The 144179-nt window shown below is 39.7% G+C and overlaps 4 protein-coding genes across 7 annotated transcripts in view; 3 read left to right on the plus strand and 1 right to left on the minus strand.

Annotated features, from left to right (window-relative positions):
* The window catches only part of mtrex.L (Mtr4 exosome RNA helicase L homeolog), an 86010-nt gene extending 80522 nt beyond the window's left edge, over window positions 1–5488 (minus strand). For 2 of the 3 annotated variants that reach the window (XM_018266113.2, XM_018266117.2), the window contains exons 1-3: window positions 5142–5488; window positions 3780–3920; window positions 2497–2563 (exon numbers count right to left, since the gene is read on the minus strand). In XM_018266113.2, coding sequence (XP_018121602.1) covers window positions 2497–2563; window positions 3780–3920; window positions 5142–5239 — 306 coding nt within the window. In that variant the 5' untranslated portion in view covers window positions 5240–5488. The remainder of the gene's footprint in view (window positions 1–2496; window positions 2564–3779; window positions 3921–5141) is intronic. The other variant, XM_018266111.2, reaches the window with a different exon arrangement.
* Window positions 5489–7389: 1901 nt separating this feature from the next.
* Window positions 7390–54752, plus strand: dhx29.L (DEAH-box helicase 29 L homeolog; the record flags this gene model as incomplete). The annotated part of the gene is given in 30 exon segments (NM_001097932.1): window positions 7390–7582; window positions 8800–8873; window positions 9094–9207; window positions 13081–13210; window positions 13931–14070; window positions 14916–15047; window positions 16654–16780; window positions 18322–18483; window positions 19882–20047; window positions 20636–20759; window positions 22740–23342; window positions 29519–29662; window positions 32125–32301; window positions 37816–37956; window positions 38379–38522; window positions 42251–42255; window positions 42258–42267; window positions 42269–42277; window positions 42279–42281; window positions 43948–44034; window positions 44600–44688; window positions 46337–46465; window positions 47187–47262; window positions 47935–48159; window positions 49797–49933; window positions 50211–50301; window positions 51926–52228; window positions 52535–52666; window positions 53587–53683; window positions 54466–54752. Coding segments are annotated over 30 exon segments (4002 nt in total), but the record flags the coding sequence as incomplete, so codon positions are not given.
* Window positions 54753–59299: 4547 nt separating this feature from the next.
* ccno.L (cyclin O L homeolog) lies at window positions 59300–63243 on the plus strand. The gene is given in 3 exon segments (NM_001096410.1): window positions 59300–59786; window positions 60343–60528; window positions 62285–63243. Coding segments are annotated over 3 exon segments (1101 nt in total). The 5' UTR covers window positions 59300–59360; the 3' UTR covers window positions 62774–63243.
* Window positions 63244–75850: 12607 nt separating this feature from the next.
* On the plus strand, window positions 75851–83845 carry mcidas.L (multiciliate differentiation and DNA synthesis associated cell cycle protein L homeolog). Of its 2 annotated transcripts, XM_018266126.2 has the most exons (7): window positions 75851–76158; window positions 76482–76557; window positions 76684–76772; window positions 79986–80058; window positions 80410–80633; window positions 81608–81718; window positions 82581–83845. In XM_018266126.2, the coding sequence occupies exons 1-7, from the start codon at window positions 76060–76062 to the stop codon at window positions 83034–83036; spliced, it is 1128 nt and encodes a 375-aa protein (XP_018121615.1). In that variant the 5' UTR covers window positions 75851–76059; the 3' UTR covers window positions 83037–83845. The 2 variants fall into 2 exon arrangements, with proteins under 2 accessions (XP_018121615.1, XP_018121620.1); XM_018266131.2 differs by lacking the exons at window positions 75851–76158; window positions 76482–76557; window positions 76684–76772 and adding an exon at window positions 78133–79828 and having other exon boundaries at window positions 82581–83829.
* The last annotated feature ends 60334 nt before the right edge of the window (window positions 83846–144179 follow it).

Genomic DNA, 144179 nt, shown 5'->3' on the forward strand with positions numbered 1-144179 from the left:
CTCCGCTACAGAACGATTACATTGAATGCAGCGACACCTGTTGGTTGCGAGCTGTAATTGCACCTAAAATCTTCAGCTCAATTTGTGCAAATGTTTAATGTAGAACAGCGCCATCTGCCTGTCGCAAGCAGTCATAGCAAGAACTGTAACCCAGAGGCCAGGTTATTCCTTCTTTATTATCGTTACTGTTGGTTTATAAAATATTCTTCATTGTGCAGGTTTCAGAATCTTCAATTTTTAACATGCACCTGGGCACTTTCAGGTTACTAAAATAACTATGGACCTGTTTACTTTGCCTTTAAAAAACATCTTATTCTGCCAATTAATCCTGCAAGAGAAGCTCTGCATTTGCCTTTAAAGGAGACATATAGGATAAATAAATAAACCCTAATTTTGTAGGCAAGTATAAGTAATATATTGTTTCTTCACATGGTGCTAAAAATTAATATCTCCCCTTTATTGAAGCTCCCTATAGATGTTCTCTGGTCCCGGTCTGTGTTTCAAATGAGGGGTTGGCTTGTCCTAGGTCCCTGGCAAAAGCACAGTAGGAGGTGGGCAGCATATCACAGCCCTGCAGTCACACAAGCACAGACAGGCTTCAGTTCCCTATCAGGTACTACTAGCTGCTGATTGGTTCCTGTCCTACAGTGCAGTGAGCTCAGAGCTGCAGGCTCCCCTACACAGCCTGGGAATTGTGGAAGGGAGAAATTATTAGGGTTTTTGCAGATATATTCAATAAATCAGCATGAATCACTACTTTTAAAAGCACAGTTCTTCTATATCTAAATGAGTATAATGCACTGGTAGATTCTTATTTATTTATTTATTTTTTACACAAAATGTCTTTATAAATGAAGCCTCTTAATTTAGCAGACAACGAAACATTGATATTGTACAGAAATAACCTTTAATTGTAATACTATATAAATACTAGTCAAATTTCAATTAAATTAAAGCAACTCAGTCATACGTCACCCTCTGTAAAAATGTCAGATTTGAACTTTCTTCTGAGTCTATAATATATAGAGCAAGTGGTGTAATGCAGCAGCAACAGTTTCAGCTATGGAATAGCTACACCTATATACAGTATATCGTTTTGTAACTCTGGTTTAGTAACAACATCTGTTAGAAGCAGTCATAATTGAAATTCATTTCAATAGAATGCCATAATGGTAGTGTTGCATAGACCAGCCCAAAACCTAGGGGACCTGACAAACCACTTTCCAATGCCTAAAGATTCCCCCTCTTACAAACCACTCTGTCAGTGCAAAAATTCATGGTACTTTGATTTATAAACTTGCAACCTGCCCATTGGCGAGGACAGAAATGTGCAGGTCTGACTCACTATGGCACAGCAGGTCAGTTTTGATTGAAAATGTACCAGCCAACTTTTATTTATTTATTTGCTCCCCTTATAGTGAGTTTGAAAGGACTGAGCTTCAAGAACTAAAGCTTAAAAAAAGTAGGGTAAAAATGCTACAATTTATGTTTTGGGTTTCTGTACCAGCTCAATGCAACTACAGCCCTTTAGTAGTGAAGATCTGCGTCTCCAAAGATGCCCCAGTAGCTCCCCATCTTCTTTTTTGCTAATCACTGCACATGCTCTGAGTGGGTCCCTAAGCTCATTAAGTGACCACAACACACAATATATAGAATTTAAAAATCACAATACAAGGCTTATTAGTAACGAATTTAGATTAACATTAAATGACAGTTCAGAAACGACTGCTAAGCTTAATTTCTCAAAAGCTGCCTAGAAGACACTGAGAATGTGCAGGGTCACTGACAAAAGATGGCCTAACAGAATCCAAGATGGTGAACTCCTGGGCACAACGTGTGCGGACTCCTGCTGTTTGCAAGGATTGACTACAAGTCACTGCACTAAAGACTTGGGAATGAGCTGCAACTGCATCAGAGGGAAAGTGAACTTTTCATTTGCTGATCAGATTTAACTTGCCCAAATAGGGCTGTGGGTCCTTTAGGAAAAGACATTTTTCTGAAAAGCAATGCTATTACTATTTTGCGTTATTGCAACCTCAGCAGTTATGAACTTTTCATTCATGTTTAAGCTGCTGTGTTAAATAAATTCAAACACAAAGTTCAGCTGGAAACCCTGTGCATTGTCTCTTATCTGTGTGAAAGGATCTGCTGTTACTACCTAAAGATCAACCCCCCTAACTTGCTATGCAACTTACAAGGCAACTAAGCAATTGCACTGCACAGATAAGAACAAATGTACAATCAATAAAAAAAGGATTGAGTATTGACAGGGGGGAGAGTTGTAGGGGGCGTGGGCATGTGGGAACCCTAGCCACCAATATTTTTTTTACTGTGTGGTGGGGGGCGGACCTGTAGGTGGGGCTTACGGTGGGTGCAGCCCAGGCGGCCCAGGAAATGTTGTCATATGGGGCCCTGCGATTTCTGATGGAGTATTGAAGATGTAAAGAGAAACTATATGCTTAGGGAAATAATAAAACTGCTTGTAAAGTCACTCACCTCATGAGTACATCCTTCCACGGTTTCTACTTCTTGAACTTTTACATGTGGCATTAGGTCTGCGAGGCTGCAGGGGGACCAAAAAAAAAAAAATACTATCTTTAAACAAGCACTAAAAGTCAGACCTGAGGATGCGTGTGTGTGTGTGTGTGTGTGTGTGTCTTTAAATCGTTTGTAAGGTTGCACATAGACTGAATGCAAGCAGACTGCATATGAATGCATAGATTCAGGTGTATCAAATGCATTCTGTGCATTTGATACAAAAGATCTTTCAAAGTACAACTATGCAGTTTGAGATTGAACATGTGGTACAATATAACAGCACATGTAGGAGTTTTGATAGGGACAATTAAGGAGGGGCCTAGTTTGCCATGAGGCCCATCAAGCTATTCTTGCTTTCTCATGACACATATGAAATATGCATAGTAAACACAGTTAAAGAGATTGCTCCCCTTCCGAACACTTTTTCCAGTTCATTTGGTTACAGACATAAGATGTGATCTTGAAAAGTGTGTTTTTTAATACGTAATAAAGTATGTTTTTCAATAAAAACAAATTAATTATTACAGCTGACTACTGAAATTCAGGTATTATGCTCATCAGGGCCAAAGATAAGAACTAATATCACATGCAAACAGTATACACTGTAGGCAAACCTCCCTCACACAGATGCTCTAGGGAGACATAAGACAGTGAAATATGAAACTTTAAACTGCAATATTAAAAACAATGGTCAAAAATAAAACACATATTTTACTAAAGTGATGGCATGTATAACATTTCAAGGGCGTATACCTTATTACAGGGTAAAGACATCACATGTCTATTACATTTCTTACTGTTAGCTGCACTGTCCACAAACTGGAGTTTGTGAACATCGAATACCCAGAGCACTTTATCCAAAAACCTACAATTCAGCCTGAAAAGGGTCAGGCACCAGAATATTTAGTGCAAGGCACGGAACACAAGCATATTTTAAATGGTTTTCCAATAATGAGAGAAGTTTTACACAATAATCTGGTGGTCTGGTTAATGAACCTATCTGGACTAAACATTTGAATTCTCCCCTTGCTACGGGCTCAGGGCTGCAGCACCTGGGACACCAATAGCTCCCCGTGAGATGACAGATGACATATTGCAATACTGAGAAGAATTGAGAGTGGTTTCAGGCATGAGCAACTACGAGAGCATGTATGTGAGATTTTTTTATTCATTCTAATAGAAGATAAAACTGGCAAATATATTCCCAGATTATTATTGCAAAATAAATAAAAAAATCTTACTTTACGTCGTCAGCAGATGATATCTCCAGTTTTGGCTTCTTCCCAAAAATAACATCGTCAGGTCCATCGATGTCGTCAGCCTCCCGCTTTGGCCTTGGAGCAGGACATGCCTCGCCACCTTTAGATTTAGCATTTTGTTTGCTGTAGTTGACATAAAATGATATACAGTGACTGTCAGGAATTAGAACAGAGTTTGAGTAACAAATTTGTGATTTAGAGTTGTAGTCTGACACAACAGATCCTTCCATTTAGCAACAGTCCAGTTCCTTAACTATATGATCAGCCTCTATAGAAAACTGGAACTCCAAATCCTAACGACTAAAGATCCTGATCCCACATTGGCCCATATGTACGGAATGCATTTTAGGACATCATCAGGAGAACACACGCTCCTGCATGCGCTCTCGTAAAGAAGTATGCAGAGCCGTTTCTTATTGTACTCACTTATACGAAAAAACTGCAGTCACACCTCCGTGCTGCCCACATTTGCTATTGCAATCTACCCACTGTGGCTCATTCCTCAGCCCTCCCTCCTTAGCTATCAGCAGAGCGGAGGTCTGAGCACTGAGGGCCGAGGAGGGAGGAGGGAATAGGACAGAACCACAAGGGGGGCGATTGCAATGGCAAATGTGGCCAGCACGTAGGTGTGACTGCAGTTTCTTCGGATAAGTGTGTAGAATATGAGAAGAGTCTGCATACGTCTTCTTTACGAGAGCGCATGTTCTCCTGATGATGTCCTAAAATGCGTTCCGTATACCGGTATATGGTGCGTTTCAGACTGTCTGATCAACATCTGAAGGAACATCAGCAAGATATCTATTGGACAGGTTAGTAACTCAATGGACCAAATAGGCATGTTGACAGGTCTGCATTATGATCCAATAAATGGCCCGGGGGCAATCAGCCACCTCAGCCCACAAAACAAAGTCCCTAAACAAGCATATCTTTATGTTTATATACAGCAGGGAACATGATGCACCAAATCTATTTTTGGTGGAATGGCCAGAAACCCTGGCCACTGGGTATTACTCATACGGGGCTCAGGAGTCAGTTTAGAGCAAAAACAATTGGCTCTAGCCAAGAATGTCCTAATCAGGCCTGGATTGACAATCTGCGGATTCTGTCAAATGCCAAAGGGGCTACTGTAAATGCCATAGTCACTATTTAGTGGGTCAGTGGGGGGTTGTATGGGCCTATGTGCCTATTTTGACTCCCAGTCCTGGTCCCAACAATCCCCCCTATCATTGCATAGCTTTGGTCTGAACTGCCCTGGGTATGCCATTATGTACCAGACAAAGCCCACAGAGGCTCCTCAAGGAAGCAGAATACCATAGCCAGTTCCCTTCTCTACCTCTTCCTTACCTGCTCTTGCCGGCTGACCCGGACAGGGCACTTTTGCTGGGCGCGGGGGTCTCTTCTTCGAACACACTAAACAACTCGTCTCCGAATGCGTCAGCCATCTTCGCCCCCTAAAGAGACAAGCTGCGCGTGCACACCAGCTTCACACCGGAAGTAAATAAACGGGGGGCCCAATAGCTCCTGAGATCCAGAGAGATGAATTAATGTCCCTATTAGCTACCGGAACACACTTCCAGCAAGAGACCGTAGAACACCGCAACCAAAATACCCAGATAATAGACTAACTAGCTGTCACGGCTTGATCACGTGTACTGACTAGTCGCTGACTAATGACGCACCGGCGCCAGTCACATTACGTAGGCCGGTACTAGTGGCAGTTCTACAGCGTTGATTGGTCCATGGGCTGTAGACGCGACGATGACGTCAGTGGGTCTAGCGCAAGGCTCAGAGTGATGATGGGCAGCACAGGGGCGATCTGATACAGGTGAGAAAGTAATGGGCAGGGGCTCAGCATGGCACTGATATACCGACACCGCATGTATCCTGCTCCGCTGGGTTCCAGCTTTATTCATTGTGGTGCAGTCATGCGGCTGAATCGCTACACATTCCTTCCCCGGCTTCTTCTGCTCATCGACTGGTCCCTGTTCAAGGAAAGTTCCATACGGGCCAGTGACACGTCTAGTTGGGATCTGACCTGTGCAACTTCCCCTATGTATTCTGTGTTTATAATCAGCTTTCCCTTCTATTCTCTTCCTTGTATTTCCCCTAATTACACTTCCATTATTGTGTGCAGCAATCAATATTCTCCGAGCTCATACTTTATGCACAACCGCCATATTGTACCTTTTACCTCTGTCTTAAAGGGTTTGTTCAATTTTAGTATGATGTAGAGAGGGATATTCTCAGACAATTTGCAATTGGTTTTCTTTTTTTTTATTACTTGTGGTTTTTGAGTTATTTAGCAGCATTCCTGTTTGCAGTTTCAGCAATTCGGTTACTAGGATCAGAACTACCCTAGCAACCATGCATTGATTTGAGTAAGAGACTGGAATATGAATAGGTCTGAATAGAAAGATGAGTAATAAAAAGTAGCAATAACTAGGGATGCACCGAATCCAGGATTCGGTTTGGGATTCAGCCTTTTTAAGCATGATTCAAATTCGGCCGAAACCTTTTGCCTGGCAATCCGAATCCTAATTTGCATACGCAAATTAGGGACAGGGATGGAAATCAGTGACCCACATTTGAAAGCTGGAAAGAGTCAAAAGAAAAAAGCAAGTCATTAAAAAAAAACTATAAAGGAGATGCTCTAGTAACACAATATTGCTTGAGTCTGGATATAAGGTTCTCTTTTGTTGGGACCTCACACCCAACAGATTAGCACTTATGAACCGAAATCTTAATGACTGTTTTAGAGGGCGCGACACTACTGGGGACATGACTCGCATATGGTGGAACTGCCCTCTAACATCTAAGTACTGGATTCGGATGTACAATTTGATATTCAGCGTACTAAATGTGAGTTTACAGAAAGACCCCTACGAAGTGTTAACGGGAGCTCCACCACAAAACGTAACAGGGGAACGGAGAGAGTTAATTAACCATATATTCTTGGCAGCTACTAGACTTGTCCTAGCAAGGTCCTGAAAATCTCCACATATAAATTATAATCTACTAAACCCAAAATAGATTGGATATTTGTAAACGAAAAGTGAACCAGTATCGCATTAGACAAAGTTCCCACATTTCTAAAAGTACGGCAGCCTTGGATAGATTATAGGTATGGGGGACCCTCCCTTCCCACTTGCTGACACTCTAACCACCCGGATATAAAACAGAGAGATTCCGTACGCGGCTAATAAATAGAGGCAATTAGACAGCGAGATAAACCACTTTCTACTTATCTTATTTTTTTCTGTTTGCTTTTCTTTTTCTTTTGTATTAAGCGGTTATTTACTATTTGTCATATGTTCTTCCATTACCATATGTATACATTTGATGGAACTGGACTTTGTGCAATCACCGGATTAGACAATAGAAAATGCTTACGTTTACCCAAAATCATTCTACAAATATATCATATGATAATGTAACTATTATTAAAAATAATAGAAGAGAAGAACATTACAACACTTCAGGCTTGTTGTACTGAACTGCTTTAGCTTTAATCTGTCTGTTCCCCCATTCTGTAGGTTTGGTTTTTTTAAATTAATTTTTTTAAATATATAACGCAGATAAAGGTTCCAGCCAAGGCTCTGCAAAAATGGGGGGGAAAAATAAGAAAAATCGACACGGCAGCTCAACAGCAGTTCAGGGAGCGACTGCTGCAGCTAACAGGCCAAGAGCAGCTGCAGAACCCAGACCCGGGGGAGAGGATGCCGCAAAGAAACAGACCCCCAGAAATTCTAATGTGGCCCCTGGCAGCAAGGAGTCAAACAAACAAGGTATCTCACCATGTTTAACAAGCAAATCTGTTGATGTAGAGACTGGGTAATGATGAAAGATGGTGGGATTTGTGGTTAAAGGAGAAGAAAAGTCATTTTTACTTGAGGTGCCAAATGTTAGGCACCCCCAAGTGATCGCATTTACTTACCCGAAACACGGTTTTTAGCAGAAAACTGCACCGGTCCGGGGTTATTCCAGCGAGCACCACAGAGCGATCACCTTCCTGCTTCTTTCTTCAAATTTCCCGGGGCGGATGCATGCGCAGTAGAATTAAATAGGCAGTTTTATTTGTTAAAGTTAGCCTTTTTGCATGCGCAGCTGCGATAAGAAGCCGGAAGAGGATCGCTCCATGGTGCCCGCTGGAAGAATCCTGGGCCGCTGCAGTTTTCGGCCCGGAGTATCAGGTAAGTAAATGCGATCACTTGGGGCTGCCTAACGTTTGGCGACTCCAAGTAGAAAAATACTTTCATTCTCCTTTAAGGCTGGTAAGTGGATGTGTGTTAGTTTTTATATGCATGTAATTTTTGTAAAAAGTAGTGTATACCATAGATCCAAATAATAAGTTAACATTTTTGGCTCCCTGTTTGGCATTTATTTATTTTGGAGCATCAGGAATGCAAAAGGGCTCCCCAAGTTCGGTGGTTGCATCAGCGACTGCAAGGGGCCTTCATTTGACAAATACAAGAGGTCCTATGTCCTCACCCATTATCATCAATATATGAAAGACATTGAAACATTTTGTGCCTTAAGCTTCTAAAAAAAACAGTGATTGTTTGTCCATATATTACAATATATTCAAGCGGTTGTCTTCATTTGACTCCAGTGTTAATATCCTTGGCATTAAAAGCCCTTATGTTGTTAGATCTTCGAGAATTCTATTCACAGAATTAGAGCTATAAAAGATTAAATAATTAAAACATTAGTATTTTCTCTCTGCTTTTTATCTGCAGTTAGCTGCCTTGGATGAAATGAATGCAGAAAAACCAAGTGTTTTTTTAAATATGGTATTTGGTCTGTGGTTAGACTTTAATCAGATATGAGAGCTGCATATGTGTGTGTTGGTGCTGCTCACATCGCTGGGCATAGAGGAACGGGGGCATAAACAGCAGGTTTCTATGTGTTCTTGCTAATATAACCCCTACACAACTCCTGTCATGTCAATGTGTTTTATGTGTGCTGTTTGTTGTTCCTAGTATACTTATATATTTTTTTTTAGGTCCCAAAACATACAGTTTCGCATCATCCTCTGATTCTGGTGTTTCTGTAAATCATGACAAATCCGTTTTAAAGGTAAGTATCTGTATTTGTACTTCTTACAGCTCCAGATGACCCATCTTTGAATTTAGATTGATTTGAAACACACTGGCTAGCTATGAGTTAATCTTTTGCAGATGTATGTTAATCATGCTCTGTTACTTCTCATTTCAACTTTACAGTTTGTCCAGTGGATAGTAATCGTTTTGTTTCACATACCTGTAAACTGACCTCTTAACCATTTTCCCCCCAACAGGTAGTGATTGAAGCAAAGCTGGAAAAAAGGATAATTTCTCTTATTAATGAGCATAAAAAGCTTAATAGTAACAAGGGAACTGTGTCAGGAAGATTGACTTCTAAGAAGTTACAGGTTTGTAATTGCTGTTTTTACTTCTTTGCAATGTTTCTGCCCACAAAAAACACAAACACACACATATACAGTCATATGAAAAAGTTTGGGAACCCCTCTTAATTCTTTGGAGTTTTGTTTATCATTGGCTGAGCTTTCAAAGTAGCAACTTCCTTTTAATATATAACATGCCTTATGAATAAAAAACTTGGCATGGATATCCTATATCTTGGATGGGCAGATTAGCTTTGGTTAAAATGAATATACTCCCTAGATTGTTGTACCTATGTGACACACTTCCAATTCTAATGCTCTCTACAGACATTACAAAAATACAAGCAGCAATTCTTGGCTTCATCTGGGCGCACAAGAGACATATAGTCTCAAGGAATACTATGTACTGCTCAAAACCTATGGGGGGGGTCTGGCGGTCCCAAACATTTGGCATTACTTAATGGCAGCTCAAATCAAACAAGTGGATGATTGGGTGAATTTTACCCCCTCAACAACATGGGCCACCCTGGAGTCTGACTATAATGGCTCCCCACATCTGGCATCATGGTTGTGGTCAAACAGGCCACTTTCATTAGAGGGAAGAGAAAAGATGCTATACCCCACAGTACATACAATTACCCTTTGGCTGAAAACAATGAAAAAATGGACGTATAACAGCCCCCCAGCATACTTAACCCCCCTGTCCAAGAACCCACATTTTCCCCCAGGTTTTTCAGACAACTTTATCGCTTTATTAAAACCAAATTTATTCTTATAGTTATGACAAAGACTCGAAAGGCAGACGGCACTTCTGAAGATGGGGTTTATTGAAGTTCCTGCTAGTTTTATTTATCACATTTAATAGATCCAGATATGTAGAGGTATAATTATTAATAGTCACTTAATTAACCTGAAAAAAAAAGTAGTAACCCCACAATATCGTTGAAAATATGTTGTAGAATTATTTCACTAATTAATTTACCAATAAAGTGCAACAATTAGAAAAAGTGCTTAGTGCTTCAAATGCCGTTTAATTCTATGCCTACACACCACCAATTAATTTTACAAAAAATGAGTTCATGAAATCAATTAGAATATCAATTATAGTTCATTCAAAAAGTGCAAGTGCTTATATAAAACTTCAATTGATTAAGAATTCATTAGTTATCCATCAATTGGTTAAAGTGCTGGTGCTGATAAATATCAAAAATTAATTGAAAATATGATGTTTGTTTATGAAAAGAGAGAAAATTTCCTAAACATCTCAGCAATTCATGAATAAAAAGTATGGAAAATAGATTAGAGGTGGAGTTGTCCCAATATCTCCTAAATAATACTTTTTTTCTGTCTAATGCCCTGGTACACCACACAGAGAGAAAGGCAGGAATCTAAATACTGTGGTCTCGGTAATTTAACTAATCTGGGAATGAGCTATCTAAAAAACCGCAAATCCCTAGAGCCGTGAAGTAAAAGAGGTTTAGAGAATGATTGCTGCTAAAAAAATAATTCAAACCCTTGTGCGGCTGAAGGTTGCTGAAAAATACTGAAGCCTTTAAAATTAGGCTTTTAAAAATAATAAGAGCGGGGGATTGCCGACACGCGTTTGGTGTATGCTTTCTCAAGGCAAAATTGTGCTCACAAGTCTCCGTATTGCTCTTTATGGCTTTCGCGTGTGACGTCATTCAATCATCGCGAGAAGTGCGCGTCATCACTTTGTTCCGTGTATATTTTAACTATTAACTCAGGAACGCCTCAATATGTCATTCAACTATGCATCATCGCTTCGTGGAGTTGCCTATCAGATTACAACTTCCCTTTTCAAGGGGTAGTGTGTATAGCGAATTCTTTTATTATTATTACTTAGAGACATTGTGTATATTAAGTTGGTTATAGTGGACATATTAAGTATGTATTAAATTGGATATTATGGACAATAATGAATAAATTAATATACTAAGTATCAGAGGAATATTAATACTGGAGGGAATCGAGAGTACAGTTGCCTACTAAATAAAGGCATTAAACAATATGTTTTCATTAATTCCGTAGGGAGAAACGGTGCGCATTTTAGAAATCCAGTGACTTTCTCGTTTTAATAGTTCTTGCTCTAGATTCCCGTTTCTTATTCCTAGATTTATTTTCTTGATGGCCCAAAATTTTAATCCCCCCGGGTTCATATTGTGATGTTGTTTAAAATGACAGGCTACGGTGGAGAGTGTTGCATCATTTGCCTTGATCTTTCCTGCATTACGTATGGAACTACAATGTTGCTGTATTCTTATTTTAACCATAGTCAAATGAGCTTTTGCATACAACAAGCGACTCTTTTTGTGACGTGAGTGCAGAAAGGGCTTCTTTCTCATCCCCCTGCCATACAGATGTTCTTTCTGCAAATTGTGCTGAGTTGTAGAACGATGTACAGATACACCATCTGCAGCAGGATGTTCTTACAGGTCTTTGGAGGTGATCTTTGGGTTGTCTGTAACCATTCTCACAATCCTCCACATATTCCGCTCCTGTATTTTTCTTGGCCTGCCAGACCTGGGTTTTACAGCAACTGTGCCTGTGGCCTTCCATTTCCTGATTACATTCCTTACAGTTGAAACTGACAGTTTAAAGCTCTGAGATAGCTTTTTGTAGCCTTCCCCTAAACCATGATACTGATCAATATTTGTTTTCAGATCTTTTTGAGTTGCTTTGAGGATCCCATGCTGTCACTCTTCAGAGGAGAGTCAAACAGAAGCACAACTTGCAATTGGCCACCTTAAATACCTTTTCTCATGATTGGACACACCTGCCTATGAAGTTCAAGGCTTAACGAGCTAATCCAACCAATTTGGTGTTGCCAGTAATCAGTATTGAGCAGTTGCATTCAAATTACCAAATTACAAGGGTACTTACATTTTTGCACAGCCAGTTTTTCATATTTGATTTAATTTCATACAACGGAATACTGCTTCACTAAACATCCTTGTTTAGAAAACACCCCAGGGAAATGAAAGACATACCACTGTCATTTTTTTTATTGAAAGTGGAGTAAATTATTATGCAGGCTGAGAGGAGTGGGTTCCAAACTTTTTCATATAACTGTGTGTGTATGTATGTATGTGTGTGTGTGTGTGTGTATATATATATATATATATATATATATATATATATATATATATATATATATATATATATATATATATATATATTCTTCTTCAAAGTACCCACACAAATCTGTGAAACATTAGTTTTTTTTTGTGTATGCAACGTTAAAGGGCCTTTATCTGACCCGATTCCACTACAAACAAAATCTAACAAAATGACTGCCTTTTGCACAAATCCTGCATGTAGAGAGACATGATGTCTGGTGATTTTAATTGAGTGAGCTCTAATACATCTTCTAGCAAAAGGAAGCCCCCCTATAAGATATATTGGATCTAACTGTCAATGACTGTCTAACACCCAACTGCTGCATGAAGACATAATGAAGAGAAACAGATGCTGAGGGAGTAATAGTGAAGATAAACTTGATTATTTCAGAAACAGTACGGAATATTTGATAGTATTTCGAAAGTTTTTTTATTTCAGTATGAAGAAGCTTATATTAAAGTTCCTCTTGAAGCTTCAGTTATTCCAGGTGGGTCTGAACATATACAAAATCAAGAAAAGAAAATGTCACAGCAGCACAATCTCTTAAAGCCCTCTATGTGCACATATCTGTTTTGTGCTGTTTATATCCATTCATTGCACTTTGCAGGATCTGAGTTATTGGACAAAGTCCACATATGTTTTGGGTCATTATCTTATCAAGACTTGTGTCTCAGAGAGGACTTGACAAAATGAATAAATCTGTATTTTTGGTCAGTTGGATGTAATGAGATCCGCTCACATTCTATGTTTCCCCCATTTCAGGATCTTTATATGGCCCTGCAGAAACTTAGCTTTAAGGCGGAGCACATTGAGGAAGCAATGACAAACACAGTCTTGTATGGAGGAGACTTACATGCTGCATTGGACTGGCTGTGCCTGAACCTCCCAGATGGTAAATGTGATAATATTGAGCACTTGTTCTCACAGGCAGAGCAGGAACACTCATCTTTTGATTAAGTTTGTACAGGTGTGGGATCCGTTATCCAGAAAGCTCTGAATTACGGAAAGGCCATCTCCCATGAACTCCTATTTATCCAAATAATCCAAATGTTTTAAAAATAATTTCCTTTTTCTCTGTAATATTATAATAGTACCGTTACCTTGAATTAATTCCAAACTACGATATAATTAATCATTATTGGAAGCAAAACCAGCCTATTAGGCTTATTTAATGTTTGCATGATCTCTAGTAGACTTATGAAGATCCAAATTATGGAAAGATCTGTTATTCGGAAACCCCCAAGGTCCCGAGCATTCTGGATAACAGGTCCTATACCTGTGTATATGCATGCTTCATAAGAAGCATTCACTTGTTACTGGGAGCTGCTATAAACAAAGACTGCTATAAACAAAGACTAAAAAAATCAAACGTTGAGTCTATATTGCATTACACATTATCTGTGCATTTAAAACTATTTTTTCAGTAGTGACGGACACCTGAATGTTCTACTTGTATCCTTAATTTGGGCCTCATTGCTGTGTGTGTTTTTTTTTATGTTTCTTTCTGTAGGCCGCTGCATGGGGAACTTTTGTGTTTAAGATAAAGAAATGTCTGTATAAATTTATGTATCTCTAAAACTGTTATTTATTTTTTTATTTATTTTTTCAATAGATGCATTGCCTGAGGGTTTCAGTCAGCAGTTTGTGGAAGAAGAACAGAGAGCCCGAGCAAAGTTCCAGGCACCTCCTCAGAGGCCCAGTGCTGCAAATGAGTCAGCAACAGAAAAGGGGGAAGAGGGAGCTTCATTAAAGGTAAAAAAGAAAATGACATGCCTGAAAGGTTCTAAGAAGGACTAATGATTTCAAGGAAACTTTGTATGATTATCTGACCTTTGTATTTTACCTGACAAACTTTTTTTTTTGGGAAATTTATTTCTGGCAATTTGTTTCCAGTGTATAGCACAGCTTTCCATCCCTCTGTGCCATCATCCTAGAGTAGAGGCCATTTATAAAGCTGAATCACTCCAATTACAGTGCACTAATTTGGCCATGGGCAATAATGAGTTTGTTTTGTGTCTTAAGCATTATCTTCCTGATGAAAATTTTTGGTTGCGGCTGGAAGTGTAAATGGAATAATATCCTTGCACTATTTTCTTTTAGAAGCTGGCTACACTTAGGCTGACACTCCTGAATGATGGTTCAAATATAAGCTTGGCCACACGTGCACAAACAAATTCCATGTTCTAAACATTACACAGACGTACAGGCCAGTGCAAACCTGGATCAGGTGCTGATGACATATCTAAGCTGCCCTGTATACTTTTCTGTTTGCGCACAGCAACGTACAGTTGCAAAATCAGCAGTTTAATTTTCAGATCTCTTGGTAAAGGGTCTGACACATAAGAGACTGAAGAGAACAAATTGGTTTGGATTCATATACCTAGGAATTATTATATTACTCGAGATTTCCAAAGCACAGCAGGATGTGAGCAAAATGCTTCCTCATCCTACTGTAAAATGGCTGTATCAGCTGTATTATACATCCTTGTGCTTTTGTTACATATGCGTGTGTATCGGCCCAAACCATGTCATGGTGGGCAAAGTTGTACTGAGATCCCTGGGGTTTGTATCTGTTCATTACACGTGTTGTATAACAGGGCAACCCAGAGCTGACCATGAAGGAATGGATTTTACGATATGCTGAGCAAGGGAGTGATGATGATGATGATGATGATGATGATGATGTGAAGGAGGAAGAGAAGGAGACAACACTTGAGAAATTTGATCCTGTAAGTAACTTTCACATGCCTTAACCTTAACAGTAAAGCTAAAAATAGCTAATATGGTTGTACATCAGACATGTTTGCAGTTAAACAACAAAGAGTAATCGTGAGAGCTCATTCTAACCCACACTCTAATATTGGCCAGCTGATATTTTCTTACAGCACTTGGATTGATCTACACTCTGGAGTTGACCAGCTGCTACAAACTATATACAGACATTATTTTCACATACAAAGGAGGAAAATCTTCCAGTACTCAAATTCAGCTTTTTTTTTTTAGCCAGCCTTTTTAATAAATGGAAGTGTTAGTACCACGTTTTGGCCAAAATATGTAAACTCATGTGCCACATCAAGGCCCCTCGTTTAACATGAGTCCTACACTGCCTACTGGCTCTGAGTGAACATGTTTTCACTACTCAGTTGCACATAATGCGCCGTGTTGCTGGGAGCTCAATGAATGAAAATACTCCTGTCGTTTCTATAATTTATAGAGTGCAAAGTGTAAGTGAACACCGTTTTACCACACAGCCACATATGCATATTGTTGCTTGGGGTTTAAAGTGGTTTTTAAATGTACCCTAATTATCACAGGCTGAATCTGAGCCCTGGAAGTTTATTCCTCCTTTGCAGTTTAACTTGTCATGTCTGAAATATGTGCAGCTCTCTGAGTTATGTTGGAATACAGCTCACAGCGCTGTATGAGAGCCTTAAAGCAATTGTTCAGTATAAAAATAAAAACTGGGTAAATAGGCTGTGCAAAATAAAAAATGTTTTCGATATAGTTAGTTAGCCAAAAATGTAATGTATAAAGGCTGGAGTGACTGGATGTGTAACATAATAGTCAGAACACTACTTCCTGCTTTTCAGCTCTCTTGGTTTACACTGACTGGTTACCCTGGTTACCAGGCAGTAACCAATCAGTGACTTGAGTGGGGGCCACATGGGTCATAACTGTTGCTTTTGAATCTGAGCTGAATGCTGAGGATCAATTACAAACTCACTGAACTGATATATCCCATGTGGCCCCCCTTCAAGTCACTGACTAACTCAGAGTTAGAGAGCTGAAACGCAGGAAGTAATGTTCTGGCTATTATGTTAGACATCCAGTCACTCCAGCCTTTATACATTACATTTTTGGCTAACTAACTATATTAGAAACATTATTTATTTTGCACAGCCTATCTATTTAAACAGTTTTTATTTTTACACTGAACTGTTCCTATAAGCCATCAGTGTGATGCTGGTATTTGTCTGGACTGGGATTCAGAATAGGCCCTGGCATTTAAAGGACACAGAGGCCTAAACACCCCCAACCAGCCCACTACATAGTGACTGTCTTTGGCATCTTACAGCAGCCCCTTTGGCATTTGCCAGAATTTACAAATTGCCAGTCTGGGCCTGATTGTAGGTCACATATCTGGAGGGCTGCAGTTCGCCCAGCCATGGTGTAAATGTTCTTGCAGTAATGAACTCTATACCTATTCTGTCAAGTTAAACTATGTAGATTTTCTTATACTCATTTTCATATGTTTATTTAATAGAGTGTTTGTTTTACTCTATTAAAAAAAAAAAAAAAAACTTTTAAAGAAATGTTTTCTCATGATTATCACAGAATGAGAGATACCTGGAACTGACTGCCAAACTCCTGGATGCCAGAGCTCAAGCAACTGCCACCAAGCAGGATAAAGACAAACAGGGTCAGAAGGAGGCTCAGGAGAGAATAAGGGGATATCAGCAAGGTATGATTGTACACCTGGCTAATAACCTGCAGTGTGGGACTTTCAAGTTTTTTATAGTGACCTTTGTGTCATGTTCTTGTGGAAGAGGGGGGGCATTAAACCTGACCCTCATTACGGTGTCAATCTGTGGAATTTAAAGGAAATGTTAACCCCCTCCACAAAAATGTAATCAGTGAGCAGCCTCTTTGAAATCTTTAGATAACTGCCACTCTGGTTGTTAAAAGGTTAACAGTAAGGCTGCAGCATCCCCTTAATCACTTAGAAATCCTTCTCCTCCTATGACCCCGCGCAGCCCCCTCCCTTTGGCTGTTGGCTCGTGAGCATGCTCGGTTCTTCTCAGCTCAGATTACTAAACACACCCTCCAGTCTAACAGCCAATGAGGAGATAGCATTGCTGGTTTCCATAGAAATTGTCTGATCCTATTTTTTTCTCCTAACCACCTCTCCTGAGCTCAGCTTAACCATTACAGTGCTCAGCCCAAGCAGAACTTTTTATCTAAGCATGTTGTGCCTGTGTAACCTGCATTCTGCATTGCATAAAGTTTACATTATACATGTCTCAATGTTACTGATAATTGGTCAGAGGAAAAATGGCCGCCGGGTGAAAGCTGCTATTTGTTTTAGGAAAATGTGATGGCGCTGGCAAATGCAAGGGGTATATGTAGGACAAATTATGTGGTTTGGGTAGGGAAAATATGCCCAATTTATATAAATGGTAGGAAAATGTAGGCTTTACGTGTCCTTTAAGAGCCGATTAGGCCAGACAAATATCTCGGAGGGACACACACAGCATAAGGGACCTCCAGCTGGAGAGCTGTGTTGTACACTGATCAGTGGGGTAACTGTATTCATGCAAGTGCTTCTGTACAATATCATTATTTTTTATATAGGGCCAGAGTAGAATATTGACACTCAGCTCTACACTTGTTTTTATATTGAAAGCCCGTAGTCATGCTTTTTGTCACCAAAGTGCAAAGTATCTGCTTTTTGTCATCAAAGTGCAAAGTATCTGCATGCACAAGAGTGCAAATAAAAAAAAAAACGCTCTTTAAAGGGAAAGGTTCCTACAATCCTGATTCCTGCAGCCAAAAGACTGCGAAAAAACTTGACTCTTTTGGGACACCTTCCTTACAGCTGGGATGGCCTCCTCTGTCCCTGCCCCCCAGCTAAAATAGACACGGGTCTTAAGACACTTCTTCCCTTTACAGCTTAGGATGAAGCTAGAGCAAAATCTTCAGGGTGAATGCCAGAGCCTGATGACCACACAGTCCTTCCCTAGTTCTGGAGGGCAGTGTCCTAATGGGTCCACTACACCCTCATAATCAGCCATAATCCAGAAGGCCTGAGCATAAGAAGCAGGTGCAGCAATAAAAACAAAGTGCTGTGTGCAAAGTGCCATACTGATGCACCACCACCTCACTCTACTTGTTTATTCACCCTAGGGTGACTAGTCCTAGGGTGCAGTACACTTGGGTTTTCATGCTACCGCTCAATTGATACTAAATGTCTGTATAGAAATATAATACTATTCCTTACTCTAGAAATGAAAAGCCTGGAAGATCACCCACTGTTTAATCCTGCTGTAAAAATCCCAGAGGTGAAGAGTGAAAGCAAACAGCCAAAGCCAGCCTTGCCTCCTTCAGAAGATGAACCTCTAAATTTCAATTTGTTTGAGAAGAAGGGAAATGCCCCAGAGGAGAAAGGTAAGAGATGGGCATTTTTGGTGCTTTAGGGGTAAGTTACCAACATTCAAACTAGAATTTTTGCTGATTCTAATTTTTTGTGGAAGAACTTCTGAAGTCGAATTATGATTTAAAAAACTCAAATGTACTATGTAAATTTATTAAGCGCGAAAAATTCCAATGCATTTAAAAGTTGCTGAGTTCATGTAAGTGTCAATAGGAGCTGTCTATGGCAAAATTAGTGTTATTTCAGTTTTCATAGTCTTTATAAATGTTTTTTTATTTTCATTGCACAACCTTGTTTTGACCTGTTTAGCTTGCACTGATGTGATTATTTGCAAGAGCAACTGTTCTGTTCTGCAGTGCAGTTCTGGCAGAACCAGCTCTTTAAAGGAGTGGTTCACCTTTAAGTTAGCTTTTAGTATGTTAAAGAATGGCTAATTCTAGGCAACTTTTTAAATGGTCTTCGTTTTTTCTTTTTTATTATTTGCCCTCTTCTTCTGACTCTATCCAACGTTCAAATGAGAGTCACTGACCCCATCTAAAAAAAAAAACAAATGCTCTGTAAGGCTACAAATGTATTGTTATCGCTACTTTTTATTACTCATCTTTCTATTCAGGCCTCTCCTATTCATATTCCAGTCTCTTATTCAAATCAGTGCATGTTCGCCAGGGTGATTTAGACCCTAGCAACCAGATTAATGAAATTGCAAACTGGAGAGCTGCTGAATAAAAAGCTAAATAACTCAAAAAACACAAATAATACAAAATGAAAACCAATTGCAAATTGTCTCAGAATATCACTCTCTATATCAGGGATCCCCAACCTTTCCAACCTGTGAGCAACATTCAGAAGTAAAAGGAGTTGGGGAGCAACACTAACATGAAAAATGTTCTTGGGGTGCCAAATAAGTGCTGTGATTGCCCATTTGGTAGCCCCTATGTGGATTGTCAACCTACATTGAGGCTCTGTTTGGCAGTGCACCTGGTTCTTATGCAATTTAAACTTGCCTCCAAGCCAGGAATTAAAAAATAAGCACCTGCTTTAAGGGCACTGGGAGCAACATCCAAGGGGTTGGAGAGCAACATGTTGCTCACGAGCTACTGGTTGGGGACCACTGCTCTATATCATACTAAATTTAACTTAAAGGTGAACAACCCCTTTAAGGTCATAAAAAGAATTGCTGTTCCTTAAAGGAAGGCAGTATCCAAAGGGAAGCAATTATCCTAGTGTTTGAATGACTAGGCTGTAAATGGGAGTATGATCAGGTGAGCTTAGGCTTCAGAAAACAGCAGTTTAAGAAGGGGGTGCTCAGGATTTTGGCACTATTTTGTATGGCCACAGGCATAGCATTTCTGTATATATTGTCTGCTTTTTAGCTGCATTGTTAACGTTTTACATCAACTTGCTCATTGTAGCTAAAAAGAAGCCGCCTCTTGATATCCGGAACTTTGACTACACCTCTCGAAGCTGGACAGGTAAATCGCCAAAACAGTTTCTGATTGATTGGTGCCGGAAGCATTATTCGAAAAGTCCAAATCCATCGTTCGAGAAGGTGCCCGTGGGCAAATACTGGAAGAGCAGGTAGGTGTCCCTGTGGAGAGAACGGGTAATACAGAGGCATTTGGTTACTGTAGATTTAATAGAAAGCTTAAAGGAGAAGGAAAGGATAAAACTAAGTAAGACTTATCAGAAAGGTCCACCTAAATATACCAGTAAACCCTCAAAGTAATGCTGCTCTGAGTCCTCTGTCAAAAGAAACACAGCATTTCTTTCCTTCTATTGTGTACACATGGGCTTCTGTATCAGACTTCCTGTTTTCATCTTAAACCTCCTTGCCTGGGCGTGAGCATGCTCAGTTTGCTCCTCCCCCCCCCTTCTCTGCTGTAATCTGAGCCCAGAGCTATGAGTGAGCAGGGAGAGACTGAGGCAGGAAGTGATGTCACACCAAGCTAATACTGCAGCTGCTATCATAAACAAACCAAGAGCTTCTAGAGCTTTTGTATTGTAAAACATTCTACAGAATAAATATAGCATTCTAGTTTGCACTATTGCAGCTAAATTATTGGCAATAAAATGCCTCTGTAGCTTTCCTTCTCCTTTAAGCTACACAAGGGGCAGTGTTGCAAGTCACATTATTGCTGTAACTGATTTTGTTTCCCACCTGTGCAGGGTTAAGATTATAAAATCGCATGATGATGTTATGTGTGTGTGTCCTACAATTGTGACAGAGGACAGTATGCAGGCGCAACACCTCGCAGCCACCTTGGCTCTCTATGAGCTCACCAAGGGCCAGGTAGGAGATTTTATCTACTCTGTTCTCCATGTGCTTCTTCCTATATTATTGTATGAGAATCGCATTACCTACGGCTCTCTGGCGAATAGCTGAGAGACCACAGGCATTTGTTCTTTCTTGTTACACTCTTGTCTTTATGTCATAGTCAGTGCAATTTCCATAGGGAAAGGGAGGAGCTTTCACTGTGATACTAGCTTCCTTAAAGGAAAACTATATCCCCAAAATGAACACTTAAGCAACAGATAGTTTATATCATATCAAGTGGCATATTAAAGAATCTTACCAATCTGGAATATATATTTAAGTAAATATTGCCCTTTTACATCTCTTGCCTTGAACCCCCATTTTGTGATAGTCTGTGTGCTGCCTCAGAGATCACCTGACCAGAAATACTGCAGCTCTAACTGTAACAGGAAGAAGTGTGGGAGCAAAAGACAGAACTCTTTCTGTTAATTGGCTCTTGTGACCTAACGTGTATGGTTGGTATGTTTGTGTGCACAGTGAATCGTATGATCCCAGGGGGCGGCCCTTATTTTTTAAAATGGCAATTTTCTATTTAGGAAAGTTTAAAGTTGAATGTTTGTGTCTCTGGTGTTTGAGTCTGGCAGCTCAGTAATTCAGGAGCGGACTCTAAACTGTTACAATTTTGCAACATTTAGTTGATACATTTCTCAGCAGCATCTGTGGACTATTAGCAACTATTGTATTAATTCTAACAGCCGACTGTAATGAAACCCAGAGATTCTGCTTGGCAGGTACAAAAATAACAAATGTATCAACTAAATGTATAAATTTAGAACAGTTTACAGTGTCGGCGACCCCCCCTCCCTCCCAGAGCTGCTTCAGAAGGTGAAAAAAAGACACTTCATACTTCAATATTAGAAAAACGGTGAAACATAGAAAATAGGAAGTAATTGGAAAAAGTCATTATTTCTGGTGATCTATCTTAAACCAACTAGTTGTTTGAAGGTGAACCACCCCTTTAAAGGAACAGTAACACCAAAAAGTGTTTTAAATTAACTGACGTGTTTGCTTCAGAAACTCTACTATAATTCATATAAACAAGCTGCTGTGTAGCAATGGGGGCAGCCATTAGGGTTGCCACCTGGCCGGTATTTTACCAGCCTGGCCGCTAAAAATGGTGGGAAATTAGTAGGGAAAAAAGATAAATATATAGGAAGGCCAGTGGGAAATTAGTTGGGAAAAAAGATAAATATATAGGAAGGCCGGTATTTTTTTCCAGAAAAGGTGGCAACCCTAGCAGCCATTCAAGCACAGGATACACAGTAGATAACAGATAAGGTCTAAAGAATCTCATTGTATACTACAGAACTTATCGGTTATCTGCTGTGTATCCTGTGGCTTTTCTCTTTTTTTCAGCTTGAATGGCTGCCCCCATTGCTACACAGCAGCTTGTTTATATAAACTATTGTAGAGTTTTTGAAGCAAACACACCAGTTTTACCAGTGCAGTACAGCACTCTATTCTATTTTCATTACTTTAAATGAACAGTAAAACCAACAAATGAAAGTGTTTTAAAGTAATGGAAATGTTATGTAGTGTTGCCCTGCTCTGGTAAAACTGCTGTTTTTGTTTCAGAAACTCTACTATAGTTCATATAAACAAGCTGCTGTGTAACAATGGTGGAAATTGAAAAAGGTCTATATGGCACAGGTTAAATAGTGGATAACAGATAACACCATTATATTCTACAGAGCTTATCTGCTGTGTAAACTGAGCCTTTTCTCCTTTGAATGGCTGCCCCCATGGCTACACAGCAGCTTATTTATAAAAACAATAGTAGTGTTTCTGAAGCAAACACGTCAGTTTTACCAGTGCAGGGCAACACTGCATTATAATTTTATTACCTTAATTTTTTGGTGTTATTGTTCCTTTAAGATGTGTTCTAGTGAACTTCCCCTTTGAGCCATCACGGTATTGATACAACATTTATCTTCTCTTTTCTGTGGGAACTAAAAGTCGGTGCATCAGTTGCTGCCTCCCACCTACAGGAATGTTTGGCTGGAGTGGAGCGATGCTGAGAAACAGGTGCAGGAGCAGAACAAAACGGAGTCTAACAAACCACGGGATCAGTTTATCACAAAGCTGTTAAACAAGCTGAAGGTGCAACAGAACCAGCTGAAGTCCTGTAGCCAGACCCAAATGATGGAGGACCCTGAGGACTCCTGGGAGAACTTGGCCTGTGATGAAGAACAACATGAGACATGTCCCAGTCCACTGCTGCCTGATGACTTGGAGCCCATAAGGAATATTTTCCGGAAATCCCGGGACTCTATGAAGTACAAGAGGCTGCTAAATGACAGGGAGCAGTTGCCAGTGTTCGCACGCGGAAACTTTATCTTGGAGACCCTAAAAAGACACCGGGTTATTGTGGTGGCTGGAGAAACCGGCAGCGGGAAAAGTACCCAAGTCCCCCAATTTCTGCTGGAGGATTTGCTCTTTAACGGGGGCAGCCCAGGAAAGTGTAACATTGTCTGCACTCAGCCTCGGAGGATCTCCGCCATGAGCCTGGCCACCAGAGTCTGTGAGGAGCTGGGATGTGATTCTGGCCCTGGAGGGAAGGTAAGGAAGCTTAATCTTCATTCTCTATCACAAAAGAACAGCAAAAGTGTTAAAGCAGCAAAGTGTACATTTTAATAGATTTGGGGTTTAGGTGCAAATTCATCACTGGCATAAACAGGCTACATTATAAGGGGATTTTGTTCCATTGTACCAATTTATATATGTAGAGTGCTGCTTGATGGGCCTATTAAATCTGTGATTGGCTGCAAGTCCCAACATATTATGAGAACTCTGCCTTCTGGAGACCTGCAGCCCTATAAAGAGTATGGTTACTATACTACAGGGACCCAATGCAATACTAGGATTAGCCAACAGATGGCGCTGTATAGTGGTATTGCAATACTAGGATTAGCCAACAGGTGGCGCTGTATAGTAATATTGCAATACTAGGATTAGCCAACAGATGGCGCTGTATAGTGGTATTGCAATACTAGGATTAGCCAACAGATGGCGCTGTATAGTGGTATTGCAATACTAGGATTAAACAGATGACGCTGCATAGTAAATTATGTAGTACTAAGAAGAACCAACAGACGGTGCTCTTATATATAGTATTATGTAACACTACGATTAACCAACAGATGGTGCTATATTAGCATTGCAATACAAAGAAAAACCAACAGATGCCGCTAAATAGTTTTATTGAACACTTTAATGATGGCGCTTGTGAATTGTTTTATGTAACGCTTGGGTGAACCAACAGATGGCGCTGTGTATAGCTTTATATAACGCATCGATCAACCAACAGATGGCGCTGTGTATAGCTTTATATAACGCATCGATCAACCAACAGATGGCGCTGTGTATAGCTTTATATAACGCATCGATCAACCAACAGATGGCGCTGTGTAGTATTGTTTTATGTAACGCTTCGATCAACCAACAGGTGGCGCTGCGTCGTATTATTAAATACTAAGCTTATCAACCAACAGATGGCGCTGTATAGCATTGACCAATACTGAGATTAACCAACAGAGATGATGATGTATAGTATTATGAATACCAAATTTAAGCAAAATATTTTTCTGCATAGTTCAATAATTACTGTAACACCCAGTAAACTGCGCAGGATCGCCCCCTCCCTAAGCTTGAACAGCTTTTCCTCCTTAGCTTATTATACATCACTTGATACAAATCAGTCTCAGTAGTGATTTACCCGACACTGTTCCCTTTGTTTTTATTACAAAGCAAATACCATTTTAATTGACTTTCCCCCATAAATAGTTCGCTCCTAGGTCTTTGCCTTGCAGTATGTTGATCCACCACATTAAAGGCCGTATCATTTGGTGACATCTGTTGGTTGAACATGGAATTGCAGAATTTGTGTTTCAATGTTAGTGGGTGTAAGCGACATCTGATGGTTACATTTGGTATTGCACATTGCCCTTTCTCTTCTAAATAGCGACATCTGTTGGTTACATTTGGTATTGCACATTGCCTTTTCTCTTCTAAATAGGGACATCTGTTGGTTACATTTGGTATTGCACATTGCCTTTTCTCTTCTAAATAGTGACATCTGTTGGTTACATTTGGTATTGCACATTGCCTTTTCTCTTCAAAATAGTGACATCTGTTGGTTACATTTGGTATTGCACATTGCCCTTTCTCTTCTAAATAGCGACATCTGTTGGTTACATTTGGTATTGCACATTGCCTTTTCTCTTCTAAATAGTGACATCTGTTGGTTACATTTGGTATTGCACATTGCCTTTTCTCTTCAAAATAGTGACATCTGTTGGTTACATTTGGTATTGCACATTGCCCTTTCTCTTCTAAATAGCGACATCTGTTGGTTACATTTGGTATTGCACATTGCCTTTTCTCTTCTAAATAGCGACATCTGTTGGTTACATTTGGTATTGCACATTGCCTTTTCTCTTCTAAATAGGGACATCTGTTGGTTACATTTGGTATTGCACATTGCCCTTTCTCTTCTAAATAGCGACATCTGTTGGTTACATTTGGTATTGCACATTGCCTTTTCTCTTCAAAATAGTGACATCTGTTGGTTACATTTGGTATTGCACATTGCCTTTTCTCTTCTAAATAGCGACATCTGTTGGTTACATTTGGTATTGCACATTGCCTTTTCTCTTCTAAATAGGGACATCTGTTGGTTACATTTGGTATTGCACATTGCCCTTTCTCTTCTAAATAGCGACATCTGTTGGTTACATTTGGTATTGCACATTGCCCTTTCTCTTCTAAATAGTGACATCTGTTGGTTACATTTGGTATTGCACATTGCCTTTTCTCTTCTAAATAGCGACATCTGTTGGTTACATTTGGTATTGCACATTGCCCTTTCTCTTCTAAATAGCGACATCTGTTGGTTACATTTGGTATTGCACATTGCCTTTTCTCTTCAAAATAGTGACATCTGTTGGTTACATTTGGTATTGCACATTGCCTTTTCTCTTCTTATCAGATGCATGTGCCAAAATTAAATAGTGACATCTGTTGGTTACATAAGTTTATTGCATAGTGATGGACATCTTTCAGTAACTGAATCAGAGAAGCATTCCTGGGGTACTTAATATAAGATGTGTGGGTACAGTTCATATAGGGACACTGGTTACAAATCCTTACATGTTGCATTTTTTTGAAAATGTATTATGAAAAGTTATTTATACCAAGGCTAAATTGTTGCCCAGTGACATCTATTGGTGGATACTGTAAACAGCCGAATTATATACAATGCTACAGACACCAAAGCTCCTAGTTACGACTATTGGTTATATTGGGAATTACATTTTGATGGTTACAAGGTACAGCGCCATCTGTTGGAAGGATGTGGTGTCGAATGGAACCCATAGATCATGTCCAATACTAAACACAAGCAACAGATGGCGCTGTACCTTGTAACCATCAACATGTAATTCCCAATATAACCAACAGGCGTCACTGTTAGAGTTGTGCGTAATACTACCTCTTGATGATTCCTGGTACAGCGACACCCCTTGGCCACAATTTAGTATTAAATATTGCTCTTTCTATGTTAAAGGCGTTGTTCGCCTTGAAATTACCCTTTAGTATGTTGTCGAGAGTGATATTCTGAGACAATTTGCTATGGGTTTTCATTTTTATTTATTTGTGGTTTTTGAATTATTTAGTTTTTATTCAGCAGCTCTCCAGTTTGCAGTTTCAGCAATCTGGTTGCTAGGGTCCAAATTACCCTAGTAACCATGTACTGATTTAGAGCCTTTGTCACGACACCTTGCCGAGAGAAGACGCGGGCATAGGGCAGGACTCTCTAAACACTACTCCTTTAGGGAATGCAGCTCTTTATTGTAGCATGACAATGTCAAATTCCCAGGTTTAGATGGTAGCCAGCCGGCATTCAGTGAGTGCTTGAGGAGGATGCCAGGGTTGGGCACTGCTATTACTGGTTACTGGAGCATGTGGGGACAGCTGAGATGTTTAACAGCCAGGCTGTTTTCTCTGTTTTCCTGCATGTATGTAAAAATACTAACAAATTGGAATTCCTAACAGCACACTGCTTGGGGGTCATCTTTGACCAGTCCCTCTCCTTTTCTAATCATATTAATAATACTGCCAAAAACTGTGGTTTGTTCCTCCGTAATATAGCAAAGATACGCCCGTTTCTTTCACAAACAACAGCCAAAACACTAATCCATGCGCTTATCTTATCCCGTTTAGACTATTGCAACCGGTCTTCTTGACTCCCATCTCTCTCCCCTCCAATCAATATTAAACTCTGCTACCAGGATCCTTCTGCTGTCTCCTAAAAGGGAACCTGCTCAACCCCAACTAAAATCCTTAGCGTGGCTGCCTGTTAAGCAAAGGATAACATATAAACTCCTTCTACTAACATTCAAAGCCCTTCACTTTTCTGCTCCTCATTCCATTTCTTCTCTCGTCTCACTATATGTTCCTGGTCGTCTTCTCCGCTCTTCTCAGAGCCACTTTCTCTTCACACCATCCACATCCATTGCCACCTCTTGTCTCAAACCCTTGCTGCTCCTTACCTCTGGAATTCCATCCCTGAATTCCTCCGTAATGGGAACCTCTCTCAAGCTCTTCAAAAAAAAAAAAACTAAAAGCCTACCTTTTGGAGCACTAGAACATTAGCTTAATCCTGTCCCTACTGACTATGCCTTACCTTGTGCACTTTTTCATCTCCAATTTGTACCTGTATGTTAGCCTCCCATCCACTTAGACTGTAAGCTCCACGGGGCAGGGACCTCCTTCCCACTATGTCTCTTACAACATAGCACTTAAGCTCCTTGTCCTGATATGATTCTGTATATATTTATTATGTGATTTGTCTTCCCTGTGTATACTTTTTTTATAGATATTGTACTTTTATGCACTGTACAGCGCTGTGGCTTCTTAACAGCTCTTTACAAATAAAGTTATACATACATACATACATACAACAGCCACCTTTGTACACCACAAAGGGAAGAGCCGTAAATGCAGGACATGGTTTGGTTACTTCTGCCAACCACAAAGGCAGCTTCCACAAAGGCCAATCACATGATAGGCCAGGCAGGCCATTATAGGGACCAATCTGACTTTGAATTATAATGGTGCCAATCACAGCTAATACTGTTTGGCCAATGGGGTGCCATTTGGTGAGCATGCCCAGTTTAGTCTGAATGTAGGATAGTACACACAGCTCTTGGGGCCCATCTATGTGTATGGAGTTACAGAGATGTGTATTGGTTTGTTTGCCCTCATGGTAGGGGTCATTTACTAAAGAATGCAGGTCTGGCTATTCAACATCAAAACCCACATAGGGAAAGGAGCAGAGGTTATTATACAGATACCATGACCATTTGTTGAAGCAGTTAGGACCTACTAAGCAATAACGTAACAGTTGACATTTTTTCCTCCTGATTTAAAGTTCGTTTTATCACAGCCTGAATAGAAAGATATGTAATAAAAAGTAGCAATAACAATAAATGTGTAGTCTTACAGAGCATTTGTTTTTCAAAGCTGAAAAGGATCAGAAGAAAAAAGGAAAATAATTCAAAGAGTATAAATATAAATAATGAAGACCAATTGCAATGTAGCTTGGAATCGGACATTATATTACACACTAAAAGTTGCCTCAAAGGTGAACTCTACCAATAAAGGCTATTGGTTAAATTGGGAATGACAGCTCAGTGTCTTTTGTGGCATAACTGAGATTCAGTCTAGTGACATCTACTGGTTAATTGTATTATTGCATAAAGTTGTTTCATTGAAAGCTTCCAGTGACATCTGTTGGTTACTTTTGGTATTACATAAAGCTGTTCCCTTGGCAGAGTGACACCTGTTGTTTCTATTTGGTATTGCAAGCTTATCATTCTGAGCTGGTGAAGCCTATTGGTTAGTTCACAGAGATATTGATATTTGTTACTATTGTGCAATAACCAGGGCTAAATATCCATCTAGTAACATCTGTTGATTATATTTGTTAAATGCATAAATCCTCTCAAGGGATACTAATAATCGCATATAATTCACCAGAGGCCCAACCTTCTATTGGTCACTGTTTGGTGTTCCTCAATATAAGACATCACTTGGCCTTCTAACTGAATCACTATATATATTTACCCTGTAACAATAAGGTGTGCACACAAAACTGTTAAAGGTTTAGTACAATAATTGGTACTTGTTTCTGTAAGTAGTTCTGACTATGTCTTTGTTAGGAAGACAACTGGAATCAGTGTTGAAAGCACACACTATAAACAGTGCCACCTGTTGGGCAGCTTTAATATTACACTTTCATACCTGTAGTGTAGAGCCACCTGTTGGGCAGCTTTAGTATTACACTTTCATACCTGTAATGTAGTGCCACCTGTTGGGCAGCTTTAGTATTACATGCAGATACTTCAGTAGATTTTTTACAACATATACAAGTTAGGGTTTAGCGAATAGTGCATAAGAAAGATAAGGTAAAGAGACTGATAACAGGAGACAGGAAAGAAATGTATCCTTCAGTCTCTTAAAAGCAAATCAAAAGCAAACTGGTTTGCTCTTAAGAGACTGAAGGATACATTTCTTTCCTGTCTCCTGTTATCAGTCTCTTTACCTTATCTGTATTATATTATTTCAAACTTGCGGAACAGCAGCATACAAGTACTGATTGGCTTAATACCTATAGCATTTAGTGAATAGTGACCATATGGATTTTATTTATTTATATTTGGTCTGTTTCTTTGTAGAATTCCCTGTGTGGGTATCAGATTAGGATGGAGTCACGGACAGGGGAAGCCACCAGACTGCTGTACTGTACAACGGGAATCCTGCTGCGCAAGTTACAAGAAGACAGTATGTTGAAGAACATCAGCCACATCATTGTGGACGAAGTAAGTCGAGAACATGGGCAATAAGGGTGGGCAACTGAACCCTCACAGAGAGAATAACGTATGGTTTGGTTGTAAGATCACATTATTACATGCATGGCATTTATGTATCACCCTGTATCTACACTTCTCCAGTTCACACAAGGGGATGGCTATAGACAGTGACCGTTAAAGGGATCCTGTCATCAGAAAACATGTTTTTTTCAAAATGAATCAGTTAATAGTGCTACTCCAGCAGAATTCTGCACTGAAATCCATTTCTAAAAGAGCAAACAGATTTTTTTATATTCAATTTTGAAATCTGACATGGGGCTAGACATTTTGTCAATTTCCCAGCTGCCCCTGGTCATGTGACTTGTGCCTGCACTTTAGGAGAGAAATGCTTTCTGGCAGGCTGCTGTTTTTCCTTCTCAATGTAACTGAATGTGTCTCAGTGAGACATGGGTTTTTACTATTGAGTGTTGTTCTTAGATCTACCAGTCAGCTGTTATCTTGTGTTAGGGAGCTGCTATCTGGTTACCTTCCCATTGTTCTTTTGTTTGGCTGCTTGCAGTACAGCAGTAAAGAGTGATTGAAGTTTATCAGAGCACAAGTCACATGACTTGGGTTAGCTGGGAAATTGACAATTTGTCTAGCCCCATGTCAGATTTCAAAATTGAATATAAAACAATCTGTTTGCTCTTTTGACAAATGGATTTCAGTGCAGAATTCTGCTGGAGCAGCACTATTAACTGATTCATTTTGAAAAAAACATTTTTTCCCATGACAGTATCCCTTTAAAGGAACAGTAACACCAAAAACTGAAAGTGTTTTAAAGTAATGAAAATATCATGTTATGTTGCCCTGCGCTGGTAAAACTGATGTGTTTGCTTCAGAAACACTACTATAGTTCATATAAACAAGCTGCTGTGTAGCAATGGTGGAAATTGAAAAACGGCTATATGGCACAGGATACTAAATGGATAACAGATAGCATTATGTTCTACAGAGCTTATCTGCTATCTGCTGTGTAACTTGAGCCTTTTCTCCTTTCAATAGCTGCCCCCATGGCTACACAGCAGCTTATTTATATAAACAATAGTAGTGTTTCTGAAGCAAACACAGCAGTTTTACTAGTGCAGGGCAACAATGCATTATATTTTTATTACTTTAAAACAATTTCATTTTTTGATGTTACTGGTCCTTTAAGGAAGTGCACAAGTTAATACACATAATCATATAGACTTGCATTATATATATCAAGGCAGGCCTGGACTGGCAATCTGTGGGTTTCTGTAAGATAAGATGCGTAGTCATTATTTACTGGCCTTGTGGCGGGTTTTTGGGCCTCTGTGCACCTGAAATGCCACAACCTATTTTGATTTTTAGTCCAGACCTGTTGCAAGGCATTCTTTATCTCAAGATTTTTAACATATTATCTTAATCTTCACCATGCAATACTTTAAAGGTCCCCATAGACGCAAAGATTTTTCTTGCCGAACGACTGATTTTAGCGAAGTCCGACCAATCCTTCGAAATTATCGTGCGGTTAGTGGGATTTGAACGATCGTACATCTTACGATTTTTCGCCCGACATTTGTCAGAAAATTGATCGGCCAGGTTAAAAAAAATGTTATCGGTCCCAGTGCAATGTGTCTATGTCTGCAGGGATAAGCAGGCAGCTCCCCTTTGTTTTCCTGCCAATATCGCCTGAAATGGTCTTTTTAGTTGATGGACAATTCGTATGACCGTTTCGAGATAATTGGGGTCTCACGATGACGATCAGATCTTTTAAATATCTTTACATCTATGGCCAGCTTAAGTCTTAACCCGCCATTTCCAGGGCAGACACACACATTGACGCCTTTTGTCTGCAGTACATGTAAGATCATTCAGATCACATGTTTAGCCATTACACTTGGCTACTTCTGGGTCCTCCTGAAAAGAAGCATAAGGAAAGGTATAATCTCTGGGGATTCCAGTGGCCATACACATAACAATTACAATCTTTTTGCGACGAAAATTCGCTCGTTTTCAAACATTTAGAGCTGAAACATTCGAATTCTCCCTGTATCTGACCGCTCCGCAGTAAACACTGGCCAATGTTCAGCCTCCTTCAAAGGCATCTGATCAAAATTTTCCAACTTGGCTTATGGACAAACTTAGCGATATCCAAATTTTTCCCCAGCCACAGGTTCTGTGTCCCCTAAAATGCAAAAACTTCAACTTCTACTATAGGGCTACTTTCTCTAATAGATGAACAATACTATTGCACAAACAGTGGCTTCAGAATCACGCATGCAGTTTCAATGTCAAAATTCATCATTAGCTGTAATAAAATGCTCATTGACTTAGGACCAATATGGCTACAATGATCATTCCCCTTTAGCAATGAAGGCCATTTGGTTATAACAATAATGTTCTTTGGTTGGAAAGTGCCATTTTGCCTGCTGCCCACACTCTCACTTTGCTGTCTCTGAATACAGGTACATGAGAGAACGGTCCAATCGGATTTCTTGCTGATCATATTACGTGAGATTCTGCACAAGCGATCAGACCTGCACCTCGTGCTGATGAGTGCCACCGTGGACTGTGAGAAGTTCTCTAGCTACTTTACCCACTGTCCAATCATACGGATATCCGGAAGGACCTTTCCAGTAGAGGTGTGTATGTTTCTGTTTACATTTTCCTTTTTAGAGGGGCAGCAAAACCCTTCAAAATATGTATCTTTTTTTTATTTCTTGCTCAAAACCGGACATCTAAAACCAAAAGAAAATTTACTACTTGCTGTTCTTTCAAGCACAATAAAAACAAACAGAGAGATAGATAAAAACTATTAATCCTGAAGCATATTGTTACTATACTATTACTAAAGGTGCTATGATATAGAGGACGAGTCATTTCCCACAATTATTATTAATTTAGACAACATCCTCTTCTCTAGCACCATCTGTAACGTTTCTAATCTCATTCCTAAAATAGAACCTGCCTTCCCAATCAATTTATTAAGTCGACTTAATTCAGTCGAACCCCATAAAACACATTACAAACATTAAACAATCTTCATCTCCTAATAAAGAGAAGCCTACACATGCCCTTCCTTTATAAAACCTCAGTATTTTTAGTCCAATCCAACTTATTGTCAATAAAAATACATAGGTACTTGTATTCCTCTACAATGTCTATGTTAATTTATTTAAAACAGACTCATTGAAGACTTTCTAAAATTTACTATCAACTCCTTTTGTTTTAGCCACATTTATAGTTGTAAATAATTAGCTGTACACACTCCACAAATGTCACGTACGGCTCCCTAAATTCAGAACAAGTGCTAAGCTCCCTGGTCACGGCTCAATCTTCCGCCTGTAGCAGCCGCCTTTGGCCTCGAGAGGAGCCCTCAGCTACTCAGATGCCGCCAGGTCTTACTTTGAGAGGAGCAAAGCAGATGCTCTGAATGAGCAATGGGGCACATGCGTTTCCAAGGTTTTGGACGGAAGGCAACAGTTCAGGGGATAGACAAAAAGCGTAGTCAGGCAGGCCGGGGTCGGTACAGGCAGAATTCTAGCAGGGTTGGTACTGGCAGCGTTTAAAGAATGGTCAGGCAGGCAAGGGTCAAAAACCGGAATCAAAACAGACCGGAATCGCACCAGTTACTAAATTAGTTAGACCTAACAACGGCCAATGCTACAAATCCCAAAAGCCCCTTGTATACTTTTGAATTTCGTGCCAAAGGCGTGATGACGGCACGTAAAACCCGGACTAAGATATACCGGCAGAGGAGGAAGAAGCGCCACACAGCAGGCTTCTTCTGTCCGACACAATATTGACTGGAAACCCATGCAAATTGAAAACGTTAGAAATAAACAATTCAGCCAAAGTTTTAGCAGAAGGAAAGTGTGGAAGAGAAATAAAATGACTAATTTTGCTGAATCTATCAACCACCACCCAAAACACAGTTTTCCCCTGACAGGGAGGAAGGTCCATGGGACCAGGGTCTATTAGGAATTAACAATCCCTGGGACAGATTTCTAGACAGATAAATTGCACATAAACCTGCACAACACAGCACCGATTGAACAAAAAACACACTTCCTCATCGCTAAATCGCAAAGGACAACAACCACACACCTACACGCACAACTACTTTCGCAAGAATAAAGAACAGTAGCAATTGGAACCAACCACACATATCAACCATAGCGAAATCAGCCCCGCGCCATTTTCGCATTGTCGAACACGCCAACCAACAAATGAGACCTCACAATAGCCAAGATAAACCGTGCTCCCTCACATCCTTTTCACTACACAACACGGGACGAAAACACAGAACCAGTCTCACACAGAAGGAGTCCCATTACACTGGACAGCACCACCTTATCTCAGAAGCACAAAAATCTCAGACTACAAAGGACATCAATAGTAATACCATGATCCAGAGAGGCAGCACTAATAACTAAACCCTCAAGCACATAAACATTCGACACAGCAAACTCAAAACCACACATCCAACTGGAGAAAGAAAAATACAACAAAAAAACACCAGCAATCAAATAAAAACGAGTCACAAGACACAGGAACTTTGAATTCAACAAAACAGCTAACATAGAGTAGATGCCATCTGCTATTAACATATTCTTAGGATACCAAGGACCCATAAAAGTAACATTAGAGACAAAATGCAATAACAAATCTTATCGTCAAAGAAATAAAAGCCCTCATTACTAGCAATCTGTCTTAAGATTTAAACACGTTTTAGAACTGACTCAATCTATACAGAAGTTCTTCTTCTAGTCTGTATAACCATCAGTTACGCTATGTTTTAGTTCCCTCCAACAAGTCTGTCTCCATTTCCCTCAAAGGGCCCTTTGATACCAACAGTTCTTCTATGTGTACCCAATGTCATAACTATGGCTCCCGCACGAAGACGACGGAATTTCTCGTTAGTAAAAAAAAAGCGCAAGGATGTACCTTGTTAGTTATATTTTTTTTTTTGAAGGCTTGGATAGCACTTAATGAGAGCGGTTGAGCCCAGTCAATACGGCCTTAACCTTCCCGGGGTCCATCTCCAACCCCTTACCAGATATGTTGAACCCCAAAAACTGTACCTCACGCACATGTTGTCGGTGGTCACCCAAGTTAGAGTAAAAAATTAAAATATCATCAAGATATAGTGAATAAAGTACCCCCTTTTGTAAAATATAGGGATATTATAAGTTACCGAGGAGTTTCATGACCATATAAAAACACGAGGCCGAAGGCCGAGTGTTTTTATACAGGTCATGGAACTCCGAGGTAACTTCTAATATCCTCATATTTTACAACTGGGGGTACTTTATTTATTATAATACACAAATTTCAATGAGTCATGTGACAGAAATGACATCAGAACTCACCGTTTATAACTGATGACATCAGAACTCACCGTTTATAAGGATATAATTTACAGGATATTCATGGCTTTTGTGTATTATACACTACTACAAATAGCCCAAGTAAATCCCGGAAAATGTCTGACAAATTCTTGAAACCCTGCGGGGGCATTGCATAGGCCAAGCATCATGACCAAATACTAGTGACCATCTCTGGTGTTAAAGGCCATTTTCCACTCATCCCCCCTCCCTAATACAAATGAGGTTATATGCACCTCTAAGATCAAGTATAGTGTAGATGGTGGCATTCTTGACTTGATCAAACAACTCTGTAATTAGCGGAAGGGGATATAGTTTTTTTACCGTCATTTTATTAAAAGCCACGATAATCAATGCAAAAGCGAAGGCCCCCATCTTTTTTGCCCACAAAAAAGAAACCAGCCCCAGCAGGAGAATTGGAGGGCCTAATAAAACCTCTTTCTAGATTTTCTTCAATATAATCTTTCATAGCTTGAGCCTCAGGCAAAGAAAGAAGACATGTTCTCCCTCTAGGAGGAGTAGACCCTGGAATCAGATCAACAGGACAGTCGTAGCGCCTATGTGGGGGTAATGTTTCAGCTGGTTTTTTGGAAAACACATCTGCAAAATCAGCATAGGGTGAAGGTAAGCCCTCAAGAGAGGTAACTACCACCATTTTAGGAGAATTTAAACAAGAATCTAAACACTTACATCCCCACTCAATAACTTCCCCAGTTACCCAATCTAAATGGGGGCTGTGTAAATTAATCACTCAAGAACTTTCATAGCATGAGAAGTCAATGCAATGTGTCTGTAATCACTGTAAGTAATAGGATGCTTCCACTTTGGCTGCTCCTTAGCTCACTGTCTTAACAGGTTGCAGCTGGTGGAAAGAGGGGCTTGTTTATACAGAGGCTTCTCGATGACCTACTGATTTGTTTTGATTCTGCTCCTACAAATAAAGAAGTAGACAGAGAAAGTTATCACTAAGCCCTCAAAGGAGAACTAAAGCCTAACTAAAGAAATAGGTAGAAATGTTGTTCATTATGTTTTGTGCTTCTGTACCAGCCCAAGGCAACCGCAGCCCTTTAACTGTAAAGATCTGTGTCTCCAAAGATGCCCCAGTAGCTCCCCATCTTCTGCTGATTCACTGCACATGCTCTGTGCTGCTGTCACTTACTGAGCTTAGGGACTTATATTACAGGCCAACCTTATTTTCTGCTTGATAATTAGTGACGACCCCTAAGCTTAGCTTCTCAACAGCTGCTCAGAGCCCACTGAGCATGTGAGTGTCACAGACACTTTCCAAGATGGTGACCCCCTGTGACAAGTTTGAAGTCCCGGATCATTGCTGCTATTGACAAGCTGAAACTTTAAGCAGGTGCAATAAGTTTGGGATATAAAATATGGCATTTTTAGCCATATTCAATTCTAGGGTTTACGGTACTTCTTCTTAATATCTAGAGTCTGCTGCCTGTGTCTCTTAAGTGCTGACGGCGTGTTGGCAGTTTCCTGCATTATTTGGCTTGATCCCCTTTATCTTTCACTGTATCTCCTGTTTGTGCCATCTGACATTGAGCATCTTGTCTTTACTTTCATCCAGGCACCTGAACATTGTACAGGTATAGGATCGCTTATCCGGAAACCCGATATCCAGAAAGCTCCGAATTACGGAATGGCTGTCTCCCATAGACAAGAAACAAAGATACCGGCACACAAGGCTTGCTTGCAGGGAAACCCTTGCTTTAATTCAAAAGTGCGGAAGTGCAACGTTTCGGGGACACGCCCCTTTCTCAAGCATGGGGGCGTGTCCCCGAAACATTGCACTTCTGCACTTTTGAATTAAAGCAAGGGTTTCCCTGCAAGCAAACCTTGTGTGCCGGTATCTTTGTTTCTTGACTCAATTTGGAGGTTGCCGTACCCTCTATTACTGAGCACCAGGCATATCTTCAGGAGGTTGCTGTGGGTGTGCGCCTGCTCTATCTTGTTCCAGTGTCTCCCATAGACTCCATTTTATCCAGATAATCCAAATTTTTAAAAATGATTTCCTTTTTCTCTGTAATAATAAAACAGTACCTTGTACTTGATCCCAACTAAGATATAATTAATCCTTATTGAAAGCAGAACCAGCCTATTGGGTTTATTTAATGTTTAAATGAATTTCTAGTAGACTTAAGGCATGAAGACCTAAATTACGGAAAGATCCGTTATCCGGCAAACCCCAGGTCCTGAGCATTCTGGATAACAGGTCCCATACCTGTAGTTTTATCTTGATGAGCTCCCTCTGCTGCTAGCTTGTAGATTTCGCATCTTGTCTTCTGATTGCAGATATGAATTGTTGGATGATGTAGTCCTTTCGTTGTTTAGTTTGGTTCAACTTCAGAGTTAGGCACCGCCAGACCTAGTGACTTTCACAATATAAAGAATAAACTCTGGAGAACCAATTGCTGATTAGTGATTCATTTATTCAAAACCAGTGCACGACATGTTTCGGGCCCAGTGGCCACAAGCACCTGAGGAAGGGCCACTGGGCCCGAAACATGTTGTGCACTGGTTTTGAATAAATGAATCACTAATCAGCAATTGGTTCTCCAGAGTTTATTCTTCTGATTGCAGTCTCATTGCAGTCTTCATTTGTTGGTGGGTGATATATTGAACAATAGCGAATAACCGAATGTTCCCTTTTTAGGGGCAGTCTGTATGTGAGTCCAATCAACACTGTGTGCTGGTTACTGTCAGGTTTGTTAGACAGATGCTTTGTATAAATATATTTTATAAACTTTCTTTAAGGTTTTTCATCTGGAAGATGTGGTGGAAGCAACGGGATTTGTCCTGGAACAAGATTCTGAGTATTGCCAGAAATTCTTAGAGGACGAGGAAGAAATAACTCTCAGTGTCACTGGCAAAGGGGGAAGCAGCAAGAAGTACCAGGTAATGTTGCAAACGTTTAATGGGCATTTTATATACCAAGATAAAGCCGAATGTTGGCAGTATTACATTTTCTGATTTATATGGTTTTACCCAAACGTCAGTGACTGGTGCCTTTTGGAATGCATGCTCAATAGGGAACAATTTCTTTTCCTCTCCACCCTATAAGGATGTTTGTTGTTTACGTCACATTGACTATTGAATGGGACAGCTATAAAGAAATGGCTTTTGTTCTTTGGATCAATTTATATCGGATTAGAATATCACCGCAAACGCTGGATTATCAGAGTCTTCATCAGACTGTGGCATTTGTTCTCCATTACAATTCATTTTAACCATAGACACACATATAGTTCTGTATATTATTAACATTCTCAGTAATTGTATGTTTATATTAGAATTAAAGAAAGTGTTTTCCCCCTCAGGAGTTTATTCCTGCTCAGTCCGGCACTGGGCTGGATTTGGGTGCACGCTACCAGCGCTATAGCAGTCAGACACGCCACGCCGTTCTCTACATGAATCCAAACAAAATCAACCTGGATCTCATCTTGGAGCTACTTGTTTTCTTGGGTATGTGAAAGGCAAAGCAACATGACTTCCTCCTGAATGTGGGGATATTATGACAGTGGGAATCCTGCGGTGTCCTTTGGGCAGAGTGCAGTTTAACCACAAAATCTGCTTCAGTTTGTCCTATTTTTCATTCTTTTAAAGTTATTTTTACAGTTCAATTATTTTCTAGCTTACCGGATATTTAAAGAGGAACAAACCCTTTACGGTTAGATTGAGCATGTCAAAGAAAAGTCATTTATACACTCAATAACTGCTGAATCATTTCCTTGTTCTTTTGAGAACAATCAGTATTTTTGTGGCAGCGGAGGATGCTGTTATTTCTGACTGGCCGTGATTTGTTTTGTAACGCTGAAGTCAGCAAATAAATGGTAGCCGCTTAGCCACTTAGCAATTGAAAATATATTCTTTTATTCTCTTGAATTCTAAGAGAATTCTTCAGCACAGTGAAGCAATGTGTCAGGTCACGCAATAAACCTTACTGATAAGTAGGCTATATTTTTTAACAGTGAAATGTTTTATTCGCTTTTTCAAAAACATATGATAAACTTACATAAGCATATAAAAAAAGTAAAACAGACCATAAAAAAATAGAAAAAAAAAACAGGAAAGAAAAAAAAACCTAAAAACAAGTTAAAAAAATAAATAAATAAAAAAAATATAGATATATATATGTATATGTAGCGGCTGGATTTCTCACAATGTTGTACGGCTATTCATATTATAGCTATAACATATTGTCAGATCTTCTTCTAAAGGTTTCAATAATAAATGGTTCATACCGAGAAGAGTAAGGGATCATTTTCAGATGCTAACCAAGGGAGCCATATTCTGTTGTAAAGCCTCAATATCGTTTTGTAACATATATGTCATTTTTTTGTTAGTTGCTATGTCTATGATTTTTGTTTTGAGCATAGTTAGAGGTAAGGTGTTCTTCTTCCAGTTGCAAGCAATTATGAGTCTTGCTGCCATGAGAATATGCTGGGATTATCTATAAAACAGCTGAATAATGTCGTTTTTCAATGGTCTTCTAGGTATCCTTGCTTGACCTTAGTTTGTTCAAGTCAGGATTTCTTGCTCGATGGCTTTTCTTGATCTTGATTAAATGGATATTTAATCAGGGGAGGCAGTTTTCTAGCAGTCTTTATGATGCTTAGTAGTCCAGCAATGTGTGTAAGTCTTATTGAACACATGTCTTGGTGATGTCACATGCATGCCTGTTGCTCTTTGATGACACATCCGCTGATGTCATACATAGGGGCGCACACAGGTTTGGTGCCTAGGGCAGCACCAGACTTGAATACACTACTGTAATATTCTGGCATGTTACATTTCATGGAAAGCCTGTCATCAGTTTGATATTTGACTGCTCTATAGGTGCAACCTTTTTACTTCTTGTGCTGTTTTTTGCTCTTAGACATAAGCCCAGAGTACAGGAATGTGACGAAGGAGCCCTGCTGCTGATCCTTCTTGCCTAAGGCCTCTCGCCTAGATGAATCACAAGCAGCTTTTAGATGACTTCCGATCTAACTCGTCGGCTGCCGACCCCTCACTACCCTGCCTCCCCACCTCGCCACCAGACGATCCACACGTCTGGTTCCCTATCCACCAGCGTGTCGCAGCAACCTCCTACCGGTACCACAAACACCCACGCTCCCTTACGCACACAGTCGTTGGTGCTTCGCTACAATCGGCCTGCCGACCCTTAATCGCGGAGGGCCGTGACCAGCAGTCTATGCGACCGCCGCCACACGCTGAGCTCGGAGACCCTCAGTGCTCCGTCTTAAGGTGTCCTCTCCGCATTTCCTGCTCGCGCCGAGCATATCGCATATCTCTTTTTCTCTCCGCATACACCCTATACGCAGGGTTGCTATTCTTTCAAAGATGTGGCGCCATGCTACGAGCAACAGTAGCTACGACGCAGTCGAGCGCTCCGCGCCCCCGCCTGCCGGTACTTCACAAACTCCGCCAGATCTCACCATCTTTCTTGCACCACGACGCTTCCTCGACTGCCTCTAGATGGTGTGGCCGCGTTAAGGCTTTTTGCCACACTAGTTTCCGAGTGGCCGCTCCCCGAGCCCGCCCCACCCAGGTCGCCGCGTCGTGCCCTGGTCCTGCTTTTCCCCTGACCTCTCATATCCACTTACTAGAAGCCCTCATAACTTACGAACTGCGCCGCGCCCCACGCCCGAGCCGGCCACCCACCTGCCCGCACGCCGGCCCCCTTCGCTTCACATTGACCTCGACATTCACATACCGCCCGAGCTCCGGACCCTTGCCGCCCGCTCTCCCGCCCACCCCGCACAGCCCGCGTCATACTCTCCCTCAACCTCCTTCGTCTTCCATGCGCACGCCGCACAGAGCGGGGTTCTCGCATGACGCCCAGCACGCACAGACGATGCCCGCTCGAAAAGTTACGTCCGCTATGGGCGGCCCCCGTTCTATTTAATTGCAGAAGGGCCATAACATGAGCACGCTTCTGTGATTTTCCACTCTGACCCCACCACCCAGTTCACCTCTCTTTCCCAGTCTCCCTCGGCGCCGTCACACCCCGGACGCATCCTCCGCGCGGGCCACCTGCCCCGAGAACGCGCGCCCGGCGGTCGAACCATAAGATCAAGGCACGGTTTGGAAAAAAACAAAAACAAGAACACACTGGTTCCATCAAGTCTCGACCCCGCCTTTGTAAGACGCTTTATTGTTTAACACTGCCCTAAAACTGCCCAGGTTGCATCAGCAAGGAAGGCCTAAAACACACCATCTGCACAAGTCACCTCCTTCCAATTTGCCTCACGGCCGGCGAAGACAAAAAAATTCCTTCCCCTGACTCTTAACAATGGCAAATTGGGCTCAGTCTCGGAGGGGAGTTCTCCACTAAAAATTTAGAATTATTTCCGCGATTAAAAAAAACAAAACTTCCCACTCCAGCTAAAACCAGTCACAGTCGTGTAGAAGTCAATGGCAGAGGTCCCTTGAACCACACGAAGATGTTTTAAGCCTTCATGATTTTTGGGGGGGGGGTTTTTTTCAGTTTTTTGCGCTCGTAACTCTATTACTCCCATTTCACCCATAACTCTATCAGAGTTTTTTGCCCGATTGCATTCAATTAAGATTTTTCATAAATAAGCAAGTTGTGATCCAGTCTGATTCACCCACTAATCCCTCAAATTTTTCCAAAATATATTCCAGACAAATACCTGTGTTTCAAAGATTTATGGTACAGGGCAGGCCCGGACTGACAATCTGTCTGTTCGGGCATTTGCCCGAGGGGCCGCTGTACATTTTATATAAGTGGGCCGCTCCTGAGCTATAATCCAAATTAGAAACGTCCTTGCAATGAAACTGGAGGGCTCTAGGACCGCTCCTCGATCTAATCTTCCGGCTCAGCCCCTCCCACTCCTCTCTCTTCTTGAGCTGCTGCTGGTGCCGCTGCAGGGAGGAGGGGGGGGGGTGTTAGGGCTACAATTGGTTTTTTATTGTTCCAGGATGTGGAGCCAGTGCAGCGTGAATACTCCTCCACGCGTCGCCTCATGGTTCTGCCTTTCCCTCTCCTGCCAGAGGATGGGATAGGGCCATGGGGGAGAGCGCTGCAGCCTGTGTGTGTATCTGTGTGTGAGAGAGAGAGAGAGAGAGAGAGAGAGTGCTGCGAGCTCTAGTTCAACTCTCTGTTCCACTCTCAGTGCAGATTCTGGGAGACAGGGTGCAGGGAGCTGTAGTTTGTCATGACTTGTCTGCAGCAAGAGGAGCTCAGGACAGGGAGAGATCTCTCATTCCTCAAGTGCAGAGAAATGCATCTTTGCAATTGGTCATTAAGTAGGACATTGGCAGCACAAGGGCCTCAGAAGCAAAGCCTCATGATGAGCTGATGTAGTTGTAACCATAGCAACCCACAGGTGGGCTCTAACCTCTCATCTCATCATTTGCTGCTGCCTGAATCTGCAGGGAAAGAAGTTTAAACTTAGAGGGTTACTGGACAGTTGGAATATTTGCCCTTGGGGAAAGATGATGGGGCAGTTTATGTGCAGCCTTTGCCCAGGCACAAAACATCTCTGCAGCTGGACTCCATATACTGCACACTGGCAGCCCCCCACCTATAGTCCCACCAGCCATCAGCATCCTCAGGCATCCATTGCCCCAAACTGTCAGTGGGGCCCCCAATGTCCTCTAAACTACTGATTGTGCCCATCTTGTCATGGACTTGTAATAGAACTGCAATCATAAATGTAACCCCAGGAGTCTGTCTGGCTTGCAGAGACTGTTTCTTTCTGTTTATTCTGTTACCCACATTATATTGTATGTGACTATAAATGATTGGCACCTCCCTACTCCCATATGTATAAATACAAATATACAGAGAAGGAATGTTCTGGGCACACAATAAGCTATACCCCCATACTGTACTGTCTAAGGGAATCAATATGGCACCTCCCTCCCACCATATACCATTCTCATTATATATCTCATTATATACTCACACACAAACTTTGCTACCTGTATATCCTGCACATCTACATTTACCAAATTCCAATTCCTATATCCAATATATGAGTGGAAGTGTACAAGACCATCGCATGTTAACATGCGGGCTGCTTTGATTTTTTTTGCCTGGGCTGCTTTTTACCCCCAGTCCGGCCCTGGTACAGGGTATGAGAAAACCTATAGAGTTGTTCTTGCCAGGAAAAGTGCTGTTTATGGTCCCATTCAGCTCAATTTCCCCTGTGGTGTAGTGATGTTCCCCTGACCAGCTGAGCCACTAACATTTTTATAGAAGCTTAGGGAAATAAAGCTTAAAGGAAAACTATACCCCCCAAACAATGTAGGTCTCTATAAAAAGATATTGCATAAAACAGCTCATATGTAAAATCCTGCTTCATGTAAATAAACCATTTTCATAATAATACACTTTACTAGTAGTATGTGCCATTGGGTAATCATACATAGAAAATTGCCATTTTAAAAAATAAGGGCCGCCCCCTAGGATCGTAGGATTCACTGTACTCACAAACAAACCAAACAAACCATACATGTTAGGTCACATGAGCCAATTAACAGACAGAGTTGTGTCTTTTGCTTCCACACTTCTTCCTGTTACAGTTAGAGCTGAAGTATTTCTGGTCAGGTGATCTCTGAGGCAGCACACAGACCATCATGAAATGGGGGTTCAAGGCAAGAGATGTAAAAGGGCAATATTTACTTAAATATATATTCCAGTTTGGTAAGATTCTTTAATATGCCACTTAATATGATATGAACTATCTGTTGCTTAAGTGTTCATTTTGGGGGTATAGTTTTCCTTTAAGGTAATTAAATATGTCTTCAGTCCTTAATATTCCTATTAAACAAATCCAGTAATGTAAAATAAAAATGATGTTGTTGTGACCCTATAACTATAGCTAAGAGTTAAAATGTATATTTTTTTTTCCTTTTAGGTATAAATTAATAGCCCTCCATTCAATCCTTTCCAGCCAAGACCAGGCTGAAGCATTCATACTCCCACCTGCTGGAACAAGAAAGGTAAGTCTTGCTTCTTCAATATCTGTTCTACATTTAGGGCAGGGGCACACGGGCAGATCCGGGGAGATTTAGTCTCCTGGCGACTCATCGCCTCTTCTGCGGGACGACAATCTCCCCAAACTGCCTTCCACCTGCTATAATGAGAAAACGCCAGCGACAATGCACTTGCGGTGCTTCGATTTCCTCGTGAGGCAACTTCGGAAATCGAAGCGCCGTGAATGCATTGTCGCTGGTGTGTTCTCATTATAGCCGGCAGAAGGCAGATCGGGGAGATTGTCGCCCCGCAGAAGAGGTGATTAGTCGCCAGACAACTAAATCTTCCCGAATCTGCCCAGTGTGCCCCTGTCCTTAGGCAAGTTGTATTGAAGGGACAGTAGTTCCAAATAATGGACATGAAAGGGGTGGTAATTAGAACAAGCAAGCTGAGATTTAGGTAGAATCAGGGAACATAACCTCAGCTTGCTTAATGGTGTGGCCTGAATGGTTATTTCATGGGATGTATACTTTAGTTTAGTATATGTACAATAGGTTGGATTGAACTAATAGAGCTTTTTGCTGTTTTCAGATTGTTTTGGCTACAAATATTGCAGAAACTGGCATTACCATCCCAGATGTGGTGTTTGTCATTGACGCAGGAAGAACTAAGGAAAACAGGTGATTAATTTATGTTTTATTTATGTTGTTAGTTGTCAGTATCTAGTAAAGGAATATGGCTTACAGGTTTTAGTGAGCCAAGATAAATGGCAATGGGAAATACAAATCAGCCGCAATCCCCCCCAAAAGAGTACAGAATTCAAAAGTATTCCAATAAAGTATCGTTTAAAAGACTAAAATAATAATGGCACCATATAACTACTGACAAACTATTACCTATCCAATGATTATATCTGGCCATGTTATTGTTGGATTTTCTTTATGTGCTACAGAAGGAGGGTCGTTGCACTAGTACAAAAAGATCAGAAAGGGATTAGGAATTGTGTATTGTGCCAGAGTAAAGTTCCCCATAGACGCAAAGACTTTTCTTGCCGAACGACCGATTTTAGCGAAGTCCGACCAATCCTTCAAAAATATTGTGCGGTTAGTGGGATTCGAACAATCGTACATCTTACGATTTTTCGGCCGACATCTGTCCGAAAATTAATCGACCAGGTTAAAAAATCTGTATCAGTCCCAGTGCAATCTAGCTATGTTTGCAGGGCCAAGCAGGCAGCTACCATTTGTTTTCCTGGCAAATTGTCTTTTTAGTTGATGGACAATTCTTACGATCGTTTCGAGATAATCGTGGTCTCACAATGAAGATCGGATCTTTTAAAAATCTTTGCAATTTATCGTCTTAAGCTGGCCATAGATGTAAAGACCAAATGACCGGAAGGAAGAGAATTTTGAAATATATCTATTGGTGATAATTTAGGGATATTGTTAACAGAATAGTGAGGGTTTAGTACAAATGGGTTAAAAACTATTTGCTTGGAAGGAAAAGCTTAACTTTACTGCTGGTTTTTGGCACCTATTATTCTTATATGGATACATCAATTTAAAAGTTAACTTTTAGTATGATGTAGAGAGTGATATTCTGAAAATTTACAATAGGTTTTTTTTTTTTATTATTTGTGGTTTTTGAGTTATTTCGCTTTTTAATCAGCAGCTCTTCAGGAATCTGGTTGCTAGGGTCCATATTACCCTAGCAGCCATGCACTGATTTGAATAAGAGACTGGAATATAAATAGGAGAGGGCCTGAATAGAAAGATAACTAATAAAAAGTATCAATAACAATAAAATGTGTAGCCTTACAGAACATTATGTTTTTAGATGGGGTCAGTGACCCCTGTTTAAAAGCATCAGAAGGCAAATAATTTAGGAAGGAAATTGTCAGAAAGACCAATTGAAAAGTTGCTAAGAAATGGCCATTCTATAAGATACAAAAAATTAACTTAAAGCGATACTGACATCATAGGAACGTGTTAGTATCAAGTAAATGCTGCATCCAGAAAAGTTCCCCTCAAAGCCCACCACAAACCTGCGTTCACCCGATCCTCCGACACTGCTAAATTCCCTGAGCTACTCAAGATCATGGGCACTAATGAGACAGATGCCAGTAGCCCTTTAAATTGTGTCCAAAATGAACATCCTTCAGTGAGTAAAGCAACATTTCTTTACAGCAGAGGTTACCAAACTATGGGGCTGCAACCTAGTTTGTGCAAATTGAATTAACTGATGGGGGCAGCCAGAAAGCGAGCTAGTTATGATTTTGTTTAGTTTGGTGAAGACTTTGATGAAGCTTCTTTGGTTTCTGGTTTGCAGGTATCATGAGAGCAGCCAGATGAGCTCTTTGGTGGAGACGTTTATAAGTAAAGCCAGTGCCCTGCAGCGCCAAGGGAGAGCCGGGAGAGTCAGAAACGGGTACTGCTTCCGACTGTACACAAGGGAGAGGTAAGTTGCCCTTTACATTCAATAACCCTAGATTGTATTATGTAACCATAAGAGTACAATTTAAAAGGAAAACATGGCCCATTTATCAGGACATAATATAAGTGACATCTACAACCCTCTGGTGTCCCCGGCTATTATTTATGCGCCACTGAGAGCAACAAATCTCCATGAAAATGCATCTCCATTTGAAAACAACTGAAATTTCTGGTGGTAAAACCAACATATCACAAAGTCCCCTGAGGTTTCCTCCAGAGGCAACTTTTGGTAACTTCTCAATATGTTGATTTTACCACCAGAGATTTCAGTTATTTCCAATGGACACGCATTTTTGGGAGATTTGTCGCTCGCAGTGGCGCATAAATAATCGCTGGCGACAAATCACCCTGTCGGCCACTGCCCTAACAGTGCAACAACTGGAGGGCAGCCATCTGTGCATCCCCGAAATACTGATGGTTTCAAAGTCTGTTGTGTCCTTTGTACTGAAATGTATGTTTTTTTTTTTTGTTTTTTTTTTAACTCAAGGGGCCTCTGTGTAAGGTTGTTAACTCATACATGCAGCATGCTTACATTAGTCTGTTGGATTTGGGTAATACGACAAAAGGTGATTCCTCTGTACTTTGAAACTGTTCCCCAAAAAGGATTACCTTGAGTATAGTTGCTCTGATCTAATATTGCTTAAACTAGCAGCCCTTCCGTTCTAATGAATTTATTTATTCAACAGGTTTGAGAGCTTCATGGAATATTCTGTTCCAGAAATCCTGCGAGTGCCATTGGAAGAACTCTGTCTGCACATAATGGTGAGATATTCTACTTTCTAAGCTAATGCATTTAACCCTCTATGTGCTATCCACCATAAAATTACCGTTGTGCCACTGCAGTAGATTCTACAATTCTGACTTCCCCTTTAATCTAAATTGCTCTGCCTGTTTACTGCCATCATGCGGCAACATCAATGGGACCCTGGCACTGAAAGGATCATATTCTTCTCTTTGATAATTCACCATTTCTTATACACACACATATGTATTTATAGATTTGTCATGTGAATGTTTAGTTCTGGGGTGGGGGGGGATGTTTATTTTCATGTAGGGATGCACCTAATCCAGAATTCAGTTCAGGATCAGCCTTTTTCAGCAGGATTTGGATTCGGCCGAAGCGAATCCTAATTTGAATATGCAAATTAGGGGCGGGGAGGAAAATCGCGTGACTTTTTGTCACAAAACAGGGAAGTAAAACATTTTCAAGCAAATGATTAAGGGATCTACTTCCGAAATGCGTTAGGCATTTTTCAGCAGTCTGACAATAAACCTTTGCCCAGAAGTGGCGTCCATTTCCCCCAAATTTTCCCCTTCCCATTCGGTTTGGTATTCAGTCGACTCTTTCAAGAAGGGTTCGTAAATAAGGTGCATCCCTATTTTCATGTTTTTCTGCCTGGTCCGATACAGTTTTCTGTTTCTTCCATCTTGTAGAAGTGTGACCTTGGCTCCCCTGAGGATTTCCTATCAAAAGCGTTAGACCCGCCTCAGCTTCAAGTTATCAGTAATGCAATGAGCCTGCTGCGGAAGATTGGGGCATGTGAACTGAGCCAGCCCAAACTCACCCCCCTGGGCCAACACCTAGCTGCCCTGCCAGTCAATGTGAAGATTGGCAAGATGCTTATCTTCGGTGCTATTTTTGGCTGCCTGGATGCAGTAGTACGTTTTATTACGTTTTATTATTATGTATATCTCTGTGTGTTTGCTGCTAAATTCATGTGATTACTGCAAGTACATTATTATTACACATTTCTTCTATACGCTGTTGGGCCAGCATTTAAAACATGGGTGCCTCCATGCCTGATATCTGTGCAGAATGTGAGCTTGGCGGTACATAATTGTGGTTCCTGCAGGTTCCTTGCTCCTGATGTTTCTATATGATTTTTAAAGGGGAAGGAAACCTAGTCGGCGCAAACCCCCCACCCCCCCTCCCGTTTGTTGCCCACCCTCCCTCCACCCCCTGGCCTACCCGTCCCGCTGGGCAAATGCCCCTAACTTGTTACTTACCCTTCTGCTCAGGTCCAGTCCAGGGAGTTCACCGACGACATCTTCTTCCACGCGATCTTCTTCCTGCTGTGAACGGCGTTTTGGCGCATGCGCAGTAGGATCATTTTGCCGGTACGGATCTACTGCCCATGCGCCAAAAGTCACGCGCATGCGCAGTAGATCGTACCGACGAAATGATCCTACTGCGCATGCGCCGTTCACAGCAGGAATAAGATTGCGTGGAATAAGATCGTCTGTGAACTCCCTGGACTGGACCTGCGCAGAAGGGTAAGTAACAAGTTAGGGGCATTTGCCCAGCGGGACGGGTAGGCCAGGGGGGAGGAGGGAGGGTGGGCAACAAACGGGAGGGGGGGTAGGGGGTTTGCGCCGACTAGGTTTCCTTCCCCTTTAAGGAGATGTTAATTTTATGAACCTAGAATAATCTTTTACTTTCCCACTTTATAAAAAAATTTTTTTTTTTTTTAAACATTACAAACTTACAAACAAATACAATAGAGTGTCTAATAGGGTGTCATTGGATTAGGTCAAGTACAGGCATACACAGAACAGAGAATACAAACGCTTAAGGTTACAGTTGTCGGCACTTGAGTGTGGTTAGTGGTCTAGAGGAGGTTGCATCAGGTTGCAAAGATTAAGTTAGTTAACCAGAGGATCCTGGTTACACCAGTCTCCCTAAATCTTGTCAAATTTATCATAAGCTCCCCTTTTTTCGTAAGTTAGTTTTATGAGAGGAAGGGTTTCCTCTACCAACCGTCTCCAGAAGATTAGAGAGGGGAGGGTTCCCCCCATCCAGTGCGTAATCACCGTTTTCTTAGCATAGAACATGAGTGTACGTAGCCGGACTGTGGCTGCATTGGTGGGAAGTATCTTGTCTATTACCCCTAGCAAACAAACTACTGAGTCCACTACCCGTGGTGTGCCCAGTTTGTTCGCCAAGGTCTCCATTATTTTAGATCAGAATTCTTGTGTGGGGGGACAGGACCAGGCCATATGTATAAAGTCGGCACCAGGAGGCAAATATCATCCTGTCTCCCACCAAATTTCTTCAACTTGAGGGGCGTTATGTAGGCTTGGTGATAAAAAAACACTTTTAAATAAATATGGTATCAGTCAAGGAGTAAAATAAAATTGGCGGTATAACCCCTATTTTAACATGCGTTCAAAGGTTTGTGCTGAATATTGTTTTTGCCTATGGCGTTAACTGAAAAATATCTATTTAGAAATAGTTTTCTATTAAACAGCATTCTAACATCGTTTTTTTTTGGGGTTTTTTTTGCTGTTTGCCACAGGCGACTCTGGCCGCCACCATGACAGAGAAATCTCCATTTGTTACACCTATTGGGGAAAAAGACAGGGCAGACCTGGCAAAGTCATCCATGGCAGTTGCTAATTCTGATCATGTGACTATATTCCGTGCATATCTGGGGTAAGCATACATGTGTCATGCTCCAAACATTTGGTTGTGGGCCTTGTCTGGTAGACTTGAGGGGAAGCAATGCACCAGGTATATGGGAGATGGCGTTAGGAAATTGTGATTTTCTATTATTATTATAATTAACATGTTTTGTTAAGAGCGCCAACATATTTGCACAGCACTGTATTCTTTATACACATTCTCTAAACAGCAGGGAAGGGAAATATGTACTCTGGATATACTCTCTACTATAAGCCAGTTCATAGCAACCTTTTTTTTCCCCTCTCAGGTGGAAGGCGATCAGACCAGAAGGTTATGCTGCTGAAATGAGTTACTGTAGAAAGAATTTTCTTAACAGAAAGGCACTTCTAACTATAGAGGTGGGTCAGCGCCAAACAGGTATTGTGCAAATACATCGTTGTTTGTATTGTTTACTACTCTAAGGCTTAGATTCACGTTGTGCTTTTTCTGCCCGTGTAATACATTGCAAAGTAGAAAAGGGATTAAGGCCGCACCCGCACATCACTACGGCAAACAACTCCAAATTGATCCCTGGACGTCTCCAATTGACTTAAACAGCAATTCGGCAGGGTTTTAAAGAGTATGATAAATCTCAAAACTCGAATCGAATTTGAATAACTCCCTAGTGGAATTTGACAGTTTTGACCATAAAAAAAAAAAATTTAATTCAGATCTTCAATTGGACCCTTGATAAATCTGCCCCTTAGTGTTTCTTTCTGTCTGGGAGACAATAAATACCTGCCTTTTTTCATGCCATTGATTTCTATGCATCTTTGTCATTATTCAAAATGGGGCAGATTTTGGCACTAAAAACTGCATTTTAGGTCTGAAATCCTCTGTGTACACAGTGACAAACTGATCCAATTAAAAAGAATGCCATGAGGCAAGGGTGGTATTTAGCATTTTTTTGCAGCAATATTTGGGCACATTAGTGAAATGATCTGCCACTTGGTCTATACTGCTGCCTGTGTGCTGAAGGTGTTATTAATAGACACGTACTGGAACGTAGTGATGCCATACTTCTTTAGTTCACCATACAGGCACATCAGTACGTCTATTGACACCTTCAGCCCTAAAGAAGTATGCGAAAACAGTGCGTCTCTGCGTGACAGATCATTTCACTAATGTGCCTTAATATTACTGCTATGGGATCCCTGATCGCACTGTGCTGGGGGGCCGCATTATTATTAATTTCATGATGGAGGGCCCGTGTAAATTTGAAAACGGGCCGCACTTTGGACATGCCTGCTCTATTGGCTTAGCTGATGTGTGACTTGCTAGCAGATAAGTAACAAAATAAGTTATGTTATATTACATTTTTAAGGGAATGTAAAGGCAAAAATAAAATCCCAGTTTTACTTTCTTTACTGAAAAAGAAACTTATCACCAATATACTTCAATTAAAAAAATCTGTACCGTTTTTATGAAAAACCAGATTGTATGCAGTGAAATTCCCCCTTCACTACTCTGACTGCTGTGGATACAAATCTCTACATGGTTGCCAGCTGCTCTACAGGGAAACAAACAGATGACCGAGGTTTGCATGGCTGGGAAAGAAGGTGTGAGGGTCGACATTGAGATTAGCTAAGGCTAATCAGGTTATGCAAACAAAACATAAAATAACCCTACACCTGCCATTCAAAAGTACCGTTGTTTCCCTGCAGAGCAGTTGCAGACTGGCTAAAGTTTCCTATTCACAGCAGTCAGAGCAAGTAAAACGAAGTGGAAACTTTACTGCATACAATCCTGCTTCTTATAAAAACTAAAAAAACTAAAAAGTTTCTTTTTCATTAAAGAAAGTAAAATTGGGATTTCATTTTTTTGCCTTTACATCCCCTTTAAAGAAGAGGTAAAAAAAAAGAACCAAGTGACGAATATTGGGTACAGTATACAGTGGGCACTAGATTTTTAATCTATTGATTGCATTAGCACAGGCGTAGTTGCCCTTTTCTTCTTCCATAACCAATGTGATTGTGTTTCAAGGATGTGAAACAAGAGCTAATCCGACTTGTGAGAGCAGCAGGATTTGAGTGCCCCAGATCCGTGGAGGCCAATGGCCTTTCTAGCGCCATGAAAGCCCTTTCTGCCGAAGAGACTTCCCTCCTAAAGGCCATTCTGACAGCTGGACTGTATGACAATGTAGGCAAGATCCTCTTTACAAAGTCCGTTGACATCACAGAGAAACTGGCGTGCATAGTGGAAACCGCACAAGGTAAAGCCCAGGTCCATCCATCCTCAGTGAACAGAGACCTGCAGATCTATGGGTGGCTTCTTTACCAGGAGAAGGTAAGGGATTACAAAGGATTGTCCCCAATATTTGCTCCTTCTCTTAAAACTAACAATTTCAATATCTTTAAAATATTGAGAAGGATAGGAAGTCTTCAAATATTTGTCTGGTTTGTTCTTGTGTGACCCAAGACTAAGAAATTACCAAGGCCTCAAACCTTTAAGTGTATGTTCAAGTAAACAGACTAAAGATTATTGAGAGAAGTCATTGTGCTCTGAATACTGGGTGCTCCCACTTTTATGTCATATGCACAGTGGCTTCATATCATAGAGTCGCTGTATAACTGGTGTTCTGTACTCTTCCAGGTTAAATATTCCAAGGTGTTTCTTCGAGAAACCACACTCATTTCTCCTTTCCCAGTGCTTCTCTTTGGTGGTGATATTGCTGTGCAGCACCGGGAGCGCCTACTGACTGTGGATGACTGGATCCATTTCCAGGTAAAGAAGCGTTTTTACTGTCATTCAGATACACTTTCTTAGTCACATATTGAGGAACCGTGTGGGAAAATGTCCGCAGAGGTAACAGGCAGTCAAAACCAGTCACCTGAGTAGAGGCCACATTAGTAACTTTGAGCAGAATAAATGTTTTTGTTGGAGGTGTGAATTGTTCCCCTTTTTTAAAGTGATGCAGTCCACTAAATAAGAACAGAATACAGTTTATAAACAAATTTCATGTTTTGGTTTTACTGTCCCCTTTTATATGGGGGTGCCTTAATTCTATTTAGTAACCCAGTGTGTTAGGAACAGTAACCATTTACTCTGCTGTTTATTGTGTTAACTCCAGTTATTAGCCTAGTTGTTATACTGCACCAGTGCAGTTACTAGTAGCAACCAATCAGATCATTGCTTTGCACCCTTGTTGTGGGTCAAATTGAGCTAATTAATGAGCATTTGACTCCTGGGCCAATGAGCAAATCGGCAGACTCTTGACCAGTGGCTGCATATTTGGCCTCATGAAATCCTCAGCCAATGCTAAATTTCAGCCTACCTCATCAATATCTAACTGAGCTTCTAGCAGATTTCAGTTGGGGAGGGCAATATTTGAGACCCATACTGAGGCCAATGGGCTGTCAACTTGGTATAGACTGGAGCTGACTGACAATATTCTTCTGTGTTTAAGCACCTTCATTATGTAAGATATTATTATATCAGGCTCATACCCATCCAGTGCTTTGGAGCATACTGCAGTGGGATCTCCAATGTCTCCTCATCAGTAATTTGGGATTAACCTAATTTTCGTTTACCCTAGTTACTCCTTCTGTAATGCTTTTATCTGCTCAAAAAAGTGCCAGGAAAGTTAAATGTTATTAGGAACCTATATTAAAAAAGTAATAAATGAAGATGTTTTATATCAACAGGCTCCGGTAAAAATCGCAGTCATATTCAAAGAGCTGCGTATCTTAATTGAATCTGTTTTGAAGCAGAAACTTGAAAACCCGAAAATGTCACTGAAAGGTAAGTGGGGTGTTACTTCTCACTCTAATGCACTTACTGCCAACTTTAGCCCCTCCCTAGGGGCCAGTGTATTATCTACACCCCAATTTTACATAGTGAAATTCATTTTTTATTTTTAATTCTTCTTAAATTATTTACTATCCTTTTTTTGCCTCTTGCCAGCTTTTGGATGGGGTTCACTGACCCCAGTAGCCAAAAAGATATTACTACATGCCAGAAATTTTGTTGCATTTCATACTGAACTTAAAGGAGAATTCAACCCAAAAGTTTAAAAAAAAACCAACACCCTACCCTACATACCTACCCCGGGCAAATGCCCTCAAGTCTTTATGTTACTCCTCTGTGCAGATTCTGTCCAGCAGAGTTCACGGCAGCCATTCTCTTTGGTAATCTTCGGAATGACGCCATGTGCAGTTGGAGAAATTTTCTGTTTCATGACAACTGCACCTGCGCACGAAGATTGCTGAAGTGCAGGCCTCATTACGAAGATTACTAAAGCGGCTCAAGATGGCTGCCGTGAGCTCTGCAGGACAGAATCTGCTTGGAGGGGTAAGTAAAGACTTGGGGGCATTTGCCTGGGGTAGCAGCTAGGCTGAGGGTGGGGGGAGGAAGGGGGGTCTATGTAGGGAAGGGTTTTTTAACTTTAGGGTTTAGTTCTCCTTTAAGGAAAGTGCATGTGTAGCAAGCCATCAGCAAGGAGTCACATTTCACTCCCAGCATCTTTTGCTGGGAGTATAATATTGTAATATTACTTGCTAATGTTTGCTTCCCTTCTTTCCTAGATGACATGATTTTGAATATCATCAAAGAACTAATCAAAACAGAACGATAAGCCTCACGGGAATTCTAATGACTGCTGCTTCGTGGAACAAGGGAAAAGCGAGGGGGATTCCATTTCAAATATTGTACACTTTCGGGCTACACAAACATTTCCTTTGTACACAAGGGCAGCTTTTCAGTGTTGCATGGTGCATTGAAGAGATTTTCTCGTTATTTTTTTCATGAATCTATTTCAATGACAATGTCAGATTTGCAATAAAAACACAGTGCCAAAGCTGTTTTGCCTTTATATGGTGATTTTGAATCATTTTCCAAAGTATAAATCTATTTCTCACCCTGATTTTATATGAAAGCAAACACACAGTCTATGTTTCTGGGTAGAGTAGCAACACAGGGCATGGACAGATAAAAGGACCATGGTACTTGCAGGGTTAAAACGTGAGGAGATATCCTCTGAGGGCCCAGAGCTGAGCTTCTCTGTATATCTGCAGAATACATGGTTAATATTTTGAATGTTTAGGCTGACAACCTCCAGTACGGCTGTATTCTATACAAGCAGGGGGGGGGGCATTTTGGGTGCTTTTAAGATGCATAAATATATAAAAATTTGAGAATGTAATTTAGGATTAAGAACGCGGTTAAAAACAGAGATAGGCAAACCTCAAGAGCAATTGCTGTTATCTTGATCAGATTTATAGAAAGTCATATTGGGTTCTATAATGCATATACATTGTACAGGTACGGGACCTATTATCCAGAATGCTCGGTACCTGGGGTTTTCCTGATCATGAATCTTTCCATAATTTGGATCTTCATACCTTAATTCTACTAGAAAATCATGTAAACATTAAGGGGCAGATTCACTAAGGGTCGAATTTCGAAGTAAAAAATACTTCGAAATTCGACCCTCGAATTGAAATCCTTCGACTTCGAATATCGAAGTCGAAGGATTTAGCGCTAAACGTTCGTTCGATCGAACGATTAAATCCTTCGAATCGAACGATTCGAAGGATTTTAATCCAACGATCGAAGGAAAATCCTTTGATCAAAAAAAGGTTAGCAAACCTATGGGGACCTTCCCCATAGGCTAACATTGACTTCGGTAGGTTTTACCTGCCGAAGTAGGGGGTCGAAGTTTTTTTTAAAGGGAAAGTACTTCGACTATCGAATGGTCGAATAGTCGAACGATTTTTCGTTCGATTTCGTTCGTATTCGAACGAATTTAACCAATTCGATGGTCGAAGTACCAAAAAAATACTTCGAAATTCGAATTTTTTTCATTCGAATCCTTCACTCGAGCTTAGTGAATCGGGCCCTAAATAAGCCCAATAGGCTGGTTCTGCTTCCAATAAGGATTGGTTATATCTTAATTGGGATCAAGTACAAGGTACAGTTGTATTATTACACGGAAAAAGGAAATAATTTTTAACATTTTGTATTATTTGATTATAATGGAGTCTATGGGAGATGGCTTTTCCATAATTCAGAGCTTTCTGGATAATGGGTTCTCATGCCTGTATATATATATATATATATATATATATATATATATTTTTTTTTTTTTTAACTATAAAAGGCAAATACAGTCTAATAAACGGACCAGCGTGATGTGATATTGAGTTAACTTCACTGATTTGCAAAAGAAAAACTAGTACCTACCTGAGTCCACTGGGGTTACAATAGGACTCCTGCAGCTGCATTTCCTGCCTTCCATTATGTGTAGAATGACCACGGCGTGAGTGAAACTGACACTTACACATGTGTCTCCTTTTTGTCTGATTTTGAAAGAGCTGCTCATGCCCAATGTGTTTCTCTTTCTGCTGTGCCAAACAGTACGTTTACAAGATCAGTGGAAAAACCAGGGGCATTTCTATTAAAGGAAAACTATACCCCCCAAACAATGTAGGTCTTTATAAAAAATATATTGCATGAAACAGCTCATATGTAAAATCCTGCTTCATGTAAATAAAACATTTTCATTATAATATACGTTTTTTAGCAGTAATTGGGTTAACATAAATAGAAAAAATGCCATTTTAAGAACTAAGGTCCACCCCCCGGTGCACACAAACAAGCCAACAAGGTCACATGAACCAATTAATGGACAAAGTTCTGTCTTTTGCTTCCACACTGCTTCCTGTTACAGTTAGAGCTGCAGTAGTTCTGGTCAGGTGATCTCCAAGGCAGCACACAGACCATCACAAAATGGTGGTTCAAGGTAAGATGTAAAAGGGCAATATTTACTTAAATGTATATTGCAGTTTGGTAAGATTCTTTCATATGCCACTTAATATGATAGTTTGTATGTGTTTCTTAAGTATTCATTTTGGGGGTAAAGCTTTTTTCCTTTTAATGCAGGCTATGGGGCTGTTGATTGAAAACTGAATGCATAGGGTAGGGCAGACCCGGATTTATGATGTGGGCATCCCTAGGCTAGATGGTCCTACAACCGCTCATCTCCCCCCCTCCCCTTTAGTGTGTGCATGCGCAGGTGTCTGCTAAGGCACTGGCGATTTGGCATCCAAAAAATGCTTTAATTTGCTTAAAGGAGAACTAAACCCCCTTTAGCAAAAACCACTGGTCCCCTTCCCTGCCTACCCCTGGATTGTGTCCCATGTGCTTACTATGCATGTGCCGTCAGTATTTCTAGAGGTGAGACAATTCAGGGGTAAGACTGTGCAGGAGGGAGGCAGGGACGGGGGCCAGTGGGGACTTTTAGCTAAAGGGGGTTTTAGTTCTCCTTTAAAGGAACAGTTCAGTGTATAAATAAAAACTTTGTAAATATGCTATACAAAATGTTTCTTATAACAGAGTTAGGGAGCTGAAAAGAAGAAAGTAGTTTCCTAATCTAATTATATTGAAAACATTATTTATTTTGGACAGACTAATGGCCCAGTTTTTATACTGAACAATTCCTTTAAGTCATGTATCCAGCAGTACATCTATATAACTAACAATGGTGTATACATCCCGCCAGTGCAAATATGTTAAAGCAGACATTAATTAACCCTCGATATTTGACCATCGAAGTTAAATCCTTTGTCGTCGAAGGATTTACCGCAATTCATTCGATCGAAGGAAAAATCGTTCGATTGAACGATTAAATCCTTTGCATCGAACGATTCGAAATCCATCGTTTGAACGATTTTCCTTCGATCAGAAATTGCTAGGAAAGCCTAACATTGGTGCTCGGTAGGTTTTAGGTGGCGAAGTAGGTGGTCGAAAGAGACAGTACTTCACTATCAAATAGTCAAACAATTTTTAGTTTGAATCGTTCGATTTGTGGTCGAAGTAGCCAATTCGATGGTTGAAGTAGCCAAAAAAAAAAATCGAAATTTGAAGTTTTTTTCCTTCTAATCCTTCACTCGAGCTAAGTAAATGTGCCCCTTAGTGTAGCTCCACACAGGCCATGTCATGCCTGCTGATGTGAGTACACAAAGGAGGGGAGGACAGTGCATCTGCTTTCCACTGCCTGTGTACAAAACAATCTGCTCTGTGTCCCTGCCTGGCAGGCCCGGACTGGTAATCTGTGGGTCCTGGCAAATGCCAAAGGGGCTCCTGTAAGATGCCATAGAAAGTGACTATTAAGTGGCCTCTGTGTATTAGGAATGGCAGGGCCTATTTTGAATTCCAGTCCAGTCCTGCTGCCTGGGCTTCATCTGACGCAAACTGTGGGGGTCAGTGCCCCTGCCAACCTGTTACCCCCTTCCTGATGTTATACAATAGAAAGGGCCCTGGCTGATGTGCATGGCGTGTTCACAGCGGCATCTCTGTGCCTAAACTCATGTATTTTATTCATGGAGTCAGAATACCAAGCAGAGTGCCATTAGCAAAGGAAGGGAGGAAAAGTGAAAATCCGCACACCGGGCCATCTGTTAAAAAGCCAAATCTTTATTTGTCCATCAAAACAAACACTGCATGAGTGCCATTAGCCACAGATAAAGTGGCTGTAGAAGAAGCAGACCCTGTGGCTGTAGAAGAAGCAGACCCTGTGGCTGTAGAGAAAGCAGACCCTGTGGCTGTAGAGAAAGCAGACCCTGTGGCTGTAGAGAAAGCAGACCCTGTGACTGTAGAAGAAGCAGACCCTGTGGCTGTAGAAGAAGCAGACCCTGTGGCTGTAGAAGAAGCAGACCCTGTGGCTGTAGAGAAAGCAGACCCTGTGCCTGCAGAAGAAGCAGACCCTGTGGCTGTAAAAGAAGCAGACCCTGTGGCTGTAGAGAAAGCAGACCCTGTGGCTGTAAAAGAAGCAGACCCTGTGGCTGTAGAGAAAGCAGACCCTGTGGCTGTAGAAGAAGCAGACCCTGTGACTGCAGGGAAAAGAGTGCAGAAGCCTCAGTGACCCTAAATAATGAGCAATGTCGTATATATGGGTTGAAGGGCCAAAACAAATTTCCTGTGGGGCCCAGTGACATATATTTAGTATATATTTATTAGACTTTGTCAATATGGCGGCGGCGACGGCGGGAAGCACTTTGAATGAATCTTCACGAGTTACCAAAGAAAAACCCAGTTCCCTCGTCCGCCCTGAGGTGGGTAGACCCTGAAAGCCCGAGGCGGCCGCGCAGCTCAGCTCACTAATGGGGTAGCCCAAGGCAGTCTGCTCTGCTGCTACTGTACCTAAAGACCCAATTACCATGGCAACCGCCAGGCGCGCTCCTCTCTCTGCAGCGGGAGTTTCCGAGAGGCTTCGTCCTTAGCAAGCGGTACTTTCGCCGGGAAAAGTTTCCTCGTGACGTCACGCTACAGAGGTTCCCTGTGTCCGACCAATCAGCATCGAGCACAGCTGGATAGTAGAAAGAGGGGACGGAGAGCGAGACGGCCAGAAGGGCTTGGAATGTGTAAGTGAGCGGAAGGCAAAATAGACAGAGGCGAATATTACAGTGTCCATAGGAATAACATGGTGACCTGTAGCATGAGATGTACAGAGGAACACCTGCTGGGAGCACCGGCCGCCTTCAGCTCCGGCAAAAGGAAAAGGGACAGTGGATATTCCCCAGGGGACGCCACACCGGGGGACAGAGGAGAGGGGGGACCGGACTGGCCCAGCGCGGGGATCAAGAAGCGAGTCAAGTATTCTCGGCACAGGAAGCAGAGGCTGGAGCTGAGGAGCTGCGATTCTGGTGTGGCCGATCTCTATGAGACTCCCAGCCCGTCCCCAGTGGCGCCGACTCCGACAAATGAGCCGTACGACTCCCCCTGCACCTCCATGCCCGATAGACTCGGCCTGCAGAGCTTCAGCGACTATGGACACGACTGCTACCTGTTTAACAAGAGCCTGGAGGACAAGTTCCTTACAGTGAATTGCTTGAAAAACCAGCCCCAGGTAGACTCCTGCTCATTCTACTGCCCCTTATCCCTGCCCTGTGCTTCTCACTCCTGAAACAATGTACCAGAAGTCACTTCTTCCCCACTGTTAATCAGCTGCTTGTGCTACATTGTTTCACGAGTCAGAACGTTGCTTTGTATTGCATTTTATTACTCCATGCACTCCATGCCCACTTTTTTGGCGGTGGGCTCCTTTCCTTCAGCCACTTGGGATTCCCTGCACAAGCAGAGCCAGGATTAATAGGTTATTTTAGTATCTATTATAATGGGGATTTCAGGCCGCTGCCCCCCAAGCTTTAGTTCAACCAGATTGTACAAGGCTGAAATATAGACAGAGGGCCGCAACTTGTTAGCAGGTATAACTAACCTGTTGCCTTTCAGATGCTAATCCGCAGCTTGGAGTGTACTGGGAGATGAGGTCTGATAACATTTGAAGGGCAGGGGGTTGTCCCTGTATGTAATAACATGCAGGAATCAGGAAGGGACTTCAGAGTATCAGTTGTAGGCTAACGGGCCACTGAATTCTAATTGTATTATTTATGCTTCGTCCACAGATAAAGGCCGAGTCTCGCTGTAAACTTATCAGCTGGCTGATCCCTGTGCACAAACACCTTAAGCTTGGCTTTGAATCCCTTTGCCTCACAGTTAATATCTTGGACAGGTTTCTCGCCTGCACACCGGTTGCTTCCGACTGCTTCCAGCTTGTGGGCGTCACTTCTCTCCTTATTGCCTGCAAGCAGGTATGTACTTACTAAAGGCCGTAATTACAGCGTTTCATCTGGCTAAACCCTTATACTATAGAACCTTTCTTTCTGTTGATCCCCTGGGAGATTAGCCATGTGGAAATTGAGGTTTTTCCATCTGCTGCTAAATCTGTCTCCGTGCTGATGGGAACTCTTCAGTAATAGCAAATTGCTGCATTTTGTACAACCCCAGGAGGGAACCAGGCCCGGACTGGCAATCTGTGGGTTCTGGCAAATGCCAGAGGGGCTGCTATAAGGTCCCATAGAAAGTCAGTATTTAGTGGGCTGGTGGGGGCTGTTTGGGCCTCTATGTGGACTGATTGGGCCTACTTTAATTTTCAGTCCGGACCTGGAGGGAACGTCACATGATTTACTTGCAGTGTAGGGCTCATTGCGACCGGCATTTTTCCTAGAGTGGGAAGCTTCTAACAGCCTCACTAATGGTTTGCTGTTTATTTCTCTGTCTATTTGTGTCTCTAAGGGTAAGGCCAGACGAGGAGATTCAGGGAGATTTTGTCGCCGTGCGACTTATCGCCACGTCTTCTGCGCGACTCAGTGAGGCAGCTTTGGGCGACTATTGAAAACGCATCGCCGCGTGTGCATTAGCGCATGCGATTTTGCACTGTAGCCTATGGCGAAAAGACGCTGAGGCAGTTCGGGGAGATAGTCGCGTAAAAGACGTGGCGATAAGTCGCCAGGCGACAAAATCTCCCCGAATCTCCTCGTCTGACCTTACCCTAAAGAAGTGATCTCCAACCAGTTGCTCATGAGCAACATGTTGCTCTCCAACCCCTTGGATGTTGCTCCCAGTGGCCTCAAAGCAGGAGCTTATTTTTTAATTCCAGGCTTGGAGGCAAGTTTTGGTTGTATAAAAACAAGGTGTACTGCCAAACAGAGCCTCAATGTAGGTTGACAATCCACATAGGGGTTACCAAATAGCCAATCACAGCACTTATTTGGCACCCCAAGAACATTTTTCATGCATGTGTTGCTCCCCATCTCCTTTTACTTCTGAATGTTGCTCACAAGTTCAAAAGGTTGGGGATCCCTGCTCTAAAGTATACATGGCTGGTGCTGAAGGAGAGCAGCATTGGCTCAGGGTAGTAGGTGGGTGACTAGAGTCAATAGGGAGTGCCTAACAACAAAATGATTTTAGGTTTCCTAATTCTTTAAGGCAGTGATCCTCAACCAGTGGCTCATGAGTAACATGTTACTCACCAACCACTTGACTGTTGCTCCCAGTCGCATCAAAGCAGGTGCTTATTTTTGAATTCCGGGCTTGGATTTGCATAAACCAGATGTACTGTCAAACAGAGACCCTGTAGCCTATCTGTCCACACAGAGGCTTCAAATTGCCAATCACATCCCTAATTTGTCACCTCAGCTTGTGTTGCTCCCAAACTAATGTAGCTCAGTGGGTAAAAAAGGGCCGGGGATCTCTGTTTTAAGGCAAAGTATATAGGCTATACTGTTCTATATGTTCTAACAAATGACTTTAGGTTATTTTACATAGCAAATCTTATTACCTGACTATTTATATTTATTAAGTAGGCAATACTGCTTGTTCTGCTGAAGCAGAATAAATTATCACTCACAAACAAAATAACTCAATGGTCTGAATTTACAGTGGAATCCTGTTTAAACCATATTTAAGACAGGGTTGTGCCCTTGTTTTTCATTGGATAAACATGCCATGCATATAGTGCTTTGCTGCTGTTATTCTGTCCCTTAATGCTATGCTCTAACTTTTCAGGTGGAGTCCCGGCCTCCGCGTGTGAAGCAGCTGCTGGCTCTGTGCTGTGATGCCTTTTCCAGGGAACAGTTGTGCAATTTGGAGTGTATTATCCTCCTCAAGCTGTGCTTCCGCATCGGAGCCCCTACTATAAACTTCTTCCTGCAACACTTCTCCCTTCTGAGAGTAACCAGCGTGGAATCCCCTGACACTGAGCTCATCGAAGCCACCAAGTCCATGACCGTCGCCAGAGGCATTGCAGAACTGAGCCTGGCAGATTATGCCTTCAACGCCTATTCTCCATCCCTCGTGGCCGCGTGCTGCCTGGAACTTGCCGATCGCATGTTGTGCCTTAGGAACCCAATCGGTGTGCGGGTCAGTGGCTATCACCAGAGCTTAATAAAGGAGTGTGTGGGCAAGATCGACTTACTTGTCTCCTTAAACCAAGACTCCTTGCACCGCCTCCTGCCAAGTCAGTTTTCTGTCAAGAGCATCAAAGCGGATAACTGAGCTGATGGGACTCCCGTTACCTCCTGAGATTGATTTTCATTTTGTGTGAGGCTGAAACCTTAACAAGCTAACACGAGCCTCTCACTATAGTGCTGCTATGTCTTCCACAATGATTTAACCGTCTTAGGGGCATTAATACAATGAAGTACTTATTGCATAAATATGAAGCTATCCTTGTCTAGCAGTATTGCCTTTTAACTCCAGACTTGAAGCTGTTCTTTTTTTAATGCAATTCTTTTAATTTATTTTTTTAGTGCAATATTTATGTTCTAAACATTGCTAGAAACTAAACGTTTTACTGCTCTTGTCTTTCATATTCATTTGCACTGATAACCTTTGGTTACACCACTCTGTGTTATTTGTATATAATGTACATAATCTGGTACGTGTGCTGGTTGCGTTCATGAACGTTCATGGGCCACTGATATGGATCTGATGATTGTTCTACTTGAATAAAATGTTTTAACATGTGTGTGCTTCCCCATCTGTGTTTTGATTGAAATGACAAGTGACTTTATATCCTGGGTTTTTTTTATTTTTTTCTTCAAATTAGGTGCTAAATTAAATGGGTTTCGGTTTGGTTCGGCCAAAATCTGCTTTAAAGGTTGATATAAACCAACCCAAAAGTCTGCCCAATGAACAGAAATGCAGTTACAGGTATGGAATCCGTTATCCGAAACCTGTTATCCAGAGATCTCCGAATTATGGAAAGGCAATCTCCCATACACTCCATTTTATCCAAATAAACCATATTTCAAAAAAAATATTTCCTTTTTCTCCGTAATAATAAAACAGTAACTTGTATTTGATCCACATTCAATATAATTAATCCTTATTAATTATATTTATTATATTATTTCCTGAACATGCCATAGAATAACATTAAAATCACTGCAAGAAAAAAAATTGGGTTTATTTAATATTTAAATTATTTTCTAGTAGACTTAAGGTATGAAGGTCTAAATTAAAGATCTAATATCCAGAAAATCCCGGATCCTGAGGATTCTGGATAACAGGTGCCATACCTGTATAAGCAACTTTTTAATATACTGTACATAAATTACAGTAATCAAGATATGTGTAAATATAATGGCTAGTGGATGTAGTATCTGCCCCTTTCTCTTTTCTAGTGGTCTACTTTTGAAGCAATGTAGCAAAAGCCATCCTTCTGCTGGCTAGAATGTAAATCGCCGTCGGAATATCACTCGGAACATTTTGTTTTCCGAAGTCACCCGATGTTGCCTCACGAGGAAACTTTGGGCGACCTTGGAAAGCCAAAGCGATCCGAGTGCCATCATGCCGGCGGGAAGGCATTTAGGGGAGATAAGTCGCCACAAGAAGAGGTGATTTGTTGCTGGGCAACTAATCTTCCCCAGTAGCCTCGTCTGCCACCACCCTAAATACTATTTTATTGGGCAAAATTTTTTTTTGGGTTTAATCTAAATCATGAATAAAAGCCTGGTATCATCCTTAAAGGGCTAGTAACACCTTCCAAACCTCCCTGACCATAAAGTTAACATATTCCCTTATATTCCATATATATGGTTCTCTAGATTGGATTCCATCAATGGGGGCATGAGAAGAGACATTGCACTTTTCCAGGCGGCCCCTGTGCATCTCCACCATATAGATTGTGCCTGGTTCCCCAACAACACTTATCTGTGTGCTACCACCTATGTGATATTTGCCTGGACATGACATCAAGCACGGTCTCATATCTTTCCTGATTCATTTTACAATTACAGATATACCAGCTGTGTTTTTTTTTTGTACCTTTCTTTGACTTTCACTATGCCATGAAATCAGATTGCAACAGGTTTCAGGACTGGAACAAATGTAACTTGCATTACTGAATTATTTCCATATAAGGGAAATAAGTAATAACAAAGTATACAGTATGTAACACTATTTCGGGCTATTTTAAAGGGGATGGTCGGAGTGACAGTGAGGCACATCGAGCAGTCGTCTGCAAACAAGACTGCCTACTCGTTTTTCATTGGTAGGCAAGCTACTAAAAAACGGCTAATAAAAAATAATTATTTGCAAATTGAAAAATCCTTATATTAACCCCACAAAGCCAAAGGGGGAATAAAATTTTTGACAATACATCCCCTTTAAAGGAGAATTCAACCCTAACGCTAAAAAAACCCCTCCGTCAGCCTAAGTGTTACCCCCGGGCAAATGCCCCTAACGTTTTACTTACCCCTCAGTGCAGGTTCTGGCATCGGAGTTCACGGGCACCAAAAATATTAGGGGGCATTTGCCCGGGGTAACACTGTGAGAGAGGGGGGTCTATGTAGGGTCGGGGGTAGGGTTTTTTTAATGTTAGGGTTGAATTCTCCTTTAAGATAAAACAGGCTATGTCCAGCTAAATACAGTAGAGCAACACTTGACTGTAACATGCAAGACAGGGCCTTCACTATATGGAAGATATGAAATAGAGGTGCAGTTGAACTACAACTCACATATGCTACTGTGTTTACTGCCAGAAGGTTCTTGCAGCAAACAAAAAGAGAAAGTTTATTAACAAAACAAGGATCCACAGGGTTAAACTCACAAAGCCATAGAGGCAAGATATTATCAGATGGTACAGTACCAGAACATTTCAGCTAATGCGGAAGTAGTTAGGGAAGTTTAAGGTACATCTCTAGGATACAGTGCCCCGTTGTGGTCCAGATGCTGTACAGTAGAAATGATCAGGGAGAATAATCAAAGCCTGATTCCCTATCTGACTGAGGTCCCTTCCAGTGATGGGCGAATTTGTCCCATTTTGCGTAAAATTCGCAAAACACGAAGTTTGATGCCCGCGTCAATTTTGACACCCACGTCAGTTTGCGTCGATTTTGTCTCCCGCATTAAAGTCAATGGGCGTCAGAATAATGTTGGCGTGCGACAGTTTTGACGCAAGCGACTATTTCTTTGCCGTTGGCAAATTTTCACCGCAGTTTCACGATTTTATTCGCCTGCAGCGAAACGCAGAAATTCGCTGTGAATTCACGCCTGGTGAATTAATTCACCCATCACTAGTCCCTTCACTTTAGGCAGACTCAGAGCCTAGGGGAGAGCTACATCCTGCTAACAATCCTTGTTGGAGCACAGGCTACATACATTCTAATTAACCTCTCTATCTTACTCTCCTAGAAAGTGCTATTAAATGATATAACCAGTCCCTGACTAAGCCACATTCATAGGGTCCCTACTCCCTGACTTTCCCAGGCCCCTCTAGGGCAGAACAGCTTTACTGGGCCATATTGATCCCAGGCTTAATGGAACAGATATAGCTGGGTCAACAACTGAAAGCCAAAAAGAAAGATCCATGCCTAATCAGTGTGGCAAAAAGTGGTCATAAGGCAATGGGCCAATAATACAAATATGTAAATTATGTAACTAGATCCATGGGCATCCGCCCATCAACTAGGGAGGAAGTGTAGAGATTTAAAGCCATAGGGACATACTAAACCTTTGACTCCCTACATATAAGTCTTATAACCAGTGTCAGATTATTGCTTTCATATTATTGATTTCAGACTGCAGTAGGTGCTGGTATCAGCTAGATGCACAGAAATCAACTTGCAGACATGGGCTTTCCTGGCCTAGGGTCGGCACTTTATGCCGGCAGCGAGATGGGGCCAGGACCGGATTTAGTCTGCCGGCACCCTGAGGCCGGCAGCATTCACTGGCTGCCTGCACCGGCGCTCCCCTCAGGATCATGTGCACGCATGGGGGTGGGACATACAGCCAGGTATCCGCCGTCTCAATGTCACCTTCCCACAATGTGCAAGCGCAATCAGTTGCAGAGGGGTTTGGAAGCGCAGTGAACTGCTCTCCTAGACCCCGTTCCCCATGTGCAGCTGGGCAACATGCTGCCCCTTCATCTGTGCCGCCCTAGGCCCGGGCCTTCGTGGCCTTGTCACAAATCCGGGCCGAGATGGTGCAGAGGACTGGCCTGGTGATGTCGGGGGTTGCAGATGCCATCAGGGGGTGGGTTGGTTGATGATCCGGGCCGGGGTTGTGCCCGTGATGTGGCATTCCAATCCTAGCCCCTTGGCTATTTGAGGTGGCTTGCTGTTGCCCCCCCCTCACTTTTTGGCATTTGGAGCCCAGGTAGCAATTGCACTCTCTGTGCCAGAAGAGCAGCTCTGTAGAGAGCTGAATAAACTGACTGACTTTATTTATATCAAGTGCTAGGTGCAGGAAACACGAGCTTAAAGATCAAGGGACAGAAACAGGTTTACGGCACATATACCCCAAGCCAAGCAAGATATTACTTAGAGCTCAGGGGAGTAAGATGGGGGCATCGTTAACCAATAGACACACATTTCCCAAATATGGGGATCAGCATATTTTTTGCATTCCCCAGACTATTTACCTTTACTAATGATCCATTATGCAGTAGCTATCACCACTTGTACCATAAATGCTAATGTAATTTGAATCAGTGTTGGACTGGTGTGTCGAGGGCCCATCAGGGCTGCAACCATAAGGGCTCTTGCTATATCAAGGGCCCCGTCTCTCCTGCTTTGGACTTCAACACAAGCACCGGGTCCGACACTGGCAGTGGATCTGCATTATCTCCTCGGCATATCTTTGCCAGCAGAGAAACCATGAAAGACATTATTCCTTTTCTACAAGACTTTCCCATTGGCATTATGAATTCAGACAGGTAGTGTTCTCCTGGCATCTGTTAAACGCAGACTTTTCTGTTAGACTGCCAGATGGTGAAATGCTATTTATGACTCCAGAGGATTCATTTCCACTGCTCCAGAGTTCAATGGCAGAGGACTTTAAACCACTCCAGCCAGGATTGGACTTTTGGTCTGGTGCGGGGGGCCTGTGATGTTGGCAGATGGTCGGGAGCCTGGGGCGGGTATGTAGGCCCTTGATGTGGTAGCCCCGGTGAGCCTAGAACCCCCCCCAGTCCAACTTGGCATTTCACATGGTGACATTAGCTTTGTTTGCCTTTGATCCCCCATGAAATCCCCACACTTACTGTGATTAGTTTGGTTTTCTGCCTTGCCCTGCCCCTTCTCTTTACATTTCTTTGCTGCTGGTGTGTATTTGGTATTTTGGCACAGTTATTTTTATAAGCACATTGTTAATATAAAAGGGCACCTACTTGCTGATATTTAGTAGCAATAAACACCTGCCTGTAATAATTTTACTCACACAGACGCATGTAAGCGCCGAATGCAGGTTGGGACGCAGTATGTTGCATTTCACCTGCGTTCGGCGCATACATGCGTCTGTGTGAGTACAGCCCCCTTCAAAATAATTGAGTGCGTCTACTCCTGCGCTTCCTTGCGGCTGAACGGAAGAAAACGCAACACAGGGGAGCGCAGGTAAAAACGCCCGTGTGTAAAGGCCCTTAGGTTGTGTATGTAACTGGCAGAGAGTCTTGCACATAGTGTAACATTAGCTCTGCAATGTTTAACCCTTGTTATTAACACAGTAAATATATTGTATCTCAAAGTAAAACGGACACCTGTGCTTATATCCTTTCAGTAATTGAAGAAAAAGTTACTTTAACACATTTCCCTGATTTTACATCATTTTTTCCTGGTCCCTTGAAAAACGTAAAATGGGGATTCTACTGTAATAAATAAATAATAATATTAAGGCCAATTAAAAAGTGTTTTAGAATTGGCCATTGTATAAAGTACTTAAAGGTGAACCAGCCATTTAAGCCGTAGTTGAACTAGAACTTGTAGTCTTCCCACTATCCTCTGGCTGTTTGTGGTTCTGGAAGGTCCCTGTCTGCACTGATTTGCCCACCGGGCCGGGGTGACGCTTCTGGCAGGGAAAGGGTGCAACGAGGAGCCGTTGGTTTGTGTTTACACTTTATCTAATGATGTAGCGCAGGTGGCAACGGGTGGCGGTTGCGGAGTGGCACTGAGGCGCCAATGTGCGGGGAAAGAGCGCAAGGGGGAGGGGCAAAGAGCCGCGGGGCCCCGGGGGGAGACTGTCTGCGCTGCGACTGACCAGAGAAACGCGCCACCTCTGCCGCTCACTGACCAACTGTCTGTCCCTCCCGTGTCACCAGCAGCAACGCGAGGCGTGTGCCCCGGCCAGTTCCAGAACTGAGACCCTTCCACTGCCGGGACACTTGCTATTCAGTCCTGCTGTGGGACAACTCCTATGTCACGTGCTGCCTGCAGCCCTCCAGCTCTTGCTGACTTGCCGGTGGTCTTTGGCCAGTGCTTCACTTATTTGGAGTTCATTTGGGCAAATATTCACCCTGTCCATGTAGAATACAGACCTATATAAATACAGTATGTTTAGGCGTAATCTGAAGTTCATATTTTTCTGCTCCATTTTTTATGTGTGTGACTGGATTGAATCAATATCCTCACATTTCTTCAGTAACACAACAGAACTTTATGGGCTGTGATTATGTAAAGAATTAAAAGGCAGGTGCAACGCCTTCTTGCCAGGCCAGTGTGAACAGCCACATAGACTTCAGTGTTACTTAATGGGATTGGATGGACCTAAAAGGTTTTAAGGTCAGGGCAAACGCTCAGATTCGGGGAGATTAGTCGTCCAGCGACAAATCTCTTTTTCAGGGCGACTAATCTCCCCCGGGAACTTCCTCCCGACGGCTAGAATGTAAATCACCGGCGTCGTGGCACTCAGAGTGATTTGTTTTCCGAAGTCGCCCAAAGTTCAACTAGCAGGCAGGAGGCAGTTTGGGGAGATTAGTCGCCCTGAAGAAGAGGAGATTTGACACCGGGCGACTAATCTCCCCGAATCTGAGCGTGTGCCCTAACCCTTAAGAAGCAGTGGCTGGCAAGGGCAATTTGAAGGCTAATCCAGATAAATGAGGGTAATTTACTGCCCTTAATATCTAGGAACTATGTCAGATTGGTTTCATCTGTGGAACAGGTCCGGACTGAGAATTAGAATAGGCCCTGGCATTTCAGGTACACAGAGGCCCAATCAGCCCACATAGAGGCCCAAACACCCCCCACCAGCCCACTAAATACTGACTTTCTATGGCACCTTATAGCAGTCCCTCTGGCATTTGCCAGAACCCACAAATTGCCAGTCCGGGCCTGCTGTGGAAGATATGTCAATGGGAATAGAATGTTGCCATATTAGGTCCATGCTTTGGGCACATTATGGGCTATTTTTGTGCCTCAGACACAGGCCACTCCAGCTAGTATTCTATTGGTCATGTTAACAGAAGACACTGCATTTAAAGGGGTTGTTTACCGTTAAGGACAGAGACACACGCTGCTATTTTGGAAGATTAGATGCCCAGTGACAAATATCTTCTTCTTCGGACGACTAATCTCCCCGAACTGCCTTCTCGCCAGCTAGAATGTAAATCGCCGGCGGGGTGACACTCGGAACAATTTGTTTTCTGAAGCTGCCTCCCAAGGAAACTTTGGGCGACTTCGGAATATGAATAGGAGAGGGTCGGAATAGAAAGATGAGAAATAAAAAGTAGCAACTGCAATTGTACAACATTTGTATCCTTACAGAGCATTTGTTGTTTAGATGGGATGAGTGACCCACATTTGAAAGCTGGAATGAGTCAGAAGAAAAGGCAAGTAATTCAAAAACTATAGAAAAATACAGAAGACCAACTGAAAAGCTGCTTAGAACTTGCCATTCTATAACATACTAAAAGTTAACTTAAAGGTGAACCACCCTCTTTAAGCTGCAGGCACAAAAACCCATGGCTATTTGCCCCAACAGGTTCACTAATATTTAATACAATTATTTTTTATTCTCTTTGCCCTGTTTTTTGAGCTTTGCATCCTGATCTGTGGGCTTTTCACTAACACATTTATTTGCATTCCAAAAATGAAGCTGTGCTGTCAGAAGTGGTCTGGAGATAACAGAACCCAACCACCTTATTGTGCCCATAGGCTACCTGCCCCAAACATTCCCCTCTCTGTAAATGGGCCAGATGTCTGTTAGCTGGGTGAGTGCAGCCATAAGGAGCACATTGTGCTGACCTGCAGTAAGACAAGGTGAATTTGCCTTATAAATTATAGGAACAGATGTATCATTCTGTGGATGGCTTATTGATGCCAATGCTTTTTTTCCACTATTTGACAGAAATGTATCTGATTACAACAGACCCTGACAAAAAGCTCCATCACATAATAAAACATGTGAGCCCCACAGCAGAATGGGGCCTAGAAGAACACTACTGCCAGTAACCACCCTAATCCCCCCCTTGCTTGGTACAAATGACAGCTACCCAAACCCAAAACCCACCAACCCTTCCCAACCTCAACCACTGCTAGCCCCCCTCTGCTGCAGCTCTGCACGTAACCTGCCCCCCCAACTGTTGCACGTGCCTCTTCTGCTTGCCCCTAGATCTGACCTTGCCAGACACCAATGCTGAACGCAGAGATGCAACATTTTCTTTTTTGTTTAGTCCTGGGGGCAGATATACTAAAGGGTGAAGATTCGCCAGCGTTACCATTTTCAGGGACTGAGTGAAGACCTCCAATGAAGTTGCGCTAGGCAGAATTGAACGCTAGCGCATCTTCACTTTGATTTGCTTGCATTGCCGAAGTAACGCTAGTGAAAATTCGCCAGCGTTCGGTGCCCTGGACCCAACTTTGCATTTTAGTAAATTAGCGTTGTCTAAGCAAATTTTTGCCTGGCGAAGTGTTGCGATGGCCGCGAAGCTGTCGCTGGTGAATTTTCGCTGCTTAGTAAATTTACTCCCTGGTGTCTACCTCTGTGGGTAAGTGCCGACTGGTGAAAATCGATTCATTTAACAATTACTCAACCAGGCCCACTAGGAAAGCAGGAAAAGTACTGGTGGACCAGAATGAGAGTAAGCTCTGCTCAGGGTCGGACTGGGGGGCTTGGGGCCCACTGCCCCAGGACCCCCCACCAGCCCCCCTGCCGCTCCGGAGCTTCGCGTTTGTCCATAAAATTTTTATTTTTCCGTGACCCCCAGCAAAGAGGGGTCGAGCCACTAAGAAGTGGATCGCGCCGGCCCAGTCCAACACTGGCTCTGCTGTTCAGCTAACCATGTGGATGTGTAAGCCTAAACCATGGCCATTCCCTTTTCTCTATTTGAGGAGGGAGACATAGCGGGAATGATAGATACATGTATGTAAAATGAATAAAGAAAGTCAGTGAAGAGAGAAGGAAAAAATATTAGAGAGTGTTTTTGTGGGTTTAGTTGATTAGGTGGGCACCTGGCACCCCAGTGCAAATACTGCATGAAAATACACCACCTGATAAACATGTTGCAGATATTGATGTGATTCATTATAGTTACTTCAGTTCAAGCATCTTCCTTGTACTTGGGTACATTTGTACCAAACGCCATTGCGTCTGTCCAGTTTGCTTGTGTACAAAGTGCACCTATTGATGCCAGGGTACCCTGGGGCCAACGCCATTCTGAATATAAGTGAAGTTCTAGGGTTCCCTCTGGCCTGTGTCAATAGGCAAACCAGACTTGTGCCAAAAGAATCACGGCCCCACTCTAAGAATTTTCACCAAGAGGTGTCAGATTCGACAAAACTCACACATGTAATTTGCTTTAAAACATTGTTTCCAAATCACGTAGGCTCAATCATGCTGGAATTTAGTGTATAAGTAAATCAAATAGATGATGATGTTGGGCAATAAAGGTCATTATAGCAGATACGTAATTAGTAGCAATCGCCTGTTCTTATGCTATTATAGCCAGAGAAACCTAAGGCGGGGCCCTGAGGGCTCAAAATGGGAACTATATACAGGATAATACATGAAGGTTTGTTGCCCCATTGCAATTATCCATAGCAACCAATCACACTTTTGATAACATTGAACTAACTGCTCTAGCTGGATCAAAACTCATTGCATATTGGTCGCTGTAGGTTACTGCACTGTCCACAAATGCTGCTAGAGACACAATGAGGAGGGTCAGAGAAGCGTCTTTGAAACGCTAATATACGGCCCCGCCCCTGGCAAATTGCAAGACTCATTAGTTCAAGGCCGTCACCATCCAGACCAGGTTAAAATCCCAAAATGTCCCAAAACTCTTTTCTCATGCCATTAATGCTCTATTTGGATTAATTGGGTATCACTAGTAAATAAAAATACATATGAATGTTAAAACACTTTTGTGACTTTTGTAGTAACTTGTGTAACCTACAAAGAAAGTTATGGAACTTACATATGACAATGGCAACTTGATGGGAAAGGTGTGTAAGGTTTAGGCTACTGCCGCCCTTGCTCCTTCTGCACAATCTATTGACATTATTATATGAACTATCACCTACATGAACTTCTCAGCAGTGGAATGACTAGTTACTGTACCCCACAGAAAGATCATTGGGTCCCTAAACTTTGAAAACGCAACATTTCTCCATAATCTATATATTGCAGCTGCTTATCAGTCAAATTGGCCCACTATAATTCCTGTGCCCCCAAACCCAATAAAGTATTATATAATTATATGGGAGATTTCTCCTCTAGCATTTTGCAGAAAAATCTAGATTGCCAGTTTGGTCCTGCAACCTTTCAATGAGGATTTTCAATAAGGAAAGTGCAATTTTCTTTAAATCATACTCTAGCTAGCTAACCCCCTCCCCAAGCTGGATAATATACAGAGCCAACCAGTGTTGTTTTGGGATTCAGAGGTCCAGTGTTAGATCTTCTGGACTCCACAGAAATTCAAAGTAGGCCTCCCCCAAAATTTAGTAGATGCCTTTTGCAAAAATCTATCTAAAATACTCTTTAATTAGGGCCCCTCTGTAAAAACGCTGATCTGTTTCTAGGGCACAACATTTTCTGCCTAATCAAAGGGGGTTCCACACAGTGGTGTATGGAGAATACTGGTACCCTGAAAAAAAGACCTGGCTACTCTCTAAAAGTGTTTGTATGTTCCTCTCAAATCTGTGTGTATTTTGTTGCATATTCTAAAAAACATACAGGCAATCACAAATGTAATTGTGATAGGGACCTTACATTATTAACTCCACATGAGCAACAACACTATCCACCTGGAGCACTGCAAAAATATGTCCAACGCCTGGGTGCAGGTTATATAATATATAAAAATCAAATCTTATAATATAATTATATATCAAAATCAAATCATATTTATTCCGACGTTTCGGCTCCTAACTCAAGCCGTCCTCAGGAAGGACTGAGGACAGCTTGAGTTAGGAGCCGAAACGTTGAAATAAATATGATTTGATTTTTTCACCTTAAAAGACCTGGAGTGCGGTTTCTTTGCTATTTGGATGTATATATATATATATATATATATATATATATATATATATATATATATATATATATATATATATATATATATATATATATATATATATACTTCAAGAAAGACCAGCAACACCAGGATTTCTGTGTATCAAAGCAAAGTGTATTCAGTTATTGCATGAATAGCCGACGTGACATTTCGGTCCACGCAGGGACCTTCCTCATCGCCATGAGGAAGGTCCCTGCGTGGACCGAAACGTCACGTCAAGTATTTGCATCTTTTCCCTTGCACCCAGGTAACACGACGTTAGCAGGGTGCTGCCCTAGTGAAGATATATATATATATATGTTGGATTTATCGGCACTCACCACTCCTGAGGTTAATTGCAGGGTGACTCACAAAAATAATTAAATTCAAGCACTCACGGCATCATATTGTTGATAAAAAAAAGATAGTCTTTTATCTCTACCACATACCAACGCGTTTCGGCCCTGTGCGGACCAAAATGCGTTGGTATGTGGTAGAAATAAAAGACTATCTTTTTTTATCAACAATTTGATGCTGTGAGTGCTTTCTATGCTTTGAATATATATATATATACATATATATATATATATATATACACAAAAATAAAAGAGTGAAGCAGCACACGATTCTTTGCAAAAAGTGTATATTACATATCAGAACATCAGTACAGCGATGTTTCGGGCAAGCTATATACACAAAAATAAAAGAGTGAAGCAGCACACGATTCTTTGCAAAAAGTGTATATTACATATCAGAACATCAGTACAGCGACGTTTCGGGCAAGCTATATGCAGGGACGGAACTACCGGGGGAGCGGGGGGTGCGAGCGGGCCAGGGCCCGCACCCCCTCAGGGCCCCCCGGCAGTCCGCGCGCCGCATATTCCCGGGCCAGTTCCAGGTGTACGGAGGGGGGCAGGGGCCCGGCTGCGCGTCCTGCGTCAGGGCCCGCCCCCCTCTAGTTCCGTTTCTGGCTATATGCCCTTTATCAAGCCATAACCCACCTAACCTTTTAACTCTTTTTTAACCCACCTAACTGCTATATATAACAGCAATAAGTAATAACAGTATTCTTAGGGGCCATGAATAAAGAATATTGTTAGTGTAGTGTAGTGCTGGGCCTTTTTGGCTAGGTACCCCTTCTTATAATCTTTTGTAAAGAAAGAGAAACACTTGGTCCTCTGGCCGGCTAAGATCAGGTGTAGTCCTACTGGGCCTTTTGGCTAGGTATCTTATGATCGTATGTGAAGATGGAGACACATTTGGTCCTCTGGTCTAGGCTGTCAAACTAAGCTTGATGAAAGCGGAGGCGCTGTGCTCCCAGTTGGGGGTGCTTGATTCATTTTTTTGGGTCTTGCACAATGTACATGTACTTCTTGCTTAAAGGGGATGAACCACCCCCTTTAAACTCCTTTTGTGTGATTTGTACTAAAGAAACCAACAGACCCATTTTATTTGTATTTTATTTGTGCTGAACTCGCCCCTGAAAGAACAAAAATAGTGATAAACAAGAAGGCTGCACAAATGATGAAAAATCGCTGTTTTGTGTAACAGTTTTGCGCCACATCTTGTACATCAGATAAATGAGGACTGTGCGTTAATTGGGTTGTATAGTCATTAATTAGGTGGTAATCAGCCTGTGGTGCCACAGTGTGAGTGTGTCGGTGCCAGAGCTGCTTCATCTGCACAATAACTGTCACTTGTGCTCCTATGATCCCTTTGTCCCCGGCTAATTACACCCCACACCTACCCCACCCAACTCTCACTCTCCTGCCTCATCTCCCTCTCCAGCCCGGGCACTGGCGGGATAACGCAGTGCGAGTAACAGGAGAGGCGGCTCACGCGCAACTGTCAGCTACCAGGGACGCTTTGCCTTGGAGACAGCATGACACTCTGTCGCTCTGATTGGAGCGGCGGCCAAGTGCCGGTTATAGCGCCCCATTTATAAACATATCTTGCTATGGGGAAGAGGGCAGCCCATTGGTACTGTGACAGATTATAGTCCTGGGAGTCGAGCTACAGAAATATTCCCTTTTCTTTACCAAATATTAAGAGGAGTTCACTCCTCAAACTGTCCAAAATGCAGAATAGAAGGAAAGCCTTTGATAAACTCTGCCCCAATGCAATGCCGGATTTGCCCAACCGGCTGGGTAAGAAGCAGAGCAAGACCGAGAAGAAGGTAAGATTATTATATGTATCTAATATATCTAATATCTAATATGTAGCGCGGCAGATATCCTGTATGTACCATTGTGGCAGATAAATGTATCTCTGTAGCCGATATAAAATATATCCATGGACCTGCAGCTCCTGCTGAACAGGTTATAATCCAATATGCAACAATTAGCTATATGCTAACGGATTCCTTTCCCAATCTATTACCAAAGCATAACAGGACCATGCCATCATGTACCCACAACTGGTCAATTTAACTGCAAACGCCAGAATGGCTGGAAATGGTAGTTGAGCTGCAACTCACTGTATATTCTTTTTTTGTCGCAGCTGCACAAGAATATATTCGCAAACACTGGTCCAGTGACCATCTATGTTGATCCACCTTCTGGTTCAGTAGAGTCGGGTAAGTGTGGGCTACCCTAGAGAATCTGGATATGCCTTTTGCACTGCTAGTATTTATATAAATGGTATATAACCAGTTGTATGGGAGCCTGATTAAGTCTGCGCTATTATTCTTCTCTGCCAACAGCACTTGCTACAATCGATTGGCAGGATCTGGCAGATTGCAATTCTGTCATTCAACAGGACGCCGCTGGGGGCGCAATTACGCAGCAGCAGGTAATGACTGTTTACACTTGGCAAAGAGAGAGAGACATATTAAAGGGCTCTGTTAGGAACATGGTAGCCCCAAGCTGTGTCCAGTTAATGCCATTATAATTCCATTGTGTCCCAGTCTGTTGTACAACACAATTGACTCTTTTCAATATGTAGAACAAGGCAAGTGAGACTAGAGACTCACACCACGCACAGCTTGAGCCAAGTGCTAACCCATAACTCAATGTAAGGAACAATATGCGCATGAAAGTACAAACACCCACACACTCCTATCTCAAATATAACGAATGTTCCTGTGTCTCTTTCCTTTCACAGCCGCCTGGCTTGCGTGTGTTTATTATATATCTTGATTATATATATAAATATCAATGTTAGCACAGTGACAACTGCAGAATTCTGTACAGCCAGGTCGCTATTGATACAGACAAGTCACACTGCGACAAACACGCACACAGGCGTTAGGGACAGACTAGTGATGCTGCTCTGTGTGTGTTGTGCATTGGCTGGGTGTGTTATATAGACTGAAACCCAGTATTTGTTTTATAAATGCACATTTTACTGAAATCAGTCTGTCTAAAGATTCTATAGCGCCCACTCCTGTGTCTTCAATTATATTCATCTTATAGCGCCCATTCAGAAATCTATATTCCTATATATCTAATACTTACCATTCCTGTATTCCTGTACCTATTAAACCAGCCATACTTACATCCAAATTTCTATCCATTATACCGCTCAATTTTTAAATATTCTTATCCGACATGTATCGCCCATTCCAGTATCTATAGTTCTATCCATTATAGCGCCTATTCTTGTGTATATATCACTATAACGCCTATTCCTAAACCTAATATATATTTTAAGCAACTGTCCCAATTTTGGATAGAAACTCTCTTGTATCCAAAGTTTACCCTTCCCTCAGGTCCCCTTCTTGGTTATGTTTTGGTGAAGGTAGGCAGTTGCAATGACATGTAGAAGTGGGTGCTGCCCTATTAACTCTTTCTAGGCACTATGGGCTCCTTTGCTTTTCCATGCAGGATGGGTTAAAGTGCAGTGAGACCCAGTGGGTGCATTTTTGGCAAGCTGGGAGTATTAGCTATGTTATTTCCTTGAATTTGCCAGTGATAAAATTGGCAGTACCCAGTGCCAGTTACACTATTTAATTGTCAGTGTCCACCAGGCCCGGACTGGCAATCTGTGGGTTCTGGCAAATGCCAGAGGGGCTGCTGCATGGTTCCATAGAAAGTTACCATATAGTGGGCTGGTAGGGGGCTATTTGGGCTGGTAGGGGGCTGTTTGGGCCTCTGTGTACTTGGAATGGCAGGGCCTATTTTGACTCCCAGTCCGGGCCTGGTGTCCACTGCCAGTTACACTCACCCAGAGCTGCCCACATTCTGTGCTGTGCAAATACTGTGCTATTGTGCCTTATACTTGGCAGTTTGAGTTCTCCATTCACTTGTCTCCCCAGATTCCCGTAGCCCCTGGTTACTCCTCGCTACACCCTCAGCTAAATATAGAAGTTGGCACCCGCACTGCCCAGTTTCCCAATGATTCTGGCACTTAATGTGTTTGAAGAAGGATCTCAGATTTCTCCCAGCCCCATAGATAATAGCACATTTCCACAAAAAACAAAAAAACGAATCACAGCCCTTGGTTCGTCTGGGAAAGTTCCATTTGCCCCTGGTGCATTCGCGACGCACATTGGTCTGTGTTTAACATATATGTTTGTTACAGCAACAATAAACCCAGCAGCAGACCCCCATGGTTTAGATTACCGGTGTCACGTGTATTATGTATATGTGTCACTTGTTATGTCAGGGGTTGGTAAGGCTAGTGATTTTTCTTGACTTCTAGTTGCGACCAAGGCCGACTAGTAGAGTTTGCCTATACCTGATGTTAAATGAGCATACCTGTCCAAACCACTGGCCTGGCGATCCTTATCCCAGCCATTGCGCCCATGCACCCCTACTCAGCCATTGCACCTGGGCACCCCTATACCAGTCATTGCACCTGCGCATACCAGGTATTGCACCCGTGCACCCTACACCAGCCATTGCAGCTGTGCATCTCTATACCAGGTATTGCACCTGTGCACCCCTACACCAGCCATTGCACCTGCGCATCTCTATCCCAGGTATTGCACCTGCGCACCCCTACACCAGCCATTGCACCTATGCATCTCTATCCCAGATATTGCTCATGTGCATCCCTACACAGGTCCGGACTAAGAATTAAAAAAGGCCCTGGCATTTCAGGTACATAGAGGCCTAATCAGCCCCTACCAGCCCACTAAATAGTGACTTTCTATGGCACCTTATAGCAGCCCCTCTGGCATTTGCCAGAACCCACAGATTGCCAGTCCGGGCCTGGACCCTACAGCAGCCATTTCACCTGTGCATCCCTATCCCCGTCATTGCACTTATGCATCCCTATCCCAGTTATTGCACCTGTGCATCCCAATCCCAGCCAATAAACCTGTGCATCCCAATCCCAGCCAATGAGCCTGTGCATCCCTACCAGGCGTTACTCTCCTCTGCGCCCCTATACTAGCTATTGTTCATGTGCATCCCTTTCCCAGCCATTGTACCTGTGCATCCCTATCCCAGCTATTGCGCCTGTTGATCCCCATTAGCATCCTTGACTGCACTAACTGTAATCAGTGGGAGGGGCCAGGCCCTGTGTGGGCTGTTTGCCGGCTGCCCCCGGGGTGAGGCTCAGTACACAAGGGCAGGCAGCCCCAGGTTAATCTGTCACTTGAAAGCTTCTGAGGAATGTTGGGATGAAAGGATGCTGATTGGAGCATCACCGGCCAATCAGAAGCGGGCATTGGATGTATAGGGACAGACAGGTTGGAGAGTCCCAGCATTATTCTGGCAGGAGGTGTTGGGGAAACTGCTCTTTGCTCAGAGTCAGTTACAATAAAGCTCCGCCAAAGGAATCAAGTGATTGGTATTTAATTGGTTTCCTCCTGCTCGTTACCTCTTGGGATTAGGAGACAGTGGGACATGGCAGTACAGACTTGCTTCCCTCATTTCCCCAATTATGGATATGATTGGCAGGTATGTCCCGCTGTTTATTGTATTGGTTATATATATATATCTTATTTGCATTGTAATGGTTATATATATATATATATATATATATATATATATATATATATATATATATATATATATAGGGCTGTATTTATAGCTGTGCCCTGTGTGTTTATTGCAGGGCCACTGTCTGTCCGGGGAGCCCGACTTTGACCTGCAGGAGTTCCGAGATGCAGTCGATCAGTTTATTGCAGGTGAGTGCGACTGTGCGACTTTCCGAAACGAAAGGGGAATTGACTTTGACATTCGCAGTCCCTGAACCAAAGCGTTACAATAACACAGAATAACATGTAAAATATATATTGCCATTTGCTGGAGCAATCTAACGGCACGGGAGTGGGATAACAACTGGGGTTGATAAAACAGACAAGTCCATCGCTAGCTTCCAGCTGTTGCACCTCTATGTACAACTGTATCTCTGGGTGTGAGAGTAGTTGTTCCTGGTGTTGCCCTTTACACTCTGCGATTATAATATCGCTTTATTATCAGCTATGATTCAAACACCGGGAGGGAAGGACTAAATGTCTGTACCCGTGTCTCTCTAGATCAGCCCTCTCTCATGCAGCCCAGTCTTGGGCCCCAAGGATTCCAGCTCCCAGCCTGCAACGTGCCACTGTTTGAGCCCTGCATGACCAACCCCCTGCAACCTCAGCCGGAACACCTGCTTCCTATCAGTGTTCAGACCATCCCCTCCACGGAGCAGTACTGGAGAGATGTGGCTGGTCACAACCAGAAAGCTCTCGGGGATGCCTTAGTAGAGAACAACCAGGTGAGTGACCTGCACCTTCCTGATGTCTCAGCATTGAAGCTCTGACACCTATCTGAATTCAACACATCGCTTATGATTTAAAAGTATATCTAAGTATATTTAAAAGCATGCCTGGGTGCAGGTAAACTGTGTACAAAATAGTGAAAAAATTCCCTGAGGAAGATCACTATGATGTGATCAAAACGTTGGACTTTCTTTTGTTTTTCCATTTAAATCAGTTACTCTAACTGAGCCTGTTGAGTGTGGTATTTATTTATTTGGGTATTATAATAAATAAAGTACTCCCAGTTGCAAAATATGAGGATATTAGAAGTTACCTTGGAGTTCCATGACCTGTATAAAAACACTCTGCGCATGGTCATGAAACTCCTCTGTAACTTATAATATCCTTATAATTTACAAGAGAGGGTACTTTATTCACTATATATATATATATATATATATATCTATATATATATATATATATATCTATATATATATATATATATATCTATATATATCTATATCTATATATATCTATATCTATATATATCTATATATATATATATATATATATCTATATATATATATATATATCTATATATCTATATATATATATATATATCTATATATATATATCTATATATATTTATATATCTATATATTTATATATATATATATATATAAAACAATCTGATGAGTATCTGCACTCCAAGATGAAATCTTCTTTCCTAATGAGGATGTTGGACTCACTTATGCGATGTATTAAAAATAAAGAGGCAAAGATTTTACATGGGTCTGCCTGTTTCAGAATCCGTATATATATATATATATATATATATATATACACACAAATATCTAAATTATATTATATCTGTAAATTATATAGCTGGTGATAGCTTTATTGAATGAAGAAGAAGGGAGAATTTAATATTCGGGAAACTGCTAGTACCAATAGGAATGACATGGATTTAATGTGCGGATTCTCCCTGCAGCTCCAGGTGACTCTAACTGAGAAACAAGAGGAGATCGCTTCCCTGAAGGAGAAGAACATCCAACTTAAGGAACTGGCCAATCAAGCAAAGCATCTGGCTTCTGTCCTTGATGTAAGCACCACATTCTGGGGTTGTTTTATTATAGAGCGTGTCCCTTTGTGACTGTGGGCTCTGTAGGTGCTGCTTATCTTTGGGTCTGTTTCACACCAAAGGGAAAGTTTGTAGTGGCAAACTCTATACTCTATCATAAACTGATTGAATTTCATTTTATAGTGCCATGTAGTGTATACGGCCACTCCAGTTTTGCATGATAAATGCTGTTTACAAGCAGCACTGTGAGCCGTAATATTAGCCAGTTATCAGGCCAAGTTAGCATTAACCAGACAAATCCATTGCACTCATTACAGATAATATAACAGTAACCCCATTTATTTAAGCAGAAATTTGGGGAAAAACAGAATGTTTCCGAGTAGTCTTCTTTTATACCTTCTTTTTAGAAACCATAATACAGTATTTCACCCCTATAATTCTCCTCCAGTAAAAGGGGTAACATACTGTGTGTGTGCTGTTTACTAGGGTTCCAGACCAGGAATTGAGGTGAATGAGGAAGGCATGCGAGATATTGTTTATTGGTTTGAATTTTTCTGGCTGCAAAATGCTGTGCGATTGTCCTTAAAGGGGAACTATCGTGAAAATGAAAATTTTATATAAGCTTCATCATACTGAAATAAGAAACTTTGTAAATACAATCCATTAAATACTCTGCATTGTTTCTGAAATAATCGTTTATGTTCCCTATCCCTCTCTCAGCATCTGTTTCTCTTCATTCTGTCTTCATGCAGCAGTTGGGTTTCAGATATTCACTGACAGTTAGATTCAATTTATCTTTATATATATATATATAACAACCTGAATGAACAAAAACCTTCCTAGACGTATACTTACAGAAATGCTTTTTTGTTCTGCTTTACAGAACCTAATGAAAGAGCGGTCAAAACAAAATTCCGGGGCAACTCAGGGGAGACTCGCAGTGAAACGGAGCCTAGAGGACTTTTACCCCCAGTGCAATGAGCCCGACTCTAACCAGGTGGATGATATACTGCAGGAAATCTCGAAGAAATGCAATATTGCCTTAATGGGCAGTGCCCTCAGTGAAAGCAAACGCCCCAGGCTGGAGCCTATGGACCCAATGGACTGGCAGGAGGAAGGCATAACAAAAATCAAAATGCATGGAGCATTTCACGGACTGAAAACATCCACAGGGCTGAACTCTGTCAACTTGGGTGACACAGATCTAGAAGAAGATGTCTCCTTCAGAACTTCCATCAAAGAGCACAGCACAATCAGGACTTTGGCGTTTCCCCAGGGAAACGCCTTCACCATTAGGACTGCTGCTGGGGGCTACAAATTTAGATGGGTTCCCAGTTAAGAATGACAACAATCAGCTAACTACACTTCCACTAATGTACTTTGAAATTCCTGCCTTGTTTTCTACTTGCACCCCATTGTGCAGCACATCTAACCTGCCACCAGAGGGCGCACAATGAACACTTTTTTTTTATTTGTTGGGCGAGCTGACATACTAGTACTGTCTCTGCTATTGGGACTGTAGAATTTCTGCCAAATGAATCCTCAGGTACAAACCAGCAAAACTGGGAGGCTCTACAAACTTTTAAAAATTCTTATATGAAGGATATTTGTTGCATTGTTATTACTCTAAATACTGTTATTTACATTGCAGGATAATATGGCTGGTTATCAGAGATAATCTGCCCGATCCTCTCAGTTATAGGCTGGTGGCTATGCTTTTTCTTGCATTACGAAACATGCAGATGCCCATTGTATATAAACGATACATTTTCATTTGCACTTTGATTCGATGAAAAAATAAGAAAACATTTGTTTGAATGAGAATTTTGCAAGGTTTTAATCCCTTGCATTGAACAAAGGAAGGACCTGCCTGCACAGTGTTAATTAAAAAAGTCCACAATAAGCCATTCAGTTCAAAAATATATAGACACGCAAGGTTACCATTTACCAGTTAACCACTTCCCATACAGTATATATATATATATATATATATATATATATATATATATATATATAATAAAGCAAATGGACCCGCACTCCTCCAAGGAGTGCGGATCCATTTGCTTTATTTGAAAACTTGACCTACGCACCCATTTATGTATCTGAAATCCGGAAAGAGTGCGTTCACCTGTTTGGACAATATATATATATATATATATATATATATATATATATATATATATATATATATATATATATATACACACACACACACAAACACAACATACCTGTGTAACTGCTGCTTTAAAGCTAATGTAAGTATAATTTTTGGCTTACAGAATAACATATAAATAACTGTAAATATCTGGTTATAAATCTTAATTGCTAGATTTATTTTGTTAATATAAGAATGTCTTTGTAATTTAAATACGCTGATTATTATATTTGTTTGTTTATTTTAAAATGGTTCTTTTTTTGTATGGAATCTTTTTTTTAACGTTTTTTTGTACTATATGAACATGTTTTATAAGTAAAATAATTTATATGAAGTGATGATTCATAGCCTTTTCATTTTCTATCATATGTGATACGGATAATGGATAACACGGATAATAAATGATTATTCTTTGATGTTCTCACTACTTTTCGGTAGAACATTCCATTTAGCTGTTATAATCAGATGGGACTGTTCTGCAAATTGGTAGGTAGCATTATGTATAGAGATAAAGAAGAGAGGTTCTCATGATATAAAAGTATAGGATTTAGGAGTTGGAAGACTTAGTAGCTACTGTATATTGGAACGGCCAGAGCAGTATTTTATATTTCGGTTTACTTCCCCTTTATATTAAGTGGGGGTCAGATAGGTTTTTTTGCACTGTGTGAAATTGATTCCTTTACCCTTTGATAAATGTGCCTCTGCGATCAGACTCATTTGAGGACTGCTCTCCATGGGGCAGATTTACTAAAGGAGCGAAGTGAGTAACGCTGGCGACGATTCGCCATTATTACAGCTTTCAGGCACTTCGCTGATTTACTAACGAGCGCAGGCATAACTTTGCTAGTCAAAGTGATAGACGCTAGAGGTCATTCATACTCTATTACCAGGCAAATTATAACATTATAACAACTCTATTTTCTTTATTAAGGATCCCTGGACTTGTGTAATGTAATGTATTTGCTGCAACATATACGTCCATTCAACGTATAATTTCCCGCCGTATGCAAATTAGCCTGAGTGAAGACCTCTAACGAAGTTGCGCTAGGCATAATTGAATGCTAGCGCATCTTCGCTTTGATTGCTAAAGTAACGCTAGTGAAAATTCTCCAGCGTTCGGCACCCTGGACGCAACTTTGCATTTTAGTCTGAGCGAATTTTCGCCTGGCGAAGTGTTGTGATGGCTGCGAAGCCGTCGCTGCCAAATTTTTGCTGCTTAGTAAATGTACCCCCATGTGACTTTATATATGATATTTAATAGATAACAACACAGAAAAATGACAGTAGGTGCCATTCTATTAAAGCTTTGGCCTCAAGTGATAGAGCACTAAGCTCAGAAATTCATTGCTCCTTGTTTCCCTTGAGGCCTACACAGATTGTTATGGTTGGTTGGTTGGACATCAGCTCAAGTTTCCAGCCCTCTATTATAGAACGTGTGGGAGGCAGTTTAAACTTTAAGGACAATTTAAAAAAATCATTTAGAGAGGGGTAGCTCTGGGAATTTACAGGTTTCCTAGCTTGAAAACAGGCACTAGTTCATCACCTTATCAAGGACATTTAATCAATTTAAAATCACCAGTGGCCTGTCACATTCCATATTGATGCAACAGTCCTTTAGACTTTTTTGATGTAACATTTAAACTCCATCAGCTTCATGTTGCAAAATGCCGGCCTGAAGAAGTGACTTCTGAGTCCGGAAGCTTACTTTGTATATAGTAGCCATTAAAGCAGGGGTCACCAACCATTTTAACCCGTGAGCCACATTCAAAAATAAAAAGAGTTGGGGAGCAACACAGGCATGCAAAAAGTTCCTGGGGTGCCAAATAAGGGCTGTGATTGGCTATTTGGTGGCCCCTATGTGGACTGTCAGCCTACAGGAGGCTCTGTTTGGCAGCACACCTATTTTGTATGCAACCAAAACTTGCCTCCAAGACTGGAATTAAAAAATAAGCACCTGCTTCGAGGCCACTGGGAGCAACATCCAAGGGGCTGGTGAGCAACAAGTTGTTTGCATGCTACTGGTTGGGGATCACAGTTATGTGCAAAAGTACATGTTTTTTTTCTTTGATCTACTGGTTAACAAGATAAAAATGTTCATTGACAGATCTGTGTCTCCAAAGATGCCCCTGTAGCTCCCCATCTTCTTTTCTGCTGATTCACTGCACATGCTCTGTGCTGCTGTCACTAAAGGTCCCCATAGTGGCAAAGATTTCTCTTCCCGAACGACCGATTTTAGCAAAGTCCGACCAATCATTCGAAATTATTGTGCAGTAAGTGGGATTCGAACGATCGTACATCTTACGATTTTTCAGCGGACATCTGTCAGAAAATTGATCGGCCAGGTTAAAAAATCTTTAAAGATTTTTAAAAGATCCGATCGTCATCATGAGACCACGATTATCTCGAAACGATCGTAAAAACTGTCCATCAAATAAAAAGACCATTTCAGGCGATATTGCCAGGAAAACAAAGGGGAGCTGCCTGCTTGGCCCTGCAAACATAGACAGATTGCACTGGGACCGATAAAGATTTTTTAACCTGGCCGATCAATTTTCTGACTGATGTCGGCCAAAAAAGATGTACGATCATTCTAATCCCACTAACCGCACGATAATTTCGAAGGATTGGTCTGACTTCGCTAAAATCGGTCGTTCGGCAAGAGAAATCTTTGCGTCTATGGGGACCTTAAGTACGATCATTTAGAAGATATTCGTGGTCTCACGGTGACGATTGGATCTTTTAAAAATCTTTACATCTATATGGCCAGCTTTACTGAGTTTAGGGACCCACTCACAATATACAGTACACATAGAATAGATATGTCACAATATAAGGCTGATTAGTAATTAATACAGATAATTACTACATGGCAGCACAGAAACCAGTGCAACTAGCACCAGAATTTAAAAATCTGTCAGTTTATATTACTGAAAAACCTAATTTACTGCTGGATAATTAGTGATGACCCCTAAGCTTAGCTTCTCAACAGCTGCTCAGAGCCCACTGAGCATGTGAGTGTCACAGACACTTTCCAAGATGGTGACCCCCTGTGACAAGTTTGAAGTCCTGGATCATTGCTGCTATTGACAAGCTGAAAGTTTAGGCTGGTGCAATAAGTTCAGTATATAAAATATGGCATTTTTAGCAGTATTTATTCTTAAGGTTTAGTTCTCCTTTAAAATCTGCAGCCCCTTATATTGCTTTGGCTTCAACCATTCCCTCAAGTTTAACAAACTCGTTTAAAAAGGTTTATTTGCCTAAAGCTGAAATATAAAATGTGAAATGCCCCATATACTGTCTGCCTTTATTGTGGGCTGTCCTTTGTTTCCTTACTTTGTCAACTCAAATTAAAATGGTAGAACAAGGATTTGACCTCAATTTGGAAAAACCAAAGGGAAACGTGTGATTGAGACTTTGCTATTGAACTGCTGAAACTTTAGCTGGTGCAATAAGTTCAGTATAAAAAATAAGGCATTTTTTAACCATATTCATTTTAAGGGTTTAGTTCTCCTTTAAAAGAACTGCTGATAACGCTCATTGGTTGTTTGGGAGGATATTCATTTTTAAGGTTTAGTTCTACTTTAAAAGGAGATCAAGGAAGTTCTCCTTTAAAAGGGATATTGTCCAACCCAAAATTGCAGGGGCACCTCTCTCTGTAGGTTCTCTTGAGACTTGCTCATTTATAACAGGAGTTCAGAGACGGGGCAGGAACTATGGGCACTAGGGTTGCCACCTTATCATAAAATTTCTACTGGCCGGTGGTGGGGGCGGGAACAAAAGAGACGGGCTGTGATGTAAAAGGGGTGGAGCCACATTGCGCGATGGCCAGAAGGTCGGAGAAAAGTTATGTTTCGAGCACATTGGGGGCGGGCCAAGGGCTTTTGGTATTACAAATTTACCGGCAACTACATTGTTTTAAAGGCTAGGCTGGTAAAATACCGGCTGGGTGGCAACCCTAATGGGCACCCTAAGCAAGGATCTCCCTAGAGTTCTAGCACCCACTCTGGTTGTGTCCTAGACACGGGTCTCTGTTGCCTACCCTAGAGTTCTGACTAGGGTTGCCATCTTTTCTGGAAAAAAATACCAGCCTATCTATATATTTATCTTTTTTCCGTATTAATAACATTGGAATCAACCATTATTTTTACCGGCCAGGTCCTAGTTCCGACCCTGGTGGAATTGCATCTGCTCGGCTGAATAATGTTTGTTCCATTAACCCCCCAACTACAATTACAAGCAATGAGAGGCGAGGAGATCACACAAAAACCACAGAGAATAAAGGCCTGAGCTCCTATCAATATTTGCACAGTACAAGGGGCGGCCTCATCTTGTCAAAATCGACTCCGGCAGAACATTATCCTCCGGGGCAAATTTTCACAGGCTGCAGAGGAGACTGTGAATTCCATTACAGGGTCAAAACAAATAACGTGTACGTTATATCTGTGCCTGGAATCTTTATGCATTATTGGGTGAACTTATAAAAATGTTATTTATTTCTTTAAAAAAATGTGGAGGATTTTTCTGCTGGCAAATATGTTCTTATTATGTAGTGACTGAGAATAGTGGCCCCAATGAAGTCTTATATAAATCTGCAGCATCCTGGTGTTTCATAGCACAGAGAGAACACGTCCACACGGAGCTGAATGCAATAATAATGTAGCGGAATGAATGGTTACATAGTTCATTTGGATTAAAAGATAATAGTCCATGAAATTGAACCCCTCCCCAGTGCATATATACATACATACACAGTATACTGTATATATATATTTAATGTCCAGCAGCTGCACTCTGATTCAGAATTTTTCCAAACAAATGCGAGTGCAGGGTCAACAAACATATATATATATATATATATATATATATATATATATATATATATATATATAATCGATACAAAAAAGCCGCACTCCTAGGTCTTATTAGATGAAAAAATAAGCTGCACTCCTAGGTCTTATTAGATGAAAAAATAAAAATATTTATTATTCAACGTTTCGGCAACAACACACGTGCCGCCTTCAGGAAGAGAAATCACGTCCCCTTGCAAGTGTATTTTCACTAAAAAAACAACAACCCCAACCTTTAATTGTTCTGTTTAATTGTTCAATTCCTTTAACCAGTTTAATTGCACGCCTCTGCACTCTCTCCAGATCATTAATATCCATCTTAAAATGGTGGTTCACATTTAAGTTAACTTTTAGTATGTTATAGAAGCAACTTTTCAATTGGTGATCATTATTTATTTATTTTTTATAGTTTTTTAATTATTTGCCTTCTTCTTCTGACTCTTTCCCGCTTTTAAAAGGGGGTCACTGACCCCATCTAAAAAAAAAATGCTCTGTAAAGCTGGCCATAGATGTACAGATTTTTAAAAGATCCGATCGTCATCGTGAGACCACGATTATCTTGAAACGATCGTACGAATTGTCCATCAACCAAAAAGACCATTTCAGACGATATTGCCAGGAAAACAAAGGGGAGCTGCCTGCTTGTCCCTGCAAACATAAATACATTGCACTGGGACCAATAAAGATTTTTTTAACCTGGCCGATCAATTTCCTGACAGATGTCGGGCGAAAAATCGTAAGATGTACTATCGTTCGAATCCCACTAACCGCACGATAATTTCGAAGGATTGGTTGAACTTCGCTAAAATCGGTGGTTTGGCAAGAGAAATCTTTGCGTCTATGGGGACCTTAAGGCTAGACATGTATTGTTATTGCTACCTTTTATTACACATACTCTATTCATTACTTTTTATTAAACATATTCTATTCATATTGCAGTCTCTTATTCAAATCAATGCATGGTAATTTGGACCCTAGCAACCAGATTGCTGAAATTGCTACTGTATATAGTAAAGGAACTGAGAATGTAATAAGCAGTATTTTATATTTCGGTAACCGGGGGGGGGGGGGGGTGTGTGACCAATTCTGAAAACTGTTCTAAATTTAAATATTAGTTGATCCATTACTTATCTTTGTCCCTGCTGAGCAGAATCTCTGGGTTTCATTACAGGCAACTGTTAGAATTGATACAATAGTTACTAATACTCCACAGATGCTGCTGAGAAACACATCAACTAAATGTTGCAAAATAGTAACAGTTTAGTATACACCTGAATTACTGAGCTGCCAAACACCAGATACTGGAATATAAAACTTAAAATTTTTAATAATAAAAAATTCAATTATGGAAAGCATTTGAAAAAAGTATTTATTTCTAAAAATAGTTTGGAAGGTGAACAACAAAAAGGAGACCTTCAGTATGTTGTGTATATGGAGATCACATGGACAGAACAGAGCAGCAGACATAAGATGAAAAGATGGGTATAGCTGGACAAGATGCACAGGATGTACACAAAACATTGTTTTTGGATTCACCCGAATACTGAAATCTACACTAAGCATTTGGCCCATTACGGTACTAAATCCAAACTCTAATTTACATATCTGAAGTTGATCAGAACTGCCAAAATATTGCATTTCCTGAAAAATATTTGTCACCTTCAGTTATCTATTAGGTCAAGTTATGATTCAAGGGTTTGAATTAAGGTCATGAGAAAACACAATAACAGTTGTGAGTCCCTCCAAAAATCAGTCAAGGTAGTAAAAGAGTACAAAATATTTATTAAGACATAGTGAACAGCAGCCTTATTGAATTAAGGTCAGCACAGTACTTAAAGGGATACTGTCATGGGATTCTTTTTTTCAAAACACAGTTAATATTGCTGCTCCAGCATAATTCTGCACTGAAATCAGTTTCTCAAAAGAGCAAACAGATTGTTTTATATTTAATTTTGAAATCTGACATGGGGCTAGACATATTGTCAGTTTCCCAGCTGCCCCCAGTCATGTGACTTGTGCTCTGATAAACTTCACACTTTACTGCTGTACTGCAAGTTGGGGGTGATATTGACCCCCTCCTCCCCAGCAGCTTAACAACAAAACAATGGGAAGGTAACCAGATAGCAGCTCCCAAACACAAGATTACAGCTCCCTGGTAGATCTACGAACAGCACTCAATAGTAAAATCCAGGTCCCACTGAGACACATTCAGTTACATTGAGTAGGAGAAACAAAAGCCTGCCAGAAAGCAGTTACATCCTAAAGTGCTGGCTCTTTCTGAAAGCACATGGCCAGGCAAAATGACCTGAGATGGCGCCTACACAACAATATTACAACTAAAAAAATACACTTGCTGCTTCAGGAATGAAATTTTAGATTGTAGAGTGAATTATTTGCAGCGTAAACTAGACATAAAAACTACACCATAAAAATCATGATAGAATGCCTTTAAGGTCCAGACAAAGCAAAATCCTGCAAAATGTGTTAGGATCCATTTAAATCCCAAACCATATACAGGATTTGGTGAATCCCTAGCGTTGCCCAATTTGTGGCCTTCACAGGTAAAGTAAATTCCCTGCAGGCTACCAGGCAGTTGTAGTCACTAGCAGTTCAATGTCCGAAATTATAGGCTCTACTGTAAATAATGCTGTGTTTTTCCTCCTAAGCTTATTTCAAATATCTTGTATCACTAATAGCCTTCAGTTTAGTCATTTAATTAACGTTTCCTTTACTCTTCATATTGAGAACAATGTACTTACTGGGAGAAACGGGGTGGGGAGAAACTTTACGGCAGGCACATCTGACAACGTTTTCCACAAAAGCAGGATTTACAAAGTTATAATAGTTAAACAGAAACAAGAGATGGAGCAGAATTCTGCTGTCAGGGGAAGCGAACATCACAAATCTGATAAGTGTGCTTTAAGTCTGTTACAAATATAGGGATCACTTTGAAAAACACAAAAAGAAATGAATAGGAGATTGCTACTGTACAGTTTGGCATGGGCCAATAAAGAGTGCACGTGAATACCCGTAATTATAATGTAAAAAATGAAGAAAACTATTTTTTTAAAATTAAAATAAGAAGAACTAATTGTTCAATCATAAATCAAAGTAGAAAGCAAGCCAAAGCAGAAATCAATACAAATGTGCTTTTAATCACTCCATATTTTGGGTAACACAACCCTTTATTAAGTGGGACATTGCTGAGTATAGCCATACCTCCCAATATCTGGAAGATGTAAAAAGGGGCAAAAAATAGATTTTTTTTCGACCACACCCCCTAAATATCATGTACATTTTACCAATTTTGGCAGGTTATGAAAAGTTTGCAAACATTCCTGGGTGTTTTAGGTTATTCACCTTCCAAACACTTTTTCTATTAGTTTTTTTCAGATTGTTCTGCAGAAATAAAGACATTTTTCAATTTCAAAAATGTAATTTTTTTATTCTTTATTGTTTTTCCAAAATCCAAAACTCTGGTGTTTTAGTCTGGCAGCTCAGTAATCCAGGTGCAGAATGTTATAATTTTTCTAAATCGATAGTCGATCACTCAGCAGCATCTGTGGAATATTAGCAACTATTGTATCAATTCTAACAGCTGCCTTTAATGAAACTCAGGGTTTCTACTAAGCAGCGAAAAAGTTAAGCAGTGTCGGACTGGCCCATCGGGATACCAGGAAAATTCCCAGTGGGCCCAGGTGTCAATGGGCCCTCCTGCTTCTAAACATTTGCCTAGTTCTATGAGAATAAAGAGGCTAAATAGATGGAATACTAGGTTATAGTATGTAAAAAAAAGAGAATAGGAGAATAGAGGTTGAGTGAGGAGAGGAAGAAAATAATACTTAGAGTGGGCCCCTGGTCTAAAGGTTTTTGGGTGGGCCCCTGGTCTAAGGGTTTTTGGTGGGCCCCAGGTGTCCCAGTTCGACACTGAAGATAAGAAATGTATCAACTCACCAGGATGTATATACTTCTATTCTGTAATAATGTTGCTCACCCCATGCTTCCCCTTTTCTTTTTTCTGTACCCCCTTTTTCTTTTTTCCCTTTATAAAACGAAAAATAAAGAATGTATAAAAAAAAAGAAAAGAAATGTATCAACTCTTGACTATCAATTTACAACAGGTTACAGTGTCGGTGACCCCCCCCCTCCCAGAGCTGCTTTAGAAAGGTAAAAAATTTGACTTACACTTCAATATTAGAAAAATGGTCACACATAGAAAATATAAAGTAACTGGAAAAAGCCTTTATTTCTGGTGAACTATCTGAAAGCAACTGAACTTAAGATCTACTTCACAAAGATTACCGAAGAGAAGAAGATGGCGCCCGTGAACTCTGATGCTCTGAATCTGCAACGAGGGTTAAGTAAAGAGTTAGGGGCATTTACCGAGGCTAATACCTAGGCTGGGGGGGGGGGCAGCGAGGGGGTCTATATAGGGTGGGGGGTTAGGGGATTTTAATATAAATGTTTTGGTTCTCCTTAAAGCTCTGAGTGACAGTTCTCCCAAGAGACCTGCTTATCTTATTAGTTACAAATGTATCTAAGTGCAGGTGCTGCGTATTCTGGGCTCTCTGCCTAAAGCTTCTTATTTAATTAAGTTTTGAAAACTTTTTATCTTTTCTGGTATCAGTGCAGAAAATCAAAGTGAAACCAGGGGCATTTAAAAAACAAAATGGGACAGTTGGGAGTTATACAGTGTTCATTCAAGAAGCTCTTTCCTCATGAGGAAATATTTTCCCACCTGCGATTTACTTTATTGCCAGTGGGAAAACGTTTTCTGGAAACTTGTTGCCTTCAGAAAGCAGTTTAACCATGGGCGACAATCTTTTCATCTGCCATCCCCCTTAAAGTATTAACCTTAAAGTCTCAATCACAAGTTTACCTTTGCTTTTCCCACATTGAAGTCAAATACTTATTTAGAAATTTAATCTGCCCTCAAACATCTTACTTAACTTGGTTTTGTACTATTTTAATTTAAATTGGCGAAGTAGGGAAACAAAGGACGGCCCACAGGATAGGCAGACAGTATAAGGGGAAATTTTATATTTCGACTTTAGGCAAATATACATTTTCAATATATTTGTTAAATTTGATATGATAGTTGAAGCCAAATCAATATAAGGGGCTGCAGATTTTAAGAGGTTTCACTTGGAGAAAAGGTCAACTTGATGGATGCATGTCTTTTTCTCAACCTAAGCTACTATGTAACTATAAATGCAACTAGCTCATTCATTTGTCATTTAAATTAATTTGCTAAGCAAATTTAGTAGAATGAAGGTATGAATGTTAATTAAGGAGGCCAACACTAATTTGATCACAAGCTTAATTTATTATTCTAACCATGTCTACCATGGATGCCAATTTTCATAGAATTATTGGTTCATTTCTGTGCTTTAGGTGAAAGCATTCTGTTAACTGTTAGAAGTGCAAGTCATAACTGTTTGAAGTATTCCACTGCCACTCCCTCTTGTAAAATAAATGGAAATACATACATTTGACGTTTGTCTTTATGTAACCACTATGTACCTGCTATACAAAATGCCCATTAAAGTGTACCGAATATATTAAAAGAACATACACAGAATTCCATGCAAGCTCCAAATATTTTATACATGTAAAAAAAAATCCTACTAAATTCATCAACCTTACCTGTATCTTAATAGACCTTTTTAATGGAGCACTGTGATTTAGTACAATCAAAGATAAACATACCAGACTTATGTTTTATAAGAAAACGTTTCCCACTACTTTAACATTTAAGGATATCAGAAGTCACGTTGGTGTTCTCTGCTCACAGCCTGCCGACTTCATGGTGACTTGTGATAGCCTTGCATTTCACAATAGGGGTGTCCAACCTTTTGGCTTCCCTGGGCCACATTGGAAGAAAAATTTTCTGGGGCCACACTCGAAATACACACAAACACTGACGCTAGCTTTTGATTTATTTTATTGTAAAAGAAAAGAGGGTATCATAAACCTAGTGGGATTTTTGACATTGTGTTTGAGAAACGAATGTATCAATATCTGGTTCAATGGAAGTAGTTGCAATTCTCAGTGAATTCTCAAGGTGCTGATCAGATAATTTGGTTCTAATTTTACTCTTAGGGGCATATTTATCAAGTGTCGAATTTCGAATTGAAAAAATTTCTAAATTCGAATTCAAAAAGGCCAACCGAAATGAAATTGAAGTTTTTTTTGGGAAGAATAGGTCTGTTTTCGATCTAATAGGTCAGTATTTGGCCGAATTCGAATTGTTCGAATCGAAGGAATAGTGCATTTGATTGAATTCGATTCGAAGTTTTTCCCAAAAAAAAACTTTCGAAGTCCACCAATTGACTCCAAATAGGTTCAAGGAGGTCCCCTATAGGCTAAAACAGGAATTCAGCAGGTTTTAGGTAGCAAATGGAAAGAGACAGTACATGATAAATGTCGATATTCTAATTTTTTTCAAATTTGGACTGAATTTGGACTATTTCCTAAGTTGAAGTACACAAAAAATAGTTCAAAATTTGAATTTTTTTCATTTGAAAATTCACCTTGACCTTTGATATATCTGCCCCTTAGTGTGTTCATTCTTGAAAAACGTTGCTCACAAATGTAGGCGCTGCATATATTCCTAGCATAGCGGCCGATGCCGCTGAAGAATACTTACCTGCCTTTGTAAGTAACCAAATGTTCACTTGTTAACCGATTTCCCTGCTCTAGGAAGCCACACCGCACACCCCATGTAAAATTCAAAGCACACATGCACACAATTAGTGACTATGTACATACGCTCTCTGTGCGTGACATTGCAACATGATGTTTCCTGGATTGGTGAAAGTTCAAGATGCTCCGCATTCATATCCATCCTGGTCCTCATGCGGCCCTCTAGTTGGACACCCCTTGTTTAAATTATCCCCTACATGTATGCAAGATTATACTTATGATTCATTAATTGAATTGTTTTGTTGATAAGCAAATGTAAAACTGGCATTCTGTGCACAAATACCCATGATAACAGTGAAGAATGACCTTACAATTGAACCCTTACCTTATAATGGTTACTATAAAAGGCAATGTAGTTTTAGAATTATAGATGATATTTTTATTACATATTTAAGAAACGGAGGGCCAGAAGTAGGTGACAAATATAACTGTAAACAGAGAGGGAATCAGGTATCATGGAAATAATAAACTTGTGAGATAGATTTTCGCCAGCGACGGCCACTTTGCCCTTTAGTAAATCTGCCCCTATGTCTGGGATATGAATTCAATAGATATTTACAATATAGGCTCTAATGATCTACAGTAACTTCTAATAATCTAAAAACTAATGATCTAGTTTTAACTGTTTCAGGAACATTTATTTAGGTTTCCATATGTTCCTGGGCTACCTATCGTTCTTAAACCTAATATCAGGGTTAAACATGCTGGAAGTTGTAGTCCACCAACAGGGCTCATTGGGACCATTGGCACTATAGATATATTTGTCTAACATAATGAAGTTACATATTTTTGCACATAGAACATTACAGTATAAATTAATAATACATCAGGGTCACTATGTTAATTTCACATTACTGTTGCATAGCCCTTGCCCACATCATTCTTAAAATAGATTTCCTAGTAGCACTGCCCTTTAGAATAATATACCAAGGACAATTTTATATGACAGCTCCTGAAAATGCCTTTTATGTGCTCCTAACATTGAATTACTCTCGGTCAGTGGCTGGTATTTGCATTTTGCAATTTATAATCCTTACAAGAAGCAAAAGTAAGTTTGAAGAAGCAAGGAGTTTGTTTTGGCTTAACTCTTTCATAGGTGTACCAGCGAGAGGCCCGGTACCTTCCCTATATGAAACACCTGTTCAAACTTCAATGGCTAATGACTATTTATTTTCAATATTTGCTTTATACTGTTCAGCCAAGCACGAGAAAAAAAGCTCAATGGGTCAACAGCCCAAGTTTACACATTAGACCTCATAGGTTTCAGAAAAGAGTCAAAAGTACATTCATTCTTCAAACAGTGCTAAAAAGAAAAATGTCTTGGCAGTTCGCTGGTGACACTCTGACCCACATCAGAGTGTGCTCTGCGCTTGTCCAATGACTATAATGCTGAAGGCGTTACTCGGCTAGTATGATGATGGATTTTTGGTCTTCTGCTTTGTGACTTATTGGAACTCAAGGCACACTGTGGCACATCTTCACTTGATCCAGGATAAGAGTTTAATGCTCAATTGGGGTACAGGAGGGAGCTGTGAGCAAAGAGGAACCATTACATACAAGATTTGTTTAGCATTGTTATGCTATTTCAACCGCAAGATGCACATACAAACAGGACCGGAACTAGGGGTAGGCAGAAGAGGCAGCTGTCTAGGGCGCAATGATAGGGGGGCGCTGGGCAGCTACCTGTAAAATTGTCTTCTGCCTACCCCTAGTCAGCACCCCTCAGTCTTACTCCTCTTCCTTTCCTCTGTCACCTACCCCTCTGTCGCTCTCCTCTCCCTCCTGTCACCTCCTTTATATATACAGCATTACCAGCCATATTGTTTGTTTAGGTTTTAGTTCTCGTTAACTTTTCTGAACTGTTGACAAGTCCCATTGTGTATAGGCAGGAACTCATTGGAACTCATCAGCCTGGCTTTGGGAAAGATTCCTATATGCTGAACCCACAGATTTGCAACATGAAATCATCTTGGCAAGTGCTAAGAGTAAGGTCATTTATTTTATGATTCTATATTACTCTAAACTACTAAGAAAAACAATGTTGTTATCATTTAACATTAGGGTTAGGGATTATTTAATAAAGTGCAAAACCATCAACACGATATCGTATATTTTTTTTTAGCCCAACACATGAAGTATTTTTTACCAGAATTCCAGCACAATTGCATTATTAAATGATAATGTTAAAGTTGTTATTGATGTGCAGTATTTGTGGTGGAAAAGGATTCAGCTTTCTCTCAGGCAGCTTGTGCAAGCATATAAAATTATGTTACAAAGTAACCCATAAAAAACTCATATTTTTATTAGTAAAACATCAGACAGCTGCATTGCAGCAGATTACTTACATTTTCTATTTGATAACAAAGATCAAACTTTAACCACATTAAGAAGATGCTTCTCACACCACAATGTACTTATATGGAAAGCATTTACTGCCTTTTATTATAATAACATTACACTGTAGCATTTTCTCTGTCACATTAGTTCTGTCGCATACATTCTGTAAAATGTTTCTTTCTTTATGCAAAATGTTATGAAACAGGTATGGAATCTGAATTACAGAAAGGCCGCCTCCCATTTTACTCAAATAATCCACATTTTTAAAAATGATTTATTTATCTCTGTAATAATAAAACAGTACCTTGTACTTGAGCCAATCTAAAATATAATTAATCCTTATAAGAAGCAAAACCAGCCTTTTGTGTTTACTTAGTGGGTTATTTATCAAAGGTCAAGTTTGTGAGGTTTTTTCTACCATGAATAAATTCGCAAATTGAATGTTTGCTTATTTATGAAAAAATCCAAATGTAAAAAACCTGATTTAATGCAATAGGGGGGGAAACTAGAATACCTTGACCTTTTCGAGTTTTAGAGCGCAAACCAGAGTAAAAAAAGAAAATCATGAAAGCAAAAAACATCTTCAAATGGTTAAAGGGATCTGTGCCATTGACTTCTACATGACCTTGACAGGTTTTAGATGGAGTATTTTAGGATTCAGGTTTTTAGCATCTTCAGGGTATAATAAATCTGAAAAATTAAAGTTTTTTTTAGTGAAACTACCCTTGATTTTTTCAAAAAAACACATGACCTTTAATAAATAACCCCCTTAATGTTTACTTTTCAAATAGACATAAGGTATGATAATCTAAATTATGCAAAGATCCATTATCCTGAAAACCCCAACTTGATCATTCTGGATAACAGGCCCAATACCTGTATATGGGCTTACTTCATATATATATATATATATATATATATATATATATATATATATATATATATATATATATATATATATATATATATATTCATATACAGTGCAAACAGTAGTCCTACAAAGAAATATGCCTGTCAAAATACATTTTCTCCCATTTATAATGCCATTTGTTCCTTTACACATGTATTAAAAGTACCGGTATTGGATCCGTTATCCAGAAACCCATTATCCAGAAAGCTCAGAATTACAGAAAGGCAGTCTCCCATTGACTCCATTATAATCTAAATTTTTAAAAATTATTTCCTTTTTCTCTGTAATAATAAAACAGTACCTTGTACTTGATCCAAACTAAAATACAATTAATTCTTAGTGGAATTAAAACCAGCCTATTACATTTATTTAATGTTTATTATTATTACCATGTATTTTTAGACCACCAACATATTGAACAGCGCTTATGTTTACATGATTTTATATTAGATTTCAAATCCATGATTCCGAAAAACCCCAGGTCCCGAGCTTTCTGGATAACAGGTCTCATACCTGTACTGTGTTTTACATTTTATTTAAGATACTGTATACAGTATGCATGACTTTAAAGGGGTGGTTCATCTTTAAGTTAACTTTTAGTATATTATAGAATGCCCAATTCTAAGCAAATTATCAATGTATCTTCATCATTTCCTTTTTATAGTTTTTGAATTATTTGCCTTCTTCTTCTGACTTTTCCCAGAATCACTGACCCCATCTAAAAAAACAAATGCTCTGTAAGGCTACAAATGTATTGTTATTGCTAATTTTTATGACTCATCTTTCTATTCAGACCCTCTCCTATTCATATTACAGTCTCTTATTCAAATCAATGTATGGTTGCTAGGGTCATTTGGACCCTAGCAACCAGATTGTTGAAATTACAAACTGGAGAGCTGCTGAATGAAAAGCTAAATAACTAAACAAAACAAATAATAAAAAATGAAAACCAATTGCAAATTGTCTCAGAATATCACTCTCCACATCATACTAAAAGTTAACTCAAAGGTGAACAACCCCTTTAAGGTACTTGTTATTCCCTTGTTCTACCTTACACTATACCTAGAAACTGATCTAGAAGCATTACTGCTGTTTAATAGCAAGAAGAAAGCAGATATAGTCACATGGATACCAGGAAACACTTCTACGTGCAAAGAGAAATCTGACAAAGGTTAGAATAATGGGAATTTCCCAAACATTAATCAATATTACATGATGATTTCAAGCACACATGTTTTCATGTTGGCGATAGTATGATTTTTAATGTAATATTAGGTAACTAAATAAAAGTGGATGGAAAATATGTCATGTTTGAAAACTGGTTTAAAGGATGTATGAAAACTGATAAATAGCAGTTTGCCTAATAAAAGGAAATGTAATTCTAAGCACCTTACTAACAGGCATTCATTAAATCATTCTCGTGGATAATGTTAACTTTTAATATGTAATAGCATATTTGCAATTGGTCCTTTTTTTTTTTTTTTAATTATATTAAGGGGTCCCTGGCAATTAAAAACTAATGATCTGTGAGGCTACCATTTTGTTGTTACTTTAAATTACTTATCTTTCTATTCAGACCCTTTCCTATTCATCTTCCAGTCCCTGGTTGCTAAGGTACATAAGACCCTAGCGTCAGAAATAACAAACTGAAGAGCTGCTGAACAAAAAGCTAAATAACTACAAAATGTAAAACAATTGCAAATTGTCTCAAAATATCAATGCCCACATCATACTAACAGTGAATTTAAAGGTAAACTACCCCTTTAAAGTTAGTTGTAAATGTAATTGCAAACAAAATTAGCAGTTTTTGTTTCTTTCTGCACTGCTGGTTCTGGGTCTTGAAACAAGGTAGTATAAGTCAGCTATACATGCTTCTTCAGAGGCTTATTAATCATCTAGCTTCTGTTACATTGTTTCAAAAGTCAGAACCACTATAGCAGAGAATAGAAAATGACAGACGCTACTTTAAATCGCAGTTATATTTACAAACTTTTAGGGGCAGATTTATCAAAGGTCGAGTTTCGAAGTGAAATATACTTCGAAATTGGACCATCGAATGGCTATACTTCGACTTCGAATATTGAAGTCAAAGTTTTTTTTTTACCGAATTTGACCGTTTTGCGGTCGAAGTAAAATCGTTCAATTAATCGAACAATTAAATCGTTTGAATCGAACGATTTCAGCGATCAATCGAATGATTTTACTAGCCTACCTTCCCGTCGGCTATAATGAAAAATCGCCAGCGGGATGGCACTCGCGGCACTTCGTTTTCCAAAGTCGAACTTCGGAAAATGAATTGCTGCCATTGTGAATTGCTGCCATTGTGAATTGCGAGAGTCGCCGTGAGTGCCATCCTGCTGGCGATTTTTCATTATAGCCGGCGGGAAGGTAGGGGAAGGCAGTTCGGGGAGATTGTCGCCCCAAAGAAGAAGTGATTTGTCGGCGGGGCGACTAATCTCACTGAATCTGCCCCTGTGTCCTTACACTTAACAACTGCTTAATAATTACTACAATGTGGTCCTGTTATTATAACGTATCCTTATCAGGGAACTCGTGTTAAAAAATTTATGTCACCTGATTTAAATTTGGGCCAATTTACCTTTAGAAATGGCAACTTTACATGAAGCTCCCTATATTTGGTCTTATAAATGGACAGTAGGAATGTCCTAATGCTTATTTTCTAAAAACACAGCAGGATGTGGATAGCCAATCACAGCTTGGCCCTCAAACAGGAAAAACAATACTGTGGTTCCCTGTCAAGTCTGCTGAGCTTACAAAGTAGGTGTTGCCTAGAATCTCACAGTTCAAAGGTCTCAGGTGCTCCTTGCTTTCCTGAACTTTCTGGGAATACATTGGAAATTGAATAGTACAACTGTAATATTTTTAGAGCTGTATAATGCAATGGAGGGCTCCTTTGCACTCTGCACCCGATGCTGCTCCCTAACTTGCCCATCTTCTTGGTTTTGCCTGTGTTTTGCACTTTGCTCCTTCCTTGTGATTGATAAATGATTCCTGATATGCTCCTATTTGTAGTTTATAAATTAGTTTTTACTAAGGTCAATAGTAATTTATAGTATATATAATGTCATTCCATGATTTTTGGGACTGTAGGGTGGTGTAGGGTACTAGGGTGGTCAGATCACTTGGTGCCTGCAAGGTATGTGACCTGTTATTCAGAATGCTTGAGACCTGGGCTTTTCCAGCGAAGGGGTCTTTCTGTAATTGGGATTACCATACCTTACATCTGCTAAAATCATTTAAACATTAAATAAACCCAATATGATTGTTTTGCCTCCAATAAGGATTAATTATATCTTAGTTGTGATCAATACAATGTACTGTTTTTTCATAACAATGAATCAATTTTAAAAAATGTGCATTATTTGATTAAAATTGAGTCTATAGGAGGTGGCATTTCCATTATTCAGAACTTTCTGGATAATCTGGATAATAGTTTTTTGTATAACAGATGCCATACCTGTATTACCTATTCTCAGGGAACGTCCAGAAAATCATAACATTTGTTAGATTCAAAATAAATCATTTTCTTTTGCTTTTTCATTATATTTGTATATAATTATTTTATGCCTGTACACCTTACACAGTTACATACTTATCAAATAGACACACGTCTATCAAGTTTCACCTTTCTGCCCAACTCTTCAGGAATTTCACATTATCCTCTTTAAAAAATATTTCAAATGTTGCAGTGTCAATATCGTTTTATGTATGAGGAGCAAATTGAATTGAACCCAGGGAATTATCTCGTACCTCTGCCCTTTAAAATACTGATACAGTTGTTCTTTTATCAGATAAACTGAAAGTACTTAGTAAATAGCAAAACATTCTGCTATTCTCTAGTGACTAATTTTTGATGTATGTTTGCTTGTGGTTTTGGCTTGCCGTGATTTGATGAAGATAGTATCCAAGGAACTGTATACGTACAATATTTATCAATAATGATTGCCATAAAACACACCTTTGCTCTGTGTTTACACAGCATTTTTTGACACTGATCTGTAACACATCAGGAATTACCATTTCTGATAATGTTTCTGACATAAATACCCTTTTGACTTTCTACTTTGTTGATCATGCTGATATCGCTGCCGCTAACATAGTAAATATTACAGCAGATTTCATATATGAGATATAACATAGAGCGCGCAAATGTAAACATCTATTACACATGTCAATGCAGATTTCAGTGAGCTATTTAAAGATTTGGTGAACATTATTGCGTATTTGCAGGTGGTTTCGGTCAACTTGTTTTTACTTTAAAATAAAAATGTTGTTTTTATGAGTTTAGTTTCTGAATACATAAATGAAAGCGAAAATATCATTTATTGCAAATACTATTTAACCCCACCAATGATTAAGCATAACAGCATTTTTATATGAAAAAAAACCAATCAAGTCTCTAAGGGGCCTATATACCAATCTGTGTAAAATGTTTTACACAAAAAAAATGGTGTAAAAGGCATTGTAAAATAAAAGTTCTATTTAATAAGACAGGCTATTTTCCTAATTCATGATGTAGGGGGGTACTTTTATTTCATTTTTTTATTGAAAGAAATGTGACCTAACGCCCATCCACAAATCTAATTCATTTATCGAAAACTCAGCTTGAAAAAGTCAGTGTGAGAAAAGTCTCGACAAAATTGAATGGAAATTCAAATCGTACAACATTTTTGAAATTTGATGCCCGAATTGCTTAATTTTTTCGAGTTGTCGCCCGAAAACCACATATTTTTCATATTATCGTACAAAACGCAGTGCAGATCACTACATCTTCACTTCATCTGTCATTGACTTCTACTAAACAGGTTTTAGCTGGAGTATTTTCGTATTTTTAATGATACATCTGTGGTATTAGGGTCGTCAGAAGTAAATAATTACTCACCACAAAGGGGAAGTGGCCCAGGCGCACCGCCCTGAGCCCTCAGCATGGGGAGCGGACAAACCAAAAAACAATTGGGAGCAGGCACTCAAAAAAGGAAACTTCCACCAGGCCAGTAGTTCAAAGTGAAGAAGGTTTATTGTGTCCACAGCCTTACGCATTTCGTGTCATAAACACTTAATCATAGGCTATTTTCGGATTTTTAACACCTTTGAGGTATAGATAGATAACAATAGATCTCTAAAAAGTTACTAATGTGACTGCCACGTTCACACAACAGAATGGAATGGAATCACTTTAATCAGCAGCTAGTTAACCCTTCTGTAGGTTTTTTTAATACTTGGAGTAAACAACAGTATGTACAGTCAGGATCAAACTCTGGACCACAGTGATGAAAGACAGCAGTGCATTTCTAAAACCTATTATTATTAAAACCTTATTTAATAGAAGTTTTGGGGGGACCAACAATAAAAACTTTTTTTGGGGCGCATCTTAATCTTAAGAAAAACTCCTAGAGAGTCAGTAAATGCTGTGCTAGCCTGAAGCTTGCACCCACTATGTTTTCTATTTTTTATGTCTCATACACCGCTCCCATTTATATACTGTATATATATATATATATATATATATATATAACTTCCAGACGAGTATCCGCACTCCAAGGTCAATCTTAATAGAAGCAGGGGTGCACGGTAAATCTTGTATACACCAATGTTTTTCAGACCAGCACTCCCTTTTTTATGTAAAACAAATAATCTTTTATTGTTGCATCATTATCCAACGTATATATTTATGTATATATATAAATAAACAGAAGAGGGATCAGCACTCACAGGTCTTATAAAAATTAAATAATCATTTATTGTAGAACTATGGACTGACGTTTCGGCCCTCCAAGGGCCTTTCTCAAAGTGAGAAAGGCCCATGGAGGGCCGAAATGTCAGTGCCTTTTTCTACAATAAATGATTATTTAATTTTTATAAGACCTGTGAGTGCTGATCCCTCTTCTGTTTTTGTATTAAGTTTATGCTGATCGTGCATCCAGGTGTTAATATCACTTAGTTTCGTGAGCGACGGCGTGCCTTGGAGCTTGTGTTATATATATATATGCAATGAGTTATGCTATGGGTGCAACATCTGAATTGGCTATTGGCAATGTGCAAAGTACAAAAAACAGGTAAACACTGCACCTTTGCCTTTTACCCAGTAATAATACATGAGACATTGTAAATCTTCAACTAATCGAGTCAATTAAACATTACATTGTTTTTAGCTGTAAATAATAACGTTCATATAATAAGTTCTACATTGTAAATCTAGTTAATTTTAAGGTGAATTTCCCCTTTAAAGCATGACAACTAAGGAGTGGACATGACATAATATTAAACTATATATATTTTGAGGGTTATTTACTAAAATCTGAATTTATCTAGTTTTTTAAATAGAAAAACCACGACCAAACTCACCCGATTTTACCTTATTTATTATTAAAAAATCTTGGTTTAATCAGTTCGGGTAAAAACTCAATAAGAAAGAGTGAAAAACCGAATCGTATGTTTTTTTCAGAGTTTTTTTTCCCAAATCGCCCGATTTTTCAGGCTTTCTCCCAAAAAGCCAGAATTTAGGCCTGAATAGTCTGAAATGGTTAGATTTTTGGGCTAATTCCAGCACAGATAATAGAAACGTCAAAATAGGATAGGGACCTCTGCCACGTACTTATACACGACCTCGGAAAGTCTGAGATTTTTGGAATTTGGGCTTTTTGCTGCATCTGGCTTTAATAAATCTCTAAAAAATAGTTTTTCCCCAAAAAGCCCGACCCGAGTTTAGTAAATAACCCCCAATATATTCACTGCTGATCACTTGGGCTTTGTTTACCTACTGGCTTTTTCCTGGTAGTCTGTAGGGACATTCCAGGCTCTTTAGTCCTAGACATATTTTCTGCTTCATCACTTCCACATGAGCGATTTCTGATAAAATGTCAGTTTTGCAGAGGTGCATTCAAAATACTATAGAACTACTCCTGGCAGAACAGAGCTCTACTTGTAAGTCTTTTCCCACGTATAAAGAAAATGGCATTCTTGTTATTTTTGAGCACTGAAGCAACTCGATCCCTATCAGTGCATTTCTGACTTAACGGTAGATCTCTGTTTCACATATTACGCTAATACTCAGTGTTAGAATGTAAAAAGAAAAAACATTTTATTACACTTGCATGATCTTAGTGAAGAAGTGAAAAGATACAGTATAAATGCATATAACTATGCTGACATTTTTGCAGGTATGGGATCCGTTATCCAGAAACCTGTTATCCCGTCTCATAGACCCCATTTTATCCAAATAACTGGATAATTTTTAAAAATTATTTACTTTTTCCTCTGTAATAAAAAAAATAGCATCTTGTACTTGATCCAAGCTAAGATATAATTAATCCTTATTGGAAGCAAAACCATCCTATTGGGTTTATTTAATGCTTAAACTATTTTTTTGTAGACTTAAAGGAGAAACAAACCCTCAATAAAAAAAAACCCTACCCCCTACACTACATAGACCCCCCTCCCTCCCCAGCCTAGCTGCCCCCCAGGCAAATGCCTCTAATTCTTTACTTACCCCTCCGTGCAGATTCTGTCCAGCGGAGTTCTCAGGCGCCATCTTCAGCCGCTTTGGTAATCCTCGGAATGAGACTGACGCTTCTGCAATTTTCGTGGATTTCGGCGCATGCGCAGTTGTCGCAAAACAGAAAAATTCTCAACTGCGCCGCTTCGCCAGTCTCCTCCCAAAGATTACCAAAAAGGAGAAGATGGCGCCCGATAACTCCGCTGGACAGAATCTGCAAGGAGGGGTAAGTAAAGGGTTAGGGGCATTTGCCTGGGTGGCAGCTAGGCTGGGGGGAGGAGGGAGGGGGTCTGTGTAGGGTAGGGGTTATTTATTTTATTAAGGGTTTGTTTCTCCTTTAAGGTATGAAGATCCAACTTATAGAAAGATCCATTATCCGGAAAACCCCAGGACCATAGCATTCATAACTGGAAAGATCCATTATTCAGAAAACCCCAGGACCATAGCATTCATAACAGGTCCCATACCTGTACTTTTAAAAACCACAACTGAATAAATTTGATCCATCTGCCACGGTCTATTGTTTTCGAGGATGCAAAGAGATTGGAGATTATAGGCACATTTGGTGGACTTGCCCCATAGCTGAAACAAATTGGAAAGATACCTTCAAGATAATAGAAAAAGTTTTTAGCAAAACCATCACTATGGATATGCGCACAGCATTACTGGCCCTTCCGGTAAAATAACTCACAAAGACCCAAAATAAACTTCTGAGTCAAATCCTAGCAGTAGCCAGAATCAACCTGGCAAAGCAATGGTTACAAATTTCCATTACCACACAAGGATTAAAGGAAAGAATTACGCTGACACAGAACATGCTGCATTTAACAGCTATATTGACAGATACAATAGAAAAGCATATTGAAATATGGACTCCATGGAATATATACAATAAAACTATGTGACAAGCATAACTACAACAACATTGGTACAACACAGACAAACTGTTAAATTGAGTACCCCCTTTACTAAAGTCCCCCTCCAAAATAACTATATTTTATGCATTCATTTTGAAACAATATGCAAAATATTTTGTGTTGAAAATAAATAAAAGAGAGTTAAAAGAAAAACACAACTGAAGATGTGATCAAGTGTAGGTTTTATATAAAGGAGATATTTACCAGACATATGCTTATTTTACGGGTTGTGTGGGCACAAGTTCATGTTTTATATAAGTGTATGCAGTATATATATATATATATATATATATATATATATATATATATATATATATATATATATATATATATATATATATATATATATATATATATATATAGAGTCATATGAAAAGGTTTGGGAACCCCTCTTAATTCTTTGACAGTAGGTAGCAGGTGTTTTTCTTGGAATGCAGTGTTCTTCTTCCACCATGCAAAGCGCTTTTTGCTGTGACCAAATAACAAAATTTTTGTCTCATCAGTCAAAAGCACTTTGTTCCAAAATGACTGTGGCTTGTCTAAATGAGCTTTTGCATATAACAAGCGACCCTGTTTGTGACGTGAGTGCAGAAAGGGCTTCTTTCTCATCCCCCTGCCATACAGATGTTCTTTGTGCAAATTGTGCTGAGTTGTACAACAATGTACAGAAACACCATCTGCAGCAAGATGTTCTTGCAGGTCTTTGGAGGTGATCTTTGGGTTGTCTGTAACCATTCTCACAATCCTCCGTATATGCCGCTCCTGTATTTTTCTTGGCCTGCAAGACCTGGGTTTTAAAGCAACTGGGCCTGTGGCCTTCCATTTCCTGATTACATTCCTTACAGTTTAAACCTCTGAGATAGCTTTTTGTAGCCTTCCCCTAAACCATGACACTGAACAATGTTTGTTTTCAGATCTTTTGAGAGTTGCTTTGAGGATCCCATGCTGTCACTCTTCAGAGGAGAGTCAAACAGAAGCACGACTTGCAATTGGCCACCTTAAATACATTTACTTATGATTGGACACACCTGCCTATGAAGTTCAAGGCTTAACAAGCGAATACAACCGATTTGGTGTTGCCAGTAATCAGTATTGAGCAGTTACATGCATTTAAATTAGCAAAACTACAAAGTTACTCATATTTTTGCACAGCCAGTTTTTCACATTTGATTTAATTTCATACAACTGAATACTGCTTCACTAAATATCTTTGTTCAGAAAACACCCCAGTACTCCTGGGAAATGAAAGACATACTACTGTTATCCTTTTTATTTAAATTGTAGTCAATTATTTTGCAGGCTGAGAGGGGTTGCCAAACATTTTCATAAGACTGTAAATATATATATATATATTATACATATGATCACTCAGGGCGGACTTGCCTGCCGGGGCACCTGGAGAAAACCCGGTGGGTCCCGAATTGGTGGGCCCTCTAATTGCATAAATAGCATTATTTGCCAGAGGAGCCAACTGCTATGTACCAGTGCTGAACCAGGCTCACTTGACACCCTCCTGCCCGCATGATCGCATCACTCTACACTCCCAAAGTGCGGTGCTTGCAGGAGCACTATAGCAGCCTGAAATATCCATGGCTGCCCGGCCAGACTGTACTGAGAGCAGCGCGAACCCGGAAGTGGATGCTGAAGTCTGGCTCTGGTCTGTGCTGCGTCTACACGCTACGCACGTAACTCTAACCTGACATCCTGGGCTGCCGTTAAGCAATGTTCCAATAGCGTGCATGCGAAGCAGTAGAGGTGCATCTGAGCGGTTCTGTGGTGTGGGCCTGGGCGATAGCTAGGGTTGCCACCTTTTCTGGAAAAAAATACCGTCTTTCCTATATATTTATCTTTTTTCCCTATTAATAACTTTGGGATCAGCCATCATTTTTACCGGCTAGGCCGGTAAAATAACGGCCAGGTGGCAACCCTAGCGATGGCAAAAGACTGCAAGTGTGAGCACGAACGGATTATACAGTAGTTATTACAGAAAGCTGCTCCATAAAAGAGCTTTGAGTTGGCAATTTCTTGATGAAGCATCCATTTGTCCAACACTGCTTCAACATCAGGTACTGAACCGACTGAATCTGTCACAATTTTTGATATAAAAAAAATTAACCTGGACTATCTCTATTTCAATCCAACACTTCTTCACACAACAATTTCAGCCAAAGAGAAGTTTACATTTTTTTACATTAAAAAAAAAGAATTAAAAAATCTGTTTCAGTTTCAGTGTCCAATCTGTTGCTAGGGCGGGGGGATAAGCAGACAACCTGTTATTATAGGTATGGGGCCAAAATGCTTGGGATCTGGAGTTTCTAGGTTAAAATCCATAAATTGGATCTCTATACCTTTAGTTTACCAATATCATTTAAATGTTAATTAAACCCAAATGGATTGTTTTGCTTCCGATAAGGATTCATTTTATCTTAGTTTGGATCAAGTACAAGGTACTGTTTTATTATTACACAGAAAAAGGAAATCATTTAAAAAAAAATATTAATTATTTGATTAAAATGGAGTCTATGAGAGATGAAATAATTTGAAAACTATACAAAATAAATGAAGACAAATAGAAAGATGCTAAGAATTTGCTTTTATGAAGGGCTTGGATGACTTCTTGTACAGGTATTGTATCTAGTGTTACAATAGTCTCTATTAGTGAGGGGCAACATTTTTTACCAAATATTTTCATTGAATTTAATATTGCAACTGCCATTTATGTTTTTAATTTTGATATTTACTCACGGGTGCTATTATGTACCGGGGGGTTCGGGCCCTTGAGATCAGGTTTCCTGGTGGGCCCCAGGCACCCCAGTCCGACACTGCGATCACTGCAGGGAATACCCAGAGAAAAGATGATTAAAATAAGGCTGATTATATATATAAAAAAAAGTGCAAAATGGGTAGTTCCTTTTCATGTTAATTTTTAGTATGTTATAGAATGCCTCTTTCCAAATTTCAAATCGGGGCCAAATAACTATTGCTCTTTCAGACTACAATTTTACTGTAAATACTAAACATTCAGGTCTCTACTATTCTTCTTACAGTCTCTGCCACTACACAGTTGTTAGAGTAAACTGGACCCTAGCAACCAGATACCTTCTGAAATCCCAAACTGTTGAACAAAAAGCTAAATGAATGAAAATCCACAAAAATTAACACCCATTTACTTAGCTCGAGTGAAGGATTAGAAGAAAAAAATAATTTGAATTTCGAATGGTCGAATTTGGCTACTTCGACCATCAAATAGGCTACTTCTACCTTCTACGACTACAACTTCAAAACGAATGATTCGAAGTAAAAATCGTTCGACTATTCGACCATTCGATAAGCGAAGTACTGTCTCTTTAAAAAAAACTTCACCCCCTAGTTCGCCACCTAAAACCTACCGAGGCCAATGTTAGCCTATGGGGAAGGTACCCATAGGCTTCCTAACAATTTTCTGATCGAAGGAAAATCCTTCGATCAATGGATTAAAATCCTTAGAATCGTTCGATTCGAAGGATTTAATCGTTCGATCTAGCGATTATTCAATCGATTGTTCGATCGTTGGAATAGCGCTAAATCCTTCGACTTCGATATTCGAAGGATTTCAATTCTGCAGTCGAATATCGAGGGTTAATTAACCCTCGATATTCGACCCTAGGTAAATCTGCCCCCAATTGTCTCAGAAAACCACTGTATACATCATACTAAAAGTTAATTTAAAGGTGAACTACCTATGGGTGTCCGAAGAAAAATTTCTATGGGGGGGGGGGGATAAGATACCTAATATCATACCTAATATCACATAGGGTAGTATCCCACTAAATATAAACCTATAAATGACAATGCAGAAAATAGTCTAATTAAGACTTGTCTTGGGGTTGGAAGTCTAAAAAACATTTTGTGTTGTTGGGAATTAAATTTAAAAACTATTTCTTGAAATTTGCTGGAGAAGTCAGGGTGGGGCAGCTCCTTTAAGGACTTAAAAATGCAGTGACTTATGTATGGAGGTTGATACTGCTGGGGGTTATGTATGGTGGTTAGCATTGCTGCCTTCCAGCATTGGGATCCTAGATTTAATTCCATCCAGGGCACTATCAGCAAAGAGTTTGTATGTTGGTGTGGGTTTCCTTTAGTTACTCCAGTTTCCTCCCACACTTAAAAACACACAAGGTTAATTGACTCTTGAAAAAATTGACCATAATGTCAGTAAGTCTGTAACTTGCATGAACATTAGTCTGTAAGCTCCACTGGGGCAGGAACTGATTCTAATGATATACTGTATATTATCTGTAAAGCGCTATGATATGGGTCAGTGTTATATAATAAAATAATGGACTGCAAAATAATAACAATAATAATTTAACTTATTGTCTGTTTTCAACCTAATTTACTATGTAAGTATGCCTATATATAATAAATGCTGTTTTTCTTCCATATATTTTGCTAGGCAGTAAAGTATGATGCCCATGTAACAAAGTTTCTTTGCATATTTATTTATACTTATAAGTAAGAGCTGGAACAGGAGTAAATTGTTGGAAGAAATGTCCAACTTTCAGGTTTAGGTTTATCCAACGCTGAAGCATCAAAAAAAAAATGTTTTCTTTTATTTAAATACAATTTAATTCTACCATTCAGATTGAATAAATAGCAAATAAAAAAAAACACTTTGTATATATGTTGTTTTCTTTCTTTCGTCCTTTGAGTAAGAGAATTTTGGATTATTCATGGCAGGTGAATGCCAGTGAAAAGTATTTGTGTGAAATACAAGGTTAAAAGTGCAAGCATCCTCCACAGTAACCTAGTTTACAGTTCAGTTCAGCTTAACATGAGATGAAAGCAAACATACAGAGCATAAAATAGCAGTATGTGGGAGAGACCCAATTGTTAGTCAGATGCATGAAAAGGTTTCTGCTTCTCAAAGCTTTGCTTTCAATAAATGTACTTTCTGCAGTTCATTTCAAAACAAACTCCTTATCACACACACCGATCAGTTGGTGACAATAGTAGTCCTTTTCAAGAACACGTATAAGCCGTCTCGAAAAAAAAAACCTCCAAATCTTTCTGTAGTAGTCAGCAAATACACTAGGGTATAATAAATCAAAAACAAATATCTGGACAGAAAACATATAAAAACGAAACAAACCCATTAGGTTATCAGTTTTGCGTGTACAGTATCTTCAGACCTACCTTTAGGGCAGATACACAAGCGGAGATTCGGGGAGATTAGTCGCCTCTTCTTCAGGCGACTAATCTCCCTGCAGTTTCTTCATGAGGCAACTTCGGGAAAATGAAATGATCCAAGTACCACCCCGTCGGCGATTTAGATTCTAGCTGGCGGAAAAGTTCGGGGAAGAAGAGACGATTTGTTGCGGGGCAACTAAATCTCCCCGAATCTCCACGTGTGTCTCTGCCCTTAGTCTGCACATTTTGTGCAGAATTTGTTTTTACTCTTTACAATGTAAGTAAAAGAAAATGATTACAAAATGTATACTCAAAGCTCAAGGGGGTTATTTATCAAAGGTCGAGTTTGGGAGGTTGTGTCTACCTCGAATAAACTTACAACTCGAACGTTGGCTTAATTATGAAAAAACTTGAATGCAAAAAATTTGAATGAATGCAATAGGGGGGAAAACTCGAATACTTTAATTGATCGAGTTATCTGCAAAAAAAACCTCAAATAGCTTCAATTGATCATGTTTTCGACCACGAACCACTGAAAAAAACCTGAAAACATGAAGGCTAAAAACATCTTCAAATGGTTCAAGGGTCTACCTGACCTCAACAGGTTTTAGCTGGAGTATTTTTGGATTCAAGCTTTTTGCAGCTTTGGGGCATAATAAATCTCGGCAAAAAAAAATTATCCCAAAAAATTCAAGTTTTTACTGAAAGTACCCTTGAAAAACTTACATTTTTCAGGTAAAACACAACTCGACCTTTAATAATTAACCCCCCTAAATTATACATTTCTGACACTCTATGCTACGATATACTCCTAGCTCTAATGTCTTCTACTCTAATGACCTTTTTAGCAACCTTGTTGCTAATTTACTGTGCACATATGTACGTCATTCATTACCTATATTATTTTTAGTTTTATGAAATATGCAACCATTACAGTAAGCTCTCATCTGAATTATTCAATCTCAGTTATTCATCTTAATTATTCAATGTTCACCAGCACTTTTCACAAAAATGTTTCTTGTTTGCCTCATGTCTCTGAGAACACCAACAGTGAATGGCGCCCAGAGTCAGAAATATTCATATGTCATCATATGCCTCACAAGATGCCTCACCTCTTTATAACTGGCATAATCTAATACTCTTATTAATTAACTTGCCCTACTCTAAACTCAAGGCCCCTTTTCTGCACTTGAAAGAAAAACTGTACCTTATACTGAGGTGCATTAAACATTATTTGTAATTTACAGTAGAACACCGGGGACAGTAGAATCCCTGGGAGTCCAAAAACTCTATGTAAATTCTACTTAAATAATAAGCTTAAAATCTGGGAAGGAAAGTACACAGCTTACATGTGTCGGGCCACAAAAAACAATGCAAACATATAGTTTCCAGGGACGTAAAATCAGGGTTATACTGTATTTACAAACAGTATCCTCTACCAACCCATCGCCCAATGTCAAATCAGAAACGGCTGCACAATCCTCAGTGTTCCATGGCTTCCATGCCACATCATATAAGAAAAAATGGTGGACAGTAGCACAAATTACAGGTTAAATAAGTAGTTTTATTTGCCCAATATAAATGGTGGACAAGGCCAGGGCCTTATGCATGTATTAAGGGATTAAGTGTGGAAGTAGCCGAAACACATAAAGCCCTGGCCTTGTCCACCTTTTAAGTGGAGCAAATAAAGACTGCTTATATAATCTGTGATGCTGCCCAACAGTTTTTATTTTATGATGTTATACAGTATTTAAAAACAAAGTCCCCAAAAAGAAAAAACCCTTCCAGAAACCAATATACCGGTAATACTCTTTCCTAAGGGCAATATTGTCTTGTATGGGTTTGTTGTTTTAGTCTTTTACCTTAAAGAAGAATACTTGATATATAGATTGAGTAACTATTTGTCTTCTAGCATTGAGCTCAAAAATACACAACCACTTATTGGAATCAAACAACTAATGCTAATGTTTGTAGACTACTTCAGCCATGAGCATGCTCCTCCTCCAAAATCTGTATCTTTACAATCAACACCTAATTCCCACAAACACAACAACAAAAATCACAACATAGGGCACATTTTTCTGTCCACACAAAGAGCAATATTAGCCTTAGGGGGTAATTTACTAAACTCCGAATGCAAAAATCATGAAAAATTTGAGATTTTTTTCGGGATTTATTAAACCCTGAGGATCGGAATAGTCAGAATCTGAAAATCTGGCATCTCAGACCCGTCGAGGTTGCATATAAGTCAATGGGAGAAGTTCCAATGATTTTTTGATGTGCACTGGGTTTTTGACAATACCCTGAAGTTTTCTGAGTTTTCGGGCAAAATTCTGAGTTTTTGGGTGAAAAATCTGAGAAAATAGTGAAAATCGGATGAAAAATCCGAAAAGTGTATTAATAAATAAACCCAAAAACCCGTGCAGATTTGGTTGGAGTTTTTTTCAGAAAATATTGAGATAAATTTGATATTTCTATGCCCCTTAGCATATGAAAATGTTCCTGGCTGAAGAAGCAGAACATAAAAGAGAAAAGAAGGTGGATGGGGAAAACAACATTGAAAAACAAGAAGCAAGATCATAGCCATTGGTAAAAAGACAAAAAACACAATTAAAACATATTACAACAGAATTTAGACAAAAATGGAGAGGAGGTAAAAGACATGAGAATAAAAAATACAAGGTGATAAGCAGGACAACAGGAAGGATATAGATTGAATATAAAACTAAAAAAGAATGGAGAAAATCAGACTTGCAGTAGAAAAAGCTGGACTCTTAGAAGATATCACATGCAAAGAAATATATAAAAAAAACATTAAAATGACAACAATACAAACTACAGGTAATAATTATTCACATAATCTCCTTTCAACAAAGGGGTTACAATTGCTAAGATTTTATAAGTATTTTTCTTTTAAGAAAGAGATTGCAGTGCATGCTATCCATCATCTGAATTCCTTCACTCTTGGCCCTTCCCTGGCATGAGGAAACTCCTTTCAAGTCTGATAATCCCCTCAGTGTTTTAGTGTTGCACTTTGCTCCTCCAGATCAACAATACAAGTGCGAAGTATTCGTACACCTGCAAAACACACCAGAGGTGTGCAAACATTTCAGGCACGAGAGCTGAGACAAACGACGTGGTGTCAATCACTAATGCTGCAGGTGGAAATGACTTTCATGCAGAATAATGTATTATTTATTTACAACTAAAGCAGAACTAAATAAACTTGTTTTAAATTAGACTTGTACTGAAATTATTGAGCAAGGCACCTTTCAGGCAGGCTGAATAAGCCCAAGTGATTGCTACTGCCATACTTACAAATTGTTCCACAGGTGAAGGCACACCAAGATGAAAGAAAAAAAACCATAAGGAGTCTTTTATATATTTTTTTAAATTTTTATTTAATTTAAAGTTACAACAATTAGTAAAGCAGGGAAAGAAAGGCAGAGATAGAAGGGAATATAGCTAAGTAAGCCTTTGCAAGTCATGTCTATTTATACTATTTCAACCGAATGTCCCATATTGCGTTGCTGTGCATCCTCTTGACAAGTACACCATCTTTTGTTTAGGTAACACATCATTAAAGGGATACTGTTCTGCACTGAAATCTGCAAACAAATTTTTCATATTTAATTTTGAAATCTGACATCGGGCTAGACATATTGTCAGTTTCCCAACTGCCCCTAGTCATGTGACTTGTGCACTAATAAACTTCAGTCACTCTTTACTAGGGATGCACCGAATCCAGGACTTGGTTCGGGATTCGGCCTTTTTTAGCAGGATTTGGATTCAGCCGAATCCTTCTGCCTGGCCAAACCGAATCCAAATCCTAATTTATATATGCAAATTAGGGGCGGGGAGGGAAATTACGTGACTTTTTGTCACAAATCAAGGAAGTAAAAAATGTTACCCCTTCCCATCCCTAATTTGCATATGCAAATTAGGTTTCGGTTCGGTATTCGGCCGAATCTTACGCAAAGGATTCAGGGGTTCGGCTGAATCCAAAATAGTGGATTCGGTGCATCCCTACTCTTCACTGCTGTACTGCAAGTTGGAGTGATATAATCCCCTCCCTCCCCCCCACAGCCTAACAACAGAACAATGGGAAGGTAACCAGATAGCAGCTCCCTAACACAAGATAACAACTGCCTGGTAGATGTAAGAACAGCACTCAATAGTAAAATCTAGGTCCCACTGAGACACATTCAGTTACATTGAGTAGGAGAAACAACAGCCTGCCAGAAAGCAGTTCAATCCTAAAGTGGTGGCTCTTTCTGAAGCACATGACCAGGCAAAGTGACCTGAGATGGCTGCTTACACACCAATATTATAACTAAAATATATACTTTCTGGTTCAGGAATGAAATTGTAGAATGAATTATTTGCAATATAAACAGTGTAATTTAGAAATAAAAACGACACCATAAAAATAATGACAGAATCCCTTTCATTCGTTTTTTCCAGAAGGTAAATGCTGGAGTTGATGTAGATTACCAAATCAATAATAAAGCTTTTTTCACAAAAAACAACAGCTGGAGATAGCATAACCGTTGGTATGATGGTAGTCCCAAGTCTTCCAGCACCCCGAGTAAGCATACCTTCAAGCATTGAATGTTGGAGAGGGCCAGACTCTCATTAATACACTTTAAAATATCCAACCAAAATTGTTTGTTGACTGGTCATTCCCAAAAACATGAAAGCATGTGCCTAGTTGCCTACCACAAGATTATATTTAGGACATGTAGAAGGGGTCTTTTTAAACTGTAAGTGCAGTAAGCACAGTAGAATTTAGATGGAAATCGCCATGTTTTTTTCCCCATAATGCACCATTTCCTCGCAGAATTCCAGTGTTGTTGCAGTTGCGGAAGCATTGCTTTTGGTGCAGTTGTGGGTGATGCTTCCAAATTAACACAACGGCACTAACACTTTCCTCCTGAAAGTTTTTATATGTCCAACTGGTGTCATTCCCGTTGTCCGGCATGAGAGCGATGCATGCTCCCCATTATTCAGATGCAACTACATTGCACCTAGGACCCTGAGAAAACCCTCGGGTTACTTGTCTTGAGGTGGTGGTAACGCCAGAGTTCTCCTGCATCAAGAGGTGCAGGTGCACTCAATTTGGAAAAGGAGGAAGGAAGTACTGACACCAAGCACAAGAAGTGCAAAGAAAGGATTTTGAAGTACCTATAGGGGCAGATTTATCAAGGGTCGAATTTCGAAGTGCTAAAACTTCGAAATTCGGGCATTTAAATGAAAAATCAAACGATTTTAAAAAAAAGAAAAACTTTGACTTCTAAAAACGTACCCAAATGTTGGCTATGGGTTCTAGGAGGTCCCCATAGGCTAACATAGCAATTTGGCAGGTTTAAGGTGGCGAAGTGTCGAAGTCGAAGTTTTTTAAAGAGACAGTACATCGATTTTCGAATGATCGAATATTCTAATTATTTTCAGTTCCTATCAAAGTCGAATTTGGCCTATCCGATGGTTGAAGTACCCAAAAATTACTTTGAAATTCAAAGTCTTTTAATTCGACCTTTGATAAATCTGCCCCTTAGTGAATGGGGTTTAACATGCAACTGTGCTTGTGGTCATAAATTACTATACTATATTACTATACTATAATCTTTATTTGGTGACTACAAATTAAAATAAGTAAAAATGAAAGCACATGTACCAACAAGGCAAAAACTGTTTGGTAATAATATATATTGTACACAAACTTTTCTACACTCACTTTTCTTGAAAACCTTTATACTAAAAAGATTTGCTTTGCTGTAAGCAGAAGTCAATAAACAAAAGAAAAAATTCAGTTTGTGCCAGCCCTAATCTGTTATCAGCCAAAGGAAGGTTTTATATGGGAACCTTAGAATTAAAGATGAAGTACAGATTAATAATGTGTTTATATTGATTTTCATATTAAAATAAATACAATAAAACTGTATTTCTGGAGATATACCTATCTAAAACGTGCTTTTTGTTCAATCCTGCCTGATCTTTGTTTTTCACTCAATCTTCACCACGTCTTCAAAGTTCATAAATCTGTCTAATTGGAATTTTATCGATAACAGGGAGATGCAAAGTCTTCACAAGCAAACTCTAATTCATTGATTAAACAGGCAAAACACATCAATGCTCAACATAAAACCAACGAAAAAAGATTTGAAAATATCTGCCTGTAATTATCTTGCTGTTATTATAAAATATTATTAATACCCACCAAAGTGTAAAAGATGTTAATGTGTTTCAGAAACAGCTGGTTTGCATACATTTTGTTTTATTGATATATTAAATGCTTTATTAGGATACAGCTATGCCATTTTTTGTGTGCAAACAACCTATATTTGCTATGAGTTGGGTTGGACTGATTTCCATAGGCACCACAAATGTCATAGTTCAGTTATTAATGTAGAGATGTAAATTAGTGAAGGTTCCTTATGGCTAGGGTCATCCCCTTAAGGGTTAATCCAACATAGGGCTGGACTTGTTCAGATGGGAGGGGTAGTTGTTTCCCTTTCCAGAATTTCCTGGTAGTTTCTGTATTGGACATGGGTGTCAGGTGTCTACAAAAGAAGAGTAAGCTAGCTTACAGTGCTTATATCAGAGGGAGAAAATTAAATAAATACATTTTTAAATCCTACAAAAACAGTAAAACTAGAGATTATACCCATTTGAAATAAATCATTCTTTCTGGTATACTATTAGAAGATAAGTTTTGAGGTGCTGAATGTTTCTTTAACATGTATATTGCTAGCAGATACACTACACTACTATACGTAATAAAGGCATGAATATTAATGCAGGTATGGGATCCGTTATGGGAAACCTATTATCCAGAAAGCTCTGAATTATGGAAAGGCCATCTCCCATTTTATCTAAATAATCCAAACTTTTTAAAAAGGTTTCCCTTTTCGCTGTAATAATAAAACATTACATTGTACTTGATCCAAACTAAGATATAATTAATCTTTACTGGAAGCAAAACCAGTCTATTGGGTTTATTTAATATTTACATGATTTTATAGTAGACGTTAGGCATGAGGATCCAAGTAATGGATAAAGATCTGTTATCCAGAAATCCCCAGGTCCCGAGCATTCTGAATAACAGGTCCTATATCTGTACCACATATTGGAAAATTTGGTTTCATGTAGAGCACCAGTGTTAAGGAGCTTCGTACTGGAAATTAGTAATATTTACAAGGAAAATCTGCAGAAGGTGAAATGCAGAAGCTGGGATTGTTCTTTTATAGTATTATAAAAAGTATCGGTACCCTTCTCCAAATCTGGAAAGTAACTATTTACCAGCAGTTTGCTGGTTTTGGCTTTATGGGTATTAGATATCACCAAGAAAGAAAGGTAAATAATCCATATGACGTCCAACCAGCCCATTTAATAACTATGTACATTCCAGAAGTCACAATTTAAACTTCAGAACTTTGATTAATTATAAGGGCATTGTTGGAACACCACTGAAAGGCATTGAAATACTTTCACGGCTGATGTCGTAACTGCCGACAGAAAACAGTGTAACAATCCAGCTTAGGTGGGTCTCCCGTACTGTAAACAAGTTAATCTGACCTGAATGTATTTTACGTGCTGGAAGTTAAGGGTAGGACACTGATTTTATTGCTTTATTTAAACAGCTGTATCATACAATTGTTCATGAGCAGAGATTTAAGGTAAAGTCATGCACACTTCAGTGTGGTTAGCCATGTAAATGAAATGTGCATAAGCATAAGCAGTGCATGAAAGCTTGTATTTATTACATATGACTTTTTCTACATCTAATACTCTAAACAGACACCATTTTTTCTTTTAGTAGACAGTACCACCCCCTCCCATCTAGTAGGACTCAATCAAGTTTATTTAACAAATGGTGCAAGGTGCAAAAAAATGAACAGACACAAATAGCCGTAGTTTACCTTATAATCATATTTGTGCATTGCCCCTCACTTTGTTTGAAGAGCTGTCTTCATTTGGCAGTGCTACAAACAGAAGGACCGTGAGGTGGTTGGCACATTGCATCCACTGAAATGTCCTCATTTTGCACTTCATTAACAATGCACAAGCTTAGGAAAACCAGGGGATGGAAGGTGCTAAGTAGCCTTGTACCTAACATTTAGCCTATACAGACACAAATTTAGTACATTTATTAAGTTAATGAAAAAACTTAAAGGAGAACTAAACCCTAAAGTAAAAAAAAACCCTACCCCCACCCTACATAGACCCCCAGCCTAGCTGCTACCCTGGGAAAATGGCCCTAACTCTTTACTTACCCCTCTGTGCAGATTCTGTACATCTTCTTCTCTTCGGTAATCTTCGTAATGAGACCGGCGTAGCGGCGCATAAGAAGTTGGAGAGATTTTCAGCTTTTTCAACTGCACATGCACCGAAACTCAAAATAATTGCTGAAGTGCCGGTCTCATTCCGAAGATTACTGAAGCGTCTGAAGATGGTGCCCGCGATCTTGGCTGGACAGAATCTGCACGGATGGGTAAGTAAAGACTTAGGTGCATTTGCCCGGGATGGCAGCTAGGCTAGGGGGGAGGGGGTCTATGTAGGGTAGGGGGTAGGTTTTTTTTAACTTTAGGGTTTAGTTATCCTTTAATCAGGCTACTCCTAAAGGTGGCCATAGACATTACAATTACAATCTTTTCTGGAAAAGATCTTTCCAAGACGATTGTTCGTTTCACACATGTGTGTAGAGCTGAATCTTCAGATATACTATACATAGAATTCATAGAACATACATAGAACAATATTTTACCTGTATCTAGGGTTGCCACCTTTTCTGGAAAAAAATACTGGCCTTCCTATATTTTTATCTTTTTTCCTTATTAATAACATTGGGATCATTTTTACCGAACAGGCCAATAAAATACCGGCCATGCGGCAACCCTACCTGTATATAAGAAATTCAGCACTAACAGCGGGCAATGTTCGGGTGCCTTCAAAGGTGCCTGATCAAAAATTTCCATCCAGCCTACTCAACGAGCCGACCAATATCCAAGTCTTCTGCCGATATTGGTCGGCTCATCTCCTACCATACACACACAGAACTGTATTTAGGTCCGATGTTGCCCTAGGCATTGTACCTAAATACGCCACCCCAACATCGTGCGTGTGATGTTGGCGCATCATGCTCGTAATTCAAAAACCATAAAACTAAGAAAATTAAGACCAATTGAAAAGGTGCTTAGAATCAGCCATTTCATAATATACTAAAAGTTAAATTAAAGGTGAACCACACCTTAAAGAAATCATTGGTGAACAAAACATCATTAAGTCCATTTTCACCCTAAAAAATAAATTTAAAGGTAAGTATACTTTGAGCCAGTGCTGATTAAAGTATGCAAGCCTGTACTCAGTGGTTCACTTAAAGGCCACTGTGTGACGTTACTGAAGCCTGGCATAGGAAATACATTAGTGCTTTCAGTGTTTAAAACTATAAAACAATGTTTTGTAATTGTTTGAGTTTCTGCATATACTATATTTAGAGGCAGGCTTGTTTAAATATTGGAGAACATTTTGCCAAAATGATCAACAATAGAAACAGTTATTAGGCTAACATTTCAGAATATATAGCTGTCATTACTGTTGACACAATTGTTTAAAGGAGAAGAGTAAAACAGTCAATGTAATCTTTTGCTTTTAGCAGTGGGGTTTAATGTTACCACTTGTATGTTCTAAAAAGGTTGTTTATTTTTTAAGTTTGAACTTGTCAGCACCTAAAGAAGAGTTCTCACCCTGAAAGTTGTATACACTTTACCTTATATATGTGTTGCCTGTGTACTTAGTCCAATACTGTTTTACACTACAACAACTAGTTTTATCTACAGTATTGTTTTTAACTTTAATACCACACAATATTAGAAATGCAAATGGATAAAAATCCTAACACCGGGAAATGCACAACATTAGGCATCAACAATCACAAGTATAAAAATATAGTATACATTCTTTAAAAAGTAAAAAAAATTAAAGGAGTGAATTATCACGAAAATGTAAATATAAATGTAATATAAGCTTCAGCATACTAACATAAGAATCTTTCTAAATACAGTCAATTCAAAATTCTGCATAGTTCCTTTTGCCTAGAAGATGTATTAGAGCTCACTCTATTTAAATCACCAGACATCATGTCTCTCTACATGCAGGACTTATTTTGTTAGACTTTGTTTGTACTGGAATCAGTTTGAGTTAGCTCTAATACATCAGCTAGGAAAGGAAGCCCCCCCCCATAAGTTATATTGGATCTTACTGTCAATGAATATCTGATATGCTGAGAAAGGAATAGTGAAGATAACCTTGATCATTGCAGAACGGATGCAGCAACATGTTTATTTGATTGTATTTAGAAAGTTTCTTATTTCAGTGTGATGAAACTTATATTACATTTTCATTTTCACGATAGTTCCCCTTTAAGGGCTATTTCATCATCATAGTCATCATCATTTATTTATATAGCTACAGCAAGTTACACATCAATTTATAATGAACACGGTCTGAAAATAATTTAACAAGCAAGGGTAAAATATAGGATCAGAGGGCCCTACTCACAAGAGCTTACAATCTAAAGGGTTAGGGTACATTTGAAACATAAGGAAGACTTAAACAGTTGGTGATTTATGATAAATTGATGTCTGATCAGTTAACATGCTTTGAATAAACTTCTATAAACAGGTGGGTCTTCCGGGAACGTTTGAATTTATTAAATTATTGTAAGACCCCTATTCGCAATAAATCAATGAAAAACAGTACGGAACTTGCTGGTGCTAAATAAATAAATGATGATGCCCCAAACCACCCATTCTGTGTGTAATTGTCTTTAACGGAAACTGTCACAACTAAGGAGAAAATTCCAGGTGATATCTTATAATTTTATATTTGTGGTATCCCCCCTTTTTTGTTGTGTGGAGTAAAGGTAGCTTCAAAGGAATTACCTGAATGTGTGGAAAATCTATCAAGGAAAACAACTTTATCCTTATATCATGATTTGAATCCCAAATCTGTGCTTTCATCCCACTCTCATGTAGGTGGTGGGAACTAATGGGCATGCATTGACTAGTAGGGAAGGTATGGAGTATATTTTATTTTTAACAGAGAACAGGGGCACCTCTCTGAAACCATGCCGATAAGCATGTGTATCTACAGAATTTGTATTGTTTGGCATTGAGGTATTAAGGTTGTTTTCAAAATTAACATAAAATTTCAAAAACAACCTTAATACCTCAATGCCAAACAATACAAATTCTGTAGATACACACGCTTACCGGCATGGTTTCAGAGTGGTGCCAATACAGACACTTTTTGTCTTCTTATAGGACACACTCAAAAATAAATGTGACTGTGTTTTGTAAGACCAATGGCATATGTCTAAAGATTCACTGTAGTAACCAAATCTGTGGGTCAATAAGAGGTTGTCACGTTGCGATCTGTACGTAGCAAATAATGTTGTTTATTGTGGAGTCAGGCAAGTTCTAAAGTCCCTAATTTGTTTTGGCCCTTGGTTAATAAAGACCTTTGCATAAAAGTGAGAAAATATGGAGAAAACATAGGAGAAATTTAAACTTTTGTTTGCATGCCAAACAAGCTACCAAAGCTAACAAGCTACAAAGAAATAGTGTGCAGTAAATCACTCTGTATTAGGGTGCACCCTGCTACTTTGTTAGCTAACACACCTTCACACAATAGTGCACTGGAAAGGATGGCCACCATCGGGACACTTGACATATGTTTTCCCGGAGTTTTAGCTCCAGAAGTATGTGCAGTTGAAGCTGAGAACCTGACTTCAAACCCATAGCGAACCCCACTGCAATATTCTATTTAATCTTTCTAAAAAGGTTCTGTAAACTAAACAGTATTTGTAGTCTGCGCTGGTTTGGAAGTGAAGCCTCTAGATCCTAGAGCTTAGTTCTCCTAAGTTATATGTAAATGTAACTCCTAAGTTATATGTAAATGTAATTGCTATTGAAAGCAGTATTTGTCTGGTTGCTTGTATTGTCTGCACTACTGACTGCTTAAACAAAGCAAAGGCCAGCTCCTAGAAAAGAACTGACTTTAGCTATGTTTTTTTTGCAGGAGTCAGAACTAGAAAAAGGAATTGGATAAACTACTGCTTTCAACCACATTTATAAATAACTTTAAGGGGCGATTTGTCAAGGGTCGAATTTCAAAGTGTAAAATACTTCGAAATGCGACCATCTAATTTTTCACCGAATTTGCCAATCGACCGATCGAAGTAGTTAGAATTGAACGATTTTAGCGTACGATCGAACGATTTTACTTCGATGTGTAAGGACTTAGAAAATGGTTGCAGAAGGTCCCCATTGGCTAACACAGCACTTTGCAGGTTTAATTTGGTGACGTTTTGAAGTCAAAGTTTTTTTTAAAGAGACAGTACTTTGATTATGGAATGGTCGAATATTCAAACTATTTTTACTTCTAATTGAATTCGAAGTAAATTCGAAGTCGTAGTATTCTATTCGATGGTCGAAGTATCCAAAAAATTACTTTGAATTTCAAATTTTTTTACTTCGAAAATTCCCTCGAATTCACTTCGACCCTTGATAAATCTGCCCCTAAGTGATGTATCTTAAAGTTGTACTCCCTACTCATGCAACTTCTATATTCACTTGGTCTCCACAATCAGGCTGCATCTTGACTTTCTAACAGATCTTTCACTGTCTCTTATGCTTACAAAACCTCTTCCTTAGTTTCACTTAATGAAGGTGTGCCGCAAGCTTCTGTACTTGGTCTGTTATTCTTCCTATACACTCTGAGTTGTAATCCACTAATCTGGCCTTATGTATCATCTCTTTGCTAATAATATCCAAATATAATACACAAAAGCCATTAATATCTTGTAAATTATATCTTTATAAACGATGAGTTCTGATGTCATCAGTTATAAATGGTGAGTTCTGATGTCATTTCTGTCACATGACTCACTGAAACTTGTGTATTATAATAAATAAAGTACCCCCAGTTGCAAAATATGAGGATATTAGAAGTTACCTCGGAGTTCCATGACCTGTATAAAAAACACTTGGCCTTCACCCTCGTGTTTTTATATGGTCATGAAACTCCTCTGTAACTTATAATATCCTTATATTTTACAAGAGGGGGTACTTTATTCACTATATATTTGTCAACCCCTTGGAGGCTCAGATCTGTAACTTGCAATTCTAGCAATCTTTAACTAGATGAACCAATGTCACCTCAAACTAAACCTAACAAAATTAAACTAATCCCTTTTCCACCTAAACCAGGTCCTACTCCCCCACTTTACTATCTCTATTGATGGCATGGTCCTTAAGACTGTCAACTTTACACATTGGCTGGGAGTAATCTTTGACTCCTCTCTCTCTCCATTTCTGACCATATTAACACCAGTGTCAAAACCTGTCACCTTTTCAAATGTAATATTGCCTATATCCATCCCATTCTTTCACAAAAGAAGGTAAGCTCTACAGGGACTTCATTCCTCTTGTCTCTTTAACAATTAACTAAAAGGGGTATTTATTAAATCTCAGTTTTTCCTGGACGAGGTTTTTTTGGGCAAAACAGAATTTTCTAGAGAAAAAATAAACCTAGAATTTTTCAAGCTTTATTTTACCCCAAAACTGCAAAAAGTCCAAATCCAAAAATCTGCCATCTCAAACCTGTCGAGGTCATGTACTATATAAGTTAATGGGAGATGTCCCTTTTACAATTTGAAAATATCATGATCTGCACTGGGTTTCATCTGATAATCCGAAAAAAAAAATATGGATTTTCGTGATAATTCAAAAAAAAATGTGTATGATTTGGGGTTTCACACGATTTTATCGAGTTTTTCCCCAAACCAACTTTTTATTATTGTTATTTTATGGATGGGAGTTTGGTTGAGCTTGGTTTAATAAAAATATAAGATAAATTTGAGTTTTAGTAACTAAAGACCCTAGTCTTTTCTGCAACTGAACTTTCTATTTATTTGTATCTATTATTGTATGAATTACGGTATATGAATTTATTGTTCTGCTGTACAGAGCTGTGTACATAAGTAGCCCTATATAAATAAATGTATACATACATAATTACATTTTCTTTTATTGAGCAAAACATGGCAATCTGTTTTAAGATGATCCTTAAAAAAGTAATAAAATAGTAAGGTACACGCCCATATATAATCCAAAATGGTTCATTCCATCTTGTGACAAAATATGACCTTGTTAGTAAATGTAATTAATTGCAAACATGTCCCTGAAGGTCATAACCATGACAGATTAGTTGAACTGTTCTATGAATAATCAATAATTTGTGTAATTCAAAAAGACCTGATGAGTGTTGTACTTATATATACAGATACATATAGATAAATATGATTGCAAAAATGCCATTATAATTGGGGTGATATTTTCCCAGTTTTTTCTTTGTTACTGTCTATTTTGACACCAAATAAAGACCAAGGATTGTTATTTGCCGATACTTCCACACCTTCTGTGTCTTAATGATAAATAATGAATTGATACCAAAAAGATTTGTTGGACAGTGATTACTATCCTTAATCTAGTTTAATTTATTATCTTCGTTAGATGGAACATAGTAGTGGCAAATGACGGTTTACTTGCTTGCTTGAGCATAAAGATCATGAAAAATGTAACTAGTTACAGAATAACTAAAATAAATATTACGTTGCCTTAGCACACAAAGAGCGTAATAGACGTGATTCTTACAAATCCCTTTAGGGACCATAAAAAAAGGTTAAAGAGATCAATTGTGAGGCGGTATCCTGAATACAAGCTGGACTACTTTCATATGTTTAGAAAGCAGGCAGTTAAGGGTTTTTTTTGTTACTAGGGGGTTTAGTTATCCTTTAAATAACTTAATTCAGTTTTAGCCAGCCACTTTTTCTGATTTTCCCAGACTAATTTTTATCTGGTATGGTACCTTTGGATAACAATCTCAGCCTGGCAATTACAGTTCTGTAAGTTTGACATCTATGGTGGGAAAGTTATGGGAAAGCTTGTTAACTGTTATCTGTTTTCAACATTTTGATGCTTATAAGGATTTATAAAGCATGGATTTATGAAGAACAGATTGTGCCATACAAATGCAATTGCGTTCTATGTTGAAGTTTGATACAGTACTGCATAAACGATTGCTGTCTAAACCAAAGTGTGTTGGTTTTGGTAATCTTGTTTGCACATGGATATGAAACAGGAGCCTGAACAGGCGGTACAAAGCAATTCCCAGTATGTACAAAATGAGTAATATGCATGGAACTGTAAATAAATATATTAGCAAGCCAATTTACTTCAATTTTTTCAACTATTTTATGCACAACTTTACAGTTGTCCCATAAGAATAAATGGATTAAATTTCCTCTGAGGTGCCTGTTTTGAAGATAAAAAAACAGTAATGACACTCGTAAAAGGATAATTTTATTATTTGTTATCTGTTTTTTATTTTATAATTACACTTTGGTAAAATTAAGAACATTGGGTGGTCTTCTTAAAAGGAGACATATTTATTTCTAAACACATCCATCCATTTATAGCTACTAAGAACAATTCTTTACTGATATATATATTTTTTTAAAATTAGCCATTTTTAAAAATAACATTTTAAGCAAACTATTCCCTTGCCTTCCTATCAACCTCTTGAAATGTGCATAAGCTGCAGCCTCTCTTTCCAACTATACTGCAAGTAGGGCTGTCACCTATTGTTTACTTCAAGATCCAGACTAGGGTAGGGCTGGTGATGTATGGAGGAGGGCCAATGATGTAAAATGGACAGGTTATTGACATTTAGGGACAAAGCTATGGTGCACGAGCCTTTGCATGGCTGAATTGCACATTCATCAGGGGAAAGGCCTGACTGTTTTTCAGACTCTTGAAAGCTGGGAAGGCAGTTTTGAACCGAAATGTCCAATTGGGTGGCGTGGCAACCCTAAATGCAAGTAGGAATGAAGTCAAACTCCAACATAGTGCAAACAATGGTGCCTCTGGTCAGCATAACAAAGCCTGAAACTGATGACAAGATAACAGTTCGGAAGGAATTACCTGCCTCAACTCAGAAGCTACTTGTCTTTTGCGTTTACCAGTGTCCTGAGCAATGTTCTGTTATACTGTGGATGTTATTTGCTGGTGTGTTTAACCTTATTCCTTCCATCTATTGTAGTATATGTGGTGTGGACTGTCACAGAGCTGAATGCTGTGTGCAACAGATTCTACATTTCTGCACTCTGTAGTTGACTATAGGAAAATCTGTCCCAGCACGGTTCATTGCCTAGTGATTTTCAACACCAATCTCACGGTGCAATAATTTTTCAATTGCTTTGATTAATTATATTGAAAAGCTTGTGATTTGCTGTGGGTTTTTGGCATATCGTCAATCAGTTTTATTTTTGTGCATACATTATTATGATCTTTAATTATATATAATTAATAATATATTTATTACATAATTACATAGTAACATAGTTGAGGAGGTTGAAAAATAAACCACATTTTGCCCTCCTGCATGTCTGCTAATCGATCCACAGAAGTTGAAAAAAACCCATATGAAACCTCTTCAATTAGTCCTCGAAAGGAAGAAAATTCCCTCCTTAATTTGCGAAAGGCTGTATGTAACACAAATGAAGTTCAACAGTGGCACTTAAATTGTTAAAAATACTGCAGTGCCTTACAAGGAGAGGAGATCAGATTTAGGGGGTTATTTACTAAACTCCGAATGCAAAAATCACGAAAAAAAATTGTGATTTTTTTTTGTTTTTTTTTATAAAATCAGACTTTTAAAAATCCCGAATGTTTGGCAATTTATTAAAACCCCAAGTCCGAATGATTTTTTGATGTATGCTGGGTTTCATGCAATACCCCAAAGTTTTCAGTTGAAGTTTTCAAACAAAAAAAAATGTTTTGTTTTTTTTACCCACAATGCAAATTTTCGGCAAAATGTAAACATAAATAAGCGAAATGAGCGGATTTAATCGAAGTTCATAGCAGAAAATATTGAGATAAATTCGGACGTTATGTTTGCCCCATTTCAGTACATGCACAAGCATAATGATTAGCTTGTTTGGCTTCCTTTGTCTAAATGGATTAAAAAATCTGTTAGCCTTGCTTCTCTTTCCCATTTCAACTGTGTATAAATTAAATATTTGATTTGCTAATAAATATATTTTATAGTTAATAGAATTATAGACATTTTTGGTGTATGGAAGCAACATCTTGAGATTAACACATTTACAAATGCATTAATACTCTGAATTCCTTTAAGAATATTGTTATTATAAAGCCAAATGCAATGGTTAAATCACAGGCAGACATGAACTGCTATAATATTTGTAAATTGTGCATTAATCTGTAATATTAGATTACCTAATGATGTTCAAATAAAGAAACATTCAATGCAAATATGTTATCACTACAGTAAGCACTGTTAGCACGATAAGAGTACTATTTATTCAGAACCATTAATGGCTTCCGAGATGTTTTATTACAGCATTGAAAGAATACTATATCTGAATAGATAGCCATGGTAGCTTAAATGCTGTAACTATTTTTATAAGGGTGTTGAAGTCAGATATATAGTTTGTTAATACGTATAGCATTTTCTTCCATTTGTTTTTACTTCAAACATATTTTCAAATCACCCTATAATTATTACTTTTTAACAAGTATTTAAAAGGGCCAGCATATTCTGCTGTGCTGCACAATAGAAGGGTGTATATATGATACATACAGATACATATTACATACAAATATTGACCAATAGCAAATGTACAGAGGGCCCAGCTTATTACAATCGCAAAGATTAAATCTTAAGCATTAAGAACAAAAATGTACCTGTTTTCACGTTGTCTCTCCTTGAAGTGTGGAGCAATGTCCAACAATTCTCTGATTTTTCAAGAACACTTGTGAAGCATTCTAACTGTATAATTTAATTTACTTTAGTAAATTAATTGAATTATTTTACACCTAGGGAGGAAGTCCATTGAGATGGAGGATTGCAGAAAGGATGAAATATGTACAAAATAATAATAATAATTTAGTTTGGAATACTTCAACTTCCTGCCAATCATTTTTTATTTCCCAGAGCGGGTTCTTAAAAAGTAAAATGCTAAGCATCTAAAACCCTCTGATTGTTTGCGAAAAAAAACTTTATTGGCAGGAAGCTGAAGTATCTGAAAAAAAACCACGCAAAATTGTAGGAATTCTCGTGTGTTTTTAGTAGCCAAATAGTGTGTTTTTAGTAGCCAAATACTCCAGTGTGAAAGCTCTTAAATTGAGCCCTAAATTGATTAATTAAACCCCTGGCTGTTACATGGTTAATAAAACCTGCTGGCTATTAGTTTTAGCTTTTCTTTCAGAATTAAGTAAATACTAAATGTTACTGTATACTGTAAATTACTTTATGGGACATTAATTGTTACCTATTGGTTTATGTTATGTTATTGCCCTAAACAAATGTTTAGAATTAAACTATCCACTGAGAAGCCTCTATATAATGAGTTAAACTTTATCTAAAAAGTAATCAGGCTGCAGCGAGGGGAAGGGAGGGGTTTATTTATACTATTAATATTATTCATTATTTAGTTATCAATAAACAAGTTGTGGCCTTTTTATTAAGTTATAGTTTTTTGAATATTTAGCTGTATATGCAACCTACCTTGCCATGTCATGATTTAAAGGAACAGTTCAGTGTAAAAATAAAAAGTCGGTAAATAGATAGGTTTAGTTGGGTAAACTAAAAAGATTTAGTTTACCCAATTTTTATTTTTCCACTTAACATTTCCTTCAAGGATAAGCCATTTGTATTTTATTTATCCTTTATTCATATGGCTCTTTACATTAACATAGATGTAGCAATTATGATCTTTCCTGGAAAAGATCTTTCCAAGAAAGGTTGTTTGTTTCTATACACACGTAGAGCTGAATTGTCAGATATACAGGTACTACTAAAAACAATAGAATTTTACCTGTATCTGATGATTCAGCACTAAACAGTGGCCGATGTTCGGGTGCCTTCAAAGGCGACCAATCAAATTTTTTTTATCGAAGAGCAGACTGATATCCAAGTCTTCTGCCAATATCAGTTGACTCATCTCCCACCATACATACACCAAATATAGTAAGAAAATAGTTTTGTATAATAATGTCGGTGCATGTATTGTCACCTTAAAGCATCTAAGATCCCTATCACAACTACACACTGTCCTGTGCTTGCCCCATTGGTTCTGACGATAATTAAACCCTGTTGTAACTACGAAGAGGAGAGGCGTGAGTGCAGCTTTAGGGCCTGTCAGACATTGCACGCAAAACATTGGGGTTTGCAGTTAAAGGAGAAGGAAACCCCCTGGGTGCAAAACCCTTCCCCCCTCCCGTGTTGCCCCCCCTCCCTCCTCCACCCTGGCCTACCTGTCCCCCTGGGCAAATGCCCGTAACTTGTTACTCACCCTTCTGCGCAGGTCCTGTCCACGGAGTTCACAGTCACCATCTTCTCCCACGCGCGTCTTCTTCCTGCTTTGACCGGCGTCTTCTGGCACATGCGCAGTAGGAACAGTTACCGGTACGGATCTACTGCGCATGCGCCGAATGTCACGAAGTTTTCTGATTTCACTTTGTGACATTCGGCGCATGCGCAGTAGATCCGTACCGGTAACTGTTCCTACTGCGCATGTGCCAGAAGACGCCGGTCAAAGCAGGAAGAAGACTCGCATGGGAGAAGATGGCGACTGTGAACTCCGTGGACAAGACCTGCGCAGAGGGGTGAGTAACAAGTTAGGGGCATTTGCCCAGGGGGACAGGTAGGCCAGGGGGGAGGAGGGAGGGGGGGAACACAGGGGGGGAGGGGTTTTTGCGCCCAGGGGGTTTCCTTCTCCTTTAAGTACACACATGCTTTGGGTGGTAGGGGAGGCCCATGCCTGGACTGGCAATCTGTGAGTTCTGGCAAATGCCAGAGGGACTGCTATAAGGTGCCATAGAAAGTCAGTATTTAGTGGGCTGGTGGGTGCTGTTTGGGCCTCTGTGTGGGCTAATTGGGCCTCTGTGTACCTGGAATGCCAGGGCCTATTTTAATTCTCAGTCCGGACCTGGGGAGGCCTGAGGGCCATCGTGTAGTTATTCCACTTTGCTTAGATGTGCCTATAATGTAAATCATGGTATGCATTTTATGTATGAGGGAGGGCATAATAACCCATGACAACGTTAATAAATGTGCATGAAGAAGTGCAGGACTGGGCTGAGACTGCAGCACAAACACTTTATAAATAATGAGGCCTAACTGTTCAATCCAAGGACGGTATCGCAACCCCAAATGGCAACTTATCGGCACAGCCCAACAGAAGAAGCTCCAACAGAGATTGTACAGAGAGGAATGGAGCAAAGGTGAATGATGAGAATAATTTTTTCTAATTACACATATTTACAAAGTTCCTTGTTTTAGTGAGCTCTAATTTTTTAGATATATTTATTTTCATGAACATTCCCCTTTAGGTTTGCCTACATCTAGTAAGCAGCAGAAGTGTGTTTTCAAACTGATTGGTTGCTAGACAAGTAGCAAACTTTAGCTTATTTATTATTATTACTCCAATATATTAGTAGAATATATTACAAATTTCAGTTGCAATAAATGATCCGATACTCTAAGGAAAAGAATAAATACTCACCCAAGAATAGCTGTCCCATATTTTAAATGATGAACCAAAACCATTTATCATATTAATTACATAGTACCCTTTATCTTTTAACTTCAAATATAAATTACCTATTGAAATTGAGCACATTTTCGACATTTTTATTTTGAGTCTTGCTTTTGCGTGCAATATTATACTGTGCACTGATGGCAAGAGAGCTACAATTAAAGACAGAGGAAGATGATAACAGAGTTGAATGTGTGACTGAGGATTACTGAATGGCTCTTGAACAACAGAGGAAATTTGGACACTAACTGAAATAACAGTGTTTGTTTTAGAACATTAAAACAGGTCAATACACTTAATTATAGGTCTAATCAGATCATATTAACAATGTTTATGACTGTATAGGTCAACTACTATATTTCACAGGGTTTTTAAAATGCATTTTAAGTGGGTAATTAATTAAATCATACAGCACACTTTGACCCCGTTGGTATGTTTCATTATGTAAACGTCCAGTTGGACTTTTAAAAGAAAAAAGGATTAAGTACATGTTTCTGCTATGAAAAAGAATAATTATTGTAACTGTTTCTTGCTTTACAAAATTTACTGAGGAAAAAAGTCAGATTATAATCACCTGGTCATAATAATGCACTCTTCATTAACTGGAAGGGACAAGCAATGGCATTTAAATAACTGCCATAATTCTTTTTCCATTATAGTTTATTGTTGGCACAATTAGGGGTGCACTAAACCAAGAATTTGGCCAAATCCTACCACTTTTCAAATTATTTGGAATCATTTAAATCTGACCCTTAAAGGGGTTGTTCACCTTTGAGATAACTTTTAGTATGATGTAGGGAGTGATATTCTGAGACAATTTGCAATTGGTTTTAATTTTTTATTATTGAAGATTTTTGAGTTATTTCATTTTTTATTCAGCAGCTCTTTAATTTGCATCTTAAGCAGTCTGGTAACTAGCAACTAGCAACCATGCATTGATTTGAATAGGAGACAGGAATATGAATAGGAGAGGCCTGAATAGAAGTTTCAGTAAAAAAAAGTAACAATAACAATACATTTGTAGCCTTGCAGAGCATTTGTTTTTTGGAAGGGAGTCAGCAACACCCATTTGAAAGCTGCAAAGAGTCAGAAGAAAAAGGCAAATAACTATAAAAAATTAATAATGAAAACCAATTGAAAATTTGCTTAGAATTAGCCATTCTATAACATAATAAAATTTACCTTAAAGGTGAACCACCCCTTTATAATCCTGGTTTAGATATTATGCAATTAGAGCTTGCCTAATCACAATACTTATGGTAGGCAGGTGCAATATTCAGATAATAATATATATGCATATTTTCTTTATATAGCACTACTAGGGAACATAGACCTAAGCATTCTTCCAATAGAGGAAAGAGAGTAACTGCCACATATTTGCAGTTAAATCTCAGATTAAGTCCTGTGTATTGAGATGAGCAAGAGGAAGGAGCTCCCAGACCATTAGAGCTTACAATTTTGTCTACTGGGTGGGCTTCACACAGAGCCCACCCAGAAATTAAGTTTAGAAGGTCAAAGGACCTAAGTTGAGTTTACTAAAGGGAAGTTCTTAAATGTAGAAATAACTTTTAGTATGATCACTGTGGAGCCTCTGACAGGATGAATGTGTTTTATGGCATTAACTAATTTTTCCATTAAAAAGGTACTATTTAGAAAGTGGTCACAAGTGAGGTTGCATTCTCAGAAGAGCAAAGTCTGTTGGGGGTATTTTTGAGGTGGAAAGATCTGAGGCAGAATCCAAATGAGCCCCCCTGTTACAGACCGGAGGATTCCGTCTATTCTCCAGGAAGGACCCGGTGGCAGGGAATAAAGTTACCGAATGGAATGGCGGCGGAGACTAACCGCCACATGCTAAACTCTGTTCTGGACTGGATGGACTGTGTGTCAAAACCCCACAGTCGTGGAAAAACACACGCAGCAGCTAGGCTTCACTACGGCTGCCATGCAGAGAGAGAGAGAGAGAGAGAGAGAGAGGCTTATCTGGGGTAAAGGAAGTAATCAGTATTTTCCTCTATGCTTGCGGATGGCACAAAGTATCAAACCAAACAATTAGGCTTGCAACAATGTTTCAATAGTCTTTAATTAGTCCTTAACTAAGTAACTGAAATAAGCAGCATCTGGCTGTAAATAACAACGGAACGTTCAGAGCCTTGCTGAATTCAAGCCCGAGAACCCAAAAATTCTATAATAGTCCTTGCCAATTTTAACAGATTTCCTCCAAATACCACAACCCGAACCTTTCCCCTCCGAACGCTGTAGCTCAAGCAATGAGGTCAGGTGCTCATGCGCTATAAAAAGCCTCTCCTCAACTAGGATTGGCTGCCAGATCACAAGGCAATTAACCATTTTTTGTCTGGAAACCAGCTCCTAACGCCCCCTAAAGCTAAGGCCACCCTGTCCAAATCAGCTCTTTCGGCCCTGCCTGCAGACACAGGCGAAAGCGACATCCCTGAACTACCATCGGTTTCCCGCAGCCCATTGATTAAACTAGCCAAAACACCTTTACTTTTTGATGTAAAAAAAAAAGGTTGGGACGGGGTGACAAGTATTTTTCAGACCTTTCTGAATTTGTCACCAAGGTCTGAGATTTGTATATTCCCCAGGTTTCCACTTATTTCAGGATAAGTGATAATGAATTCTAGTTATTGGGGCTTTGTTGGTACAAAGCAGATGAAATATTACAGCCGCTTAGGGTTCTAACATAGCTCTTCGGAACCAAATATACATTAATTCGAATATGTAAATCCTCACTCTGTGAAAATATTTAGCTTTATTACTTAATTTAACTTAATTTAAATACATCCCCTATCTTTCTTTAAAAAATGCTCCTATTAAAATGATGAACTGGTAAAGGTAGAAATTTCAGGCCTGGACTGTCCATCTGTAAGCACTGTAAGATAGATAGATATCTGTGTACACCCATTTGTAGTAGTCACTGGTTTCCATATTTAACTATGGGAAAAAACACATGTCTAAAGCACAAATACTAGTAAGATGTGGACCTCTAAAATGCTCAAGCAAGAGGTATGGGTCTTCACTTCTATAACTCTGGGTTGGTACAGTAAGCGTAGAAACATTTTTTTTCATTGTAGTCGATTTAATTGCCAGGCTTTTGTTCTCTTTAAATATATCTCTACATACTCTAGGGCAGTGATCCCCAACCAGTGGCTTGTGAGCAACATGTTGCTCTCCAACCCCTTGGATGTTGCTCTCAGTGGCCTCAAAGCAGGTGCTTATCTTTTTAATTTCTGGCTTGGAGGCAAGTTTTAGTTACATAAAAACCTTGTGTACTGCCAAACAGAACCTCCTGTAGGCTGCAAGTCCTCATAGGGGCTTCTAATAGCCAATCGCAGTCCCTATTTGGCACCCCAGGAACTTTTTGCATTCTTGTGTTGCTCTTCAACTTGTTTTTACATTTGAATATGGTAAAAAAAGGTTTTTCGACCGCTGCTCTAGGGGTACAAAGCACTTGCATTAGACTTGCTCAGAGCATTCTAACTGTGCAAGTTGCCACTCTCATTACAGTTGTTGAACACTGTAACTTTGATCTACGAATGTCAATCGTTGAAATACTAAGGGTTAAATTCACTAAAGGGCCAATTTTTGCCAGCGACCGCTTCACCACACTTGAAATGGCCACTTATTATTACAAATGTCCAAGGAAGCAAAATAAAGATTAAAGAGATCCTCTAATGCCCTAATGAGATCCTCTAATGAGCCCATCCTAAAACAAATGTGGCTTGTCCCTCAAATTGCATTTAAATTTCAAATAAAAAAATGTTAACACAAAAATCTTTAAGTTAGGTCTTTTGAAGGCAATCCCCCTTTAAAAAATGAAAAGACGCCAATGTTTTTACAACTTTTACGAGTTTCCGGCATACAGGATATGTCACTGACATAAGATTGAGGAAGATGTAGCTTCATCTTATCAGTTCGCCTGGTCTAAGGTGGCGAAGGAAACTCTGGCGAAAGAGGTAACGTTCTGTAAAATTCGCACTGAATTTGAGTAACGACTGTTCGCCAGAGCAAAAAGTCGCCTGGCGATAGGGTGCAAACGTACGCTAACAACAGTCTCTTTCGCAAGCGAATTGTCCTCTACGCCTGTAAGTAAATTGGCAATGTCCCTGCGGATGGGATTTCTGGCGAATTCTTCGCCCTTTAGTAAATCTGCCCCTAAGTTTCAATGCAAGTCTTTGTATACAAGAGTTCTGTGCACCTGCATCACTCACATTTTTAGTTTATAGGCACATGTAAAATACAACTTAAGACAACTTAAGTGTATTTCAGTGTAATTTACTTTACATGTCTATGCAATTTTAAAAAGTTTTTGGTGTAGAAATCACTTACACTGAATATTTTAGTAATTCTGTTATTTTCAAACCAGGCAAGATTTTTCATTAAAGTGCCTCTGAAAACATCTGCAATTAATGAATATAATCATTAAACAGGCTGTCTGTGCTAAATGAGCTTGTAATGACCATTACGATCTATTGTAAAGTTACTCATTGATCAACATGTTGTAATTGAAAATCTCTTAACCGTGAACCTCTGTCTGTCACTATTACAACTCCCAATTAATTATAGAAAGCCATCTATTCTCTCACAGTGTTATTAATTAACCTTTAAAAACATGAAAATAACATGCTATTGATGATTGGAGAAAGCTAACCATATATTGATTTGAATAAGAGACTGGAATATGAATAGCAGAGGACCTGAATAGAAAGAAGAGTAATAAAAAGCGAGCATTTATTTTTAGATGGGGTCAGGGACCCCCATTTGAAAGCTAGAAAGAGTCAGAAGAAAAAGGCAAATAATTAAAAAAATATAAAAAAGAAAAAATGAAGGCCAATAGAAAAATACTTAGATTTGGCCATTCCATAACATACTAAAAAGTTCTGTATGCGATTCAATGTAGTGCTCTATCTGGAAACTCTGCTGCATCCAAAATTTTCAACAAGCCATGTATTTGTAATCAAAATCAGATGGCACACACTCTGCAAATGTGCTAAATAATTCTTGTGGTTTATTAGAGATCTCCACACAACATTTCGGAGGTACACACTTGAGAAAAGAGGTTGTACCTTGTACGTTTTGTGGAGATATCAAATAAACAAGAATTACTTAGCACATTTGCCAGAGTGTGTGCCATCTGATTTTCATAACAAATAAATACTAAAAAAAAAGTTTAAAGGTAAACCACCCTTTAAATCTCCCACTTCCTCCAAATTCCTAATCCTAGTTAGAAGAGAAGGTAACTTTAATAGCCGTATTACCGTTTTTTAACATGGAAATTCAAAACTTTAATGAGGGGCCCTGGCCCCAATGTTTTTTTTAACTTATAGGGGCCTTGACCACCAATGTTTTTTTAAAAAAACCTTTATGGGGGGCCCTAGCGTCACAGTTTTTTGTTTTTTAACTTATAAGGGGGCCCTTTTTATAACTTGTGTGGGGGGGGTTACCATTTTAGCACTGTCTGTGTGGTCTTTTAACTGTGTGTGGGAACGATCTGGGGTGGGGCTTGGAGGCTGAGGTGGGAGGGCCCAGAAAATGTTGTTACTTAGTGATTTCTAATGATGGCCCTGCACACGCATATGTATTTTGGTCTAACGAAACACTGCTCGCTTAAGGGACTTCCATATCTCAACTTCTTAATAAGCCAGTCAATATTTTTGTGAGCGTTTCACTGATCCTAAGGTAAATGTCTCTGTCCAGTCATTGGAGAAGGAAGTTAATAGTAGCAATGCAGTTGCAAAAAAAGTGTTTTCACAAGAAAGCAACTAAACAAATGAAATCTTTCCACTTGCTTTTTCCGGTGTTGATTTTCAAGCGAACTATTGTATCTAGATGATACAATAGCCATGGATTTTTCTATTTGCTTTTTGCATCATTGACAAACTATAACTAATGCTCATACTGATTATCTAATGCTTTTAAAGTGCAGAGTCATTCTATCAATGTTCTAGTCCAAAGTATTACTATCCATACACGGGCACTCATGCATCATAATAGAAAAGCTTGTCCTTTAAAAACAAGAAAACAGCATTAAAACATGTTAACATTTTTATAACTATGTAAACTATTCTGATGATTCTCTTTGAACTACATTTCTAGTTAGTCTAACCAGTTGAAGCCAAGTTACTGCAAAAGTGTGCAATAGCTCATCAACAAAGCAAACAGTAAAAGATTCATGTTCTGTAGAGGAATTGCTTAGGGTAAGTTAGGCAGGTTAAAAAAGTTAAAAGGTTGAACTTTAAGTTACTATGTATGTTACTATGACCTCCACCATATAGTTATGGTAAAGCCAGGGCCGGGCCACCCGCCCCAGGCAACCCGGCTGGCCACCTCGCCCCCAGCACGTTTGCATGAGAGTGTGGTGAGACTGGGAGTCCTACAAGAAGAGACAGCATTAAGAGGACATGGGTCAGGACTAGGGGTAAGTGAGGGAAGAGGCATGGGCCTCTTCTGCCTACCCCTAGTTCCGACCCTGATTAAAACTATATCCATGCATCCCTGTATCTGATTTCTTACAAGTGTGTGTCCTCCCTTGGTTGTTAAAGCTGCACGGCTGTATTTGGGGGCAGGTAAAGATCAAATTGGCTAGAGCACCATGTAAAAAAATGGCTCTAGTCTTACATTATGACAGCAGCAGCCATGGGGTAAGGCTTGCCAGAGTCTGGCATTGTTTAGTAACTTGGGAATGGATGAGGATAAGGGTCTTGCTCTGCTGCATTTGCCCCCTCTATCTCAGTGCCCCGACATACATGTGGCAAGGAGGAAGTTGTCGGGTTAAAGTCCAGTTTGCGGTAGACGAAGGGATCAAGAATAGACATAGTCAGGAATCATGCAAAAGTTCACAAGGCAGGCAGCAAGGATTGTTGTCAGGAGCAAAGCCAAGGGTCAAAAGTCCAGAAATTATCTATTTTGTAATAATAACACACCCAGGAACACTAGCAAGAGTGACCTATAATCGGGCATCGAACCCGTGACCTCAGCATCCTTTTATTTTGAATTTTCTCCTCAGATTTGGCACGATGACATCATGTGCCTGTGCGCCAAAGACAAGGCGCTGGCACTATGGGCACCGCCATCTTGGATGCGGTACAGAGGAGGAAGGGAATGCCGATGGACACTCCTGACAGCATTACAATGTAATTTCTCCTACTGCACACCTGTAGTTCACCAATCCTGCAACTGGTGGTGCGTTTCTTCCGTTGACCTGGCCGGGTCCCTTAGCAACGAATGTGTATAGAAAACGGATCTGCACACACACTGGTTAATGCATCGGGGAGTATCCCCTTTTATTCAGCCACCAAACATTCAAACATTGAATGTTTGGTGGCTGAATAAAAGGGGATACTCCGCGACTGCATTAACCAGTGTGTGTGCGGATCTGTTTTCTATACACATTCACTCCTGACAGCATGGCATCTGCCTGCTAGAACACACACAGAGTGGATTTTGGGGCAGAAGACAGCATGAGCCATTAGCCGAAGGAGGAAAAGGAAGGCAGCAGCAGATAAGCTTTTCAACACTGGTGCCATCGCCTTGGCACAAAGTTTGCAAAGTGTGATATTTGTATTAGAAAATGTCAGTAGTTTTTTGGTAGGGCCTTACTGGGCCAGTGTTATGTATTATGAAAGGCTCAACTGAAGACAATAGGCTGGGTGAGGCTTCGTTTAGACAACAGATAAACGAACGATGACTGAACACCAAAGAGCTGATTAACATGCTGCAATAAAATGTAGGGTTTCTACTTCAAAGAACATACACAAAATAAAAAGAAGTATATCAAATCAAATGAATTAATTTCCTTTTTGGTCTTGTAACTAGATTATTTTTATAATATACTCAACTAAATCTGGATAAAATATATGAACTTTTCTTGTTTCATATTTAAGACAAAGCTTCTGTATCGCTATCTTTGAACTTCTTTTACCTTTATCCTTCTACTCCCTGTGCCTTAAACTGGCCATAGATGTACATATTTTTTGTACGAAACCTGGATTTGTACGATTTTCGGACCGTGTGTGGAGTGTCCCAATATTTTTCGTGCAATGGCGATCGGTCGTTCAGACGATTGGACAGGTTAGAAAATTTCTGTCGGCTGCCGATAATATCTCAGCATGTATTGCCGATCAGACGATTTTCAGTGGGAGACTGTCACCAGCTTTTGTCGGACATAAACTTGTACAATTGCTGTCAAGACAGAACATTGTCTGATCTGTTCTTTTACGAATTTATTTAAAATGAAGGTTAATGGCAGGTCAGGAGATGGGGATGTCCGTTCGTTCGTCCGATATTGCAGGTAAATCTGCACGTCTATGGCCAACTTTACACAAAACTGGGCTACGGCTTGGTATGCTTCTGAGGATCTGGCAGGCAGAAACTCCATTACCCTATGTTCTGGTTTTTGTAAGCCTTATCACTTCCTTTATATATTTATTTTTTTTCTCAAAAGAGCAAACTGATTTTTTTATATTAAATCTTGAAATCTGACATGAGGCTAGACATATTGTCAGTTTCCCAGCTACCCCCAGTCATGTGCTCTAATAAACTTCAGTCACTCTTTACTGCTGTACTGCAAGTTGCAGTAATATCACCCCCCTCCCTCCCCCCCACCAGGTAGCAGCTCCCTAACACAAGATGACAGCTGCCTGGTAGATCTCATTAGTAAAATCCAGGTCCCACTGTGACACATTCAGTTACATTGAGTAGGAGAAACTACAGCCTGCCAGAAAGCAGTTCCATCCTAAAGTACTGGCTCTTTCTGAAAGCACTTGACCAGGCACAATGATCTGAGATGGCTGCCTACTCACCAATATTACAACTTAAAAAAAATACATTTGCTGGTTCAGGAATGAATTTTTATATTGTGGAGTGAATTATTTTCAGTGTAAACAGTGTAATTTAGAAATAAAAACTACATCATAAAAATCATGACAGAATCCCTTTAACTTCAAAAATTGCCCCTTTATTGGAGCTCTCTATAGATCTGTTACGCTCCCTGCCCATGTTTCAAATGAGTGGTGAGTGTGTCTTTAAGGAGAACTAAACCCTAAAATTGAATATGGCTAAAAATGCCAAGTTTTATATACCGAACTTATTGCACCAGCCTAAAGTTTCAGCTTCTCAATAGCAGCAATGATCCAGGACTTCAAACTTGTCACAGGGGGTCACCATCTTGGAAAGTGTCTGCGACACTCGCATGCTTAGTGGGCTTTGAGCAGCTGTTGAGAAGCTAAGCTTAGGGGTCGTCACTAATTATCCAGCAGAAAATGAGGTTGATCTGTAATATAAGATGATTATTAAATTCTTATGCTAATTGCACTGGTTTTTGTGCTGCCATGTAGTAATTATTCCTAATCACTAATCAGCCCTATTCTGTGACATTTATATTCTATATGTACTGTATATTTTGAGTCTGTCCCTAAGCTTAGTAACTGACAGCAGCACAGAGCATGTGCAGTGATTCAACAGAAAAGAAGATGGGGAGCTACTGGGGGATGTTTGGAGGCACAGATCTTTACTGCTAACGGGCTGTGGTTGCCTTCGACTGGTACAGAAGCCCAAAACATAATGTACAACATTTCTAGCCTACTTCTTTATTTTAACTTGACACGTTTCGTATCCAAACGATACGTAGTCATAGGCATGATGCCTATGACTATGTATCCTTTGGATACGAAACGCATCAGGATCCTATGCTTTTAACTTACTGAAATAAAGCTGTCTTCTATCACACGAGTGGTTCCAGGAGTGCTTGCTGACCTTTCTTCAATTCATCATCATCATTTATTTATATAGCACTGTCAAGATACGCAGTGCTTTCCTCACTCACCCTCTGCTACGGGTTCGGGGCGATGCACCCAGGCCACTCTACACACTTGGTGAGTGCATTTCCCTATAAGCTTAAGTGATGTTGAGGAGCAGATTTTAACACAAGTGCGGGACCTGGGGTTTCTTACACCCGGGTCAAAATTTTTCAGGGTGAGCTCATAAGGTTTTGAAGCTCTTGCCGCAGTGTCACTTGTAACAATATCTTTTTAGATTAAAGATTGTACCTTTAATGTTCCGGCAGTTAGAGACAAAGTCTAAGATTTGAGATTCTATTGTGGGTACCTGCGGAACGAGGGGAGGATTTTCAGGTGCGTGTATAGATGCGGATCTGCGGGTCGGTTGCAGGTCTCATCTAAATTTCTTATCTTATGAAATATTGTCTATATTTTACTCCTTTTAAAGTTTTACTAAACTTGTTTCTGTCCCCGCACACTTTTGATGACGTCACTTCTAGTTTGCAGCACCATCACTTCCTGTTTGATGGTGGTTGGCGGAATGCGGGTCGGGTTGCGGATAAGGCAGTTGCGGGTCCGGGTCGGGTAGCGGATCAAAGTGGGTAAATATGCGGGTTGCGGTTCGGGTCGCGTGGTTCCACGCAGGACTCTATCTCAAGTTCCTAAACCTGACTGTTTTGCCAACCTGACTGTCCCTTCTCAACCTGTCAGTTACAGTTTCTACTACTGCTGCACACATATGACAACCCACAGATAGCGAAACATGGGGGGACAAGATAGGTAGTGTAAAAGCAACACACAAATACTTTTATGGCAAAATTATATATAGCATGCAAAGACAATGTTAAAATAGATTTTAAAAATATAATTTCTGGTATCATAATCTCTTTAAATTAATATTTCTATTTCTAAACTTTGCATTCCAGATATACATTTGATGTTTTGTTTCCAAATAGCTTAAACATGATAGTCTTTTAATAATGACCAGATAATAAAAATTATAATTTATTTATTTTTTGTATGCATGCCTGAACATGTTCTCCCTGGTACCTGGTGCACTACAGAACTGCAATAAAAAGTGAACTGCTGCCCTCTACAGGGTGAACACAGAAAATGCTATTATTAGAGTAGAAGACTTTTACCATTAATAATTAAAGGGGTTGTTCACCTTCAAACAACTAGTTGTTTTCAGATAGATCGCCAGAAATAACGACTTTTTCCAATTACTTTCTATGTTCTATGTGTCACAGTTTTTCTAATATTGAAGTGTAAAGTATCATTTTTCACCTTCTACAGCAGCTCTGGGAGGAGGGGTCGCCAACCCTGTAAACTGTTCTAAATTGATACATTTAGTTGATACATTTGTTATCTTTGTCCTGGCTGAGCAGAATCTCTGGGTTTTGATAAAGGCAGCTGTTTGAATTGATACAACAGTTGCTAATACTCCAG

This window comes from Xenopus laevis, chromosome 1L (assembly GCF_017654675.1).
Source record: "Xenopus laevis strain J_2021 chromosome 1L, Xenopus_laevis_v10.1, whole genome shotgun sequence".
In the NCBI taxonomy this organism is placed as follows: domain Eukaryota; kingdom Metazoa; phylum Chordata; class Amphibia; order Anura; family Pipidae; genus Xenopus; species Xenopus laevis.

Excerpts from the sequence above, each read along its gene's own strand:
- mcidas.L (XM_018266126.2), top strand. The coding sequence starts at position 76,060 with ATGCAGAATAGAAGGAAAGCCTTTGATAAACTCTGCCCCAATGCAATG. Across the intron at positions 80,059-80,409 it reads AGTCGATCAGTTTATTGCAG|ATCAGCCCTCTCTCATGCAG; the intron begins GTGAGTGCGACT and ends GTGTCTCTCTAG. Across the intron at positions 80,634-81,607 it reads CCTTAGTAGAGAACAACCAG|CTCCAGGTGACTCTAACTGA; the intron begins GTGAGTGACCTG and ends TTCTCCCTGCAG.